This window comes from Aquarana catesbeiana, linkage group LG04 (assembly GCF_042186555.1).
Source record: "Aquarana catesbeiana isolate 2022-GZ linkage group LG04, ASM4218655v1, whole genome shotgun sequence".
Lineage (NCBI taxonomy): Eukaryota > Metazoa > Chordata > Amphibia > Anura > Ranidae > Aquarana > Aquarana catesbeiana.
Window position 1 is genome coordinate 140,983,590 of NC_133327.1, and position 144,179 is coordinate 141,127,768.

Sequence of the window (144,179 nt, forward strand, 5' to 3'; positions counted from 1 at the left end):
AAGCCAGCCTCCAGAGTCATTTACTTTAGATTCTGGAAGGCATATGTTTTCTGGTATGGATCCAGGGGTTGGCACCCCAGGAAGTATGTCACAGGTAGGATTCTTGAATTCCTGCATATGAGATTAGAAGTGAACCTGGCCCTGATTACTATCAAGGTTAGTTAGTGTTAGCCTCCTTTAGGTCTAGGGTACCCCCTTAACCCCCCCCTAATAAAGTTTTAACCCCTTGATCACCCCCTGTCACCAGTGTCACTAAGCGATCATTTTTCTGATCGCTGTTTTAGTGTCACTGGTGACGCTAGTTAGGGAGGTAAATATATAGTTTCGCCGTCAGTGTTTTATAGCGTCAGGGACCCCCATATACTACCTAATAAAGGTTTTAACCCCTTGATTGCCCCCTAGTTAACCCTTTCACCAGTGATCACCGTATAACTGTTACGGTTGATGCTGGTTAGTTTTTATTTTTTATAGTGTCAGGGCACCCGCCGTTTATTACCGAATAAAGGTTTAGCCCCCTGATCGCCCGGTGGTGATATGCGTCGCCCCAGGCAGCGTCAGGTTAGCGCCAGTACCGCTAACACCCACGCACGCAGCATACGCTTCCCTTAGTGATATAGTATCTGAACGGATCAATACTATACTAGCGTCCCCAGCAGTTTAGGGTTCCCAAAAACGCAGTGTTAGCAGGATCAGCCCAGATACCTGCTAGCACCTGCGTTTTGCCCCTCCACCCGGCCCAGCTCACCCAAGTGCAGTATCGATTGATCACTGTCACTTACAAAACACTAAACGCATAACTGCAGAGTCAGGCCTGATCACTGCGATCGCTAACAGTTTTTTTGGTAGCATTTTGGTGAACTGGCAAGCACCAGCCCCAAGCAGTGTCAGGTTAGCACCAGTACTGCTAACACCCACGCACGCACCGTACACCTCCCTTAGAGGTATAATTTCTGAACGGATCAATATCTGATCCGATCAGATCTATACTAGGGTTCCCAAAAACGCAGTGTTAGCGGGATCAGCCCAGATACCTGCTAGCACCTGCGTTTTGCCCCTCCGCCCGGCCCAGCCCACCCAAGTGCAGTATCGATCGATCACTGTCACTTACAAAACACTAAACACATAACTGCAGCGTTCGCAGAGTCAGGCCTGATCCCTGCGATCGCTAACAGTTTGTTTGGTAGCGTTTTGGTGAACTGGCAAGCACCAGCGGCCTAGTACACCCCGGTCGTAGTCAAACCAGCACTGCAGTAACACTTGGTGACGTGGCGAGTCCTATAAGTGCAGTTCAAGCTGGTGAGGTGGCAAGCACGAGTAGTGTCCCGCTGCCACCAAGAAGAAGACAAACAGGCCCGTCGTGCCCATAGTGCCCTTCCTGCTGCATTCGCCAATCCTAATTGGGAACCCACCACTTCTGCAGCACCCGTACTTCCCCCATTCACATCCCCAACCAAATGCAGTCGGCTGCATGAGAGGCATTTTTATGTCCTCCCGAGTACCCCTACCCAATGAACCCCCCCCAAAAAAGATGTCGTGTCTGCAGCAAGTGCAGATATAGGCGTGACACCCGCTATTATTGTCCCTCCTGTCCTGACAATCCTGGTCTTTGCATTGGTGAATGTTTTGTACGCTACCATTCACTAGTTGAGTATTAGCATAGGGTACAGCATTGCACAGACTAGGCACACTTTCACAGGGTCTCCCAAGATGCCATCGCATTTTGAGAGACCCAAACCTGGAACCCGTTACAGTTATAAAAAAAAGTGTAAAAAAAAAAAAAAAACACAAAAAAATATATAAAATAAAAAAAAAATAGTTGTTTTATTGTTCTCTCTCTCTCTATTCTCTCTCTGTTGTTCTGCTCTTTTTTACTGTATTCTATTCTGCAGTGTTTTATTGTTATTATGTTTTATCATGTTTGCTTTTCAGGTATGCAATTTTTTATACTTTACCATTGTGTTTTATTGTTAACCATTTTTTTGTCTTCAGGTACGCCATTCACGATTTTGAGTGGTTATACCAGAATGATGCCTGCAGGTTTAGGTATCATCTTGGCATCATTCTTTTCAGCCAGCGGTCGGCTTTCATGTAAAAGCAATCCTAGTGGCTAATTAGCCTCTAGACTGCTTTTACAAGCAGTGGGAGGGAATGACCCCCCCCCCCACCGTGTTCCGTGTTTTTCTCTGGCTCTCCTGTCTCAACAGGGAACCTGAGAATGCAGCCGGTGATTCAGCCAGCTGACCATAGAGCTGATCAGAGACCAGAGTGGCTCCAAACATCTCTATGGCCTAAGAAACCGGAGGGCTACGAGCATTTCATGGCTTAGATTTCGCCGGATATAAACAGCGCCATTGGGAAATTGGGAAAGCATTTTATCACACCGATCTTGGTGTGGTCAGATGCTTTGAGGGCAGAGGAGAGATCTAGGGTCTAATGGACCCCAATTTTTTCAAAAAAGAGTACCTGTCACTACCTATTGCTATCATAGGGGATATTTACATTCCCTGAGATAACAATAAAAATAATAAAAAAAAAAATGAAAGGAACAGTTTTAAAATAAGATAAAAACGCAAAAAAATAATAAAGAAAAAGAAAAAAAAAAAGCACCCCTGTCCCCCCCTGCTCTCGCACTAAAGCGAACGCAAGCATCGGTCTGGCGTAAAATGTAAACAGCAATTGCACCATGCATGTGAGGGTATCACTGCTAAGGTCAGATCGAGGGCAGTAATTTTAGCAGTAGACCTCCTCTGTAAATCTAAAGTGGTAACCTGTAAAGGCTTTTAAACATGTATCTATTTTGTTGCCACTGCATGTTTGTGCGCAATTTTAAAGCATGTCATGTTTGGTATCCATGTACTCGGCCTAAGATCATCTTTTTTATTTCATCAAACATTTGGGCAATATAGTGTGTTGTAGTGCATTAAAATTTAAAAAAGTGTGTATTTTCCCCAAAAAATGCGTTTGAAAAATCGCTGCGCAAATACTGTGTGAAAAAAAAAAATGAAACGCCCACCATTTTAATCTGTAGGGCATTTGCTTTAAAAAAATATATAATGTTTGGGGGTTCAAAGTAATTTTCTTGCAAAAAAAAAATAATTTTTTCATGTAAACAAAAAGTGTCAGAAAGGGCTTTGTCTTCAAGTGGTTAGAAGAGTGAGTGATGTGTGACATAAGCTTCTAAATGTTGTGCATAAAATGCCAGGACAGTTCAAAACCCCCCAAATGACCCTATTTTGGAAAGTAGACACCCTAAGCTATTTGCTGAGAGGCATGTCGAGTCCATGGAATATTTTATATTGTGACACAAGTTGCGGGAAAAGGACAATTTTTTTTTTTTTGCACAAAGTTGTCACTAAATGATATATTGCTCAAACATGCCATGGGAATATGTGAAATTACACCCCAAAATACATTCTGTTGCTTCTCCTGAGTATGGGGATACCACATGTGTGAGACTTTTTGGGAGCCTAGCCGCGTACGGGACCCCGAAAACCAAGCACCGCCTTCAGGCTTTCTAAGGGCGTAAATTTTTGATTTCACTCTTCACTGCCTATCACAGTTTCGGATGCCATGGAATACCCAGGTGGCACAAACCCCCCCAAATGACCCTATTTTGGAAAGTAGACACCCCAAGCTCTTTCCTGAGAGGTATAGTGAGTATTTTGCAGACCTCACTTTTTGTCACAAAGCTTTAAAAATTGAAAAAAGAAAAAAAAATGTTTTTTTCTTGTCTTTCTTCATTTTCAAAAACAAATGAGAGCTGCCACCTGGGCATTCCATGGCCTCCGAAACTGTGATAGGTAGTGAGGAGTGAAATCAAAAATTTACACCCTTAGAAATCCTGAAGGCAGTGATTGGTTTTCGGGGCCCCGTACGCGGCTAGGCTCCCAAAAAGTCTCACACGTGGTATCCCCGTACTCAGGAGAAGCAGCTGAATGCATTTTGGGGTGCAATTCCACATCTGCCCATGGCCTGTGTGAGCAATATATCATTTAGTGACAACTTTTTGTAATTTTTTTTTTTTGTCATTATTCAATCACTAAACAAAAAAAAATTAATATTCAATGGGCTCAACATGCGTCTCAGCAATTTCCTTGGGGTGTCTACTTTCCAAAATGGGGTCATTTGGGGGGGGGGTTTGTACTGCCCTGCCATTTTAGCACCTCAAGAAATGACAGGCAGTCATAAACTAAAAGCTGTGTAAATTCCGGAAAATGTACCCTAGTTTGTAGACGTTATAACTTTTGCGCAAATTGAGTTTATTGGATTTTTTTTTATAACAAAAAGTAGAAAATATCATTTTTTTTCAACATTTTCGGTCTTTTTCGGTCCGTTTACAGCGCAAAAAATAAAAACCGCAGAAGTGATCAAATACCATCAAAAGAAAGCTCTATTTGTGGGAAGAAAAGGACACACATTTCGTTTGGGTACAGCATTGCATGACCGCGCAATTAGCAGTTAAAGCGACGCAGTGCCGAATTGTAAAAAGTGCTCTGGTCAGGAAGGGGGTAAATCCTTCCGGGGCTGAAGTGGTTAAAGAAAAATAGTCTTTTTGGTTGCCGTATCTTCTGCCAGAAGAATATCGGAATTGGCGGTTTTGTATTGTAAAGAGCCATATTTTTAATCATGCATAAGGATAATATGGTATTGCGGCCTCATCCTAAATTTCTACCGAAAGTGATGACAGGTTCTCATTTGAACCAGGATATTATTCTGCCTTTTTTCCCCAGAGTCTCGATCTACGGAAAAGTAGGCACTACATTCCCTTGATGTAGTTAGAGCGGTTAAGGTCTATTTTTAGTAAACTGCTCAGATTCGCAAAACAGATATTTTGTTTGTATTGCCAGAAGGTCCTAAAAGAGGACAAGCAGCATCGAAGTCTACTATTTCCAAATGGATTAGTCAAGTGATTGTTCAAACTTATGGTCTAGGGAAGAAAGTTCCTCCTTCTCATGGTAAAACGCATTCCACCAGGGCTATTAGTGCCTCATGGGCGGTGCGTCACCAGGCCTTTATGGCTCAGATCTGCAAGGCCGCAAATTGGTCTTCAGTCCATACGTTTACTGGATTCTATCAAATCAATGTTAAAGGTCATGAGGATATTGCCTTTGGGCGTAGTTTACTGCAGGCTGCAGTATAAATCCTCTGGCCTCTTTAATGCCCTACCTTTTATTGTTGTGTCTCCCTCCCTTCAGTTGCCATTGCTATGGGACATCCCACATAGTGATTACTATGGCTCTGTGTCCCCTGATGTATGAAAAGAAAACAGGATTTTTAAAACAGCTTACCTGTAAAATCCTTTTCTTTGAAGTACATAAGGGGACACAGAGGTCCCTCCCTTCTTGGTATACACATGTATTGCTTGGCTACAAAACGGAATACTCGCAGTAGTGGGAGGGGTTATATAGGGGATTGCACTTCTTAATTTAGGGCGTGCCAGTGTCCATCACCTAAAGGTGGCCTATAACCACATAGTGATTACTATGGCTCTGTGTCCCCTGATGTACTTCAAAGAAAAGGATTTTTACAGGTAAGCTGTTTTAAAAATCCATTTTTTTTTCATTTGAGCCTGTAAAGCACTGCAATTGCAGCCAGTGGATCATGGGTGCAATGCTCTAGCTTCTGCAGACTACTCCTCCAGCCCCTCAGTACAGACCTTTTAACTAAAGAGCTGAAGGAAGTATCAATGGACTATTTCTGCTCCATTGAGAACTATGCTGTGGTGGCAGATGGGACTTTTTATTTTCCATCCACAACTTCCTGTAATGCCGCATACACACGACCGGACTTTACGGCATACTTCGTCCAGCGAACCGGAGTCCGTCGGACAATTCGATCGTGTGTGGGCTCCAGCTGACTTTTTTTCCCCACAAGTTTGACGGACCTAGAAATGAAACAAGTTTCAAATCTTTTTGACGGACTCGAGTCCGGTCGAAAAGTCCGCTCGTCTGTATGCTAGTCCGATGGACAAAAACCGACGCTAGGGCAGCTATTGGCTACTGGCTATGAATTTCCTTGTTTTAGTCCGGTTGTACGTACGTTGTGCTATAGAGGTCCAAAGGAGTGGAACCCCTATTATAGGGACCCAGTCTTTGAAGGTTTACCAACGCCACCCACCGTGATGGGTGAAGTTTTGATCTGCTATTACAGCAGTATCCTGCAGCGAGGATAAGGTAAGGGAAGAAGCCTAGGAACTGTAAAAATTCCACCTATGCCTTTTTCTTCCTTATATATAAAACTTTGTATGCCTTAAAAATGTCTGCACTAGAGGGAGTAAATTACACTTACCTTGTACGATGCTTTTTCAGCAGCTATGTGTCTGGCTATAGCAGCATGTTTGGTCCCAGCAGCCAGAGTGGGGTTCTTCGTTGAAAAAATGGCGTTCCTCTTCTGAGGGATCTAAGGGGGGTACAGCAGTAGTTTCTAAGCACATATTTTATGTATATAGACGGCTCCTACTAACATTATCTAGGAGCCAAACAACAATGCTGACAAAAACTCCCCCTCCCCTCCTGGAGAGGTGCGGTGGCGGCTTCCACAGTTTTATAATATATCAGGCTTGCCCTTGTTGAACACTATCATGCAGGTTTATTGCCAAATGAAGATTGACCGCAGCCTGGTATTACAGGCAGCACGTTCTGGCAGCTTCAGATGGCATTGCATTGCATGGCATTGCGGCGGTGCCGCCTTCACTTCGTGTCTCCATTTGCAGACCTGAATGCCGTCCGCGCGCGCGGACTAGCGTTATTTTGAACAAGGAGGGGGGCGCGGGTATTGCAGAGGGGCCTGGTCTCAGAGATAGGCGGCACCATGTACGGGATGTAACGTCCACGTGGAGCACACAGCGCATACACTAAGGGCGGAAGACACTGAGGACGCCTAATCATGTTCTCACCTGAGGCTTAAAACACAGACACTCTCAGTTCATTTATGCTGAAGAGAGGAAGCCTGACACACTAAGGGACACAAGAGCGTTGGGCATGTAAGGGGTGTAAGCAGGCATTTCCAGTACAGGAAATATTATTATTATTATTATACAGGATTTATATAGCGCCAACAGTTTACGTAGCGCTTTACAACTTGAGGGTAGACAGTACAAATACAATACACTTTGATACAGTAGGAATCAGAGGGCCCTGCTCCTTAGAGCTTACAATCTAAGAGATACAATTGTTACTCGGCATTAAAGGCTGATCTTTATGGTGACATTGTTTTTGCTAAAACTATTGTTCAGCAAATACTATATTTTTTCTTAAAGTGCCTCTGCTTTTGTGCTTAGAACTATGACGTCCAGAGCTACCACAAAGGTATCAAATATTCCACCCCCAGGCGCTGGGAACTCCAGTCGTGTCTCCATACTGTTATCCTCTCCGGAGATACCAGACATGGCAAGCCAGGGCGAGTCATTGGAAGCAATTGGTGGTGCTACTGCTTCTCACACTTCAGCCCCTGTATACGTGACTGAAGATGCATTTTCCTCTGCCCTGCAGGGCTTAGAAGGAAGATTAGTGGTTTTAATTGCATCCTCTATCCAAGTGGATAGGAAGCGTGCTAGATCCCCCTCCCCCACTTCAGACCCTTTACCAAGGGAACAATGGGGACAGGATGAGGTATTACCCTCAGGAAAAACAAGCCCATTATTCCTCTGCGGAGGAAACAACAGTTAATGATTCAGCTTCACAATCTGAGGTACAAATCCTTACAGAAATGGGTCGCTCCGCTTTCCTGCTACCCCTAACAGAGTTAGCTGAAAGTCTGATTTCTTCCTTGGGTTCTTTAAAACCTTTACAGCCTTTGCATGTGTTTCTTGTCCATGCATTACTAGAAAAGCTTTATTATGCTGAATGGGATCACCCGGATAAGCATTTTCTCCCTCCAAAGAGATTCTCAGTTCTCTATCCCATGGAGGAAAAATTCACTAAAAAATGGAAGGTTCCAGCAGTTGACCCTGCGATTTCCAGTGTGAATAAAAGTTTAGCTTGTCCAGTAGACAATGCACACATGTTTAAACATCCAACAGATAAAAAGCTGGAATTCCTGTTAAAATCCTCTTTTGCCTTTGCAGGGACCGTTAGCCTACAGTCGCAGCAATAGGCATCTGTCAGTCCTTAAAGGACCAATTCACAGAGGCTCTTAAAGAGCTCCCTGCACAACAGGCCCGTGAGTTGGCCGAACTACCAAAAGCATTATGTTTTGCCATAGACGCTATGAAGGATTCTTTTCACCAGGCGTCCCGCCTTGCCCTTGTGCTAGTACACAGGCGTAGGACCCTTTGGTTAAAAAATTGGTCAGCCAAAGAACCTTGCAAGAAGCTTCTGACTAGTTTCCCCTTTCATGGGGTGAGATTATTTGGCGATAATTTGGATAAATACATCCAAACGATTTCTAGTGGAAAGAGTACTCTTTTGCCAGTCAAAAGAAAGTATAAACATCCTTCATTTAAACTGACTTCTTCTCCTGTGCCAGGGGTATTCGCTTCTAGGCAGTGGCGATAGCCTCCACTGTCAGACTCTAGAGGAAAACCTCAGGGTCAGACCCAGGCTCAAAAGAAGACCTGGGGCCGGACAGCTGCAAAGCAGAATACTAAAGCATCATCATGAAGTGGCGTCCCCCCTCACCAGAGTGGGGGGAAGACCTCTGCATTACTCAGAAGTCTGGCAAAAAGAAATTCAGGACAGATGGGTTCTCTCCACAGTGTCTCTAGGATACAAACTAGAATTTCTGGAGTTTCCACTGTCTTGTTTTCTGAGGTCAAACGTTCCCAAGGATCCAGCAAAAAGGCAATCCCTGTTTCAAGCATTAGACCGATTATTGGCTCAGGGGGTGTTCATACAGATCCCCACAGAAGAGCAAGGTTTGGGGTTTTATTCAAACCTGTTTACGGTACCAAAAACCAAATGTGGATGTCAGACCCATTCTAGATCTAAGGAATCTAAATTGGTTCCTGAAAATCTGCTCTCTTCACCCCGACAATTTTCGGGCTATTTGCCAAAGATGGGGGACTCCGGACGTAGATCTTCTAGCGTCCAGGTTCAACATGAAGTTAGTCAACTTTGTGTCCAGGACAAGGGATCCACTCGCATGCGGAACAGATGCGTTGGTGACCCCATGGAATTAGTTCTCACTGATCTATGCATTCCACCCTATTCAGTTGCTGCCTCGACTTCTTTGCAGGGGCAAGCTGGAATGAAAGCTGGTAATTCTGGTAGCACCAGCATGGCCCAGAAGGTCATGGTATGCAGAAATCGTAAAGATGGCAGTGGAGGATCCATGGTCCCTTCCACTAAGACCAGACGTGCTCTTACAGGGGCCAATATACCATCCTACTTTACGAACGCTAAATTTAAGGGCCTGGCTATTGAAACCCACATTCTGAAGAAACGTGGGCTTTCCGGGTCAGTTATCTCTACTTTGATTAATGCAAGGAAGCCAGCGTCCAGAGATATACATTATAGAGCCTGGAAGGCTTACGTTTCCTGGTGTGAATCCAAGGGTTGGCACCCTCGGAGATATATTATAGGCAGAATTCTTGCCTTTCTACAATTAGGCGTAGAGATGAAATTGGCCTTAAATACTATTAAGGGCCAAGTCTCAGCCTTATCAATCTTATTTCAAAGACCGCTTGCTACGCATTCTTTAGTCTGGGATTTCATGCAAGTGGTGATGTGAATTAATTCGCCAGTTAAATCACCTTTGAGCCCTTGGGACTTGAATTTAGTTTTGTCAGTGTTACAAAAACAGCCATTTGAACCGATACAGCAATTTTCCCTTAGTCCTTCTGACAAGGAAGCTGGTGTCCTTGGTTGCTATATCCTCAGCGAGGAAGGTTTCGGAATTGGCTGCTCTTTCTTGTAAAGAGCCATATTTGATTATTCATGAGGACAGGGTGGTGTTACACCCTTGTCCAGATTTTTTACCAAAAGTGGTCTCAGGTTTTCACCTGAACCAAGATATTGTCCTGCCATCGTTTTTTCCAAAACCATGTTCCAGGGAAGAAAAGTCACTACATTGTCTTGATGTGGTGAGAGCAGTGAAAATCTATTTAAAGACAACTGCTCACATTCGTAAGACTGATGTCTTATTTATTCTGCCAGAGGGTCCTAAGAAAGGACAGGCAGCGTCGAAATCCACTGTCGCTAAGTGAATTCGACAAGTGATAATTCAAACTTATGATATAAGGGGTAAGATTCCCCCTTTTCAAGTTAAGGCGCACTCTACCAGGGCGGTTAGTGCTTCTTGGGCATTGCGTCACCAGGCCTCCATGGCTTAGATCTGCAAGGCCGCAACTTGGTCTTCAATACATACATTCACAAAATTTTATCAGGTGGATGTAAGGAGGTATGAGGATATCGCCTTCGGGCGCAGTGTGCTGCAGGCAGCAGTATAAGTCCACAGGTCTGGGGGTGCCCTATGGGTTGTCTCTCCCTCCCCTCAAATAGCATTGCTATGGGACGTCCCATTAAGCTATCACTTAGGCTCTGTGTCCCATGATGTACGATAAAGAAAATAGGATTTTTATAACAGCTTATCTGTAAAATCCTTTTCTTGGAGTACATCATGGGACACAGAGGTCCCTCCCCTCTTTTATGGGTTTTAAGTATATTGCTTTGTTACAAAAACAGCTCCTGAACTCCGTTACTCCTGAAAAGAGGAGGGGGTTATATAGGGGAGTCAACTTCCTGTATTGGGTATACCAGTGTCAACACCTGAAGGTGGCACATAACCCATTAAGTTATTACTTAGGCTCTGTGTCTCATGATGTACTCCAAGAAAAGTATTTTACAGGTAAGCTGTTATAAAAATCCTATTATTTTTTACTTTTTGCTATAACAAATATCCACCAAAAATATCTAAAAAAAATTATTTTTCCTCAGTTTAGGCCGATATGTATTCTTCTAAATATTTTTGGTAAAAAAAAATCGCAATAAGCGTATATTGATTGGTTTGCGCAAAAGTTATAGCGTCTACAAAATAGGGGATAGTTTATGGCATTTTTATTATTCATTTTTTTTATTAGTAATGGCAGGGATCTGCGATTTTTATCATGATTGCGACATTGTGGCTGACACATTGGACACTTCTGGCAGGGAAGGGGTTAAACACTAGGGGGCGATGAAGGGATTAAGTGTGTCCTAGGCAGTGATTCTAACTGTGGGGGGATGGGCTTCCACTCACATGAAATCGATCACTGCTCCTGATGACAGGGAGCAGTGATCTCTGTCATGACACAAGACAGAAAGGGGAAATGCCTTGCTTACATAGGCACTTCCCTGTTCTGCGGCTCCATGAAACGATCGCCGGGAGACTGGCGGACATGGAGTCCGCAGGCACGGTCACGCTGTGCGCGGCAGGTGGGCGTGCACCCGCTAGCCCCGCCAATTAAAGGGGACGTACAGGTACGCCCGTTTGCCCACCGCTGTCATTGTGCCGACGTATATCGGCGTGTAGCATTCGGCAAGTGGTTAATGTGTTAAATTTTTGTATAATTAAATGAGATTGACTGAAGTAAATCTATTACTGGCAGTGCTGATCAGTGTATTCTGATGGCGGAGAAGTCTCGCTGCTGTTGCAATACAAAGACTCAGGGGAGAATTCCCCCATTCACATTGAATCGCATCATTTTTTTCCCCATTCAACTCGCTGGTTGAATGAAAAAATACAAATCACCTGGCTTGTTTAGGCTAGCAGATTTAGATAGACCTGACAAACAAATAAAAACTGAATTCCAGCTAACACTTTTTAATCTGTTACAGCAACAGTTTTTTTCCTTTTGGTTTATAAGTATTATGTAAAGGGTTTACAAAAATGAACAAAAGCTGATCATTATAAGCACCCCCTGCCAGTGTTAAAAGGTTTGTCCCAACTCTCCAACTGCCACTTTTGATGGACAGTTTGGTCCGTTAACCACTTGCCTACCAGGCACTTTTATCCCCTTCCTGCCCAGGCTAATGTTCAGCTTTCAGCGCTGTCACAATTTGAATGACAATTGCGCGGTCATGCAACACTGTACCAGTATGACATTTTTATCAATTTTTTCACACAAATAGAGCTTTCTTTTGGTGGTATTTAATCACCACTGGGTTTTTTATTTTTTGCTAAATAAATAAAAAGGACTGGAAATTCTGAATAAAAATAAATACATTTTCATCGTTTGCAAACAGTTCATTTTTCTCCTTCACTGATGGGAAGGCACTCATAGGCAGCTCTGATAGGTGACACCGATTGGCATCATTGGTGGGACTGCAATGATAATCAGTGCAGATGTCCATAGAACATTAGCTGGTTATTGGCTTTCTTCTCTAAGCGTGAAGAGAAAAAAAGCTGATAACTGGCTTGTGTTTACATTCTGTGATTAGCTGTCATTGGCTGACAGCTGATCATGTGGGAAAGGGCCGCTGTAAATGTACCTTGTACCTTGATCTGTGATCAGCTGAGTCCGAAGGACAGGGTGATGACAGAGCGTGTTACAAGGGGCGTGCAGGCGGCGCAATCAAGGGAGGATGTCCATGTACGCCCTCCCGTCAAAGGAAGCCTGTGCTGTAGCCATCTTTCAGCTATAGCGCGGGCAGTGGTTAAAGTGGTTGTAAACTGTAATGGAAATTTGTATGTTCTGTAAATAATTGTATTCTATTTTGTATGTATTGCACACTGCCCTCACTGTGCACTCGGCACTAATAATGTTTTCAGTACATGTTTACATTCTTTCGAGTCCTGATTAGAATTAGCCTGCCTATGTAACGCCCCTTTTTACCATAAACGTACAATTGTAATATTAATGTGATACCTACGTAATCATGTGCATAAAAACCTTCAATTGCGTCATAATAAAGCAGAACAGTTATTTGGAAAGATGCTGAGCGTATCTTTTGTGTCTGTTCCCTACTGCAGTAGTTATTAATTTGGAACCACTAATCAATATGAGGATAGGAGTTGCCTATCATCAATTTAACCAAGTCAGCATGGCGAGCTTTGCCTTAGGAGGGGATTCCAGGTGACCCTGAATATCCGAAACGAGGAGCTTGAGACGATCCGGGAAGTTCTGATAATCAGCCGGCTGAGGTAAGCCTTTTGCTTACATTTGAGTTATCAGAGTTCCTTAATCGGTAAGGCATTTTCGGGACAAAGGGTACCTATTTTACTCCCCTTAATCGAACTGTATTGATTGGTGGTTATATGTTATGTTGTCCCTGTCTATTGTCCATCAGAATGTTATAGATAAGAAAGGGAAGAATAGTGCTGTTCACAGGTATATGTAGTAAATCTGCTAGATAAAGTAGTTTAGAGGCAAAAGGGTATAGGCACACGTAGAGAAGAGAGAAGACTGGCCAGTCATTATGGGCATTGAATTAAGTAAGGGAATGAAGGGTAAGAGACCCTCAAAAATGCCCAGCGCAAGAGGAGCGCTATATATGAACCAAAGGTGCGGTTCCGCCTATACTGAGTCCCTAGATTAATGGTTAGAGTGGACAGGGATCCACAATTGGTAACTGGGTTACCAAAGGCCACAGGGACTAAGAATCATGCAGAGTAAACAGCTACAGAAACAGCTATCTATGTGAGCAAGATGGATCAAGGGTGACAATAACACTAGACAGAAAGGGACATTTTCATGTTAAGTTGTGGGATGAATTTGGGGTCAGGCACTACAACTATTAGAGTCAGAAACAGAGAAATGAGAGTTAAAACAGAATACTTTATATGTTGTCAGAGAGAGAAGATGGGATGAGCACTCTGGCTGCCCGTCTGATCATAGAAGCTAGATATAAAAGATATCTGAACAAAATAAGGAAAGCAGAATTTAGGCAGGAAAATATTAATGAGAGTTAAAAGAAAGTGAGAGAATGATATGCATGTGTTGTGTACAAATGGGAGAAAGTAAACGATTTTAGAGAGATATTGGTGTATGTGTGTGCGAATGCTGGGACCTTTAGTTCTATCCCTTGTGTGTGTCATGTACGCAGATGTGACCCCCTCCTTTGTGCTCTCATGAAAGAATGTCCCTGAGAGGTCAGTGATAAGCTGGAAGGACACCATGACAATTCCAGTTTTTTAGACAAAACATGTGCCGGGTTAACGAATCTAATGGTAAACAATGTGATCACAATTATTTTGAATCTGTTTTCCAAACATGGTAAAATTAAGGTTACATTTAACCGTGTATTACACAAATTGAATATCCTTTGATAGTGGAAACACTGCATTTAAAAAAGGGAAATTAAGTAAAATTAAGTACTAATGAGTATTAATTTCTAATATGAGTTTAAAAATTTTATTAACAATATAGATATATTGAAACTGGTTTAGACAACCTTTGGTTGGAAATGAAATTCAGGTTAATGGGGAAATTTGTATTGAATGAGATTAGTTTAGATTAAGATAACAATTTTGTAATTTTACATTTATACAATAAGCCCTTATTGAGAGAAAAAAAGATTAAGATGAGGTTGTTATTTGGAATACAGCTGCCATAATATTTAACAAAGCCAAGATGGATGGGATACAAAAGAAGTTCTACAAAAATGAAATTTTAAGGTTTTTGATGATAACTTGATGTGCGGTCCATGATGTAAGAGTAATAATAAATAAAATTTAAATATAACAGACCCATCACATCAAGTCCACACACCCTGTTAGGATAGATGCCACCTGCAGCCAGTTGTTTTATAGTTTTTGATGCTTTCTGGTCCATCATACAGATTATTGATCCTTTTGTCTTATTTATTTTTATTTTTGAAATCCAAAGCAGAATGTGTGGATTGTGAAATGATGTGCCCCTTTTCCTTGTAAGTGCCGTGGTATAAGCAGAAGAATATTTTGGATTTATGGGCATCTCTGCATGACGGCAGAGTATTGTTATCATTTATTATAATATTGCCAGGAAAAAGTTGTCTTTTGAAACATGAAACTGGAGTTCTTACACAAACAGCGTGATAGAAAACAAGCCATTGTAATATATTTATGCAAGCTGGACCCAGTAATGAAGGGTTCATCCCGATATATCAGAGCTGTAGCTTTTATGCAAAGGTGCTATTAGACAAAGTTAGATATTTGTTTTGGTCAATGGTCCGACATTCTGCGCAGCAAATATACAGATAACTAAATGTTTGTCTAATGAAAGGTTTAAAATATGAGTTTATTTATGTACAAATCTAACAATGAAAAATGCGAACATTTGAATCCAGCCACCTTATTGCCTCTATTGGAGGAGGCTGGAGACAAAGGAAGACACGTGCGTTAAATTGATGACGTAGGAATCAGCTGCTGTGAGCCCAGTGCAGGACACACTCCCTGAAGACCCAGATATTACATTTTTTGTAGATTTGAGTATGCAGTTTATCACCCAGAAGGATACTCTGTATTCAAAGTCATTGGATCCTTTTTCCCCAGCTCAAGAAGCAGAGCTCCATGTTTTAGCAAAGCCTGTGAGCTATAAAAAGAGTGTATATATATATATAGATAGTCGAGATATAGAGAGCTTTTGGTTCCATTTAAAGGGCCAGAAGTTTGTTTTTACTTCGGCAGGTAAACCAACCAAGCATGCCAAGTTAATTTGATCGGCTGTTTTCAGCCTTCCAGGTTCTTGCTGAGGTAGCCATATTAACTTTCACACATGGAAGCAGACCAGGTGACTAAGGATGCTGCATTTACAGCCCCGAACACTTTATGGGTCTGTGCAACTCACAGATTCCACCCTAGTTCTGGCCCAGTATAGCTGGGATTAATAATTCAACTTTAAGGACCCCAGAACGAGAAGAACAAGTGGTCCACAGGGGGCAACTTCTTATGAAACAGGACTTTGGAAAAGGTGATCATTTATGTCTGCCAGCCACTCTTTTCCCTCCAGCTTGACACATGGACCGTGTCATCAGTCACAAGCAGTTATGGCTGCCACTTCTTGTTTTACCTGTTACCAAAGGTGTTACCAAAAGCTGAACATCCCTTCCAGAGATTACAAAAAGATATATCCAGATGCCCAAGTTAGGATCTTACAAGTATGCATTTTGTCTGTATGGACATGTTTTTTGGATGTCCAGTGGCAAATGCTACTGCAAAGGCCACAGTAAAAAGTGTTATCAGAAGTAGTTTGTAAGTACAGAGTGCCAGAAAGTACAGAGAGTAACAGAGGAAATAATTTTTTATAGGAGAGTCCTTAATAGAAGTTTTGAGGTTTTATTTTTACACCCCTTACTGTCTACAATGTAGCGGACAAAGTAGAGTAAGAAACTAGAAAACTTTTGCCTGAATGTTTTCTTATATTTTATCAAGCCCCTAAGGGGGATGTTGGACTCTCTCCCTATGGGATTTTATTTGGGAGTGTGTTACTCACTTGCTTATATTTTGTCTCAGCAGCTGAAGTCCTCCATTCGGATCTCACAGAGAATGTTGCTGATCTTTTAAGGTTTTTTGACAAACTCATTTATGTGTTTTCTCCCCAATTCCAGATCCTAAAAGTTTGGAAGGATCTAAAACTAAAGCCAGGTGACTTGTGGATTGTTAAGAGACATTTATATATAAGGAAAAGTTTGGAGACTCAATACAGCATCTATTTCATGTACAGTTTTTGCAAAACTTGAAGAAAAAGTCACCTGGATCCACACCAGACACTGCAAAAATGACTAAATTAAAGAATTCTCTGTGTTTGATTTGTTTCCCTCTTGTGATCACAGTCTAGGGTACTTTTTGATTAAATTACTTTAATTGTAAGGGATATATATATTTGAAAAGTAGTTTAGCCATGTTGAAGTCATATTTTGTCTTTTGTACGTTTTCCATTTTATGTAGAATTGTCTGTGTTCACATATGCTGATAAGTCAGCATGCTCACAATTAAAGCGGGGGTCCACCTATCTATCGTTTTTTTTTTTTTTGAGTTCATTCACAAACTTTTCTTCTCAGCATTACATACTCACATATTGTGTGTAATATGTCCGCCTGTGTCAGATTTCGTCGGAAAGAATAACTTATATTATTCACTGCAGGCGGTTTCCATCTTCATTGTGGGCATTTGAAGCCCACAAGCATTTATTTCCTGGATGTGGTGAATGCTGTGCTCCCAGCATTCACCGCTCGTTCCCGCACATGCTCAGTGGCATCCTGGGAAGCCTGAGACTAGCTCCCAGGAGTCTGGAAGAGGCTAGAAACACACCTACTCCCACGGGAGGAGAACCAGGAAGTGCAAAGAAGAATAGAAAAATAAAAGGTAATTACGGCGATTTAAATTTTTTTAAACGGCATGTCAGCATCTAGGCAAGGAAGAGAATACATACAGATATTGTTCAAAATTTGGGTGGAACCCCGCTTTAAGCTAGAAGGCCATTCTGGCCACAGGAGTGTACAGCCAGTACTCTGTAAATATGTCTTATCAATCATTTGTTTTTCACAATGAAAAGTCATTTTGTAATGAAAAAGTTGCTCAGCTATTATTTTCTCCACAATGGAGTTTTTTTGCCTCTTTGGCCAGGACTACCTCCACCTAAGCGTGTGGAGGTTAAAGGTGATAGCAGGTATGGTTAGTGATCAAAATATTGATCAAAAGAGGGGAGACTGTAATGGAAATTTGTATGTTCTGTAAATAATTGTATTCTATTTTGTATGTATTGCACATTGCCCTCACTGTGCACTCGGCACTAATAATGTTTTCAGTACATGTTTACATTCTTTTGAGTCCTGATTAGAATTAGCCTGCCTATGTAACGCCCCCTTGTTACCATAAACGTACAATTGTAATATTAATGTGATACCTACGTAATCATGTGCATAAAAACCTTCAATTGCGTCATAATAAAGCAGAACAGTTATTTGGAAAGATGCTGAGCGTATCTTTTGTGTCTGTTCCCTACTGCAGTAGTTATTAATTTGGAACCACTAATCAATATGAGGATAGGAGTTGCCTATCATCAATTTAACCAAGTCATAAACCCACTTAAAAAAAAAAAAAAAAGAAACTAACACCTGTAAGACAAAGGCATAATGAGCTAGTGTGCATAGCATACTAGCTCTTTATGTAATACTCACCTGAGATCGAAGCCCCCGCTGCGTTGCCCTGTACACAGCACCGGCCGGCGACATTTCTCCCCAGAGTTGCTTCCGAGTATCGCGGCTCCGGCGCTGTGATTGGCCGGAGCCGCGATGACGTCACTCCCGCATGCGCGCAGGATCCAACGGTAACGACACAGTCTAACTGAAGCAATGGCACGTACGTGCCATTGCTTCAGTTTGCTTCAGTGCGCATGTGCCGATGACGTTGGGTAGCTACAGGTAAGCCTTATTATAGGCTTACCTGTAGCAAAAAGTGGTCTGTAAGGGTTTACAACCACTTTAAAGTAAGTGGAAACAGACTTACTGGGCAAATCGCCAGCTGAAAATAAAGGAAAATTCTTAAAAAAAACAAAACTAATACAACCATGACATCTAAGAACTGGTAAGCTGGAATATATTACATTTTTTGCTTTTGGGTATAGATATTCTTTAATTATTCAGATTTTGGTGAGGTGGTAAAACAAGGGGCACAATCTTGCTTAGGAAATCACCTACATTGGATAGCTTTTCTCCATAGCACGCTCCAGATGACCATTCTGTGAGTTGCATCACATTCACCTCTCTCATTTCCGAGCACCTGCTTTTATCCCATTTCCTTGATCTCATCATGGTTGGCCCCTACATTACACCACATACCAGCCTGATGATTTTTTCCTTTATTTCTTACATTTGGTCACTTTTCCCTGACATATTTTATTGCACACCTTTTTATTCACGTCTTTCATTCCACTTGGCCATTGGCTCTTTTTATCTTCAATACTTTATTATCACTGTACACTCATTGATATATGCAGTTCATTCAAATTTAGAAAAATCAAGTCCACACCCACTATTACTTGGATAATCTTTCCTTTGGGGATTATACGTGTATTCCCAGCTTCCCTATGGACTTCTGTCACCACAGCTCCCAGGACAGACTTTATACGCAGCCTTTGTTTTTCCAGTTTTCTATGTTCCATATACAGCTGATATGTGAGTAGTACTCCTAGGGATGGGTAACTTTGTTACCCCTACCTATACTTCCTTTTTAATGGTTGGGTACATCATTAGACTACATTGATACATTTATGTTTTTTCTGTAGATTAAAGATGCATCCGCCTCTGAAGAAGTGGAGCGAATCCATAGAAACGCATCAGTCTCTTTTAGAGATGCAATATCTTTTTCAAGATGGTTTTATATGCCCTCCCATTTTTTCATCCAGCTTATATTCCAGTATTCAACTTTCCAAGTATTGTTATAAAATGGAGGATGATCTCTTACATTTACAATGCAATATGCCATGCTGTTATTCATACTGTATGTCATTTTGGTTTGCAACATGTTATCTTTATGTTCGCCAATTCATGTATGTATTTATTGCAATACATTATGTTATGCATTGTTTTAAGAGAATAAACACAACATTTTTAACAAATGACCTATTTGCCAGTCATGCTCTAAATGTCTCATTTAAAGTCCCAACCCTCTTTTTTTTTTTTTTTTTCTTTATATACATTTGATAGCTAATGTCTCTTGTTATAAGTAACAGTCTGGATATTTATTAGATAATGAGAGACAATCCCCCCCACCCACCTGCTTTCCTCTTGTATAGGTCCCAAAAAGGACCTAAAATGTAAATCAGGGGTGCCCAAACAGTGGCCCGTGGAGCCCTCTGATGTGGCCCAGGACCTCCTGTTCTGGAATGGCAGGTTGGCAAGCACAGATCAGGATTGCCATCCTAGAACATCAGTGTTGTGAATGAAGCCAGGGCTAGAGGAAGCAAGTGGCATAGAAGCAGAGCCGCATAAGCTGATGCTTCCTGTATAGCGCCGGCTCCTGGTACGGATGGCAATACCTGAATGGAAGACTGTTATTAAAGGTAAGTTTATTACTAAAATCACAGTGTATATGTGGGCATATCTGTTCTTCAGGGGTTTCGGGCTGCTTTCAAACTGATCCGCAGGTGCAGCGCAGTGCACCTGCAGGGTTACCTGCACTGAGCCATAGACTTCTGTTATTTCCTGCGGGTTTGGTGCACTTTTAGAAAGAAGTCTTTGGCAAAGTGCAGCCAACCCGCAGGAAAGCCACAGATGCATTGCGCTGCACAAGCCTTAGGCCCCTTTCACACAATCTGTCTGACCCAATCGGACCCTCCATTCACCTCTATGGAGCGGCAGATGTAAGCAAACTTGTGTCAGTTTACACCTGCCTACCTCCAATCTGATCCACTAAAAAACCCCATAAGGGGATGCGTCCCCTTCCGTCATATCAGATGGCCCATAGAGTAGAGTGGGCTCTGTCCGTGTCTGCTCAGCATATGCAGAGTGGACACGGACCTGTCATCCACTCGCTCCACTCATTGTGGCCTGTGACTGGTTACCAAGTCGCTTAAGTGGCCCTCGCTCTTCAAAAGGTTGGGCACCCCTGATGTACATGGTCAGCTATCACTTATACCAAGTACAGATTTGTTTAATGCATAGTAGTGCCTACAGTGAGTGTACTTTACTGTTCCTCTGTCAGTGAAAGTCTATTAGTTTGCGCAATCTAACGCAGTGGTTCTCAAATCCTGTCCTCAGGACCCACTAACAGGCCAGGTTTTATGTAATACCTTGGGGAGATGCAGACTAGAATACTGCAATCACTGAGCAGCAAATGCTATCACCTGTGATGTATTTCAGTTATCTTGTAAATCTGGTCTGTTAGTGGGTTCTGAGGACAAGAATTGAGAACCACTGATCTAGTGGAAAATAGTGATTTCCAAGTGCCTTTTCCTGTAATTTATATTCGCTCAGAAATTTTTTCAGTTGGCACTGTCTTGACATAAAGACTCCACAAGATATACAGTGGTACCTTGGATTACAAGCATAATTTGTTCCAGAAGAATGCTTGTAATCCAAAGCACTCGTATATCAAAGCGAGTTTCACCATAGGAAATAATGGAAACTCAGATAATCTGTTCCAGTGGCACTGCTAGTGTATGCAGTACCGCATGTAACCAGAGGTAGGGGGCGCTGGAAATACTCGGAGCCGATCAAATGCACTGGAAGAGGCTCGGAAACACTCAGGAACGGAGTGTCTCCGAGTGTCATCGACGCCCCCGCACCTCTGGCCAATCGCTGTACTGCACACCCCAGAGGCTTGAATCCTGCTTGTTTTGCAAGGCAACGCTCGCAAACCGAGTCAGGATTTTTTTGAAATAGCGAGTGTTTCCGAGCGGCTCCGAGTGTCACCGGGGCCCCCGCACCTCTGGCCAATCGCGGTACTGCACACCCCAGAGGCTTGAATCCTGCTCATTTTGCGAGACAACGCTCGCAAACCGAGTCAGGATTTAAAAAAGATAATAGGTCGTATTGCAAAACGCTTGTAAACCACGTTACTCGCAATCCAAGGTATTACTGTAAAAGTAATATTTAAAATAAATGTACTCCTAAAGAGCACCCTGTTATTTATTTTCCCTTTAGAAGCAAGTATACAACAATGGCAGTTTCTGGGTTGTTAGTACCTTTTAGTTCTGCAAGCATATATTTTGTCTACTCCTGGTACACTAGTGAGAAATGATGAATTAATAATATTTCATATAAACATATTTTATTCAATTGCAAAAAATATATCACAGATGTATCCACTGTTTACAAAGTGAAAATGATGGCAGTGCTTTAGTTCTTCTTTTTGAAAACCTGGTGGCAAACTTGATCTTCACATGTTAATTCCTGAAATAACAGAAAAGCAAGGTATTAGGTTTGCGTGGGCCCTTCCTAATGATGGTGCTGCACGCTGCATCTAAGCAGCCTGTCCTATAGGATTTAGTGATTTGCTCTTTTTAAGAGTAGCATCAGGTTTGCTAAAGATTGAAGTAGAAACTGACCTCAAAAAGTGAAAATTTGTTATGTTATAGGGAACATCTAGAAATTGTAATTGTGTCTAAATGGATCGAAATTCGGCCACTTCAGCGGGGACCAACCAAGTTTCGATCCATGTAAGGGCCCTCGACTTGGGTACAACCAGCCTGTTAGATTTTTTTCACATGCGATTACTGCCAGAGGCTATAGCTGCTAGCAGTAGTTATTGTGTTCTGCCAGCTGGGATGACTCCCCGCACCCCACCCCGCCGGCAGAACACAATAGTGCTACAGGAGGCATTTCTACATGAACACTGAATGTGTTGCTGGGGGAATCAAGCAATTTTCTTTCTTTTCACCTGTGGCGGAAGGAAAGAAAATCAAATCATCTATGGGCTGCCTTATACCTACAGTCCCATAGCAGTATGTCTGCAGTGTGAGATCTAATGAACGGCTCCCTCCAAATAGTAGTTTTCGGCCTGGTTCACACCTATGCAGTTTACTTTTGATCTGTTTCTGCAGTGCTTTTTGCACACATTTTCTGATGTTTTGCGTTTTGTTTTTTGTTTTTTGCCCATCTTGTTATTGGACAGATTTATAAATGCAAAATGCATCAAAAACACACTACATGCTTTACTGCAGCATCTCTACTGAAGTCTTTCGAACCAAAAACGCACATATTTGATTTTAAAAAAGTCCCTGACCCTTTCCAAAAACGTAGAAGCTGAAAAAAAAACATAGATGTGAACGTGTCCCATAGGAAACCATATTAAATGGACTGCAGTGCGTTTCTGCAAAAAGCACAAAAAAACCCCAAAAAACGCATAGGTGTGAACCAGGCCTAGCAGATTTGACATCTATGGACTAATAATCTGCAATATATTACATTTTTGTTTTTGGTTTTAGATACTCTTTAATGTAAGCCAAAGAACAACTACAAAATGTTATTTAACACAGGAAGTGGAGTGGCTATGGCTTCTTTCCAGTATTTATTGATATGTCCCCACTGGTGTGGTTTAGGCCTCTTGCACACTGCCGCTTAAAAAGCTCAGTACAGCTTTTTTTTTTTTTTTTTTTTACTGAGCTAAAATACAGTCCATTAACCACTTAAGAACAGAGCCTCGTTTTGAGATTTGGTGTTTACAGTTTTTTTTTGCTAGAAAATTAGTTTGAACCCCCAAACATTATATATATTTTTTTCTAACACCCTAGAGAATAAAATGGCGGTTGTTGCAATACTTTCTGTCACACTGTATTCGTGCAGCGGTCTTTTTGGAAAAAAGAAATCTTAATAATGGAATATCTGTCTCTATAGGAAATTTTTTCCTCAATTCCTCTTCCAGTGACAAGTGTAGCTTTTGGGATATCTCCATCGCATTTTGGCAACGTTCACAAGAGAGGGAGTACACAAGAATCGATAAAAAAACCTGAGCGGGGCACCATCATTTCCCCATTCTATCCCAAACTAGAAAAAAAGTTTTTTAAGTTTTACTTCAAATGATGAATAATAGCAATATTTCCCAAGTCATCCACCAGGACAGTCACATGAGGGTCCACCTCCTGCAGGAAACACAAGCACATACAAGTTTAAAAAGGCCTCCCCTAGGCTGGCCCATCAGTTCTCGCGTTTCCTGCCTCCTGCAAACACCGGCACTGGAGGGGGACCTACAATCCCCAGTTTGTTGTTTTTCTTAGACAGCAATTTTTTTGTTTGGGGCAGGCGTCCCTGGACATCCCCTTAACTCCTCCTGTGAGCAAGCTGACGAGGCAGTCAGTCACAGGTATACACTGGGAGGGAAGGGGAGACTCGAGGAGTACAGGTATTTTTTTCTTCAAACTCCTACCGAGATGAACCTCCCTGGTGGGCCCCTGCACCGGAGGTAGATGGACAAGAGGGGGGCTCTATTATTTTCCCACTCCATCCTGGCTTTGGGATAAACTCAGGAGGGTGGAAGAGCCAGGGTGAGGAAAAAAAAACACTCATGTGACAGCGACATGGAGGTCCTGTAGTCAGAAGCACAATCTGCCACCTTCTCCAGCCTCCAGGCAGGCTCGTATTGGGGGACACACCAGGCACTTGTCCTTTCTTCTCCCCTGCAGCATGCCAAACATCCACTCTGCTTCCAGCATGTACCCGGCCATCATGGCCGACAGGCGGTGGTGACATCATCAAGATTGCAACGCCACAGGAAGTAGGCATCTTGGTAGGCACAATGAAGCCGCAAGTAATGGCAGGCTGCGCTGGAAGTTATGAGAGCAAGATGGCACCGCCACAGGAAGTGGTAGAGCGGCTATCTTGGAAGAGGGATGCGACCAGGAGCATCAATGGGCGCATCCGGAGCGTCAGGAACCTCTGACATCACTACTTATGTGCCCATTTGTGACAATGGCGGCGACCAGCGGGAGTTCACAGGCATGCTCCTTCCCTTCCAGGTGGTCTAATGGCGGAGGTCAGATCATTGGCCCCTACCGGAGGCTATGGAGCAGGGTCCCAGGTCTCAAACGGTAAGATGGAGGAGACACATGGGTCTTTCCCGGGGAGGAGAGGGTTGGAATGGTACCCTTGTTTAGACATACTCACGGTATGTTTCTGGAGAAGGGGGGGGGGGGGCTCACAGAGAGTAGCAGTGACAGCCCCTGAGTGACTCTCTCTCTTTTCTCCTCTCTGGTTTTTCTTCTCCCTATCCCTCCTCTTCCGCTGTTGTCTCCCTGCAGCCTAAAGCCCAGGAACCAACAGACAGGAACAGACAAAGCTAAAAAGAAAAAGTACTGCCAGACGTGCGGTGTAAAAATGCCATCCGACAGCGATAAGTTGCTCTGTCATAGATGCATTAAAAAAATCGTGAATGAAGAAACGAAAACCCCTAGTGAAGAATTTTCTTGATTTTAAGAAAGAAATGACATCCACACTCTAATCTCTTCAAACAGCCATAGACGAGATGAAAGGGAATGAGCGACCATCCACCTCATCTCAAGGCCCCAAAATCTAGCAACAGAAAGGAAAATTGAAGAAAGCTGTCCCCCAACCTCAGCTGAGTTCCTCGGACTTGGAGGAAGAAGGGGAACTCCTATACCAGGGTAGCTCCGACTCGGATAAGGAAGGGGGCACAACAGATTCTCAGAAATATTCCAAACATCTGTTCCCAGTTGAGGAAACAGATGAGCTTTTAAAGGCAATCTACATAACTGAGGAGATTCAGGAAACCCAGCCGACGGACTCAGTCCGGGACAGGCTGTAGAGAGGACTTCAAGAAACAAAAAGGAGATTTTTTTTCTGATTCACAAGTCTATTAAAGATATCATAGCTAAAGAGTGGAAAAGCCCAGAAAATAAGTTATTTTTTCCTAAAGCACTAAAAAGGAGATTTCCATTCGATGAACAGCAAAGCGTCCTTACAAAATGCCCAAAATTAGATGCATCCCTGGCTAAGGTATCAAAAAAGTCAGATCTCTCATTTGAGGATATGGGTCATTTAAGAGACCCAATGGACAAAAAGATGGAGGTCTCTCTAAGGAGAGCTTATGAAGCAGGGACAGCAGGACTTCAGCCCAACATAGCCAGCACTTGCATGGCCAGAAACATGGGTTTTTGGCGGGAACAACTTAGGGATCACCTGGAAAAGATCCCAGGGATAGAGGAAGCACTGGATTCCCTTCTATTCATAGAAAAAGAGGCAGCATATATAGCCGACGCCTCGGTGGAAGCGATGAGAATCTCCACGCACACCACAGGCCTGGTTAATGACCAGAAGGGCCTTCTGGCTCAAAACCTGGGAGGAAGACTATGCTTCCAAAAACAAGTTATTCAACATTCATTTTGACGGCAACCTACTATTTGGTCCAGAACTGGAGAAAGTCTTGGAGAGGTCAGCAGACAAAACCAAAGGATTCCCTTTTAAAAAAAAAACAAGACAAAAGGAGAAAACTTTTTTTGTCACAACAGGAGAGAAATACAGACGAAGAATGAGAAACCACAGACCCAATGTGGATGGGTCTTCAACAAAAATAAAGCGAAAACCAACGTATAATTTCCAAGCTCCGTGTCTACCAGCAAATCTCAATGATGCCAGCAGCACCGTGGGAGCGAGATTACTACACTTTCTCCCGCAATGGCAAGAGTTCTGCTCAAATCATTTCATCCTTCAAATAATAGCACAAGGATACAAAATAGAATTTATGTGAAGACCTCTATCCGAATTCCGAGCCACAACGGTTCCATTTCCATCACAACAAAACTCAGCCATGAAGGAAGCAATCATGAATATTCTAAAAGAAAAAGTCATCCTCATGGTGAAATATCTACTCCCACAAGCAGCTTTCTTAGCAACACTCAAAGGACGCGTATCTTCACGTACCAATCCATCCCAACCACCAGAAGTTCCTGAGGTTTGTTATCCAGGAGGGGAAGAAAATTCAACATTTTCAATACCAGGCCCTCCTGTTCGGCATCTCATTGGCTCCGAGGATATTCACAAAGATTATGTCAGAGGTAATGCAAGAACTCAGACTGAGGGCGGTCCAGATAGTGCCATATCTGGAAGACTTCCTGATATATTTTCAGACTCAGGAAGCAGTCGTCACAGGCCTGCAAACGACCAAGCTCTTCCTCACCCATGTGGGATGAAAAATAAACTTAGAAAAATCTAACAGAATACCATCCCAAAAAATTACATTCCTGGGCTACATAATAGACAAATAGACAGGAAGGTATAGACAATAAATCCTGCCAGAAGACAAAATAGCCAAAATAGTCAACATGACACAACAGATAAGAACTTCAGGATAAGGAACAAGAAGAGACATAATGTCCCTTTTGGGGCTTATGTCTGCCTCAATCCCAGTAGTACACTGGGGACAACTTCACATGGGAGCCCTACAGTACCACCTTTTAAACAATTGGAATAGGAAAGTCGATTCACTGGAAGAAGTGACCCACATTCCCAAAGAGATCCGGAGATCATTAACCTGGTGACAGAGGGACTCTTTTGAGGAGAGCAGACTATGGCTGGCGACGCCTCAAATTTGGATTACAACAGACCCAAGCGCATCTGGTTTGGGAGCTCATATAGGACAACAGGTCAGTATATATATATATATATATATGACAACCGGCAGGGGGGTACCAGGTCAGGGCCCTTCATAAGAACGGCACATCAACTTCTCTCATGGGTGGAAGTCCATTTGCTATCCTTGATGGCGGTGCACATAAAAGGGACGAACAACACCCTAGCGGATCTTCTGAACAAAACTCAGCTGGACCCAGCAGAGTGGGGACTGAACCAAGAGATCCTTTCAGAGCTCTCGGGAAAATGGGGCCCGCCAGAGGTCGACCTCTTTGCCACATTGGAAAACAAGAAAGTGAAAAACTTTTTTTCCCTTCCCTACAGTACAACTCCTCCCCATAGAAATCAGGAAGATTTGGATGGAGAGTGTAAGAGTAATTCTAATAGCACCCTTTTGGCTGAAGCGATCATGGTTTACAACCCCAAAGAAGATGGCAGAGGAAGATCCCTGGGATCTGCCAAACAGAGACAACCTTCTGCTGCAGTCAGGTACATATCACCCGCAACTTGAAAATGTTAAATTGGTAGCTTGGATTGTGAATGGCGCATTCTATTGAAAAAAAGGTCTTTCTGCTAAGGTAGTGGAAACACTTCTACAAAGCAGAAAACCAGTAACAAAGAAAAATTTACAGGAAGGTGTGGAGAAAGTACACATCAAATATGGTACCCAAAAGCAGAGAATTACAGAATGTGGGCACTGTGCTGGATTGTCTGTTGGAAGGAGCAGAAATGGTTTAGGGTAAACAAGGGTTAAGCGGTAAGCACACTTAAAGTGCACACAGTGACATTGTCAGTTTTTCTGGATATACCACTGGGTGAGAACCCCTAGTTAAACAGTTCTGCAAGGTCATCTGTAGTAACCGTCCCAGCGAAGGTATTAAGATAGCCCCTTGGGACCTTTCCTTGGTGCTCAGAGCACTAACCCAAGAGCCATTTGAGCCACTCTCGGACATTTTGTTGACATTCCTGACATTGAAAGTGGTTTTCTTAGTGGCAATCACTTAAGCTAGGTGCACAAGTGAACTACAGGCCCTTTCTATCAGGGAACCTTTCTTCACAATCTTTCCAGATAAACTGGTCCTCAAGACAGACCCACTGTTCCTCCCCAAAGTCATATTACCTTTGTTCTGTCAAAATCCCTCCAACAAGGGAGAGGAAGCATTTTCAACTTTTTTTTTTTTTTTTCAACCACTACGACATTCAGAAAAGCGCTAAATCTATTCATTTCATTCGGAGGCGTCCACAAAGGAAAACCAGCATCCAAAAACTCCATAAGTAGATGGATCAGGTGGGCAATCAAAGAAGCTTATGCTTCCCAAAACCAAAGGGATCCGCCAAACCTAAAAGTGCACTCCACGTGCTCAGTGGCCACGTCCTGGGCAGAAAGAGCTGGGGCCTCCATCAAGCAAATCTGCCGAGCAGCCATCTGGCCTAGTGACTCAACCTTTGTGAAGCACTACAGGATCGATTCTGTCTCCGCCAAAGATCTGACCTTCTGCCGAAAGGTCCTGCAAGCGGTAGTCCCACCCTAGGTATGAATCTTTGGGGTCTAATGTGACCATCCTGGAGGATGACTTGGGAAAAGTAGCATTATTACCTAATCCTTTTCCAGGAATCCCCCAGGATGGTGAATCCACACCCTAATGAAAGATATTAATTTGCATATATCAAGAATGTGGGTATTTGTCAGCAAGGCAATCTTTGAATAACTGATTGGCCAGCCTAGGGGAGGCCTTTTTAAACTTGTATGTGCTTGAGTTTCCTGCAGGAGGTGCAGCTTATTTCTCATGTGACAGTCCTGGAGGATTTTTGGAAATGGAGTTATCAGGAAATAACTCTAGCTTTTTGGCTCCTGCTGAAGCGTTTATGCTCAGTGCCGTAGCCTGGAGTTCTGTAAAGCTGCATCATCAACAAAGACCACATCTCCTCACCAGGTAGAGTTTGTCGCCCTCAATCCAGTGCTTCCAGCCACGATTATTTTTTTCGCCTTTTTGAACACAGACAAGCTTGTCCCCGTCCCAGGATACTAAGGTCTGTGGAGTAGATAAAACAAGCCTTGTCAACAATAGATCAAGTTCTATTAGAGCCAAAAATCATAATTGTAGAAGCTTGTACCTTCACCGTCCTGCTGTCCAAGCCCTTAGTTTGTTCTTCGAATTCCACTCCAACTGTGAAGTCAAGAAAATAGTTCCGAAATGTGCTGAGTGTCTTTGTTTTAAATTCGTTTCCATTCTGGATTAACTCTTTGGTTTGGCTCAAGTGAGCAGCAATTTTGCGAGTAGCAAAATCAATGTCTATAGGAAACAAACAAAAAAAACAGGTCAGACCTGGAAACCAATAGCATGCAATATTTTTTGTATAGACTTTCCATCACTGATTTGCCTTGAAGCAGACACACATCTTAGGTCAGACATACACACCCTGGTATATGCAGGGCTGGGACAAGGGGTGGGTAGGGGGGTGGCTGCCCTAGGCACAGTGGAGATTTGGGGGATTTTGCTAGAAGGGGTGATGGGGGGGGGGGGGGAATTTGTGCTAGTAGGGATGATTGGGGGATTTGTGTTAGGAGGAGAAATTTGGGGGAGGGGGGATATTAGTGCTAAGAGAGGAGATTTGGAGGGGATTTGTGCTGGAAGAGGGGAATTTGGAGGAGAGGTGGGGGGAGATTTATGCTCAGAGGGAAAATTTGAGGGGTAGAGGATTTGTGCTAGGAGGGGGGATTTGGCAAGGGAGAGGATTTGTACTGGTAGAGGAACTTTTTTGTTTGGGGAGAATCTTGGCTTGCAATGGGAATTTATGCTTAGGGGTAAGTGTGAAGATTAGTGTTCAATTTTTTTTTTTTTGAGGGAGGGGATTTTTACTGACACTTAAAGTATAAATAAAGACATAACTTTTTTTTTTAGGTGAAAGAAATTGAATACCTCTATAAGTGGGATTTTTCAGACAATAGACACATTTTTGAAAAAAATATATATAATTTTATTGTATAAATAGAAAATTCCCATGAAATTCTCAAAACATGTTATATACAGATATTTCAAAACATTGTATATTGAAGAAGGAGATACGGTGATACTTTAATTAAGGATGAAAGACTCCAGATTTAGTAAATGCCCCCATTGAACTTATGTTTACATGGATGCTGGATGCAAAGGCACATTGAGTGCTTTCAACATTCTACTGGTGTGAAGGCCTTCCATTAGTAGGTAATAGCAGTGAGCAGGCCTGCTCTCTGACAGGGACTGGATGATACAGGCGTTGGTTAATGTAAACTTGTCATGCAAACAGAAAATGCTAGCTGCCAGGCTCTTTAATGACCTGGTGGCTTCAAAACTTTCTGGGTCCCTGATCTGAAATAACCATGCAGATAAGAAACATGTAATAAATGTCAGAAGTGAACAGCCTATACTTCTTTAGTAAATTAACCATGTAATCTCATCCTGATTCATCATCTGATTGTACCCTAGAACAGCCCTCAAAATTTCCACTCGCCTGCTCGCACTTGGTGAGTGGAAATTAGTACTGATATGCTACACTAATGGCCAATGATACACTGCACTGATGGGCAATCGTATGCTGCACTGATGAGCAATGATACACTGCACTGATGGGCACTGATATGCTGTACTGATGGGCACTGATACGCTGTACTGATGGGCACTGATGGGCACTGATACGCTGCACTGATGGGCACTGATACGCTGCACTGATATGCTGCACTGATGGGCAATGATACGCTGCACTGATGGGCAATGATACGCTGCACTGATGGGCAATGATATGCTGCACTGATGGGCAGTGATATGCTGCAATGATGGTCAATGATACGATGCACTGGTGGGCACTGATACACTGAACCGATGGGCAATGATTTGCTGCACAGATGGGCACTGATACGATGCACTGGTGGGCACTGATACGCTGAACTGATGGGTAATTATATGCTGTACTGATGGGCAATGATACGCTGCACTGATGAGCAGTAATACGCTGCACTGATGGGCACTGATACGCTGCACTGATGGGCAATGATACGCTGCACTTATGGGCCATGTTACGCTGCACTTATGGGCAATGGTATGCTACACTGATGAGCAATGTTGGGCACTGATAGGCTAAACTGATGGCCACTGATATGCTGCACCGATGGGCAATGATAGGCTGCACTGATGGCCACTTATATGCTGCACTGATGGGACTGCACTCTTGGGGCTGTACTTATGGGGCTGCACTGATGGGCACTGATGAGGCTGCACTGATGGGCACTGATGAGGCTACACTGATGGGCACTGATATGCTGCACTGATAGGCACTGATATGCTGTACTGATGGGCAATGATAGGCTGCACTGATGGCCACTGATATGCTGCATTGATGGGCACTGATACGCTGCACTGATGGGCACTGATACGCTGCACTGATGGGCAATGGTATGCTGCACTGATGGGCAATGATACGCTGCACTGATGGGCAATGATACGCTGCACAGATGGGCAATGATACGCTGCACTGATGGGCAATGATATGCTGCACTGATGGTCAATGATACGATGCACTGGTGGGCACTGATACACTGAACCGATGGGCAATGATTTGCTGCACAGATGGGCACTGATATGATGCACTGGTGGGCACTGATACGCTGAACTGATGGGTAATTATATGCTGTACTGATGGGCAAAGATACGCTGCACTGATGAACAATAATACGCTGCACTGATGGGCACTGATACGCTGCACTGATGGGCAATGATACGCTGCACTTATGGTCCATGATACGCTGCACTTATGGGCAATGGTATGCTACACTGATGAGCAATGTTGGGCACTGATATGCTAAACTGATGGCCACTGATATGCTGCACCGATGGGCAATAATAGGCTGCACTGATGGCCACTGATATGCTGCACTGATGGGCACTGATGAGGCTGCACTGATGGGCACTGATGAGGCTGCACTGATGGGCACTGATATGCTGTACTGATAGGCACTGATATGCTGTACTGATGGGCAATGATAGGCTGCACTGATGGCCACTGATATGCTGCACTGCTGGGACTGCACTTATGGGGCTGCACTTATGAGGCTCCACTTATGGGGCGGCACTGATGAGGCTACACTGATGGGACTGTACTGATGGGCACTGATGAGGCTGCACTGATGGGCACTGACATGCTTTATGTTAATATTGTTAAAGTTGTTGTTAATTCTGCATAAAAAATTTAACAGTGTAATTTCATGAGATAATTTACAGGAGCGGGGAAGGGTAGAGGTTGGGTGGGGCAACTGGTGTGGAGTAAAACTTAAGGCCTGGCTAGTGGCTCAGGACATGAAATTTTGAGCCCTGCTCTAGAAGATGTTACACATCTGTACAATTCATATGCATACTGCACAATCTGATGGTAATATGTGGGACCATCTAAATCATGACAGTATTTTATTGCACCATGTCCATATACTTCCACACTGCAGTAAACATTTACAGTTATGAACACACAGTGGTTAGCACTTCTTCCTAGCACCACTAGGGCCGACTCGTTGGTTTGAAACCCAACCACAGCACTCTCTGCATGGTGTTTGCATGTTTTCCCTGTACCTGTGTGGGTTTCCTCCCACACTCCATAGACATGCTGGTAGGTTAATTGGCCCTAGTATTAATGTGAGTTGGGGACCCTAGATTGTAAGCTCCTTGATGGCAGGGACGAATGGGAATGTATGATACATATGTAAAACACTGTGTAAATTGATGGTGCTATAAAAAAAAATAAACATAGTTCCACTCTTTCTCTATTGTTCTCAGATATGGAGTTGTTCTTTCTTTTCTCAGTTCTGCTGATATTCCAGCAGAGGGCAGAGTGGAATCATAAATGCTTCCAGTGTTGCTGTAAGGGTGATTTCATTTATTATAAGAAATAGGTTGTAGGGAGGAATTATGCTCACAGTCATTGCTAAGCCTCTGAAACGCTAGTTTCCTATCTGCAATGCCGATCCAATGGCTTCAATACTTTTAAAGGCACTTACCTGACCTGCATATAATGATTTCACTGACTTCCTTTGCCGCATTCATGTTTCAGATGGCTGGCCATACACACAGGCCAATAAAAAAAAAAATCTATACACCTTGGATGGACAAGTCTCCCAGCTCAGCTGTTCTATTTATTCTGACAGCCATTGCTAGCAGTTGTCAGAATAGCCAAACAGCGGCTGCATCTGATTGGATGTAGCCGCTGTTCAGGCATACATTTTCCACTCAGCTCCATCACTTTTTCAATTGAAGCATGTCCAGTGGGAAGGGCAGGGTTGCCAACCGTCCATAAATTTAGACAGTTTGTAAAAAAAAAAAAAAAAAGCACTTTTCTCCTGTCTGTAAATGTCTGAAGAGGAGAAAAAAACCTGTAGAGAAAAAAGCAGAGAGGGAGCCAAAAGCCGGAGCCTGCTTTCAGTGCTTTGCATGGTGTCTGCTACAGGACAGAGGTCAGTGTTTGTCACTCTGTAGGGGAGGGGGGGGGGGGCAGAGGCGGCTCTAGGCTTTGTGAGGCCTTAGGCAAAACTTACACATGAGGCCCCACGGACTAGGACGCTCCGTGATGAGGCCGCTATTCCTCAGGCTGCGGGCAGTATCTGATTTGTCCATCAGCTCCTAAGCCACACAGTCCCAGTGGGGGTAGGCGGAGCCACCGGCGTCAACTTCAGTGATTGAGAACAGGCAAATTAGGCGACCGCGAGGCCCCTGTGAGTGCGAGGCCTTAGGCGACTGCCTAATTTGCCTAATTAGAGAGCCGCCTCTGGGGGGGGGTTACTGATGTAAGGGAAATAGAGTACACTAGAGTAAGAGGGGAGTCTGATGTAAGGGGTGCTCTGGGAACCCTGATTTAAAGCGGAGTTCCACCTGCAAAAAAATAAAAGTCAGCAGCTACAAATAGTGCAGCTGCTGACTTTTAAAATAAGGACACTTACCTGTTCAGGGCACCAGCGATGTCCTCACTGGAAGCCGATCTGTCCCTTGGCTCTGGGTGGAGGTGCCAGCATCTTCAGTAAGGGAATCGGAAAGTGAATCCTTGCGGCTTCACAGCCTGTTTCCTACTGCGTATGCACGAGTCGCGCTGCACGTTCTGAGTGGTCCCTGCTGTCTTCTGGGACCTGTGTGTCTCCCAGAAGACAGCGAGGGGAAGGAGGGCGGAGGAGGGGCAGATTCTGTGCCGCTCTTTCGCCGGAAGTGGGAGCAAATACCTGTATTAGACAGGTATCTGCTCCCCACTCCCCTCTGAAAGGTGCCAAATGTGACACCGGAGGGGGGGAGGAACCAGATCAGCAGAAGTTTCATTTCTGGGTGGAACTCCGCTTTAAGGGGGAATGCTGGGACTTATGTAGGTGGGGGCTCTGTTGTCCAGAGACCCCTTTTACATCAGAGTTCCTCTTTACACCAAAGTCCACAGAATTCCCCCTTACATCAGAGTCCTCCCTTAATCAGGGTTCGAAGAGCACCCCTTACATCAGAGTTCCCTCTTACATTAGAGTCCACAGAGATCCCCCTTTAATTGTAAGGGGAAACTCTGTGGACTCAGATGTAAGGGGGGACTATTAGCCATTAATCTCCTCTTCATAGAATTTATTGAGAGTAGTAGAATAATTGCTCAAGAATAGCTCATTTAGGAGAGATTCTTGGGAATTTTTTACCATCTAAAGTGGAATTCCTGTCTAACACTAACACTGTTTAAACATGTTCCCTACATCTCCCGATAGCTATGCTGCCAAACCTGTGTTAAACAGATTTGTAAGTTTGCCTAATTTTAGTCCGCTCTGGACCAGTCACTGCAGCTCTGGCTCCCATGTGTTAGCGAGCTGCGGCTCCAGAGAGAGAGAACGCCAACAACGGCTAGGACATGAGAACTTATGAGTGACATCACGGCTCCCAGAATTCCCAGCCATTGTCGAGCGATCCCTCCTCTCTCCTGTAGTCACTGCTCATTGACACAGGGGATCATGTGACCGGACCAGAGTGGACTAAAATCGGTAAGTATACACATCTTTTTTGCACAGGTTAGGCAGCATCAGGAGAGGGATAGGGAACATTTTAATACTTTGTGTTAGGCTAGAATTCTACTTTAGGTATACCCTACCTATAGGGTTCATTTCATGAGACTGACCAATCACCCATCGAACTGCAGCAGAACACAAAAATTGGTTTTGCACTAGGGAGATTAAAAATCCCCCACATAGCCTTCTTTAACAGAAGTCAATGCAAGTTGTGATGAAGTCGCACCAAAAGTACTGCAGGAACCTTTTTTTAAGTCGAAGCGACTTGAGTCGCACTGATTAGAACGGTTCCATTGCCGTTAATGGTGCATGACTTGTCATGCAACTTTGAACTCTCAAGTCGCATGACAAGTCGCGGCAGTGTGAACCAGGGCTTAGGGCCCTGTGTGTTCAGGGACAAAGATCTAGTATGTAGGTCTTCAGCTTTCTGGACTAAATCTTCTGCACTATGGACCTGTACCCCTGAATGCACAGGGCCTGCACCTATCCCTCCCAAGCGCACTAAATCTAAAGTGTAGATGCTGTTTTTTTTTTCATTACAGGCTTCATTCACACTGGCGCTCCCGTGTTTAGCTTTTCTAAATGCAAAAGTTATTTGAGATGTAAACAATGTTTAGGTTCCATGCACACTAGCATTTTTTTAAGCTCCTAAAAGCAGTTAAATAGTGTTATTCTATGTGTCCATGAACACTACTTTAGGCTATTAGCATTGTTGAGCTTCAGCATCTAGGAGCAGAATTTTTTTTTTTTTTTACGTTTTTGGGAGCGTTTTCCTGGCAGAAAAAAGCTAAACGCTACTAACAGCTTTTATTGAGCAGTTGTTTTATTTTCTTCATGTACTGTAAAAATGCTAATAAAACGCTAAGACTCCTAAAAGCTACTAAAACGTTACTAGAAGTAGGCACAAAAATGCTATTATCAGTGTTTTTCATCCAGATCTTTTTTTCTAACATTTTTTGAGCTTATAAAAAAACACTAGTGTGCATGCAGCCTTAAAGCGAAGTTCCACTCTAAAGTGGAACTTTCACTTATCCGTCTCCCCCCCCCCTCCGGGGCCACATTTGACACCTTTCAGGGGGGAGAGGGGAATGGATTACTGTTTTCGACAGGTACCGTTCCCAACATCCTGGAGACCCGGTCTCTCAGAAGTTCTGTCCCCTCCTCCTTTCTCCGCCGCCGGACCAATTAGATAGTGCAGCGTGCTTCGCGCATGCGCAGTAGGGAACCGGCTGTGAAGCCGAAAGGCTTTACTGCCGGGTTCCCTTACCAGGAATTGTGGGGGCAGCGCCCAACAGTCGATCCGTAGATCGGCTGAGGTGCCGACATCGCGGGCTCCCTGGACAGGTAAGTGTCCATATATTAAAAGTCAGCAGCTGCAGTATTTGTAGCTGCTGACTTAAAATTTTTCGTGGACCTCCTCTTTAACTACTTACCGACTACCGAACGCCGATATACGTCCTCACTTTGAGGACGGATATCATTGATATGGCAGCAGCTATCTGCCATAACCCCGGTATCCCCGTGTTTGGCCGGCTACAAGATAAAAGTGGTCTCTGCAGCAGATTCCCTGCAAGATCACTTTTAACGGCGGCGGGAGAGGGCCCCCCCGGTGCCCTCTACCGCTTACCGTAGCCGTCGGCAGCGGCGGAGGCGATCCGGTTCTTCTCAGGGCTGTGCATGGAGACGAGTGAGGGGAAGATGGCCCCCACCTGTCTCCATGACATTGCAAGCGACATCAAAACATTACTTCCGCCCATAGCTCTTAAAGGGCCATTTTTTTTAAATCTTTTTTTTAAATGACAATTTTATTTTTTTTTTTTTTACATTTAAGTCTAAATATGAGATCTGAGGTCTTTTTGACCCCAGATCTCATATTTAAGAGGTCCTGTCATGCTTTTTTTTTTTTCTAGTATATAGGGATGTTTACATTCCTTGTAATAGGAATAAAAGTGACAAAAATAGTTTTTTAAAAAAAAAAAAAACTGTGTAAAAATAAAAAATAAAATGAATAAGAAAAAAATACTAATTTTTTTAACGGACCCCGTCCCCACAAGCTCACGTTTATATGAAAACGGTGTTCAAACCACACATGTGAGGTATCGCTGCGATCGGTAGAGCGAGAGCAATCATTCTAATGCTAGACCTCCTCTGTAACGCAAAACCTGCAACCTGTAGAATTTTTAAACATCACCTATGGAGATTTTTAAGGGTAAAAGTTTGTTGCCATTCCACGAGCGGGCGCAATTTTGAAGCGTGACATGTTGGGTATCAATTTACTCGGCGTAACATCATCTTTCATAGTATAAAAAAAAAAAAACTGGGCAAACTTTACTGTTGTCTTATTTTTTAATTCAAAAAAGTGTATTTTTTCCAAAAAAAGTGCGCTTTTAAGACCGCTGCGCAAATACGGTGTGACAGAAAGTATTGCAACGACCGCCATTTTATTCTCTAGGGTGTTAGAAGAAAAAATTTATAATGTTTGGGGGTTCTAAGTAATTTTCTAGTTAAAAAAAAATGTTTTTAACTTGTAAACAACACATCTAAAAAAGAGGCTCGGTCCTTAAAGGGGTTGTAAAGTTGTTTTTTTTTTTTTTTTAAAATAACAAACATGTTATACTTACCTTCACTGTGCAGCTCGTTCTGCACAGAGTGGCCCCGAACCTGGTCTTCTGGGGTCCCTCGGCGGCTGTTTCAGCTCCTCCCCGCAAGCATTTACCACCTTCATGCGAGCTCCCTCGCACGGTGGTGAGTGCTTGCGGGCGCGCTCCCGTGATACAGCCGGCGGCTATAGCCGCTCGCTGTATCACTCGGCCCCGCCCCCCGGCGCGCCGCATCATCGGATGTGATTGACAGCAGCGCGAGCCAATGGCTGCGCTGCTTTCAATCCATCCACTGCAGCCAATCAGCGACCAGGCTGAGCTGCAATGAAGCTGACGAGGACGAGGAGCGAAGATTCGAGGCGTCAGGTAAGTAAAACGGGGGGGCTGGGGGCGGCGGTACTGTCAAAAGTTTTTTCACCTTAATGCATAGAATGCATTAAGGTGAAAAAATTTTTACCTTTACAACCCCTTTAAGTGGTTAAGCTTCCTAGATCACATTTTCCTGTATTTAGAAGTTCCTGCCTTAGGCTCCATTCACACTAGCGCGTTTTTTGATGCATTTTGCATTTTGCAGAAATGCATGGGAATTTTTTAACATGGGTTCCTATGGAACATGTTCACATCAATGCTTTTTTGTATCTCTGCGTTTTTGGAAAGGGTCGGGGACTTTTTTTCATGCAAAAAGCAGCGTTTTGCATGTAATGGATTTCAATGGACAAGCATCAAAAACGCAAGTGCACCGTTTTTGCAGCGTTTTTGGTGCGTTTTTGCCGTTTTTTTTTTTTTTTGTAATTTTTTTTTAACCACTTACCGACCAGCCACTGTATATATACGTCATTACTTTAAAGATGAATATCTCGGTAACGGCAGCAGCTGCTGCCACAACCGAGGTATCCATCTTTAGGGCCCGCGGTTCTGTACAAGATAATGGTGGTCTCTGCGGCGGGTTTGCCGCGAAATCACCGTTATCGGTGGCGGGAGAGGTGCCACCCCCCCTTCCGCTGCTCTCCCGCGCCCTCCGCCGCTTACCGGAGCCGTCGGTAGCGGCGGAGGCGATCGGGTCCTTTCCCTTCCTCAGTATGGAGACGAGTGAGGCTAAGATGGCGCCCACCCGTCTCCATACCATAGGATGGCCGGAGCGATGTCATTACGTCAGCTCCGCCCACTTCTCTTAAAGGCACATTTTTTTTGTGTCATTTTTTTTAAACAACTTTTTTTTTTTTTTTGCATTAAAGTCTAAATATGAGATCTGAGGACTTTTTTACCCCAGATCTCATATTTAAGAGAACCTGTCATGCTTTTTTCTATTACAAGGGATGTTTACATTCCTTGTAATAGGAATAAAAGTGATCCAATTTTTTTTTTTTTTTTTAAACAGTGAAAAAATAAATAAAGTAAAATAAATAATAATAATAATAAAAAAAAATTTTTTTAAAGCACCCTGTCCCGACGAGCTTGTGCACAGAAGCGAACGCATACGTGAGTAGCGCCCGCATATGAAAACGGTGGTCAAACCACACATGTGAGGTGTCGTCGCGACCGGTAGAGCGAGAGCAATAATTCTAGCCCTAGACCTCCTCTGTAACGCAAAACATGCAACCTGTACAATTTTTTTAAACGTCGCCTATGGAGATTTTTAAGGGTAAAATTTTGACGCCATTCCACGAGCGGGCGCAAATTTGAAGCGTGACATGTTGGGTATCAATTTGCTTGGCGTAACATTATATTTCACAATATAAAAAAAAATTAGGCTAACTTTACTGTTGTCATATTTTTTATTAAAAAAAGTGAATTTTTTCCAAAAAAAGTGTGCTTATAAGACCGCTGCGCAAATACGGTGCAAAAAAAAGTATTGCAATGACCGCCATTTTATTCTCTAGGGTGTTAGAAAAAAAACAATATATAATGTTTGGGGGGTTCTAAGTAATTTTCTAGCAAAAAAAACTGTTTTAAACATGTAAACACCTAAAATCCAAAACGAGGCTCGTCTTTAAGTGGTTAAGACTGTAAAAAAAAATGAAAAAAAAAAAAAAAAAAAAAACGCAAAACGCAAATCGCGGCAAAAACGCCGCAAAAACGCTACAAAAACGCTGCTCAAAAACGTGCCAAGCATGAAAAAAAACCTCCAAAAACGCTCAAAAGCAACATGCATAGGTGTGAATCGAGCCTTAAGCAGGTTTATCTGCGTTTAGTCACTTTTACCTTCGTTTAGACTAGTGTCCAATTGGATCCTGAACTCACAGAATTTGATTTTCTATAAATGCAGCTAAACTGACTGCACCTAAATGCAGGTAAGCACACAGTGTGAATGGCACCATTGTAAAATTATTAGGCACATTTATATGTGATTAGAAATGTCCTCTAAAGGCAATCAAATGCAGGATTGACAATACCAGTGTGCATAAAAACATAACAGTAAAATAAACAATATGACCCTCTAAACAAAAAGGACCATTCCTGTCCAAGAACCAATGGGGCCGATTCCTAAAGAAAAAGAAAAAAATTCAGCTATTGACCATAACAATAACAACCACAGCACTATGTGATCGTCTAACACAGCCTTAGAGAATGCTATCTCTTTCCTTAATTGGCTTCACATAGATCAATGACCGATGCTTCAAGCTAGAAATACCTAATGCCTTCATATATCCATCAAAGTTGTCATTCTTCTCCATGACCCAGGTTCCATTGTAGTCTGCAGGCATGGTGATGGGTACCAGAGGTGGGATGGTGGAAAGGAGCAATGTGGACAAGACAGAGGCTGCAAAAAAAATCTTGTCTTGCTGCAGTTTATATACTGATTGCTGGGATCCCGATAAAAGGGTTTCAAAGTCACAGATTAGCCGACAAGGACTTTATCTCCAGTAATAGGTCCATAGGGCAAGTGTAGAAATTATCTTTGAACTTAAGAAATGGACAGACACAGCAATGTATTAACCTCTTCAGAGTCACCCTGTGTTTTCCGACACCTCTACTTCAAGCCAAGGCTGCCTTTGGATATGAAAAGTGTATATCTTGATTGCAGGCCCATTGCTGAAATCACAAGGATCCTTCCTATTACTGTCACTAATATAACAGCAATTGCTACTAGTGTTGTGTTCAAGGTCCTCTCAGAGTGAGCAGCATGCAGCTTACCAATCAGATTTGGTGGCTGCATTAGTTTTCTTTATTTTTAGGCTTTTTTCCCCTGTTTTGACCCGATCCTGCCAGTAATACACCTCTTGTATTAGGGTGTCTACACTCTGGATGAATGAGCAATAGAGACACCTTTAGAGAGCAGAAATGTCATTCTGGGGATAGGGTAGTGTTAGATGTACTAGTAGATTCAGATACACTAGCAAATTTAACCGCTTCAGCCTCGGAAGGTTTTACCCCCTTCCTGACCAGAGCACGTTTTGCGATTCGGCACTGCTTCGCTTTAACTGACAATTGCGCGGTCGTGCGACAATGCACCCAAACAAAATTGACGTCCTTTTTTTCTCACAAATAGAGCTTTCTTTTGGTGGTATTTGATTGCCTCTGCGGTTTTTATTTTTTGTGCTATAAACAAAAAAAGAGCAACAATTTTGAAAAAAACCCAATATTTTTTACTTTTTGCTATAATAAATATCCCCCAAAAATATCTAAAAAAACATTTTTTTTCTCAGTTTAGGCCGATATGTATTCTTCTACATATGTTTGGTAAAAAACATCACAATAAGCGTATATTGATTGGTTTGCGCAAAAGTTATAGTGTCTACAAAATAGGGGATAGATTTATGGCATTTTTATAATTATTATTTTTTTTTACTAGTGATAGCGGTGATCTGTGATTTTTATCATGACTGCGACATTATGGCGGACACGTCAGACAATTCTGACACATTTTTGGGACCATTGCCATTTATACAGCGATCAGTGCTATAAAAATGCATTGATTACTGTAAAAATGTCACTGACAGGGAAGGAGTTAACACTAGGGGGCAGTCAAGGGTTAATTGTGTTCCCTAGTGTGTGTTCTAACTGAAGGGGGATGGGGACTGTGCAGGGGAGATGACAGATCGCTGTTCATACTCTGCTTGAACAGACGATCTGTCTCTTCTCCCCTCAGAGAACCGGAAACTGAGCCCCGAGCGATCGCGGGAGCCCGGCAGTGATCGCGACGGCCGGGCACTCGCATCGGCTCTGTGGGCGAGCAGGGGGTGCGCGCGCCCCTAGTGGCCAAAAAAGGAAGCGACGTAACATAATGGCGATTCGCGCAACCGAGCCATGTTGCCGCAGTAGAACAAGCGGTTAAACCAAACTTAAGCTCACACTTTTTAAACAGCTACAGAAACAGTTTTTTTCCTTTTGAGATAAAGGTCTTACATAAATAAATAAATACTTGGCTCTTGTAAGCACCCATGTAAGTGGTAAATAGTGTTTCCCAATCTTCTAATTGCCACATCTGCAGCTTGTTCTGTTGAAAAACAACAGACTTACTGGCTAGATCATTAGGTGAAAATAAAGGAAAGTCTAAAAAAAATAAAGCAGTCATCTAATATAAGAACTGATAAGCTGCAATCTAATAAATGTTTGGTTTTGGGTTTAGTACTGCTTTATACCTTCAGCATGATTCCCATTCCACTGTAGATGGTTCCAATAAGTTTTTGCCCATAAACCAGGTCTCCTATGGCAATGGGGTTAATAGGCAACCAGTCAGCAAACAAGAAATGTTATAGATGAAACACAGCAATATTTTTCATGCAGCTTGTCAGCATGCTGTTAACACAGGAATAGTGAAACAACCATTCTCATTATACAACGATGTAAAGTTTTGCCACTAGGTAGACTAGTAGTGTTGTTTAATGCTTGCATAATGTATGTTCTTTTTAGTGGAACTAAATGGTTATGATGTTTTTTTCCTGTTTTTGCTTTCCAAAAAAAACAAAAACAAGAAGGGGCCAGCCATTGTTCACTGCTAAGTCATATCTACAGCAGCTTTCCCTTAGGTTATGGACCCAGCTATAGCCAAAATACTAAACACTACTGCAGATACAGATACAGCTTAGAGCAGGGGTTCCCAACCTTTTGAACGAGGGCCACTTAAGCGACAATTTTCTAAGAGTTTGCGGGCCACAATGAGTGGAGCGGGCGGATGACAGGTCTGTGTCCACACTGTATGTGCAGAGCGGACATGGACACAGCCGCTCTACTCTATGGGCCCTCCGATCCAATCCTTCCAGACAGAAGGGGACAGATCCCCTTATGTTGTTTTAAGCAGATCATATTGGCGGTAAACATGTTTAAAAGGACACAGGTCCACCATGAAGGTGAATGGAGGATCTGATTGGGTCCACATGAAAAACAGACAGGCGGACCTGATGGGATCTATCACGTGAAAGGTGCCTAAGTCTGCTATCACACTGATGCGCTGCGTTTTTTTCCTGCACCGCTGGAAAAAAGTGCAAAAAAAGTGCACCAAACCCGCAGGTAGAGACAGAACTTTATGGCTCAGTGCAGGTAACTCGCACATGCGCTGCTCTGCACCAGTGGATCAATTTGAAAGCAGCCCAGAGTAACCAGTGCAGAACTAGAACAGATATGCCCATTGCTATGTGATTATAATAAAAAAAAACTGAACTTCAAACAAAACCCTTATCTTCAGGAATCACCCTGCAGGTATCGCCGGCAATTGCTGTCACAGGCGGAGTGCATTTGGTATCACTGTGCCTGTGAAAGGAGCCGACACTATACAGGAAGCATCGGATCTGCTCTCTACTGGAGCCGCACACTTCCTCTACCACCAGCTCCATTCTCAAGAGAGAATCTCTGCTATAGAATGGCTGGTAGGCAGGCCAAGATCATGGGTTCCCGATGATGAGTCGGGAACCCGTGATCTTGGCTTGCCTACCAGCCATTATATAGCAGGAGGTTGTGGGTCACTTCAGAGGGGTCTGCAGGCCACATGAGTTACATCAAAACAGTCAACGAAAAAGAAAAAGGTCATAAAGCATACAGTATATGATGGCTAATAAACTCACCTACAGATGAGTGGACAGGGAAGACTAAAAAGCCTATAGTCTAAGGCCCCTTTCACACGGCAAGCCTTCTCGGATCCGCCTGTCCGTTTTTCAGGCGGATCTGAGCAGGCCATTCATTGACTCCTACGGGGAGACGGATGTCAGCATGTGCATTCGCCATCCGTCTTGGCGGATCGGATGACATCTGATGGAAACGGACATGCTTTCCGTTTTCGTCTGATCTCTCTATAGGAATCAGCGGTGCTCTGACAGGCCCCTCCCCGCTCAGTGAGCAGAGACGGACCCGTCATCCGCCAGCTCAACGGAGATCAACGGAGAGATCTCCTGCTGAGCTGGTGGATTCTGCTGAAACAGATCCACCTTGTGTGAATGAGGCCTTAGTCCACTGTTTGATGGAAAAGTTAGGACTGCAGAGGTCCCTCACATGAGAGAGACTTCTGAGTAGGAATGAAATTCCGAAACCTTTGCATTGCTGTCCTGCCTTGAAGCTCATAGTCTTACTTACCACTTGAACCTCAGATGTCAGAGAGTCATCTCTAACTTTCAGTGTCAGGCCAGCATAGCTTAGAGAGAGGGGGACCCAGAAAGCTAGAGCAGCCTTTTTCAACCAGGGTGCCCAGGCATCCTGGGGTGCCTTGAGGTTTAGTCAGGGGTGTTTTGGCTAAATGCCTAAAAATTGCCCAAAAATTGCACACAAGCGAGTGGGTGGATCAAGCCCGCCTTTTAATTACACAAAGCCACAGGTTTAATTGTGCACCGTTACAAACTTCTTCAACCTTCTAGCCGCCAGCATCCTAATAACCAATGATGTCAATTGATAAGGTGGATGCCGGGCGCCTCCACCGCATCCTTGTTTGCCCCTCTCTTGCTCCTCTTCATCAGCACTGGGGTCACATTAGCTGAGTGAGGGAGAGGAACTGGGAGAAGAGAAACAATGGATACTAGTCAGTATGAGTGTGCAAAGGTGTGTTTGCTTTGGAAGAATACATTACCTCTAATGTTGGGTATCCTAGATGTCCTAGAATGTCCTACATTTTTAATGGGGGTGCCTCGAGATTGTGCATAATTTTAAAGGGTGCCTTAACTGAAAAAAGGTAGAGAAACACTGAGCTAGAGAGACAAGCAATAAGGTCAGAGACTGTGTTTTGAGAGGACAGTTGCAGGTTTCTAGTGCTCCCTTCACCCATTCTTCCATTCTCTTCATGCACATGTGCAATAAAACCTTCAAAACCCAAAGCAAAGTGACAGGCACCCATTATTCTAACTAACCTTCACCCTGAGAAGAATGTATATGGGCCATTTATCACCAAGTAAGTTGGTCTGGAACATTTGTATTGTAACAGTTGGGCAGATACAGAGTCTAAAATGTGTCCGTGTGCTTTGCAATAGCTCTACACTCAGGCCCCAGAGAGAAATTAGTGTTTTGTAGCTTGAATCTTCAAAACTCTCAACATCCAAAATCTCATGGTCCCCAGTTGTGCCTGTTTATACCTGAGCGCAGCGTCGCTTGAAGCTTGCAGCTCGAAAAACGGCATAAGCTTCTTTTGAGCAACAAGCTTCAAGCATTTTGCCTCAGTAGACTTTAATGGGAGCATCTGAAAACATGCCAACATGCACGAAACCATACATATTGCACATTTTTTTCCTCTAGTAACTAGCTTTCCATTGGCTAAGGATACTTTTTTTTTCTAATATGCTCAAGCTTCAGACGTCTGCAAAAACACCCCTACAAACGCAAAAAAAAAAAAAAGCCTGTAAATCAACCATAGACACTGAGCTCAAGTGGGAATGCAGCCTTACATTGCTGAAATGACTGAAGGTAACCATTTCATAATCTTTAATATATTTACCTTCTTTGATCATTGAAGCTACTTGATAATATTTTATTGGACTTGAACAAAAAACTTCAAACCCTATCAGCATGAGTTGAGTCTTTAGATAGTCGATATAAAATGGAAGCTTATCTAATCTTTTAACTTTGCACTTTGCAGCAAAGCACATCCAATAACCTCAGCCATTGTTGCCACACACAGGAACTTGTTAAAAGGGATTGTTGGCATAAAAATCTTCTTGCTGACACCTATTTAACATTATTGTATTGTTCAAATATGAACCATTAAGCTGAAAATATTTTTGGTTCTTTTGAAATGTGTTTACCACTAAGACTACTTTCACACTGACGGCGCCCACCGTTAGAGCTAAAGCGCCGCTTATTTTAGCGGCGCTATTTCGGCTGCTAACGGGGCGGTTTTTATCCTAAAAAAAGGATTAAAAACTCCCTTTTCTGTGACGCTTTAAAAACGCTTTAAGGCTACTTTCACACTCACAGGGCCAGCCATTAACGTGAAAAAGGCTGCTCGTTTTAGTGTCGCTTTTCCACCTCTAGCTCCCGTATTGCAGTGCTTTCAAATCGCTTTTAAGGCGTTTTGGAAGCACTGCCCATTCATTGCAATGGGCAGGGCGTTTTAGGAGCACTAAATACAGCGCTCCCAACTTGCCCCAAAGAGGCTGCTTGCAGGACTTTTCGTAACGTCCCGCAAATGCACCACCCCAGTGTGAATAGTCACATTGCAATGAATGGGGGGCGGTTTTCAGGTGCTTAGCAAAGGCTATTTCTAGTGCTAAAGCGCCTGAAAACCACCCCAGGGTGAAAGGGGTCTAAGGCATCAAAACTTTCATGCTCACTTGTGTTTTCCTCGATCAGAATTGATTGTTGGCCTCATTGACTTAATACAACACCTGACTATATGGGAGCAGTTCTCAGTCTGGGCTGGCAATGTGGCATTTTCTAGAAAAATTGGCATGCCCATGTACTGTATTTGTAGGCAGGTGGAGTGGCCATTTGGTTTCAGCCAGTTCTATATTAATAGCAGAACAAAACATCTTTTTTTTTTTACTGGACTATAAATATTGGCCACATACACATATCCAGGATAGTGTTCACTCTACTAGAGCAATTGCTTGGTCCTCAACAGAAATTAAATAGCATGGCTTTCAAAGTTAACCCCATTCAATCCCGGTGACCTTTTAATTAGAGCTTTATAATGGGGGCAGGACGGACTTCCTGATCATGTGATCACTGTGATTGGCTGCCAGTGTTCACATGACCAGGAGTCCATCCCGACAGCTTCCAATCATAACCAGAGACTAAGAGTGGCCAGTAACAGCTCAGTCACTGTACTGGGAGCATGCTCTCAGCACAAAAATTTTGATATGCGGTGTAAGGCATTAAAGCCCACCCTCCTTGCCGCCTTGCCACAGCACATGAACGATTGGACAAGGTTAGGTCGTAACATCACTCTCTCAACCTCGTCGGATAAGTGAATGCTTTGCATTTATTGACAAAATGCAAAGCATTCTATAAATGGCACTTGTCCCGAGCGGGCAGCCTCCTGTGTTCACATTGCAGCAGGCCAGCCGCTCAGCATGGGACCCAGAAGCAAGTGGAGATCACTGGAGTAGTATTTTCTACTACAGTGATTTCTGGCTTTATAATGATCCCACAGGTATGGTATATGCATAGTTACAATGATCAAAGCCCAAATGTAAACATTTCTATACCTGGAATTCTTTAAGTGCAAGTTTTTGTGCCCAGAGTTTAGCTTTAATGCTACCTGTGTTTCCACTGGAGTCATTTCCCCATGGCCACTCTGTCTGACATGTTAGACCAGGCAATAAAAGGAAATATACCCAATGGGGATGCAGACTGCAATAAATACCTAAAAGAAGTTTTAACCATTTTTTCATTCTATCTAAAAATGCTGGAGTTAGGATTTATTAATCATATGTCGCATTCACCTGGATTCATACGAGTTGAGAAGAGTTCTGAAGCAGCCATGACCCCTGGCGAAACTGATCAGGCTTCTTTTCTGCTACCTACACCCACAGCTCACGGCTTCACCCAGCAAGGATGACCTCATGCATACTTGATAAGTATTGTTTGCCTTGTTAAGGACTTATCCATATGAGTGTTTGTTCACAAAGAAAGAGCTTGATATTTTGATGCAATCTGCAATCTATCTGTCATATTGGATAAGCATTGAGGACACCATTCACATCTTTTTAATTTTGTATATGTGATACCATACATGTGAATGTGCTACATTGATGGAACTGATTAAGGACAGGTATGATCTCTATATTATGGAGAGTATGACCCAACTCTATCTTTGAGCTTGTTGAGCGGATACACCTGCAAGGGAGAGAGAGCATGCTGTGTGAGAGACATCTTTCCATTCATACACACTAACCTCCTTTGGATCAGGAATACCACATATGCGTGATTGGGACTTTGCACTACATATACCTGTGTGAGGGAGGCAACGTGAAACAGATTAATATGGGGTTATTCCCCACACCTATAAGTTGGATACCCCAACTTGCCTTTTCTTGGCCACAATTGATGGGACCACCAGCCTTTATCACCAAGCTAAGCCTCTAAGCACAATATACTGTATATGGAGAAAACCCTATATGCAGTCCTTTAGGCTACCTTGCGGATGTTCCAATACATTTAATCCAAGGGGAAGTAGCACATGTGATAGAGATCATACATACATAATTGAAGTGAATTTAGGACAAGTCCTTTCTCAGAGAGGCAGCACAGAAACCTAAGGTAACCCTGGCGGAGCTGCAGAGTTCCACAGCAGAGACTGGAGTATCTGTACATAGGACGACAATAAGCCTTACGCTCCATAGAGTTGGGCTTTATGGCAGAGTGGCCAGAAGAAGGCCATTTCTTTCAGCCAAAAACAAAATGGCACGTTTTAAGTTTGCGAAAAGGCATGTAGGAAACTCCCAAAATGTATTGAGGAAGGTGCTCTGGTCTGATGAAACTAAAGTTGAACTTCTTGGCCATCAAAGAAAACGCTATGTCTGCTGCAAACCCAACACATCACATCACCCAAAGAACCACCAGTGAAACTTGGTGGTGGCAACATCATGCTGTGGGGATGTTTTTCAGGAATCGGGACTGGGAAACTGGTCAGAGTTGAGGGAAAGAGGGATGGTGCTAAATACAGGGATATTCTTGAGCAAAACCTGTAGCACTCTGTATGTGATTTGAGGCTAGGATGGACGTTCACCTTCCAGCAGGACAATGACCCCAAACACACTGCTAAAGCAATACTTGAGTAGTTTAAGGGGAAACATGTAAATGTGTTGGAATGGCCTAGTCAAAGCCCAGACCTCAATCCAATAGAAAATCTGTGGTCAGACTTAAAGATTGCTGTTCACAAGCGCAAACCATCCATCTTAAAGGAGCCGGAGCAGTTTTGCAAGGAGGAATGGGCAAAAATTCCAGTGGTAAGATGTGGCAAGCTCATAGAGACTTATCCAAAGCGACTTGGAGCTGTGATAGCTGCAAAAAGTGGCTCTACAAAGTATTGACTTTAGGGGGGTGAATAGCTATGCACATTGACTTTTTCTGTTATTTTGTCCTATTTGTTGTTTGCTTCTAGTGGTGCAACGGATCGTAACCGATCCGTGATCCGAACGGGTCAACTTGTTTGGATCGGCACACCACGCGATCCGCGGAGCACTCCGCTGCCTCGGCCATAGGAAAGGCCACAGCTTCGGCCTAGCTCCGGAGCGGCAGCCATCCTGGTACACCCGTAGGCGGCCGCTGTCTCGTCAGGAAGTGATGTTTTGTCGCCGCCATCTTGCTACACCCCACACTCCTGCGCAGTAATGATAGAGTGAGAAGGGGGCAAGCGGACATCTTGTTACACCCACCAGAGTTTTAGATTTCACAATTATTTTCAACACAAAACGGAGCTTATATGCTTAAATACAGTATTTGTAAATCTGACGGACTGCTTAGATGTTAAATTTTAAAAGCAACAGCAAACCTGCTGACCTTACATGGTTGCTAATGTGACAGAACACCTCTGATTTTCACATTTAACATTTAGTTAAATGTGAAAATCAGAGGTGTTCTGTCACCAACCACGTAAGGTTAGCAGGTTTGCTGCTGCTTTTAAAATTTAACATCTAAACAGTCCGTCGGATTTACAAATACTGTATTTAAGCATATAAGCTCCGTTTTGTGTTGAAAATAACTGTGAAATCTAAAACTCTGGTGGGTGTAATAAGATTTGTCTTGTCTTTTTTTTTTTATTGCTGATCCGAAAAATGATCCGATCCGTGACTCTGATCCGAGGAACGGTCCGATCCGTGAGTTTTTTGATCCGTTGCACCCCTATTTGCTTCCCAATTAAAAAAAAAAAACAAAAACATCTTCAAAGCTGTGGGCATGTTCTGTATATTAAATGATGCAAATCCTCAAACAATCCATTGTAATTCCAGGTTGTGAGGCAACAAAACCCGAAAAATGCCAAGGGGGTGAATACTTTTGCAAGGCACTGTATATAGAGTGGTGCAGTAAAGAAGAAGAGCATGAAAAACTGAGTGCCACTCTTTGGAAGTACAGTGCATTGAAAAAGTATTCATACCCCTTGACATTTTCCACATTTTGTCATGTTACAACCAAAAACGTACCGTATATACTCGAGTATAAGCCGAGTTTTTCAGAACATTTTTTATGCTGAACCCACCCCCCCCCCGGCTTATACTTGAGTGAGGGTCCCACTTAAGAAAAAAAAGTCCTGAAAATGAAGCCAAAAAAGGGGGCGGGCCATCCCCCTGGTGCCGCACATGTATCAACCCAGCGCGCACCTGTCAGTTTCCCCTCTCTCCTGCTCTTCTCACAAGTGTCATTTACAGCTTCCCCAGTGCCTGGTAGCGTGATCTCATGCTGTGTGTCAGAGATCTGAATCGTCGTGCAGCCACCATAACGATGTCCCGCCTCCTAGACCGCCTCTTGTGATAGACGGCACACTGATCCAATGCTAGGAATCATTGTGCTCTGTGTCATAGGAAGCGGGACATCATTACAGTGGCTGCACGGCGATTCAGATCCAGCTCTGACACACAGCGTGACATCACATTACCAGGCATTGGCAGGCTGTACCTCAAGGGCACTGGTAGGCTGTACCTGATGGGCACTGGTAGGCTGTACATAATGGGCATTGGTAGGCTGTACATAATGGGCATTGGTAGACTGTACATGATGGGCACTGGCAGGCTGCATGTCATGGGCACTGATAGGCTGTACATGATGGGCACTGGCAGGCTGCATTTCATGGGCACTGGTAGCATTTCCCACCCTAGGCTTATATTCGAGTCAATAAGTTTTCCCAGTTTTTTTTTGTAAAATTAGGTGCCTCGGCTTATATTCGGGACGGCCTATACTCGAGTATATACGGTAAGTGTATTTTATTGGGATATTATGTGATAAAACAACACAAAGTGGCACATAATTGTGAAGTGGAAGGTAAATGATAAATGGTTTTCAACATATTTTACAAATAAATATCTGCAAAGTGTGGCGTGCATTTGTATTCAGCCCCCCTGAGTCAATACTTTGTAGAACCACCTTTCCCTGCAATTACAGCTGCAAATCTTTTTGGGTATGTCTCTACCAGCTTTGTATATCTAGAGCAAGAAATGTTTGCTCATTCTTCTTTGCAAAAGAGCTCCAGCTCTGTCAGAGTGGATGGAGAGAGTCTGAGCAGCAATTTTCAAGTCTTGCCACAGATTCTCAATTGCATTTAGGTCTGGACTTTGACTGGGCCATTTTAACACATGAATATGCTTTGATGTAAACCATTCCATTGTAGCTCTGGCTGTATGTTTAGGGTCATTGTCCTGCTTGAAGGTGAACCTCCTCCCCAGTCTCAAGTCTTTTGCAGACTAACAGGTTTTCTTCTAAGATTGCCCTGTATTTGTCTTCATCCATCTTCCCATCAACTCTGACCAGATTCCCTGTTGAAGAAAAGCATCCCCGCAACATGATGCTTCCACCACCATGTTTCACGGTGGGGATGGTGTGTTCAGTATGATGTGCAGTGTTAGTTTTCTGCCACACATAGTGTTTTGCTTTTAGGCCAAAAAGTTCAATTTTGGTCTCATCTGACCAGAGCACCTTCTTCTACATTCTTTTCCATAAAGGCCAGATTTGTGGAGTGCACGACTAATAGTTGTGCTGTGGACAGATCCTGCCACCTGAGCTGTGGATCTCTGCAACTCCTCCAGAGTTACTATGGGCCTCTTGCCTGCCTCTCTGGTTAATGCTCCCTTGCCCAGCCTGTCAGTTTAGGTGGACGGCCATGTCTTGGTAGGTTTGCAATTGTGCCATACTCTTGATGGATGGATTGAGCAGTGCTCCATTAGATGTTCAAAGTTTGGGATAGTTTTTTATGACCTAACCTTGCTTTAAACTTCTCCACAACTTTATCCCTGACCTATCTGGTGTATTCTTTCCTTGACCTTCAAGGTGCAGTTTGTTCACTAAGGTTCTCTAACAAACCTGAGGGCTTCACGGAACATCTGTATTTATACTGAGATTAAATTACACGCAGGTGGACTCTATTTACTAATTAAGTGACTCCTGAAGGCAATTGGTTCCACTAGATTTTAGTTAGGGGTATCAGAGTAAATGGAGCTGAATACAAATGCACACCACACTTTTCAGATATTTGTAAAAAATGTTGAAAACCATTGATCATTTTCCTCCCACTTCACAATTCTGTGCCACTTTGTGTTGGTCTTTCACATAAAATCCCATGAAAATGCCTTTACGTTTTTGGTTGTAACATGACAAAATATGGAAAATTTCAAGGGCTATGAATATTTTTTCAAGGCACTGTATATATTTTATAGCAAATATTGTATGATGAACATCAAAGTGTACAGGAGAAGCGCAGTATTGCATAGATGTCATACAGCACAGTGTAAACAGTGGAGTGGTGTGCAATATAGAACATGCAACATTGTGTTCAGGGTAGCAGTGTGGAGTGTATGTCATATAGCTCAGTGTACAGAGTAGAGCAGTGTGGTGTGTACACTGTACAGCATGGTGTGCAGAGTACAGAGGTGTGGGTAGCCAAGTACTAATTAACAACTTATTAACCACTATATTAAACGGAGATAATAACTTTTTGGCATGAAGGCCCTTAACTATTTAATCATAGAAATGCTTATAGTGTGGACAACATTCTTCATAGAATCAACAGCAAGCAGGACAAGCACCAGAGTTAGGTTAGTGTTTTTAATAAAGTACCATTATAAAACAAAATCACACAAATGGCACCCTACTATAATAATACAATAATAATCAAATGCATCGTCTTGACTGAGGAGAGGTTAATCTATGTCATTCTGGGATGGAGGTCGTTCTTTTTCACAGTCACAGTCGGCGTCACTGGGGAATCTTCTTAAAAACCTGTTTGCAGGCTACACCTCCAGCCCGCATTTCCTTTGGAAAGAAGGTAGAAAGGTAGGTCAGAAGTGCACTCAGTCACCAAATAATCAAAAATCAGTTACATTATTTTGTGCTAAACCATTGGCAGTATTTTCTATAATATATCCTTTTATCAGACATGTAACTTTGAAGCTTGGGCTGCACAGGAGTGACTCATCCTACTGTATCTACAGCTGAATACACAATCAAAAGTTTCAAACTGTTTCTACTAGAATCCATGCGGTTTTGTTAGAGAATTCAAAAGGAAAAGGAAAATGAAAAAGATCTCTTGGAATAGAAGTGGCATGTACAGCCCAAGGAGGGGTGTAAAGAATGGAGCCTTTGTGCTGAAAGAAAGCTGGCGGAACATTGCCACAGCCAATCAAAAGCTTTCATCAGAAGGGTTTAGCCCCACTATGGGGAGAGAGAACACGTTGTCAGTACGCAGCAGATCAATATGAATGAGCTAAAGAAAAATCATCATTGTATTTAACCATCCGCATTGGGATGTGTGCAGACTTTATTTTCTATCTACTTACTAATTTATTTGGTCAGAAGCCATACACCTTTGCTTCAGTAAGGTGAAATCTGACTGGTTGCTACAGGTTTCTTGTATTATTAAATAAAGCAGGAAGGTTATAAAGTGGCAACTTTACATGTTGCAGAGTGGCTGCGGCCAACTTTGCAAATCGTTTTCTATGATGTTTATGGAGCATTCATAAAACGTGCCCGCATATACAGTACAAGGGCTCTTCAAAAAGTTACCACACTTTTTTATATTTAATAGAGTTTAAAAAAAGCGCAGAAACTTTTTGAAGAATCCTCATATAGTATAGGTGCAACGAGATAGGCAAGTGATTCTGCCTGCCATTATCTTCCTGAAATATCATTTTTGGTGGACTCTTGGCAGAAGCAACAAAGTGATGAGCCCATCTCTGTCACTCTGCTTTTTACTCCCATCAGCATGCTTCTTGTCAACACATGAATGGATTGGCTCCTTGTTCTGCTTCTTCCTCTCACACTCCAGCTCTGCTGTACAGGAACTGCAAGAGACTGATACTGGGTTACATTCAGGTTCCTACACCACTTGCATCTAAAATGTCAATTCAATGATGACTTATTAAAGAGCTGTATTAATCTTTGTCTTTTATATTAGCCTAGAGTTCAACCCCAAAGTGGAGTTCCACCCAAAAGTGGAAACTCCGCTTATCTGCCTCCTCCGATGCCACATTTGGCACCTTTTGGGGGGGCGGGAACCTGTTTTTTGAAGACCACTCGGAAGTTCGGCCCCTCCTCCCTGCCCTGCCGCCCATTCAGAAAGTGCAGCGCACTTCGTGCATGCGCATTAGGGAACCCGGCTGTGAAGCCTAAAGGCTACACTGCTGGTTTCCCTTACCACGAATGGTAGCGGGAGCACTCGAGAGCCGATGGAAACATTGGCTGGGGTGCCAAAATCGCTGGATTCCAGGGCAGATAAGTGTTCGAATATTAAAAGTCAGCAGCTACAGTATGTGTAGATGCTGACTTTTAATTTTTTTGCTGGGGGGGGGGGGGGGGGTGACAACTTCGCTTTAAGTTAGATTTTTTTATGTTGTTTGTTTTGTGGCTCATTTATTGCTTTGTTATACATCAGTGTTTTAGTAAGAGTCATTTCACATGGCTGTTCCAATCAGATCCACCTGTCAGTTTTTGAGGCAGATCTGAATGGAGGCTCAATGTTGGGGTGGCCATACTTTATAGAATTTCCTCGTACAATTTTCTTTAGATTTACCAAAACCATATAATATGAGGTCAAACCTAAACACTTTCAATTTGTATGCAATCAGGCAGACCCTTCCACTACATGGTTGAAGGTAAATCTAAAGGAAATTGAGTAAGAAAATTGCATAATGTAGTTTACAAGGACTGAATGTCATCACTTTGCTAAAGACCTTGGATCTATATATGCAATGGACTCATACTGCAATGTTTTCAAAAGGTAACTTCTAATAGATGCTTTTTCACATGTGAACTGTAAGATACTGATAAGCAAATGTCTAATAGTCACGCGCTCCATTGTATATACGATACTTGATCACTGAAATCTCTTTCTGTTTTTCTTCCACATGCAAGTGGACTTTTCCTGTGGTTTCTGCGCTGTTTAAGTTGTGCCTCGGCTGTACCGACTAAACTGCAGAGCTGAGTTTGGCATGCACCCAGAGCCTGTGCATCCAATTCCATGAACCCTTTCCTGCCAACTAGAGATGGGCTTGGCCGTGTTCAGAATCCCACCAGGAAGCGGGCACTGCACACGGCTAATCGCAGGCAGTGAGACGTTTCCTGATCTGTACAGCTGCAGATCGGGAAATGTCTCATTGCCTGTGATTAGTGCAGTGTCAGCTTCCTGGCGAGATCAGGCAGGTGGGTTTCTGAACACGCCCGAGTCCATTCCTACTGCCTACCTGTCAAACTCGGCTGTGCGGTGGAATCTGTACAATGGATGCATATCAATTCACTTAAATAGGCTGTGTGCACAAAGCTCAGAACTAGTACAATAAGGTAAACAAATGATTCTTTATGTTGTACGAGGGGTCTACTCCCGAGTTAACTTGCCTTTATTCTTAGGAGAAAAAAAAAACACAACACAGAAGGAGCAAGGGACTAGAGCTGGCCACAGATGGTTTGAAATTGGATCAGTTCAGCAGGGACCACCGTACAAATTTAATTCCATCTATGGCCGTTCCTGCTGAATGGTACTGTTGGTAATTTTTTCTTGATCAGTGTATTCTGACAGCAGAGGAGTCCCCGCTGTCAGAGCACAGTAGCACAGCAGTGAGGATTCCTCTATCTACCTCACTTATGCAGATGATGAATCAAACCTTTATTTTTACATCAGCAGCCGGCTGATGGGAAAAAAAAGAATAATAATCTATGGGATTCTAACATAAGGGATAGAGGATTTAGGATATAAAAATAAACCAAAAGCATGTGTGATTAATTACTGTAATAATAGGATTTTTATAACAGCTTACCTGTAAAATCCTTTTCTTTTGAAATACATCACGGGACACAGAGCCATAGTAATTACTATGTGGGTTATAGTCCACCTTCAGGTGCTGAACACTGGCACACCCTAAACAGGAAGTTGCCTCCCTATATAACCCCTTCCATACCGGGAGCATCTAAGTTTTGTAGCAAAGCAATAAACGTGTATACTAGAAAGAGGGGCGGGACCTCTGTGTCCCGTGATGTACTTCAAAAGAAAAGGATTTTACAGGTAAGCTGTTATAAAAATCCTATTTTCTTTAATCATACATCACGGGACACAGAGCTATAGGAATTACTATGTGGGATGTCCCAGAGCAATGCCAACTGAGGGCGGGGGACACAACAGAAGTAGGGCACCATGAGTTCAGAGGATTTATACTGTTGCCTGCAGTACACTGCGCCCCAAAGGCGACAGCCTCATGTCTTTTTACATTCACCTGATAGAATCTGGTAAATGTATGGATTGAAGACCAAGTTGCGGCCTTGCAGATTTGAGCCATGGAAGCTTGGTGATGCGCTGCCCACGAAGCACTGACAACCCTAGAGGAGTGCGTTTTGATTTGAGAGGGTAGAAACTACCTCTTTAAACCATAAGCTAGAACGATTACTTGTCGAATCAATTTAGAATAGTAGATTTCCATGCTGCCTGTCCTCTTTTAGGACCTTCAGGCAATACGAACAAAAAATCAGTTTCATGAATCTGAGCAGTTGTCTTTAAGTAGACTGCTCTCACCATATCAAGAGAATGTAGTGATTTTTCTTCCATAGAACAGGGTTCTGGAAAAAATGAAGAATGAACAATATTCTGGTTTAGATAAAAACCTGATACTACCTTCGGTAAAAAGTTAGGATGAGGACGCCATACTACCTTATCCCTGTGAACAATAATAACATGGTTCTTTACAAGAAAAAGCAGCCAATTCTGATACCCTTCTTGCAGCAGATATGGTTACCAGAAAAAATAGTTTCCTTGTCAAAAAAGGACCAAGGGAATATGTTGTATCGGTCCAAAAAAAGGCTGTTTTGTAATGCCGCCAAAAACTAAATTCAAGTCCCAAGGGTTCAAGGGTGACCTAACCGGGGATTAAGCCGTGTTACCCCCTGAATAAAGTTACAAACAAAAGAAAGCGAAGCAAGTGGTCATTGAAATAATACCATTAAGGCCGAGACCTGTCCTTAGAAAGCACTCAAGGCCAGCTTTATTTCTCACCCCAACTGCAGAAAGTCAAGGATTCTACCTTTGACCTATTTCCTGGGGTGCAACCCCTGGTTTCACACCAGGAGACATATGCTTCCCAGACTCCATAATTATGGAGGCCGGCTCCCTTGCATTAACCAAGATAGAAACCACTGAACCTGACAGCCCACGTTTCTTCAGAGTGTGGGTCTCAATAGCCAAACCGTTAAATTTAGCATTTGTAAAGTAGGATGGAATACCGGACCTTGCAAAAGAAGGTCTGGCCATGACGGTAGGGTCCATGGGTCCTCTACTGTCATCTTTACGATCCCTGCATACCAAGATTTCTTGGGCCCCGCTGGAGGCCGCAAGAATTACTGACTTCTCTTCCTGCTTGATCCTGCAAAGAAGTCGTGGACGCAGGCAGAAAAGAAGGGAATGCATAATTCAGTGAAAACCGATTCCACAGGAATAGCAAGGCATCCGTTCCGCATGCTAGCGGATCCTTTGTTTTTGACACAAAGTTATCGATTTCTTTGTTGAACCTGGACGTAAACAGATCTATGTCTGGGATCCCCCATCTTTGACATATTGACAGGAAGATATCGGGGTGAAGGAACCATTTTCCCGGGAACAACTGCTGGCGACTCAAGTAGTCAGCCTGACAATTTTCTGTTCTTAGAATGAAGACCGCCAATAGGCAAAGTACATTATTTTCTGCCCAAGATAAGATATGATTCAACTTTCTCTGGGCCGCACAACTTCTTGTGACCCCTTGGTGATTAATATAGGCCATTGCTGTGGCATAGTCAGATTGAATCCTGGCAGGACAATACCGTAAACTGAACGTTCATGCCCTCAGAACCAAGTACTCTGCCTGAATTTCTAGAATGATAATGGGCAAGGTCATTTCTGATCTGGGCCACTTCCATAGTAACTGAAGGAAGGATTTTCCCCTTTGCAGATTTTTGGATATTAACCTTAAACTGAGGCTCCGGCGTACCCAGCCTACAGTACCTGGTATTTCCAAGTGGTCCATCCGGGTGCTAACCAGGCCCGACCCTGCTTAGCCTCCAAGATCAGACGAGATCGGGCACTTTCAGGGTGATGTGGCCGTAGGCTTTGGAGTCAGACACATTGGGAATCTAGAGCTTGAACCCTTTGTTCCAAGCCAATAGGATAATGTTTTGCAGCAGTCTCGAATGAAACTGAGTATAAGGAACGGCCTCGAATGAAGCCACCATCTTTCCCAACAACCTCATGCAAAGTTGAATAGAAGAATTCATCTTGCTTCGACCACCTAAATCAGTTCATTTATGGCGCTGATCTTTGCCTGGGGCAAGAATACCCTTTTCTGGGTGTACCTATGATCAGACACAAGTATCTTAGCCCTTTTCATGGTTTTAAAGAAGATTTCTCCTAGGCTGAGAAACCGACCTAGATATTCTAGGTAGTTGAATGTGGTGACCATACTTTAGTCTAAGCGGGCTACTGACTGGACTATCAAGAACAGATCGTCCAGGTAAACCATAATCGTTATACCTTGGGCCTCTAATCTGGCTAGAAGAGGGGCCAGAACCTTTGTAAACACTCAAGGTAGCTAGACCGGAATACAGAGCTACACACTGAAAATGAAGATTTTCCACCTTGAAAAGTAGATATTACTAGTGAGCAAGGAAATAGGCATATGGAGGTATGCATCTTTGACGTCGATTGACGCCAGAAGTTCTCCTCCTTGTAGGATGGAGATAACTGATTGGATTGACTCCATGCGAAAAAAGAGTGGTTATTTTCAGGAATTGAATTTAGATTTTTGAGACAAAGCATGTCCATTTGGATTTAACCAAACCCCAACCTCTGCTCTTACATGGGGGCCACCATGATCATTTTTTGCCAAAAGATGGTCCAATGCTTGAGAGAAAGACTTCTTTTTCTCTGGATCCTTAGGAACATTTGATCTGAGAAAAGGAGGAGACGGGAACTCTTGGAACTCCAGTTTGTACCTTGGAGCTATTGAGACTCTTGACACTCTTCCTGCCAGATTCTTGAGAACTGCAGAAGAATTCCCCCTACTGAGCGAGCAGGAGCGCCTCCTCATAAGGAGGCTTCAGTATCTTGTAGGTTTCCGCCCCCAAGACCGCTTTTGTCCCTGGGGTCAACCCTGAGGATTACATTTTGAACCTGACGGCAGAAGCCGTCGTGACTGCTCGGAGGCTGATGCCCATGGCACAGAAAAAGGAGCTTAAAAAACAAAAATACATTTACTCCTTTTCTTAAATGGCAAAAGGGGTACTTTTTCCACTAGAATTTTTTATGGATGTATTATCCAAAACATCCCCAAATAGCTATTTTACCACAAAAGGAAGACTAGCCAGGAGCTTCTGCATGGTGCTTAGCGAAGGGCGCAAGGCCTGAAGGATAGAATCTTTCAAAGCAACTATTGCAAACATAAAGCTGCCAGATCCTGGGCCTGCTGAGCAGGATAACCTTGAACACCTGTTTAAACTGGTCTCTCAACTATTAAGCAATTACTGTCAGCGCAGGTTGAGACACTCAATCTGCCAGAGAAAAAAGGTTTTTTTTTTTTAATAGGAATTCCAACTTTTTATCCGTCGGATCCCTACGCATTTGAGCATTGTCTGCCGAACAAATCAAACTCTTATTCACAGAGGATATAACAGCGTTAATTGCTGGTATACCCTTCTTAGTGAATTTCCTCCACCAAAGGATAAAGTGTGAAAACTTTTTAGGAGGGAAAATAATGCTTATCTGGGTGATCCTCTCAGATACAAAAAAGCTTTTCCAACAATGAATGGACAGGAAAAGGCATGCACAGCTTGAGGAGGCTTTAGCGAATCCAAACACTCAGTTAAGGGCACATCAATGTGGAGCGGACCATTCAGCAAGAAATTGCACCATCAATCTTCAGATTGAAATAGCTGATTCTCCCCCATTTGACACCTCAAAAGAGGAGTCATCAGCCTCACCACGTTCCCCTGAGGGAATTCGTCTTCTCCCGCCCCTAGTTTCTCAGTTTGAGGGTCCTGGGCGATGGAAGAGACCTGTCGCATTTTGACCCATACTGGGATGTGATTAAAGTCGCTAAACTTTTTTTTTTTTTTAAAAACCTATTATGGCTGAGGAAAAAAGATCTTTTAGAAAATAAACAGGGGCTGCAGTATTGAAAACAGTTGCAAACATTTCATGGCTCCGATGCTCACTCTGACCAGCCACCCTCTCTCAGGGGAGGATGCCATTTGTAGAAATGAGTAGGCTTTCCAGAGCTTGAGGGAGACCCTTTTAGCTCTTTTTTGGGGGTGTTTCTCCCCTTCTTACCTTAGCCTGATACACAAAGCAGAGGTACTACCAGAAGAAATCGCATCCACTGCTTGAGCAATAGTCCAGCCACTGCCGCTGCTATTAATGCTCAGCCTGATGCAAATAGTAAATGTATCAAATAGGAAATGCCTGTGTCACCAAAACCTCTTTCATGCTCCTTTTTGCTCTTATGTCTCTCTGACAATTTTGCACCCAGCACAAATGGAGTTTTTTTTTTTTTTTTAAACACACTCCTGCATTGGAGGATGCCAACACCACGCTACGCCCCACCCCCACCTCACATCGCGCCCCCCTCCTTTCAAAAAAGTTTTCCCACGCAAGCACGGGCCTACGATCCAACGGGATCGGCTTGTGAGGGATGGCTTGCAGGAGACCCGGAAGCCGCCGCTGAGTATGGGCGGTGAAAGAAAACTGCATTGCTGATTGTTTTCAGTTCTCCCTTATACTCAGCCTCATGAAGAGGGGAAGAGTTCAGCCCAGGTGGGGGTGTCTGGAGGAAGCAAAACCCCCCAAACTTACCGGAGGTCTGCCTGCTAGCCGGAGGAAAAAAGTCTGCTGTTTCTGTGACACAGCGTGATCTCTGAGCAAAGCATGAGAAGGTACATGCTCCATTCAGCGTCCAGTGGTGACACCTAGGCATGACAACATTTACTTTAAAGGAGAATATTAAAAAATTCCTTAGAAAACTCCACTTACCTTTCCCGCCTCAGGATTTTCTGTGGTAAAACCAACAGACCCAATCTTCACCCTTCACGGTGGGTTCCGTTAACAAACCTTCAGGAACCAGGGACCCTCGGGGAACCCACAATCCTGCACCTGTAATAGCACCCCGCCAGTAAAACTTTATGATTTTAATACCAAAAATACCGGATCCCGGGGTCCAGCTCTCTAAAAAGAGAAGCGCTTACAAGAAAAACCTTGTTTCTTCGGATACGAGGCCCAGGCACCATTCAGTTTGGCCTAAAAGACACTTTGAATGGATCCAGCTGCATAGCTAGCCCCAGCAAGGATTGCTGCAGTGGAGCTCAGCACAGCACATCTTCACTCGTGACCAACACCTTAGACACTGGCGAAAAAACTGAGATGCTCCCGGTATGGGAGGGGTTATATAAGGAGGCAGCTTCCTGTTTAGGGTGTGCCAGTGTTCAGCACTTGAAGGTGGACTATAACCCACATAGTAATTACTATGGCTCTGTGTCCCGTGATGTACGATTAAAGAATAGGTTAATAAAATCCAAAAGGGAGAAGTGCGCATGCGCGAGAGCTCCGACATGGCCGCCTGAGCCAAGAGCTCCGCTCCACCCCGGACCGTCGAGCCGCACACTAGCCGCCTCAGCCCACTAACGGGCGACACAGCACCCTCCCCAAGTTGGGGAACAGCCGGGGATCTAAGGGAGATGTCAGGGCCCCAGGCAAGACGAGATCTTGGCCCCCAATTTGCCTCGGCGGGCGCGGACGGGAGTCCCAAGATGGCCGCCAGCACGGACGGACCGCTGCATCAGGGAGGCATCCACTCCAGGACACCAGAGTGCAGGCCAGTATTAACTCCTCCGACCCTGACTTACGCACAAGCAGCACAGGGACCCTCTCAAACTCCACATGTACCTCCACATGACCACACAAAGCCCCTGGCCTCAGCAAAGTCCCCCTCAGAGACGCTGTCCCTCTCTCAACAAGAGATATTCTCACAGGCCCTCCCTGCACAGGCCCAAATACCTGCTCCAGCTATGCAGCAAACTGGTTTCTCAGTATCCGACCTCACAGCAATACAGGAAGCCATGTTTGTAAAATTCTCATCCCTTTTGGAGAAAGGACTGGCTAACACAGCTAATCAGATCACCAATACTATTAAAGCGGACCTGTCCAACTTAGGCGCCAGAATTGAAGCCATTGAGGACAAAGTGGAATCCACAACCGCTAGAACCAACCAAAACACTGCTCACCTCAGGACCATTCAAGATCAATTAGAAGTTGCCCTCTCCAGGATCGACGAACTCGAGAACCGGTCTAGGAGGTACAACTTTCGGATAAGAGGCCTTCCGGAAACCTTTTCGGACATACCCTCCACGGTCCAGGACATTATCACAGCCCTTATTCCCAACATACCCCCTCAACGTCTTGAACTTGACAGGGCTCACAGGTCTCTCGGACCCCCCAGACAAGATGGCTCCCCAAGGGACATTATCGTCAAGCCGCACTTTTATGCGGTTAAGGAAGAGGTCATGCGTCAATCCCGTCAAAAGCCTATGCTGCAGCACCAGGGTCACCAGATCCAAATTTTCGCTGACCTCGCCCCTACAACCATTCAAAGACGCAGGACACTAAAACCCCTTCTCACGGTCCTCTCTCAACGGGACATCAAATACCGTTGGACCTTCCCCTTCGCTGTTAAGTTTTCCATTCAGGGCAAAACCCATTCATTCGCTAGCCTACAGGAAGGGGAGAGGCTTTTACTAGGCCTCAGGCTGATATCCCATGAAGCTCCAATGGACTTTACGTCTGCTTCCTCAGGATCCACTAAACGGCCACCTCCAGGCAGCCCGGTATCCCCACTCTGGTTGAAGGGCCCCTCCAAGAAGAGCAAGGAGGGGAAACCACCCTAAGACTGACTTATCCACCTCATCTCTTCCCTCCAGTCTCTGCAGAGACATTTTCGGGACTGTTCTTCCTCCAAGATGATGGAGCAGGAGCTCCAATACCTTCCCACGTCTTACGGACATGGAACCCCCCACTTCTTCACTTTCTTAGAGTCTCACTGTGATACTCACCGTTTTCTACATCTATCGACTTTTCCTGATACAGAAGACCTGCACCATTCACTCACCTCCTTTTTCCCAACACGCCGACTGCAACAACCAGCTAAATTGACTGACAATCGCCCCAGAAGAAGAGGACCTCTACAGGAAACTTAATTCTACAAGAAAACCAAGATACCTCTCTCATAAAGGGCAGATTACAGGACTAGAATTGGGGTATTGGTTTTGCTAGGCCAAATCTTAGTTCAGATAGAAACCTCGGTTTCCTGTATTTCCCATAGCCCTTCCCCTATTGCAGGTGTAGGTCAGATTGACTAGGTAGTTGAAGCCTCTCTCGTTTTCAGGGGACCCCCAGGCTTTTCCCCTCACATAGGCAGTTGGGGGGGGGTACCCTGGGGATGAGAAGTGAGCGAGATTCTCAGGTTCTTGTTTAATCGTTCCTGCCTGGGTAGATTATTGTCACAGGCATAGAGACCCCTGATAGTAGGGCTGTTATTGCAGTTATTCTATTAACAACTGTTGTGTGTTTATTTTATAGTTCATTTTTGACACTCCAAGGGTCCGGGGTGGACCACTTGTGCCTCTACCCGATTCCAGAGAACCGTTGGTGTCCTCTGGTGTCGATACTTCTGACGCCCAACAGGGCAGTCGGAATTAGTTCATTGGGGTTATAGCGGACTCTGATCCGCATAAACCCAAGGGTATTTTTATGGTACCCATGTCTTTGTTTTTGTCTTTAGTGTTTAGTAAGTATCTAATCTCTTTCTTCCTCATCTCACCCCTTTTCTCTCTCCTAGCCAGCCCAGGGGGGGTACCCCTCCAAGTCCCAGAGTTGTTCCTAGGACGGCTCAACACAACCAGGCCTACATTCAATGTCAGAAGACTCCCAAGGGTAAGTGACCGCGTGATTACCAGCTTCTATTCCCTCTGCTCCTATGGCTGACCTGACCGTGAAGGATATTGACCTCAAGATCGGTTCACATAATGTCCAGGGCCTAAACTCTCCAAGGAAAAGGAGATTGGCCTTGGATCATTATAAATCACTGAGGTTTGATGTGATGCTCCTGCAGGAGACACATTTCCAGACCCGGTACACCCCCAAGTTCCTACACGCACACTTTCCGACATTTTACCTAGAGAACGCCACCAATAAGACGAAAGGGGTAGCTATTCTTTTCTCTAAAAACTGCAAATTCTCATTCCTCTCTGACTTTAGGGACCCAGAGGGCAGATTCGTTTTGGTGAAGGGTACCCTGGAAGGCGTTTTATATTCTTTTGTCTCATACTATGCCCCAAATAAGGGCCAAGCGGCGTTTTTCCAGGACCTCTTCTCAACCTTGAACCCGCTTCTGGAAGGCAAAGTAATTTTGGGAGGGGACTCAAATGTTGCATTTGATCAGGGTCTGGACAAAACCAAGCCCCTTAAAGACCAACTCACACGCCCCACAAAACTTAGCACGAGAATCGCCAAAATGGTCCACTCGCAGGGTCTAGTAGATGTTTGGAGGGAATTGAACCCCAACAAAAGGGACTTTACACACTTTTCCGCTCCCCACCAATCGTACGCTAGGATTGACCACATCCTCACCCAGACGGCTCTTATTCCTCTGTCAACCAAGGCAGCAATTCTGGACACAGCATGGTCTGATCATTCCCTGGTTGCCCTCACCCTACGAAATGTCCTGTCTGGGCGAGGAGGTTTCTACTGGCGACTAAACGAATCCCTGTTAGCCGACCCTAGCCTGGTACAGGAAATTGCTAAATCTATTAAAGAATATTTCCACTTAAATGACGTGGAGAATATCGCCCCCGAAACCCTGTGGGCAGCCCACAAGGCAACCATTCGAGGAGTCATAATTAAACTAGCGTCCAAATTTAAGAAGGAACGATTGAATGACATTCAGAAGCTTGAAAAGTCCTTCCTCCAACTAAAAGCAGAACATAAAAAGCACCCATCCAGGACCCTTTTGGGTAAACTTGATGCCACCAGACTTGAGCTGAATCTCGCCTTAACAGCTAAAGCAGAGAAGACTCTTAGATGGTGTGGAGCCAAATTTTATTGCCACAGGGATAGATTCGGCTCAATGCTAGCTTCTAAACTTTCACCTAAATTTCGCTCTAGTTCCTTCCCCAAATTGAGGATAGCAGGTCAACCCCCAACAGCAAATCCAAAAAGTATCATGTCTGCTTTCCACGATTTTTATTCTTCACTCTACAGCCCCCCCCAATCAGAGAAAGGCTCCCTAGTAAATGACTTCCTATCGCATCTACAACTTCCATCACTGTCCAGGGACTGTAGAGACTTAATGGACGCCCCCATCATGGAAGATGAAATCAGGGAAGTAATAAAAGGCCTTAAATCCGGATCAGCCCCAGGGCCAGACGGCCTCTCGGTCCCTTACTATAAGGAATTTAGCGCTATCCTAGCCCCGTATCTAGCAAAGTTTTTTAATTCTAAAAAGGCAGGATCCCCCCTGGAATCTCAACTAAACACAGCTTTCATTTCAGTGATCCCCAAACCCAACAAAAACCATGAGGAAGTTGAGAACTACAGACCCATTTCTTTAATTAACAATGACCTCAAAATTCTCACTAAAATTCTTGCAAATCGCCTCTCCTCTTTTATCAATCTCTATGTACACAAGGACCAGGTCGGTTTTATACCCGGTAGGCAAGGACCCGACCAAATTAGGAGAGCTATAGATATAGTATCCATCCTACAATCTAACTGGGAAGGGGGACCGAAACAGAAAGGTATGATCCTCTCGCTGGATCTCCACAAAGCCTTCGACTCGATCGAATGGCCTTATCTCTTCTCCATACTAGAAAAATGGGGCTTTGGACCCAACTTTTTAGGGACACTGAAATCATTATATTCCTCTCCCAAAGCGGTGATACGCTTACAAGGCCAATACTCTAAAACCCTGACCATTGCAAGAGGAACTAGGCAGGGATGCCCACTATCCCCCCTAATTTTTGCTATTGCGATCGAAACGTTAGCAATAGCAATAAGAGCAGATCCCAACATCCAAGGAGTTGCCTGCGGTGACCAGGTCCACAAATGTGGGTTGTTTGCGGACGACATGCTCCTTTTTCTCACATCCCCAACCACCTCCCTTCCAAACCTTTGCAGGCTCCTGAAAGAGTTTTCAAGGGTTTCTGGGCTTAAGGTCAATTATGCCAAATCTTCAGCCCTGAATATCTCCCTTGACCCAACTTTAGTGGCATCCCTGCAGAGTTCCTTTGATTTCAAATGGAGTGACTCTTATATTGATTACTTAGGGATAAGGCTCACAGCGAAAACTCCTTTATGCATCCAACTTCCCTCACACTTACCGCAAACTAGAGACAGACTTATCCAAATGGGCCAGGGGGGGGTTATCTTGGTTAGGGAGGATTCATGCTGTCAAGATGAACTTGCTCCCCAGAATTCTCTACCTATTTAGAGCCATTCCAATTAACATCAATAGGGAACACTTGAAATCATTCCAACGGAAAATAGTAAAATTCATTTGGGGGGGAAAGGGTACAGACTACAACAGAGCACATTATACTTAAATAGAACGCAAGGGGGATTGGGCCTTCCGCATCTATTGTGGTACTTCCAATCGGCCAGATTAGCTCAGATTTCGACGGTATACGCGAAGGCGGAGAGACCGGACTGGATACTGATTGAGAGACAGGCAGTCCCCTCTTTTACTATCGATTTTCTTTTGTGGGTTCCCCCTAAGAAACGTCCCCCCATACTATCCCCAATCCTCTCGCAATCCTTTCAGTTATGGGATTCTCTAAGAAACCTTCCAAACATAACATCCTGCAAACAACCACTGGCTCATATCTTCAATAACCCTGACTTTCCCCCAGGAACCGACATTAAAGCATTCCGTTGGTGGCTGAACAAGGGGATGTACCGGATTGGACACTACTTCACATCAATGGGGCCTATAACCAGAGCCTTCTGTGTGAGTCAGTTGGAGATGCCTGACTCTGAGAACTTTCGCTTTCAGCAGATCAGACACTTCCTCACACATAGAGGTAAAGATAATCCATCAAACCACTCATTCACCCCTTACAAAGTATGGTGCGGTCGGTCTACGGAGCAGAGGGGTGGAATCTCCATCATTTACCAGTCACTCTCTAATCAAACAGCCAAGACGCCATACATGGTAGCTTGGGAGTCTGACTTAGCCCTGGAGTGGGACCTGGAGAAGTGGAGGATCACTTATAATAGGGCGTACAAGAGCATCCTGAACATCTCACTGGTGGAATCCAGCGTAAAGGTCATCACAAGATGGTACCTTCCACCGGAGAGACTGGCCAGAATGTTCCCCTCCACGGACTCCAGGTGCTTTAGGGGCTGTCTTCTTAGGGGCTCATTGGCCCATATCTTTTGGGAATGTCCACGGGTGAGGCCTTTCTGGCATAGGATTTTCCATATGATTAAAAAAGTCACCGGAGTACAGGTCCCAAGAACCCCCGCCATAGCGCTCTTAAACGACCATTTACCCAAAACTCCAAAATTGTCCCGTAGATTGATTCACTTCATTTTGCTGGGGGCTAAGTTATCTATAGCCAAGGCATGGAAACAACCCAAGGTGTCCTTCAAAGCGGCTTCCCGTAAAATTTCATGGATCATGGCCCAAGAGAAGGTGGCCAGTACCCTGAATAATACCACAGAGAAATTTGAAGCTATCTGGGAACCATGGGCTAATTTCTTGGGCATCTCCTTGATCCCAGGGGTTATACCCTGAAGCATCAAGCAGTATCTGGATTTGGGGGGTCCCCTCCCGGGGTTTGGCTTCTGTCTACCTTCTCCTCTCTCTCTATCACCCCAATCTCACCTCTCTCTCTTCTCTTTATCTCCTTTCTCTTGTTTCTTAGCAGGTTGATCTATCAAGTTGATACTTTCCAGCCTTAATTCAGACCATTGCAGAGACCTCAGGGAGCCCAGCTCCCAAGGACAGCATAGATAGTAGGTCATTACTCCCTGTCTTGATGCCCAGAGACATTTAGCAATAACTAAGGGGGTGTCAGGGGCAAGTGGGAGTATTCCGCTCAGGCACAGTGTGTTCCCAGTTGGGGTGCAGACGGTCTCTCCTACTTCCACCTCACCAAACTAATCCTTGTCTCTGGGTCTTTGGATCCATGCGAACTAACTTTGTCATTTGTAGGTTTTCATGCAAGGCCGCAACTCTTTTTTTTAGTTGTATCTACTATCATAAGGTATACATGTAGCCCCTAAGGGGTTTCATTTTTTCTCCTATGTACGCCTGCATTTAATGCTAAGGTTTTGTATATTTGTTATTGATCTCACGAAAACTCAATAAAATATTTTGAAATAAAAATCCAAAAGGGAAAGGTTTCATACCAAGTGTAATTCGTCTCCTTCCACCCACTGTGTCCATCCTCGGCCTTCCTTCTCTCCTTTCTGTACACACACCAGCTTGTCGCCCTCCCAGTTGACTGAGGTCTATAGAGATATGTGAATTTTGAAACATTGAGTCACGTATTTATACAAATTGCAAGCAATACAGTGCATATAAATCCACAATCTTAACATTTGTTAAAGGTTATTTAATCAATCTGCTCACAGTGATTCTTCTTAAACTGTAATGCATGATCTCATTGGGAGGTGGCCCACAAACATTAAGAACACACGTGCAGCGCATCCCATCAATTAGTACAGTTCTATGGGGGGTGTCACATGCTAGCCACACACACTTGCCTCTGTGCCATCTTTTTGTAAGACAAATCTTTGAAAACCTGCCCATCAACTCTTCTGCCATAGAATAGTTCCAGTATGTAAACATTAAGGGACATTTAGCAATACATTTGCATTGACTGAGTCTGTAAAGTAGAATTCAAGGATAAAGCAAAACTAATCCTAAAATTGCTTCCCCCCCTGTCCTAACACCCATGCTAATTAACCTGTGAAAAAAAAATAATAAAAAAAAAGGAGTTATATCCTTGCCTATTTTCAGCCCACTCTCGTAATCCTCTGTGTCAGCCAGTGCCAGCTGCAGGGGAAAGGAGAGAGAGAGCACTCTGACAATGGCTGACAATTTCTGGCAGCGGTGACATCACCCATAGGGTTCTTATGGCCCATCTGTTGTCAGTATAAAGTGAGTGTACCATGTCCTCTAAATGAATGCAACCCTCCAGGGCTGATGTGTGTTCCAGCACCTTTTGCAGATCATATTAGTAACAATAAGTCTTCACTAACCCCTGCACTTGGCCTGTTAAGCTGGCCATAGATGGTTTGAATTAGAACCATGTATGGGAATGCTGAATGTACCCAAGTTGATCGATCGATGGTTGCACCATGCTAAAAAAGTTTAGAAAGTAGGATTCCAGAATACAGCTTTTGGATTTTGAGTTGGGCTGTATGTGTTCACTGGCATTTATTGTTGCTTTTGCCATGCATGACTTTATTATTCTATATTATTCTATACAAGACAATGGGAACTATTCTCAAAGGCAAGCCATTATTTCCTAAAGCATGATACATTAAACTTTTTTTCTGAGTCCACAGCTGGCCATACACTACTTTTAAAGGTTGTTCAAAAGTTTCTCAAATTTTTGTTTGAATTTTGGGACAAATGTAATTTCCCAAAACGAAAACCACATTCATAGTTATGCCGCGTACACACGAGCGGACTTTACGGCAGACTTGGTCTGGCGTACTGGATTTCGTCGGACAATTCGATCGTGTGTGGGCTCCAGCGGACTTTGTTTTCTCAAAAGTTGGACGGACTTAGATTTGAAGCATGTTTTAAAGCAATCCGTCGAAATCGAGTCCGGTCGAAAAATCCGCTCGTCTGTATGCTAGTTCGACGGACAAAAAGCCACGCTAGGGCAGCCATTGGCTACTGGCTATGAACTTCTTTGTTTTAGTCCGGTCGTACGTCATCATGTACAAATTCGATGGACTTTGGTGGATTGTGTGTAGGCAAGTCCGTTCATTCAGAAAGTCCGTCGTAAAGTCAGTCGAAAAGTCAGCGTGGCAAAGTCTGCCGTAAAGTCCACTCGTGTGTACGCGGCATTAGAAATTTGTTTGGAAAAAAAAAAATTTCCTTCTGGCACCTTTTGAATGTTCTCATCGTGCAGTGGTAAATGAATCTCAATTGTATCCTACTATTGATTTAAAAATCAAATGAAAGGTCCTAAAACTAGGTTTTCCAACAAAATTTGTCTAGTGCATGGCCAGCTTTACAATCATACATCAACCATAACCCTTGTTCTAAGCAAATACCTCATAATCTAGCCACACCGCCTCCTGAGCATGTTGTGCCTGAGAAAATGTAAATCAGGAAAAAAAGAAGTTGCTCCTTCTTTGTATAGGCTTGTAAGGTGGGGTCCTTCAATCGTAGAAGGACCCTTGGAGAATACCTTTATTTAAATTTTCAGCCCGGTGGGCATTAACCCCAATCCTCTCCAGAGGTTCTAGTTGGTGAAAATACTACAATATAGCTTTTGTGATAATAAATTAATGATTTCCTTTTTCCACTCCTCAATTACTGTATTTTTTGCTCCATTAGACGCACCTGACCATAAGACAAACCTAGGTTTTAGAGGAGGAAAACAAGTAAAATAATAGTATGAACCAAATGGTGTACTAAAATATTAAATATTATACCCCCATAGGGACGCCACTGACACCCCCCATGTTTTGGCACCCGGGGCGGACCGCCTCCCCCCTCCCCGCCTTGGTATGCCCCTGCCAGGATGCGCCTCACATCCTGTCCTCTCTCCTCCATAGAGAAGCCGGGCGCTGGTATTCTGACACGGCAGCAATGATGGGGGGGGAGCGGTGCCTGGTCAGTATTCGCTCCATAAGGCGCAGGGACATTTTCTCCCATTTTTTGGGGGCAAAAAAGTGCGTCTTATGGTGCGAAAAATACAGTACTCTTGTTGGAACATATTCCCCAGTGAGGGGTATTACTTCTAGTTATTTCACCTTTCCAACTATCACTTCTCAGACTGCCTCTGCAGAAATACATCTCCCCATCACCCGGCAATCTGTCTCCTTTCACTAGACCAGGGGTCTCCAAACTTTCTAAAGAAAATCCTTCAGACTTTAACTCCCTCCTAGATTGTAAGCTCTAACGAGCAGGGCTCGCTGTTCCCTCCCTGTATCAAATTGTATTGTAATTGTGCTGTCTGCCCTAATGTTGTAAAGCGCTGCGTAAACTGTCAGCGCTATATAAACCTTGTATAATAATAATTAATACTTCAAGACTGCAATACGTATATATACAAGTTGCGGCTTTGAAGTGGTTTACCGGGGTTATGGCTAAAGATATCAGCCATAACCCCGGTATTTTTTTTAAAGCTGGCGGGTGGCTTTCTCATGAAAGCGCTCAGAGTGGCTCATGAGCCGCTGGAGCGCTTTTAGATGTCCCCTCCTGCTGCTCGCCGGAGTTTTTTGGGCTTACTATTTCCACCGTCTTGCCTGAGAAACATTCCGACGGTGCGGCTGGCTGGTCCAGAGGCGATCAAAGAGTAGATCATCTTTGATCACCTCTATGGCCTTGGAGGAATGGACCGACATCATGACGTCACTTTCGGTCCAGGGTGGAAACATTTTTTTTGATCTTTTGCTTTTAAAAAAGGTAAAGGAGAGATTTTTTTTTTTTACCCCAGATCTCTCCATAAAGAGAACCTGTCATACTTAATTCTATTACAAGGGATGTTTACATTCCTTGTAATGGGAATAACAATGATTAAAAAAAATAAAAATATGGAGATTTTTAGGTACTGTAGTTTGGCGCCATTCCACGAGCGTGCGTAATTTTAAAGCGTGACACGTTAGGTATCTATTTACTCAGTGTAACCTCATCTTTCACATTTGACAAAAAAATTGGGGTATACAGTATATTGTGTTTTGTTTTTTTCTAATTCATTAAAGGGTATTTTTTCCCAAAAAAACTGCGCTAGCAAAACCGCTGCGCAAATACCGTGTGACATAAAAAATTGCAACAATCACCATTTTATTCCCTAGGGTCTCTAATAAAAAAATGTATCATGTTTAGGGAGTTACAAGTAATTGTCTAGCAAAAAATACTGATTAAACTTATAAACAAAAAGTGCCAGGAGTGGGAGGAATAGTGCCCCATTATTTGTTGTCAGTGAGCAGATTAGGTTCTTATCATTGGTGTCAGTGGGTAGAATAGTCTCCTATCGTTGGTGTCAGCGGGAGGAATGGTGCTCCATTGTTAATGTCAATGGGAGGAATAGTGCCCCAAGGGCCAGAAAAAGGGCTGCACCTGCCCAGATAGCAAGAATAACTTGCCACAAATTTTTAGGCAGTGTTGAATTGTAAATCTGTTAACTTGCTGCACATTTTCCCTGGCATGTTGTACATTTGCAGGAAACTTGAAGCACAATTTCTAGTTTACACTGTTCCAATTTGTAGCAAAATTGCATGGAAAGTCTCTAGCAAGGGCAAAGTTGCAGTGGTGAGTCTACAGCAAGAGCTCTGCAAGTCTACAGCATGAAAATTCAGCCACAGTGACCCCTGTGGTGGGATGACTATTGCACAACATAACTGAACCAAAACTTGCAGCAGCCTTGCAGAATGTTTGCAAAGAAAGTTGATCTGGAGTCATGCAATGCGGAATTGCTGCAATTGTGCAACAAACTTGTGAAGCCTGGCAAGTCTAGCAATAGCTTAGCAAGTCATTTTCAAATTTGCAGCACAATTGCTTGCTATCTGGCCGCAGTTTGGAGATCAATTCAATAGACTGGAAGAGATTTTCTCAAGTCACAGCACGGAACCTGTTGGAAGAAGATGGGGCAAATTGCTGCAAACACCCTTTACAGCCTGTGTTGCTCACAATGCAGCAGGTGGGTCAATACCAAACAGTTTACAGGGTGTCATGAATGAGCTTATGTATCACTTAATGCTGGTCTTCAATATTTCTGCAACTAACTTCTGTATTTGCTGCATATTTTAATTAAAGACCTTGCACAACTTGATTTAAATTATCTCAGTTTTGTAATCAACTGTGCCCTTTCCCCTCTGTGTACGTGGAGAGACCTTTGGAACTTGCTCGGTAAAAAAGTGTGCAGAAAATGAAAGCCATATTTGTAGAATATATTTAGACCTTCAGGTAATGATCTTACTCTCACAGTGGTTCTGAAAGAAGTTTCTAGAACTACATTTGGGGTTTTGACTTTATAGGCATTTCCAGGTAGAGAATGACTTTTCAAAAAAAGATAAATCAGGGAAAACTTTAAGCATTTCACATGAGTAAGTCATAAGGAAACATGAAAAGGGGGGTTTTCAAACTCCACTGCATGGACGGCTTACAGCCCCAGTGTATGCCAAGAGTTCTCAAATGAACACACCTGTGAAAGCTTGGACGCTGCATTCACTGCTCTTTTATACCTCTGCCACAGTGATTTTTTTTCCCTGTTTGCTATTTCATGGTTTGTTTATGCCTCTCCTATTCTGTTACATATCATTTCAACAGTCCATTTTAAGATGCATTATCTCTTTAGCCTATTCACACCATCATGTCCCACAGGCTGAATAAAATAAATCTATGGGCATATGGCGAGGTTAACCCTCCTGCACCCTCCCTTGCATTTATTTTGTTATATTTTACCCAATGGGAACTCCTCTTGACATTTTTCAAGTGCTGCTTCTTCCCCTACCAATAATTGTGCAGCATGCAACCTTATGCCTATCAGCATCACAAACATTGACAGATTTGTAAGATTACTGGTTATGCACCAAATATTATCAAATGTATGTATGTAGAGTATGTATGTGAGGAAATGTATATAGTCATTAATGGTAATTGGAGTCATTATTAGCTGGCTGTCAGGTCACCTGGGACCAGGTGACAGATGCACTCTGTAGGAGTCGGAAGTGCACCGCTAAGGTAGTGGACCCCAGGACTGACTGCTGCGGATTGAACCCTGGAAGGTTCAGGAAGCAGGTCTACAGGATAACTAACATGGATCCCAGTGGGAGCTAGAGCATAGATTCCCCAGGGCGCGGAGTCTAAGAGCCAGTGGGTGTTCACCAGAGCCTCTATTGGTGAGGATGGACTGCGCTGCAGTCTGGCTCCAGGTCGCGGCCCCCAGGGTCTCACAGCTCACGCTCACCGTAGACTACAGGAGAAGAGGAAGGAGGCAGCAGGCTGGAACGACAGGGAAGTAAGGGGTAAGCCAAAGGTCAGGGCGACTAGCAGACAAGGATAAACATAACATGCCAAAGGTCAGGGTAACAAGCAGACAGGGAGAGTCGAGAACAGGCCAAAGTCGGTACCAGGAATCAGACGTAGGAAACACAGCAAGTACACACGGAGGCTAACACACAATAGTTGATCAGCACTGCTGGCTTGCAGTGCACAGGTTAATATAGGGTTCCCTGATAGGGCCTGGGGTGGGGCCATGCTTAGAGGAGAGGTTATAAAAGCAGTCAGGTGAGAGGCAGCTGGTCTTTAGAGATGAACACATGGAGACAGGTAAGCTGACAGAGAAAACTCTATTGCATAACCATGACACTGTCCCTGTACTGTACTCAGAGTCTTGGATTAATTAACATATGAAAACACCTTTTTTTATTCAAAGAACTGTCCTCTCCTTCCTACGCCGACTAGCCTGTGCTAAAAGAAAAAATGTGTATACCTTTTTTTCAGCCTGCTCCGGTCAATTGATTTGATTCCCCTGTGACTATCGGCAGTGGCTGCAGGGGAGAGGAAAGAGAGCCGATAATGGCTGGGAAATGGCAGCTCATTTGGCTGTATTTCACCCGTGGATCACAGGAGTGCAGTTCATTCCGCACTCCTGTGACCCGTTTTCAGCCGACAGAGGGCTGATGACTACTGTCAGCTGACATCACAGAGCTGGTCCAGGCTGAGAAAAGATCGAGACCATATGGTTGGGATCCATCCAGATGCCTGGATTGGCACCTGACTCAGCCTCTGAGAGCCTGAGCCAGCCTCTCCCACCCTCTCCACAGCCCAGTGCTCCAGTGAGCTTACAGGGAGCATAGCAGAGAGCCTCTTTGCTCAGGGAACACTGAGAACTGAGCGATCAGTGGTCTTTGATCTCTCAGTTCTCAGTCTTAGAGAATCAAAAAAAACAACAACAAAAAAAACACCACAAAGTTCTCTTATAAAGCTGAACTCCAGGCAAAGCCTTTGGCTTATCTGAAATCCATTCTCTATTCCTTCACAGTGCCTCCTAACAGTCATGTCATTAATATTGTTAATATTCTGCCCCTTGCCATGACATTGTTTTCTATGTGCCTTCCATTGAGCCAGCATTTATCTGTATAGATCAAAGCAACTTAATATTGATATGTGGATGATCCCTTCCTCTTGTGCTGACAACCACTAAGAATCTATTGAACTGATATTTATTAAAAAAATGTGGGCGTATAATTATCAAATAGTTTTTTTTTTTAACATCCATTTCTCCTGTTATCTATGGATTGCCTTTTCAGTCTTCTGTAAAGATAACCCACGTGTATTGCTTCTTGGCCTTTTGGCTAAGATCAAGTGTAAAGATAACCTACATGTTTACCCTCACTGACCCTAACATTCACGTCTGTTGCTGTACTCTGGGAACAGAGTCTCTGTGAATCAGAACAGAACGTAAAAAATATTACTTTTGTGACATCCATGTCCATTCAGTTTTATTTGCTGCAATTAAATACCAGAGATTTCCAGTCAGACTTCTGTTCCTTTACATCTGATTACCTCATATCTGTTATGTTTAGATCTGAAACAACGGAAAAGGACCCAGACCTTTTTCACTTTTTTTTCAGACCTTGATAGACTCTGAGGTAATCAGATGTAAATAGATATGATTGCATTTATATCCAGTTGCTCATAGACTGACATGGGGCTTACAATGAAGTCTGCCTGAGAAACTGACAGTTGGACCTGCTCAGACTGTCCCTGTGAAAGGGGGCCTAAGGAAGCCTGCATTTAAAGCAGTAACAACCACAAAATCAAACATTTATTATATTGCAGCTTAGCAATCCTTAGATGTGATGGCTGTATTATGTTTCTTTTTTAGGCTTTATTTCTTCTATTTTCATCTGGCGATCCAGACGGTAAGTGTTGTTTTCAACAGAAAAGCTCTCTTGCAGTTAGAGATGAAACAAATTAACACTGATGGGGCACTTAAAATGATCAGCTTTTATTTATGTAAAACCTTTATCCCAAAAAGAAAAAAATATTTGCTCTAGCTGAATATAAATTGTTAGCTACAGTTCAGATTCATTTTGTTACTGTATTTAAATCTGCTAGTAGATCTAACACTCCCCTCCCACCAGACCGACAATGTTGCTGTCCAAATCTGCACCCTGTGCTCCTTCATTCAAAACGGTGTCCATATAATACAGGAGGTGTGTTAGTGGCCAGCTCACAAGGGAACACAGAAGGAAAAAAGAAACCCAATGCAGCCACCACATCTAATGATTGGTAAGCTGCAATATATACAATTTTTAATTTGGGGTTTTAATACCATTTTAAGAGCCCTTTCACACTGAGCCGCGCCGGGCGTTAGCGGTGAAGCGCCACTAGTTTTAATGGTGCTTCACTGTTGTTTTAGCGGCACTATTTGGCCCCTAGTGGGGCGCTTTTAACCCCCGCTAGTGGCCAAGGAAAGGGTTTATAGCGCCCAAAAAGCGCCGCTGCCAAAGCGTTTTGCAGGCGATTTGGCAGCGGTGCCCATTCATTTCAAAGGGCAGGGGCGGTGGAGGAGCAATGTATACACCGCTCCTCCATCGCTCCAAAGATGCTGCTTGCAGGATTTTTTCTAATGTCCTGCAAGTGCACCGGCCCAATGTGAAAGCACTCAGGCTCTCACACTGGGGCTGCAGGGGAGGCATTTTTCAGGCGTTTTACAGGCACTATTTTTAGCCCAAAAGCACCTGAAAAACGCCCCAGTGTGAAAGGGGACTAACATGAACACGTAGACCTGACAACAATCCCAGCTGTGCCCATCATTTTTAACTCAGGGTTGTGGCTCTTTATAAACCACCAACCCACTGGCCCCAATTCTTAAAAAACAGACTTCCTGGTTTGCATCGATTCTCTTCTCCAGCCTTTGCACAATCATCTCTGATGACGTAAAGCAATTTCACTAAAACGTATTATTATACAGGATTTATATTGCAAAAAAAAAGGTGCAGCGCTCGAAAATAATGTCCTTAAAATATAAAAATTCCTCAATGGAATCAATATGAACCACACACCATGGGGTAAAACTCTTGATCGTGTAGAGAGGGAAGAAAGCCACCACCGACACCCAAACACACTGCCTCTTACCCTCCTCTGTAGATCCTTATTACAGGAGTCAGATGAACCTTGGATTATATAATGTGCCTTGACATCCACACTCAACGATCAATACACCAAGGGGATTAAGCAGGGATGATAAAATCTCCACAATCCATCCTCTAAGCCAGTGGTTCTCAACTCCTGTCCTCAGGGCCCACTAACAGGCCAGGTTTGCAAGATAACTAAAATACATCACAGGTGATATAATTTGCTGCTCAGTGATTGCAGTATTCTAGTCTGCATCTCCCCAAGGTAATACTTACAATCTGGCCTGTTAGTGGGTCCTGAGGACAGGAGTTGAGGACCACTGCTCTAAGCTCATAACATCAACTCCTCACATATGGGTGATCCATAGGATGCAAAGGAATAATATTTTGATTTTGGGAGGCTTTGCCTCTATTGGCATTAGTGTATTGAATACATTTTGTAATTTTAATAGAACCAACTTGATTTAGATTTTCTGTTGCAGAAGTAGCCATCTTTTGAATCCTGGTAGGAATACTTGGGTTTCTTTTTTCTATATATGCAAAGGAATAATACCTCATGGTGCAGTAAACTTTAAATGCATGATTGCTGTTAAAACACATTTGTTTGCTAGGTATTATCCACAGCATAAACCGCCAACAAGATGGCCGCCCTGTCCCAACATGCACTTGCTCCACGTCTGGTCACAAGCTCCTCCCTAAGCATTTCGTCAAAGATTGACTTTGTCAGGGGCGTGGCCAGACGAACAAAGGAGTGCATTATATAGACAGGACAATAAACTGACGGTGAAAGTATATTATGTTTCAACTAACAGGAAGTTGCCTCAATGAACAGATATGGCTCCAAACCGGCCGGAAGTAATTAGTGGTGCATTCCAACCATCAGAAAGTTAATATGGTAAACACAACCAAACATACACATCCTTGGCCGGATTTATATAGCATCAACAGTTTGCGCAGCGCTTTACAACGTTAGGGCAGACAGTGCAATTACAATACAATTCAATACAGGAGGCTTTAGAGGGCCCTGCTCGTTACAGCTTACAATTTAAAAGATGAACTTCATTCCCTCCCCACTTTTTTTTTTTTTTTAACCATTCTTACCTGCTGTGCTAGACTGTCCTCAATTCACATACCTACCTCCCTAGGGAAGGCAACTTTGTGCTGCTACAATCTGCTGATCTACTGCCACAGCCCTGGTCCTGCACCACCATCTTGGTCCTCAGTTATTGGGAGCTGGCTGCCTCTGCATTGTGCTCCAGGTTCACCTACTGGCTGCTGTGGGCCCCTGCACTTGCAGCCTCCTAGGGTATTTGATGTAGTATTCCAGCATGCTGCAAGAGCAGGGGTAATTCATTGTTGCCTAGTTGTGGGGGGAGAAATTTGGCCAAGGTAAATCATTTAACCAAAAAGGAAAAAAAATGCGTCTTAGTTTTACGGGGGGATGGGGGAAGTTCGGAAAGTGAAGTTGCTTTGGACAGTGAAGATCTGCTTTAAAGCAGTTGTAAACCGCTGCATTTATTTTTTATTTACCTGCAAGGCAAAGGCATAATGTGTTAGTATGCATTACATACTAGCACATTATGCGAAACTTACCTGAAAACAAAGCCTTCCGGCGATGGGATCGCTGGAGACAGCTTCTATCTTCACCCGTCTTGCTTCCGGGTTTGTGGACTGGCCGGAGCTGCGATGACGTCACTCCCACTCCCCGCGCGGGAGCCGCCGGTCAGGGCACAGGGCTCTGAAGGAATGGCACGGGTGGCCGTTCCTTCAGGGCGCATGCGCCATTGATGTCACTGGCTGCATGTACAGTAAGTATCCCCTAAACGATGCATGTTTAGGAGATATTTACACTACCTATAGGTAAGCTTTATTATAGGCTTACCTATAGGTAAAATTTAAAGATGGAAGTTTACTTCCTCTTTAAGTAGCCTAGCTTTTGCTGCAAAACTCAACTAATAGGTTCAGTCACCTGTAGTAGCTCCTCTCTGCCACTAGATATCGCTAATCTTTGTACTAACATCTCTAGTCCAGCAGTATATTTTTTGGTAAACTTTTCACTTACAGCAAACAAATTCAATCTGTGTTGCTAGACACAGCTTGATCTTGTGTTTATAAGCTACACTTACAGTTATTGTTGAACCATACACATTTTTACATTTCTGCTTAATCAAACATCTACCCACAAATCAGTTTACTATATTAATGATCTCTGCAAAAATAAACGACTGCCTCTTTGCACTGTGCGGCTTCCCTTGTGCCCCCCCTTTCAAACTTATCTTCCTCTGCTTCCCAGAACCGTAACATGTATCATCTGCTCTGAATAAGGTTTCTTCCACCAAATTACACACTACTAATCCCCAGCCTTGGCACAAGTCACAACAGATCCCTACATGAAGCCACATGTGTAGCTTAACACAAGCAGAGAAAACTCGGTCTGAACAGAAATTTCCTTGAATAAACCAAAATTCCATCATTTTAAAGCTCAACTAAAAGGCAGATATAAAAAAAAAAAAAAAAACAACATGAACAAACCATTAAAGATAAAATAAATGAAGTAATAGCAATTTTCACTTCCAATACAGAACTCTCTCCCACAGTACTTTTTTTTGCTACTAGATGTCCTCAGTCTTTTGGCCAGCAACAATCAACTCACTTCCTCTGAGCCCGATTAGTCCTGGACCTGCCCCAGGCAGTGATGAGCTCATCTCTGTCACTCTGCTCTCTTTTTCTCATCAATGTGATTCTTGACAACACATGAACTGTTCAGCTCCTTGTATTGCTTCTTCCTCTCACATGTCAGCCCTGCTGTACAGGTATGCAAGCGCAGTGGCAGCCCGTGCATTGCGGGTGCACAGGTGCTGCCCCCCATCCCTGCTGCCACCCCCCTATTCATGCGCCTGGCCCCTTTCAGGCGCATAAATTCATATGGCAGGGGTGGGGTGGTTTTTTTTAAGCACCTAATTAGAGCCTGAGGCTCTAATAGGCTTCAAAATAGGGTGGGCTCAGGGCGCAGAGGGTGCAGTCAGGAGGCAGGTCATCATACCTGTTTTTTGATTGTCCAAAGCGCTAGGCGATCCTATTGGATTTAAGAAAAGGAGACGCACTGGACTCAAGGAAGGACCCCCCCCACGCTGCTGCTGCTCCGGAGGAGACACAGTCAGGAGGACTCAGAGGACACCACAGCCTGGTGGTAAGTGCCGGACCTCCCGGGGGGGGGAGGGGTGCTGTCAGTGCCGCGAGCCACACGTGCGTGGCAGGGGGTGCTGTCAGTGTCCATCTGTGAGGCTAAACTGTATTCCCTGATCTGTAATGCTATATACCCTGACCTGTGATGCTATATACCCTGATCTGTGATGCTATATACCCTGATCTGTAATGCTATATACCCTGATCTGTGAGGTTGAGCTGTATACCCTGATCTGTAATGCTATATACCCTGATCTGTGAGGCTGAGCTATATACTCTGTCCTGTGATGCTGAGCTGTATACTCCTGACACTGGGTGGAAGCAAGTGGAATACAGGGGACGGAGTGGGTGGATTCTATAAGGGGTTGGGCATATGAGAAGTGGGAGAGGTCAAAAAGGAAGGGGGGGTCTGGCACTCCCCATCCTAAAACTTCAGCCGCCACTGTGCAAGTGACTGATACTACATGAAATTCAGGTGCTTATATTGCTTTAAATGCAGATTTAGATACATAGGATTTTTCCCCTAGATTTTAGTTGGTAGAAAAAGTGAAACATCAGAAAAAGAAATTGCTTTTCCTGTATTTTCCCAACACAACTTTAATCCAATATAAATTAACCCAAAAATATAATTGTCAAAGTCTGCTGATTAAAATGATATCACATAAGTGGGACCTTCAAGTAGTGCAGCAAAACAGAAATGTTCAAATTAAAATACAGTATTTGCATTTTACTACCCCTTCGACAGGACATTGCAGGGCACGCAAAGATAAAACCTGGTTTGCATACATTGTTAGTATGACAAAAAGATAAGATCAGGTCAGGCTGGCGAAGACACAAATTAGCATGATGGCAACATTTTCATAGTTTTGTATTATACATAAAAGAAACTTTGTGTTCACATAAGTGAGCAATCAATGCTCATGCAGCAAACACAAATGTCATCTATATCTTCCAACAACAATTGTTGTTATTGCCTGGGGCCTAAAGCGATTCTAAACTTTTTTTTCTTTTTTAAATAAAAAACATGGTATATTCACCTGCTATGTGCAATGTTTTTTCATAGAGCAGCTTTGTTCCTCCTATTCTGGGGTACCCTGTTGGCACTCCTGGCTCCACTACTTTGGCGAGTGCCCCCGTAAGAAGCCGCTGAGTCCATAGAGCAGCGTTTCTCAACTCCAGTCCTCAAGGCGCACCAACAGGTCATGTTTTCAGGATTTTCCTCAGATGAAACGTCTGTGGTAATTACTAAGGCAGTGAAGCTGATAAAATCACCTGTGCAAAATAAGGTAATGGAAAGCCTGAAAACATGACCTGTTGGGGCACCTTGAGGACTGGAGTTGAGAAACACTACCATAGACACAGAGACAAGGGCTTGGGCACACATCACGCTCCCTCATTATCGTCTGCTTCTAGAAGAATGGCAAGGATGTGGAATTCCCTTTCACAGGTGGTGGTCTCAGCGGGGAGCATCGATAGTTTAAAAAAACTATTAGATAAGCACCTGAAAAACCGCAACATACAGGGATATACAATATAATACTGACATATAATCACACACATAGGTTGGACTTGATGGACTTTTTTGTCTTTTTTCAACCTCACCTACTATGTAACTATGCAAGTTCCAGGTGTGGAAGTACTTTTTGAGGGTGAGACACCAGAATTTACTCAAGGACTATGACTGCTCTTATAGGGTCATAGATGTACTTGCTCACTATTTATGAGCCTGCTAATCTTAAAAAAGACCCTTATAGGGCGTACACACGGTCGGACTTTGTTCGGACATTCCGACAACAAAATCCATGGATTTTTTCCGACGGATGTTGGCTCAAACTTGTCTTGCATACACACGGTCACACAAAGTTGTCGGAAAATCCGATCGTTCTGAACGCGGTGACGTAAAACACGTACGTCGGGACTATAAACGGGGCAGTGGCCAATAGCTTTCATCTCTTTATTTATTCTGAGCATGCGTGGCACTTTGTCCGTCGGATTTCTGTACACACGATCGGAATTTCCGACAAAGGATTTTGTTGTCGGAAAATTTTATCTCCTGCTCTCCAACTTTGTGTGTCGGAAAATCTGATGGAAAATGTCCGATGGAGCCCACACACGGTCGGAATTTCCGACAACACGCTCCGATCGGACATTTTCCATCGGATAATCCGACCGTGTGTACGGGGCATAAGACTGGAGCCTGAGTTTGTCGGTATGCTAATAAGACTGGAAACAGGATGGTCAGCCTCTGGACAGGTAATTGGGACCCAATATATTTCCAGCGGCCCCTTCAAGGGTTAGCACTACATTTGTATTAATAAATGCTATATTTTTTTAACGTTCTGGAGGGCTGTAATTTATTGTCTCATGTAACAAAGTACACTAGTTGAAAATGTTGTTGTGGATACAGCACGAGGGACAGAACTTACCTCTAATGAAGTGTGTTCCATGTTCTGCTGGTATCTGCTTACTATAGAAATCCTCCCTCCAATGTTGTCAGATACCCCCTGCAGACACAGCTAGCAACTGTCCCTGATTTGGAGGGATGTTCCTTCTAACACCAAATCCCTCGTGCAGCCTCACTTGTCCCTCTTTTTGGCCCGATAAGTACATCTCTATAGAAAATGTACTATTTTACTACCAAAAGTGTTTTATTGCACTAAACTTTTTATCCAGCTTACATATTACTGCATTTGTAATTTTGAGAAGCCAATATAAAAAGGAAAAAAATTGTATGAAAAAAGCACTTGTGTGGTTAAGCCAATCATCTTCTGCATATAATCATCGTGGCCTGTGTTACTGGGGGCATGGCAAGGACACATCCTTTGCTTACATACTGTGTGCTAGAAGGTGTCCCTCATCATCATTTCAGAAAGTTGGGAGGTTTGTTACAAGAGTGATATTCCAGGAATGAAGACCTAAGTTTAGTCCAAAAAAAAAAAAAAAAAAATATATATATATATATATATATATATATATATATATATATATATATATATATATATATATATATATCAGCACAAGGAATATTACTTACATTCAATGTAATTTCTCCTATGTGCTAAAGGCTCCTGCTTTTCTTGAAATCATCCATCCTCCGATTCCCCAACCCCCACCCCTGCCACCATAATCTTCCAGTGTGGCAGAGGTTAATAGAGACAACCTCTTGACTAATCCAAAGTGTCGACTATGTCCACCCTTTTACCACCCACCAGTTTCATTCATAGAAGCCATACTACAACTTCTAAGAATGAGACATGACCTATCAATGGAGGAAGTAGACCTTTCATTCATCCACCTGTCTTCCATTCATAAGTTGTTCTTAATTCATAGAAGCTTTAGTATAGCTTCTATGAATGGAGGAGGTGGATATTGAAAGGGTGGGCATAGTGATTGCATACAACAGGCCCCTCAGCTCTATTAACCCCTGCTGCACCAGAGTATTATGGCTGCGGGGGGGGGGGGGGGGGGGGGGGGGTGTGTATCGGAGGTTGGATGATTTCAACTAAAGCAGGAGCCATCAGCACAAAGGACAAATCAAATTGATTGTAGATAATTTTCCTTGTGCTGATTTTTTTTTTTTTAATTTTGACTAAACTTTGAATGGCTTTAAGATCAGTGGCTTCAAATCATCGGTGTTATTAGTCCTCCCCTTCTATCTTTCTCGCCCATTCATAGAATATGTAAAATTGTTTCCTAGAATGCAAAGAGTTCTTTGAAAGGAGGATAGGTAAATGGATGACAGGATTGGCTTCCTTCAATCACAGAGCACTTTGCATTCTGTGAAAGAATACTACAAGTTCTGTGAATCAATGAAAGAGGAGGACAGAAAGGATACAGTGTAGAGGCTTCATAATCATAGCCACTGATCTTAACCCTCTCAGCATCAGAAGATCACCATTGTGGGGGGTATCCAGCATCAGTGGAGGGAAGATCTACACAGTAAGCTGAGGCCAGCAGGACAAGGAACGCACTTCTTCAGAGGTAAGTTATGTCCCTGGTGCAACCTTTTTAACTAAGTTTCAACTTTAATTCCAGTGCCCAATTAGCATGAACATTTGTACACCATGCACTGCAACGCCCTGAAAAATGGATCCATTCACAGCACTTTGGTTTACAATGCCTACTGGTTAGCCGCTGTCCCTCATCACCACTGCAATCTGCAAACCCCAGCACTCACCTCCCTGCACATCATTCTCCTACTGCTGCCTCTTAAGTGCATTGTCCCCACCACCACCACATCTGGCTCAACACTCCTCCAGACCTTCAAAGCTTCTTTGTCAGGACCCTGTTTTTTAAGGGTCCATTCACACCAGATGAGCTGCTGCTATATGATTTGGAGCAATACTGACGGGTACATTGCTTTGATATGTGCTGATTTGCAGCAGAAAAAAGTAGAGTAAGCCCTACTGTACCACAACGCATGGTAATGCATATCAGTGCAATAAAACACACCTCAACGCACAGGAAAACCAGCAGACCAGCACAAGTTTGGATTCTTTGATGTGCTGTAGACCCTTTGTAGACCCCTTTGTAGACCCTTTGTACATTCTAGGAAGTGAGGAGAAAAGTGCATGTTAAAACGCAGTGAGGCATACCAATGCCTTAGTGCAAGTGTAATTGCCTGTTCTGAACAGACACTTTGTGGTGTGAATGGATCCTTATAGCCCCTCCACACTGATCCTTCACTTACCTGCTGACCAATCTCTCTTTTGCCCCACCACTATCAATCACTTATCACCCCCATACAGCCCTCAGATCACAATGGCTGGCACCTGGGACTTCAAAATTAAGGACAGAAGTCTTTTTTTTGGTACACTGTTTGAAAAGATATCTTGAACTTTTTGTTATTATGCTGTAAGCTGACAAATGGTTCAAAGCAAAAAAATGGTATTTTGATTATTTACATAACAATTTTTGATTACATTGTTTAACTTTTTAACAGCTGCAACATTTACTGTAATTTTGAATGTAGAGATATCACTGGAAAACATATTCCCAAGGAAGAGTTAATGAAAGGAAAGTCAATGCTCATAGAGATATGGCTGGTCTAGGTTTCTTGCAAGAGAATGTAATTTGTTTTTAAAGTTTTTTTTTTTTAAGTAAATGTACATCTGAAAATGTTTATATTGTTTAAAACAGAGGAGTGCCACCCAGTGGTCAGCAGCCTGTTTCTTTCTTTCTTTTTTTAAGCATCAAGGCAAAATGTTACAGAAAATAACATTTAAAAAAAACAAAAACATATTTAGTACATTTCTGGAATACATGCACAGCTCTTTTAAACATGCTGCAAATACAGAAAAAACACTGTTGATATGACAGAAATATAGTGTGCTCCTACCTTCCTCTTTGGCATGACAACACAGTGTACGTTTGGCTCTACATTCCAAAGCATGTGTTGTCATGGCTAGCTTTATACAAGTACATAGGAGTGAGTGGAGGGAGACACTCAGCTGTCAAGCCCCATTTACATCTCTGCGTAGCGGGAACTCACATTCCTGCAAGCGTTTTTTTCTTTTTTGGGGGGGGGGGGGGGCATTTTTGCTTGTCATGCATAGGGCTGCCCATTCACTTGAATGGGCAGCCCTTTGTGCAACAACCCCTCCAAAGAAGCTCCAAACCTTTTTTTTAGAGCGGAGTGTGCCACGTTTTTTACCATGCTCTTTGGTGTGTTTGCAGTGTGTTTCTGAAACACAAGGCAAAATGTACATTTTCTGTGTCGTTTGCCATGCATTTGGAAGCACACAGATGGGAATGGAGCTACATTGTTCTTGTGTAACTCTGAGGTGTGCCGTTAACAATTAATGGCACTGAAAGCGCAACTAGTTAGGTGAATAAAAGGTAGCCATAAACTATACAGTCTGATTATACAATCTCTGTACAATCCCCTTTAGATTTACCAAAATGATATAATAGGAGGACACACCATCTATCCAACCACTCTGTACCCAATCAGGCAGGCCCTTGCACTACATAGTTGATGGTAGATCTAAAGGAGATTGTACAGTGTATGGCGATCTTTACTGAACCCAGGACATACTTCTCCTGTTTTCAATATTACAGCACTATCCACATAGGCTGTTATCTGATCGCTCAGCTCCTGCACACTCTGTCAACTGTCTATGGCTGTGAGAAAGGTATTCTCTGACTGCATTGGAAAAACATGTACCTGAGGAGGTGGGTGGTAGTGATCTGCTGGAAGGGGAAGGGCAGATGCAGAGTCTGTCCTAATGAGATCAGCTGGTAAACTACTTTAAACTGTCACATTCCAAGGTCTGTCCAGGAAGTAATGGAGAAATAATGGAGTTTTTGTTTTACAGCCAGCTGGACATGGAGGTAAAGGGGTGTGTAAGATAAAAGAGAAAGCTTTTTTATTTCTGCAAAAGAAGTACAATAATGGTATATCGATACATAGGGGATCTGAAGTTTAGGAAACATTTTTTTTTCTGAAAACCTATCAATCTATGGGTCATTGCATGTTTGTTGCCTCAAGAGAAGTATGTTTATTCTGTTCGGCAAGAATTACACACCTACTAGTGGGCATGAGCTCAGGTTAACCACTTCAGCCCCAGAAGGTTTTACCCCCTAATTACCAGGCCATTTTTTGTCACACGGCACAGCATTACTTTGACAATTACACGGTCGTGCAACGCTGTACCCAAACAAAATTGATGTCCTTTTTTTCCCCACAAATAGAGCTTTCTTTTGGTGGCACTTGATCACCTCTGTGGTTTTTATTTTTTGTGCTTTAAACAAAAAAAAGACCAACAATTTTGAAACAAAAACTAATATTTTTTACTTTCTGCTATTAAACACATCCAATAAAAATATGTAAAAAAATCAATTCAAGCCAATATGTATTCTGCTACATATTTTTGGTAAAAAAAAATCCCACTTAGTGCAAAAGTTATCGCATCTACAAACTATGGGATATTTTTATGGCATTTATTTTTACTAGCAATGGCGGTGATCAGAGATTTTTAGCAGGACCGCAACAATGTGGTGGACATAAATGACACTAAGTGACACCAATGCAGTGTTCAGTGCTAAAAAAAATGCACTGTCACTGTATAAATGACACTGGCCGGGCAGGGGTTAACGTCAGGGGTGATCAAAGGGTTACGTGTGCTCCTAGGGAGTGCTTTCTAACTGTGTGGGGGGGTGGACTGACTGGAGGAAGAGAGACATATGTGTTGCTGATTATCAGGAACACAAGATCTTTCTCCCTCTGTGACAGAACAGTGGTCTGCCTTGCTTACATAAGCAGATCGCCGTTCTGCCTCTCCTACGAACGATCATGGATAGCTGGCAGCCATCGCGGCCGCTGGACCTGCCAATTGGCGCGCGCGCCCTAGACCCAGGAAGAGGAAACAAAGTACAGGCAAGTTGTCTCGCGCAGCCAGGCCGTCCTGACGCAGTATATGTATGGTGGGCGGTCCAAGATCGGTTAAAGAGGAGTTCCCCAATGAGTTCCACAAACTCAGTATGTCCTCTATGTTAGACAAAGAGCAAACAAACTGCACATAGATCAGCCAAACCTTCAGCTGTTTGTTTACAAACAGTCTGCCATATAGCAGTGGTAACACTACCACTACCTAATAACCATATTTGGTCAGTGATGTCCCCTAGGATCCCTAGCAAGATTTACACTTCAGCAGCCCTGGAGATCTGTAATTTCCAAAAGCAGCAGCATTGTCATCAGCAGGTCATCGTGAAGGCGGGTCACCATTGTGATTAACCTCTTTTCGCCGATGTAACACATATACGTGACCCCACTGCACTGGGCTTTTTTCCGTGTGGTCGCATATATGCGTATCTACCTTTGTGCCCAGGCCCCTACTAACAAGCGGGACCTGGAATGCCCGATTCCAGGTCACCTGATCACTGTGGTAGCCTATGATTGGCTACCACAGTTATCACTCGCTGTGAAGCCTGCCCCTATGTTTCTCCTTCTGTGAATGGAGAGGAAAGATTGTATCTTTCTTTGCGGAGAGGAAAAAAACAAAAAAACAGCATGTGTAAAAATAAATTAATAAATTAAAAAATGTATAAAAAAAACCTATATCAAGGTTTTATCTAGGTTAGTGCCAGGGTTAATGTTTGGGTCAAGTAAGGGTCAAAAGGTCAAGGTAATTATATTTTGGGCAGTTTTTTTTTCCATTTTTTTTTTAGTTAACATTAGTGTGAGTGTGTTTTAGGTAGGACAAAAAAAAAAAGCAAAAAAAAAAAAAGCAAAAATGTACACTCTTGCTTCTGGGCTTTACTACGGGTACAAACAACAAAAACCATACACATATGTGGTATCACAGTGATCGTCAGGAGCAGGAGAATTTATTTTGGGTTCTTTGGTGGTAGGGTATGGTAGTAACAAGGAATATACTGCTCAATTTAAAAAAATGATTTTTTTTTTTTTTTATTATTTTGGGCCAGTTTTCCTTTGATAATAAAAAATCAGGAGATATCCAGAACCATTTACCACCAATTTGTCGTAAATAAAAAACAAGATATAGTCCACCTGGATGCACAAAGTAGTTTGATGATATGTACGGTTTTACTAACATATGTCAAAGTTGCAAAATTGTGCTTAGGCATTAAGATTTGTTTTACCCTTAAGCGTGAAGGGGTTAACATGGATATACATGGCTGGTTGACGCGATTGTCTTCGAATTTACATTATGGGATTTTTTTTTTTTTTTAAAGGACTTTTCATGGCATCTTTTTTTATTTGGGAGGCCACCCTTATGCAAGGCACCTTGCCCCACGATGGGAACAAGGGCCTCATTCCCACATCCTGTTTAAAGAGCTGTAGGGGTCTACAGAGGTGAACTTATTGGAATATGTAAGTCCACGTTAGAAAAAGGGGGCTCACAGATAGCCACCCCCCACTTGAATCAGCGATATAGGTCCATATCAACCATGATGAACGGTGGTAACAATGTTGACCTGTACCAGAATGACCAATGGCCATGTCTGACAATCTTCACCTGCTGCTATTCCTACCACAAGCGAGAGATCCCCACCAGATCTTGTAAACAGGCTACTAGTGATTCTGGGTGATGTCACTAACCAAACATGGTTATGACCCTCTCTGGTCAATCATGTTACCCAGGACCCCTGCTGGCTTGTTTACAAACAGAAGTGGGCATGGGATCTATCATTTGGAGATGTCACTGCTATCACCTAATGTCACTTTTAAAGAAGTAAATCCTACTGCATCCGCAATTTCCCACAGGTTTATGACATCCCCAAAGCATGTTATTTAAAGGATATGTGTATTTTCAGTGTTGAGTTTCAAGCTGCAATAAAAGACCCTCTCCCTGCTTTTTTTTTCAATTTTTGCTTTGGTACATGTCTCTCATGGAAGTGCCCAGCTACCCATGCCCTTTTTTGGCAAAAGCATACAAATTGGCCTTAAAAAAGGCAAGAAAAAAAAAACAAGATTCAGCTCTCGTAGACTTCAGTGTGGTTTGGCATTATATTCAGGTTTATTATACATTGTGCTGGGTTCACAATAGGCTAGTCCTCTTCATCATTTTACTGTAAGTGCAGGGTGATCGAACTGGCAAAAAAACATCCATGTGCATCCAGCTTAAATCTTGTTAAGTCTTGTTTCTGTCTACTGCTCCTGCTTGGCATGACCTTACTGTGCAACAAAACTGATAAATCTTCCAAGTATGCATTTTTAAGAGATTCATGGAATGTGAGACGCTACCCAAGGAGCAGTGGGCTGATGTACTAGTGCCCTTTTTAAAAAAATTAAGCCCCCCAAAATGCTTACTTTGACTTGCAACTTCGGGAAGGTGTATCTTAAACTCAGAGCAGAAATCCTAACCAGTGTGGTGGCCTTTATCAAACTTCACTCAGACAGAATGGGAGTACATTGTATACAAGGCGAAACTCAAAGTCACCCTAGTGTTGTGCGCTCTGAAGACACCTAATGGAACTGTAATGCCCCGTACACACGGTCGGATTTTCCGACGGAAAATGTGTGATAGGACCTCGTTGTCGGAAATTCCGACCGTGTGTAGGCTCCATCACACATTTTCCATCGGATTTTCCGACCCACAAAGTTTGAGAGCAGGATATAAAATTTTCCGACAACAAAATCCATTGTCGGAATTTCCGATCGTGTGTACACAAATCCGACGCACAAAGTGCCACGCATGCTCAGAATAAATAAAGAGATGAAAGCTATTGGCTACTGCCCCGTTTATAGTCCAGACGTACGTGTTTTACGTCACCGCGTTCAGAATGATCGGATTTTCCGACAACTTTGTGTGACCGTGTGTATGCAAGACAAGTTTGAGCCAACATCCGTCGGAAAAAATCCATTGATTTTGTTGTCGGAATGTCCGATCAATGTCCGACCGTGTGTACGGGGCATTAGGCTCCATTCACATCTGGCCGTTCTGAATTGCTGGCAGAATCGCCACGATTCTGCCCGCAAATCAGAATCATGGCACAACGCGCAACACATTTGCAATGCCATTATTTCTCAATATCACCCCAATCGTGGGACCTTTGTCACCCAAAAGAGGTGTGTCAAGCTTGTAGCATCATACTGAAAAAGACTCGAGGCTGTAATTGGTGCCAAAAGTGCAAAGCATTGAGCAAAGGCTGTGAATACTTATATACATGGGATTGTTTTGTTTTTTATTTTTAATAAATTTGAAAATATTTCAAACAAACTTATTTCACGTTGTCATTATGAGGTAATGTTTCTAGAATTTTCAGGAAAATAATGAATTTAATCCATTTTGGAATAAGGCTGTAAAAATGTGGACAAAATGTGGAAATAGTGAAGCGATGTGAATACTTTCCGGATACACTGTATGTTCTTGTTTTTGACCGTATTTATCAGATGCTCAGTAGTGATCAAAAAAGAAAAAAAAAAAAAAAAAGAGGGGACACGTTTTAAAATTGCTCTGGGGCTGCTGTCACTTACTCTTTTCCTACTCAGTGTATGAGTCCTCATTACATAGTAGGGGGATAAAGTATTTTACGCAAACAATGAATAGGAAGATTCAAGCAATGCTGTGCAAAAAGGAGGTTGCCATAATGAAAGCTATGCTATGCCAACTAGTGATGGTTAACTTAACAGAAATAAGGGAATCAAGTCTAGCTGCATATAATAAAGTCTGTCTATTATCAGTGTCGGAACTAAGTCATCCAGCACCTATGGTAAAGATGCAAAACTGTGCCCCCCCCCCCCGGTTCTGGGAATGGGATCGCCTATGTGTGAGCAAAGGGGATCCTATTCCCAGCAGCCACCTGCTTGTTTCGGTATCACTGCACAGCCCCATATCTGCCAATCAGGTTTCACGTGGACCCAGAAGTACACAGTGATGCTGTAGAACCTTTATGCTTTATGTTCTCTGCTTCTGCTGGTCCCCTTACACTGATTATGAATAGCGCTGGAGCAGCAATAGCCCAAATAAAATAAAAAAAGGCAGAGCATGCATGCCAGTAGTAGAGTATGTAGCAGCACAAATTAGGGTGAATGGGTTGTTTGTGTCAAATCACCTAGCTATAAATTAAAGTGTAACTAAAAAGGCAATTTTTTTTTTTTCATTTTGGATATAGTAAAGGAGGGTTATACCCTCTGTCTTTTTTTTGTGTCCAATTGGGTAGATTTCCCTTCACTTCCTGTGCCATAGTAGAAACAGGAAGTGAGTGGAAATCCCTCCAAAGTGAGGAAATCCCAGGGTGTCATCAGGGTCACCTGAACTACTGTCCCCATTGGAAGATTTTCCCTCTATTAGTGTTCTGTTATCAACCAAAAATGTGGAATTTTCTTTTACTTTTGGAGAGGACAGTAAACAGGACAAATAGAGAGGGTGAATCTCTCTAATGGGAACACAGACAGCAATAAAACTGAAAGGTGTTCTAATCCCTCTCCACTCTATCCAAAACTAATAATAATAATAATAATAATATTGCTTTTAGTTACACTGTAACAAGTATTTAGTAGCCAATATGTTAGAAAAAAATGGGTGGAAATTTCATTTTGCAATTTTAACACTTGGTGCATGCTTGTGTTGATGTCTCTAAATATCAAAATTTGCTATTTGGCCTTTTTTTTTTTTGTTTAAAATAACTTAAATACAATGTCAAAAAATATACAAAAATATTGTTACAGACAAAAGTCACTTTAGGTGTGCTGCAGAAGACTGTCAGAGACTGGGGACATGTTACATGAGACTGCTAGAGACTTCTGTCATCATAGATTCTTTACGTATGAATTCTCCAATATCTGTGCTTTCTGTAAACCCCTTAAAAATGACTAAAAATAATACCTGCACTTAGTTTAACCACACCAAAAGGCTGCTGCACCAAAAAAATGCCGGACCAAATATAAAAAAATGTAAATGTACAAAAAAAGGAGCACATGCCCTTTTAAATGCTAAATGATACAAATAAATATCCAAATGCAGAGAAATAGAGAAATCACAGTTTGTGTATGAGCGCAGTAGCATTGGAAGTACAATGCTAGAGATATACTATCTGGCTTCTATGAAAGTGTAAAATACAACAATATGTAAAGTGACATACACCTCCGGACACTTAACTTTACTGCTATTGCAGATTAAATGAAAAAAAAAGGAAGTGGATTGTGTGGGTTCTGATTTAAATGTTGTAATGCGCTACGCAAACTGTTGGCGCTATATAAATCCTGTATAATAATAATAATAATAATAATAATATAGAGGATATCAAACAGTTCCTCCTGTGGCATATAACCCTTATGCTTTGTGCCTCTGCTCCCCCCTGAACATTAAACAATGGGGTTACGAGGACAACATGATTTCTATGTGAAGGGATAACATGAACGAAGGTGAATAAACTAAAGAGCAAACAAGTGCCTACACTGGTCATCGGGTGGCACTTAGCTGATTTCATCCAGATGTTCATGTATATGCAAGTATAATTCAAAGCTGTGTACTCTCATCTGAAATGACCATTAGGCCTTCAACTAGCACATAAATCATATCACTATGTTCTGGAAGAACATATAAGCCCTCTCCAGATCATGACCCTGAATGATTTTCCTCTCAAAGTAAATTAGCTTAGCTTTAAAAATCTAAAATGTTTCCATTATACAAGAACATCTATATATAAACATAGTAAGGAAATATGGGATTGGATGGGGAATTTAGAACACAAAACATTACATGCAAGTAATCTTCCTCCAAAAGAAGCAAAGCCTACCATGAAATGCAGTGCTAGTCAACTTATGTGATATAGTTGAACTCAAGTGTGGCCCCTGACATCAAAGTGCCACATTTAATATTCAATGCATGTAAACACATTCTAGTGTTTAGAATCTCCTGAGAGCAGCTTGAATATAGGATTGAGAGCTATATTGCTCTTAAATCAACAGATTCCTGCCGCTGGGATGCGCTGCATGGCAAAACGCCCATGTAAATGGTGCCTACATCAGTAAAGGTTCCATGCACACTGGACTTAAAAAAACTTTTATTCTACAGGCGTTTGACGTTTTTTTCTCCTGCCTCTAGAAGCACTTCTATTGTGTTCTATGTGTCTTTGCACATTATGACTACTACAGGCGTTTTCTGTCAGGGACGTTCAGAGGCAGGGAAAAAAAACCTTCTCTATCGCGTTTTCTGGGGGAATTTAGGAGCTGTAAAAATGTCAGTCTCTCCTAAACTCCTCTTATCTCTTCTGAACGTCAAGTTTCAATGTTTTTTTAGTAAAAAAAAAGGAGTGTTGTACATCATTTCCTGGCTTTTGCAGAGGGGCGTGTAGTGCAAAAAACGCCTATAAACTAAATGCTCTTAAACTCTCATAGACTCGCCTAAACTTTGTACAATATGCTTTCAATTTGTGTCTTTTATGCCACGTTTTTAAGCTAAAAACGTTGAAGTTTTTTCTGCTCCTGGTGTGCATGGAGCCTAAGAAGTAGTTCCCCGAATGTTATTCATTTCCTCAGTGACAAAAGGAAATGTCAGAATTATCAAAACTTCTTCAAAAACAAGAGTCATTTCATGTAACTGAATGAACCTTTACCTTGGAAGCAGTTTGTACAGCAAGATTAGCATTCAGATTACACTTTCATGTACAACAACTGTCCAGGAAAACTCTTGACAGTATGTAGGATGAGGAAACAAGGGCTCTACTGAAAGAGTGCTGAATACATAACATCTCCTCCCAGCAGAGGTAGTAGAGACCAACACACCAAGAGAATACAGAACTAATCTTCTCACTAAGGAACTCTTTGTTTAAAGAAATGGGATAATCTGGCCCTAATTTTTACCATGCATTTGCGATAATCTACTCCAGACAAATCCTCTTCAAACTCCTTTCCCACATCAAACTCCATGATGTAGTTCCTAAAAGTGGTCAATGTCTTAATCTCCATGTGCTCCCCATTCTGAATGATTTCTTTGTCCGGCTTCAATAGAGTGGCGATCTTCCTCAGAGCAACATTGACGTCTGTGTAGGGAGGAGAGAAGAAGAATTTTATTGTCTGTCAAGGGAAACCCTCATACCTGAGCTGCCTCTAATCAGTAGTGGCCTGGCTCCTCAATTAAGGGCCTTTATCCTGCTTAGAGGACAAAAGCCATATGTGTGTATACATTCAGGATCAACATTCCAATGGAATCACTGCATTTTATACAATGTGTGGGGACTTAGGGGTGAAAAGAAAGAGGCTTTGGCGCAGCAAGCTTTATAGAATTATACAGATTTCACTTAATATGTATTATGTCACTGATATATAATTGGGAGGTTAAAATAAAGCGAACATTCAAACTCACACCAATCATTATGGCACACATTGCCAAATCACTTCAATGCTTTAGAAGAAAATACTACTTTCTTTAATAAAAAATGAATGCATGGAATGCAAGCACTGTCTGTTAGTACTTTGAACCAAAGGATGAACATGATATATAGTTATTTGCATACAAACTTACAAACTTGAACAAAAAAAATCATAAAATACATACAATACACACACACATACATTATATATATATATATATATATATACATACATATATATACACACATTTTTTTAATGGTCTGCATAGCAGTGCATCCTTCTACATACTTGTGCTAAAAATATTCCCTCTCTCCAATGTCAGAAAGCCCTTTTATCAAGTCACCGTGGTGGGTGGCATCTTGCCGTACTGGGGTTTTGGGTCAATTTCCAAAATTGTTTCCCCTGTAATAAAATTAGGGCCAAGGAAGTCAGGCTGAGTTAGGTTTGCATGTTCACAGTGCTATGAAGAACAATACTCATCTGAAAAATTCAACCAACATCTACTGTTTAAATTTACAAGTTATGCGCTGCGCTTGGGTGACCCCAAAAACAAAATTAATAATAACCAACTTTGTGCTTACTAGTGCGATAATATTAAATACAAATAATATGAATGTAGAATAAATAAACAAGGTGTGAAAAAAACAAGTGCTTGTTACACCATAAATTAGTGCTTATTAGTGCTTTTTACACCATACATAGTGTCTTAATCAACATAAAAAGTGTGCTTAGTGCTCAATACACAGTAACCTACTTTTCTTAAATGAGAAAAAAAAAAAAAAAAAAAAAGTTCTCTATGGCACTCTCAATAGTGTGTGCAAATAATGTCCAGCAGTGATAATAAAACAATGCGTGCAGGTGGTGTTCAGCTGTGACAACAATCCAACATCATGCCGAAGATATCCTGAGTGCTGCAAAACATGCTCCTGTGCTCCTTCGTGACCCCCTTAAGCTAATGTGCTCACCTCAGAGCGTGTGACTCAGCTTCTACCCTGAGTCCAAAATTGCTTTGGAGCCACCCCTGGGCTCAGTCTCAGTGTCTGCTCCACTCCTCCAGCTGGAAACAATGTGGCTCCATACATAGAATGAAAAGGAAACTATATAGTGTAATATAGTCAAAATGCTTTTATTAAAAGAAAACGCTCCCCACACCGGGGTACTCACATGGCACTGGTGCGTCAGTGCACCATACTATAACGGCTTTCTATGCAAAATCAGTGGAAGTTTGGTGCGGTATGCTGTGCTGAGACAGCGCTGGTGTAAAGTCTGTGTCAGTCTCTCCGTCCTGGCCCCTCCCCAGGGGGGTTTGGTGCGGTATGCTGTGCTGAGACAGCGCTGGTGTAAAGTCTGTGTCAGTCTCTCCGTCCTGGCCCCTCCCCAGGGGGGTTTGGTGCGGTATGCTGTGCTGAGACAGCGCTGGTGTAAAGTCTGTGTCAGTCTCTCCGTCCTGGCCCCTCCCCAGGGGGGTTTGGTGCGGTATGCTGTGCTGAGACAGCGCTGGTGTAAAGTCTGTGTCAGTCTCTCCGTCCTGGCCCCTCCCCAGGGGGGTTTGGTGCGGTATGCTGTGCTGAGACAGCGCTGGTGTAAAGTCTGTGTCAGTCTCTCCGTCCTGGCCCCTCCCCAGGGGGGTTTGGTGCGGTATGCTGTGCTGAGACAGCGCTGGTGTAAAGTCTGTGTCAGTCTCTCCGTCCTGGCCCCTCCCCAGGGGGGTTTGGTGCGGTATGCTGTGCTGAGACAGCGCTGGTGTAAAGTCTGTGTCAGTCTCTCCGTCCTGGCCCCTCCCCAGGGGGGTTTGGTGCGGTATGCTGTGCTGAGACAGCGCTGGTGTAAAGTCTGTGTCAGTCTCTCCGTCCTGGCCCCTCCCCAGGGGGGTTTGGTGCGGTATGCTGTGCTGAGACAGCGCTGGTGTAAAGTCTGTGTCAGTCTCTCCGTCCTGGCCAGCCAGGACGGAGAGACTGACACAGACTTTACACCAGCGCTGTCTCAGCACAGCATACCGCACCAAACCCCCCTGGGGAGGGGCCAGGACGGAGAGACTGACACAGACTTTACACCAGCGCTGTCTCAGCACAGCATACCGCACCAAACCCCCCTGGGGAGGGGCCAGGACGGAGAGACTGACACAGACTTTACACCAGCGCTGTCTCAGCACAGCATACCGCACCAAACCCCCCTGGGGAGGGGCCAGGACGGAGAGACTGACACAGACTTTACACCAGCGCTGTCTCAGCACAGCATACCGCACCAAACCCCCCTGGGGAGGGGCCAGGACGGAGAGACTGACACAGACTTTACACCAGCGCTGTCTCAGCACAGCATACCGCACCAAACTTCCACTGATTTTGCATAGAAAGCCGTTATAGTATGGTGCACTGACGCACCAGTGCCATGTGAGTACCCCGGTGTGGGGAGCATTTTCTTTTAATAAAAGCATTTTGACTATATTACACTATATAGTTTCCTTTTCATTCTATGTATGGAGCCACATTGTTTCCAGCTGGAGGAGTGGAGCAGACACTGAGACTGAGCCCAGGGGTGGCTCCAAAGCAATTTTGGAGTCAGGGTAGAAGCTGAGTCACACGCTCTGAGGTGAGCACATTAGCTTAAGGGGGTCACGAAGGAGCACAGGAGCATGTTTTGCAGCACTCAGGATATCTTCGGCATGATGTTGGATTGTTGTCACAGTTGAACACCACCTGCACGCATTGTTTTATTATCACTGCTGGACATTATTTGCACACACTATTGAGAGTTCCATAGAGAACTTTTTTTTTTTTTCATTTAAGAAAAGTAGGTTACTGTGTATTGAGCACTAAGCACACTTTTTATGTTGATTAAGACACTATGTATGGTGTAAAAAGCACTAATAAGCACTAATTTATGGTGTAACAAGCACTTGTTTTTTCACACCTTGTTTATTTATTCTACATTCATATTATTTGTATTTAATATTATCGCACTAGTAAGCACAAAGTTGGTTATTATTAATTTTGTTTTTGGGGTCACCCAAGCGCAGCGCATAACTTGTAAATTTATCCTATGCACGTTATATGAAGCGTGATTAGCGCATGCAGCTGGAGGTAGCACAAGCAAGGCATAAGATCATTGTGGCTCACAGAATTTTTCCAATTTGATCTACTGTTTGTGGCTAACCTCAGGTAAGCCAGAATCTCCTGCTGTTATGGTTAAGGATATCTAGTATTTTAGGCTGGTTTCGTGAAGACTTAACCAATATTCTTTGAGTATTCAGTGAGCATTAATAATGCCCTATTCTAGTTACCAAATGACCAATGACTTTCTGTAGACAGTCCTTGAGAATTTATATCAGCACAAGTAATCATTTAGTATAAAGAATTACTGTCAAGTAGGAAAAAAATAGCTGCTGTGCCAACTATTGAAAAAGATCAACAAATAACTTTAAAATAATACAAATCAATACCGATTGTCCTTGATCTTGAAAACTGGATTTAGCTCATGAAAGCATCCCTGTCAAGTGATGGAAACTCCCTGCGTCTATACACAGTTATACTTGCCTCTCCAGCGGCCCATATGTCTTACCTCCCCTTCCACTCCAGCCTCTGTCAGATTGATCAGCACTTGACATTTCTGGGAGTGTCGAATGGCTGTGTGCCTCACCCAATGTCATGGTTTCATCCTGTGACCTCTACATCAGTACAGAACTCAGTAGGGGACACAGGCATCCAACACTCTGGAAGTGGAAGTGTCAAATGCCGAACATACTCAGAGAGGCAAGTATAAAGGCTCTTACACTGCAAGAGCATTAGTCTTTATTTTTTTTTTATCACCTGACAGGGTGGCTTCTCCCCTTTGATAATAGCACCATTACTATATTGTAAATGTATATACTCGAGTATAAGTCGATCCGAGTATAAGTCGAGGCCCCTAATTTACCACAAAAAACTGGGAAAACTTATTGACCCGAGTATAAGACGAGGGTGAGAAATGCAGAGGGTCAACAATGCACATCTGCAGCTGCATGCCTCCCTGTGTCCTGTGCAGCCTACCTGTATCCTGTGCATGTGTCCTATGTCCTGTACATGTGCATGTGTCCTGTACATGTGTATGTGTCCCTGTGTCCTGTACATGTGTATGTGTCCTGTACGTGTGTCCTGTAGATGTGTGTCCTGTACATGTGTCCTGTGTCCTGTACATGTCCTGTGTGCATGTGCAGCCTACCTGTGTCCTGTGCAGCCTCCCTGTGGCGATCTCCATCCTCAGACGGCGGCCGGCATGTGATGATACTGTTTGGCGGCCATTCCACTGTTCAAAAGTCACGCCTCCTCCTCGTCTGTGATAGGCAGTCAGCGGTCAGCCTATCACGGACATTCTCTCATTCTCATACCACGGACCAGGATGAGAGAATGTCCGTGATAGGCTGTACACTGACAGCTGTTTAGCCTATCACAGACGAGCAGGAGGCGCGGCTTTTGAAAGCTGGAATAGCCTCCGAACAGTATCATCACACGCCGGCCGCCGTCTGCCTGCATGACACGCTGATCATGCAGACAGACGGCAGTGACTTGAGTATAAGTTGAAGGGGGCACTTTCAGCCCAAAAAAAAGGGCTGAAAAATTCGACTTATACTCGAGTATATACAGTAAACACATTTAAAAATAACTGCTTGCCACCACCTTGACTGTGTGGCGCTGCGCTAATGCACCAGTCTTCCTCCTCCTCCTCATATCCTGGGCCTCCATATTCATCATCATCTGTGGGCAGATCTTCCTTGTTCTGTGCCAGCCTACCAATGAAGTTAGTCCTAATCCTGTGCATGCATGGTACGAGGTCTGATCTAAGATGGCATGTTATGGAACAAGGTCTGAAAGACTTAATTAACGGAATATATATATATATAAATATATTAATTATATTATATACACACCGTTGCTATATATACACATGCATGTGCATGACATGGTTTGACAGGCTTTGTGGGGAATCCCCCCTAGTGTCACTGAAGGTTATGTCAGCTGCATGAATAATAGAGGTCTGGTGATCCAATCTAAGTAGGTTGGACCCAGTTCACTAGTTAGGAGAAGGCTTTTCCTTCAGCTTGAAATAACAAACATCTGGATCCAGTCTATGGTTATCTGACACATGCATACTTGTCTGTGCCTAATTTTTTCATCCTTCAGTGATACCCAGCTGTATACTTGAGGTTGAACAGCCATTGCATTATCTAGTTATTTCTACTAAAGCAGATTGCACCTTGTTCAAGCGACAGAAGTTACACACTGATAAAGATGATCTTGTGCACACAGCTAGGGATGTTCATAGGCAGGGATTTTCCACAGCTTTTACCCAGTGGGACTCCAGCCATTACCCCTTAGAGGGGGGGGGGTCAGGACTTAGGAAAGGGGTGGGATTACAGGGCTAGTAGTTGGGTAATTGGAGGAGAGCGGGGTGCGTGTGGGTTCTGGGGGGACAAAGAAGGGGAGGGAGGTGACCTTGGAGATATTATCACCGGCATGTTTTATGTATGAGTATAGGTTTCATTTTTAATAAAAGGTATGCAGTAGCCTAGGTATTAGCGTTATCCTTTGTGGTGTTTTTTTGTTTTGTTATGGAACAATAACAAAGTTGCATCAGATCTTGTACACGGCATGCGCTGCACAAGATCTGGCTAATGTGCCTTGCATAGAATGGAATGACTTGTTGCTAATAGCAAGCTGCCCCAGATCATGTATGAAGCATGTGCCAGATCTCATATGGAACACGCACAAGAACAGGTGAGATTTCCCTAGATGGCACTGGTGATGTAGCCTACCCAGGGTGTACTTGTGAGGCTAGGGCTACATCACCTCTGCCTCAGGGAAATCGGGAAGTTGAAAAATAAATGTACGTTTACCAAGAATTGTTTGCTTTTACAAGTGACTTTTATGACATTAATGGATGGGCATGCAGTGCTGCATGCACCATGATATCTTCTGTTTGGCGGTAAATATCCGCTTTCAGGGTCCCCTTATTGAGGAAAATGTGTTTTGTAATTGCAGAGCTCTCCTTGAGAAACACTAGTTGTCTGGCTGTGATAGTGGCTTCTGTATTTTTTGTCCTGACTTTTCTTGCTTGTTCTGGTCAGAAAAGTACTGAAGCCATAGACAGCCAGGTAACTAGTATTCTAATGCCCCGTACACACGGTCGGATTTTCCGATGGAAAATGTGTGATAGGACCTTGTTGTCGGAAATTCCGACCGTGTGTAGGCTCCATCACACATTTTCCATCGGATTTTCCGACACACAAAGTTTGAGAGCTTGCTATAAAATTTTCTGACAACAAAATCCGTTGTCGGAATTTCTGATGGTGTGTACACAAATCCGAAGCACAAAGTGCCACGCATGCTCAGAATAAATAAAGAGATGAAAGCTATTGGCTACTGCCCCGTTTATAGTCCCGACGTACGTGTTTTACGTCACCGCGTTCAGAATGATCGGATTTTCCAACAACTTTGTGTGACCGTGTGTATGCAAGACAAGTTTAAGCCAACATCCGTCGGAAAAAATCCTAGGATTTTGTTGTCAGAATGTACGATCAATGTCCGACTGTGTGTACGGGGCATTAGAAGGAAGAAGGTCTGCAATGACAACAGCCTTTTTATTCTTTTATTAGGACATCATGTATGAATGCTGGATGAGAGAAGCGTTCCTGCATGTACAATAAGTGTGTAAATAATGAAGTAGCTACTATTTTGATGGCAAGATGTGCTCCAACTAGATCTGTGGCGAGTTCCCTGGAGAGACATGAAACCATGGCTCATACAATGTGAAAAAAGAAAAAAAACTTCACTGACACTGAGCAGACAGGATTCAACTTTAACATGTTCAGAATACAGTGCAAAACAGATGAACTGATAGCATAATATATCCACTACTCCATGTCCATCCATGTGTGGGGGAGGTTAACCTTCCGCTGCAAAATAACCTCAGTTATCTTGGGGCAACGGAAACATTTTTTGAATTTCCAATGTGCACATTGAAAACATGCTTACATTTTAAAATCAGTCCAAACAACAAACATCCCCCTTCCCAAGGACTTGCTAAACTGTTTTTAAAGACATAAAAATCTGTGCCCATGGCAAACAAATTCTTTTGTTATTTTTTCCAAAAATGTAACCTGACCACACCTCCAAACTTGTCTTACTTTTAAAAAACATTATCTTTTCTCAATATTTCTTTATAAATCACCCCCAAGTTCTAAGTGTTTTTTTATCCTCAATCTGAATTGTGTTTTATCAGATCTCAGGTTCCTTTTCCTAAATTGTTCATGCTGTTTTTTTTTTTATCTTAAATATTTTATTAGAAAAAAAATCCAAGGGAAAAAAATGGTGGTGTTCGATCACTTTTTAATCTAATTTGACTGGAAATGATGAACAGACTACAATCTTAAGAGGCAAATCACATGTTTGGTGGGGGCGTGTCCAAGATGGCGAGGTGAGCGGACGCTTGGGCTTCTTTAATCCATCCGGATCCAAACGGCGACTTATCCTCCAAATAGCTCCAGCAGCACCTGGATGAGGCGCAGATCCTCAGGAGTGAAAGCAGGCAAGGGAAAAAGGCTCAGTTTCCCATCAATAGTGGAGGAGCCGCCATCCCTCCCCCCTGCCCCCATGGAAACCTGCGCCATACGAGGCTCACACAAGGCCTCCCAAACAGCTCCAATGGAGGCGCCTCACTCCCGACTCCGTGGCTGGCGGAGGTAATGGCGACCATAGCCACATGCCAGTTCACGCTGATGGCCAAAATTGAAGCTGTCCAGATGGATGTCGGCCTGCTGAGGCATGATATGGACAAGCTGCAGTCCAGAGTGGTGGAAACGAAGCAATGTGTCAGCACTGCGGAGGACGAGATACTCGAACATTCCACGGCCCTCCGCACTCTCCAGACCAAAGGTAAGGCCCTGGAATACAGAGCGGAGGATGCTGAAAAGAGGAGCAGGAGGAACAACCTCTGCATCGTGGGTTTGGCCGAGGGTGCAGAGGGAAATCATCTGACCACCTTCGTGGAAGATATGCTACGCTCCCTCCTCCCTGAAGCGCCATTTTCTCCACACTATGCGGTTGAGAGGGCACACGGCGTCCCACCTAAACCGGGACCCCCGGGAAACCCGCCGAGGACCTTTTATACTCCGGTACTGATCTTCCGAGATAGGGACGAAATACTATGCGCGTCCCGGGCCCTGGGGGATCTCCAGTATCAAAACTGCAAACTTCTGATATTCCCCGACTATTGTGTGGAGACGCAGAAGCTCCAGAAATTATTTGACCAGGTAAAGGCTGCACTGCGGACCTGCAATATACGATACATTGTGTTGTTTCCAGTGCGCCTGAGAGTCCAGGATGGGGAATCAACTCGATTTTTCAACACGCCTCGAGAAGCTTCTATATGGTTGTAATCCCTGCCACATCCCCGCTGATGTAGGGTACCGTGAGTTATAATTGCCTAAGTTTTATGCCACTCTGATGACCTCCACTTGAAACGTCCAGCCCAGGGACATTGATCTCCTTCTTCCATAGAGCCATGTGGCCCAGATGCATGCCATTGCCAACCTCGGCGGAGCATATACCCCCCATACTTACCATGGGCCCCAGTGTATGGCCCCTTGAACCCTGGACCACACTCCCTCTCACTGAGATGGTGCCCTTTCCTCCTGACTGTTCAGAGAGAACCGAGGAGATTACAGAGGCAAGAAGACCTGGGGTGGGTTGCCAGAGAGGCATTGTTGCACCTGTTGTGCTACGTTACAGTTATTACAGCAACACAAGAATGTACCTGACATTGTCAGGAGAACTGAACGGTGACTTCCTCATAATTACTTAATAATGATGCGGAGTCATCCACCATGCAGTTCTACAAGCCGTGGATCATGCAAGTGCAACACTTCTTTTTTTTTTTTTCCTGGATTGAACTGGCTTTCCCACCGGCTCACTTTCTTTGCCAGCAGAAGCCACAGAGCAGTGAACCCATATACTCGTTTGAACCCCCCAGAAACTCTCCGAAGCAGACGAGCTAGCCGCTTGCATAGGCCCTCCACTTGGCGGCTGGCATGCAGACATGGGTTATGGGTTGAAGACCCTCCTCAGTTTTAGGGGGATGGGTGGGGGGGGGTTGTGACCCTATACGGGCTGATCTGTTCCTATGTTTTATGGAATGTTTTTAGTTTTGTTAAGTTTCATTTGAATGTTAAGATGATTGATGTTTTAGCATTGCACTACTTTCATGTATACATGGTCTGGAGGCTTGATCCAGAGGCCATATTGTGTTATGATCCTATCCCACATATTGGTCCTCCTATGTCGACCCTTAACATTTTATCATGGAACACTAGGGGGATGAATTCACCTACCAAGCGATCCCTGGTGTTCCAATTTATTAAAACCTATAATCCGCACATATGCGTGCTCCAGGAAACACACCTGTTCGGCAGTAGAATTCTCACCCTCAAAAAACCCTGGGTGGGATACCACTACCACTCCACTCCCTCTAGCTTTGCCAGGGGGGTTAGTATCCTGGTACTTAAGACACTCCCATTCAGGCTCCTGGATCTGACCCTGGACCCGGATGGCAGATATGTTGTAATCAATGCCAGGATCCACTCGTTAACTTAGACTATTGTGGGTCTATATCTGCCACCACCAGCCTCCTTACTTCTGTTGAACCAGATCACAAGTAAAATAGCTGAGTTTGCTTCAGATAACACTGATATTTTAGAAGACTTTAACCTAATCCCTGACTCGGGCATGGACAGGATGACACCGGGGACTCAATCCTGTTCAGAACTCCTGGGCTGGACGGGCACATATGGGCTGACTGACATTTGAAGGTGGAGACCCCCTCTGACGCGGGCTTTCACATATTACTTGGCATCACACAGGACTTACTCCCGTATGAACCTGGTCTTTGCAGGATCCCCTGTCCTGCCGAGAGTCACGGACATTAAAATTCTTCCTAGGGGGATTTCGGACCACGCACCGCTGCTTCTGAATCTGGACCTCCGACGGATAAGCTATGGAGACTATCCAGGTTCTGTATCTCAGACACAGCGGTGGACGCCCAATTTAGGACGGAGATGGCTGGCTACTGGGCAGTCAACCCTGGTTCGGCCAATGCCACGATTGTGTGGGATGCTTTTAAAGGCCAACACTAGGGGTCACTACCAGGTAGGGCTGCAACTAAAGATTATTTTCATAATCGATTAGTTGGCCGATTATTGTTTTGATTAATCGGATAAAATCCTAAAAATAAATTTTTCAGTTTATTTAAAATAATAATGACAAAATGGAGTGTTGCACTCAAACTGCATCACAACATAACTATTAAAAGTAAATTCCTCATTAATTACTGACAATGCAGTGAGGGGGCTGGCCCTGAAAGGGAGAGAGGACCGTACTGGAGTGTGGGAGAGGGGACTGTACTGGAGGGTGGGAGAGGGGACAGTACTGGAGGGTGGGGCAGAGTTAGTTAGTTTGGAGACCAAGCGTTAGAGAGAGTAGGTTGGGAGGGAGTTTGGAAGAGAGGCATGAGGGAGAGGAACCGGACCAGAGGGGGTTGCTATAGAAAGGGAGTTTGGTTGGACAAAGAGCCAGACCCAAAAGGGGGGGAGTGGGCTGGGGTAAGGGAGCGGACCAAAGCGGGTTAGAGGAACCGGACCGGAGTGTGGGAGGGAGAGGTGGCGGCTCCGGACCAGAGTGTGGGTGGGAGAGGTCTGTGTATTCCTCAAACTGACACCAATGATGGGGCACTATTCCCTCCCCCCAGGAACATTAATTCTGGGGCACTATTTGCCCCTCCCCAGGAACACCAATGATGGGGCACTATTCCCCCCCCAGGAACACCAATGGTGGGGCACTATCCCCCCCAGGAACACCAATGGTGGGGCACTATTCCCCCCCCCAGGAACACCAATGGTGGGGCACTATTCCCCCCCAGGAACACCAATGGTGGGGCACTATTTCCCCTCCAGGAACACCAATGATGGGGCACTATTCCCCCCCCAGGAACACCAGTGATGGGGCACTATTCCCCCCCAGGAACACCAATGATGGTGCACTATCCCCCCTATCCCACCCCCCAGGAACAGCAATGATGGGGCACTATTCCCCCCAGGAACAGTAATGATGGGGCACTATTTCCCCCCCCAGGAACAGCATTCATGGGGCACTATACCCCCCCCCACAGGAACACCAGTGATGGGGCACTTGTCATCCCATAACTACCAAGATGAATGGTTTGCCTAGTTCACTATATTTTAAAAGCAAGCTGCTACCTTATCGCAGCTCGGCGCTCACGTGACCGGCTGCTTCTCTCCTCTCTCTCTTCTCCCTCGAGGCAGCAAAGCGAGCGGGGCTGAGAATACTGCGCTGACTTCAGCAGAGAGGAGATGAGGAGAAAGGCGGACGTGCCTGGTCACATGAGCGCCGCTATGAGAGGTATACAGCGGCGCCGGCTTTTTACACAGGGGATTGTAACACTCGGACGGAGGCGGGACTGAAAGGCAGGGAAGATGCTGTGCCGTTAGCAGACCAACTAATCGATAATGAAAATCGCTGACAAAGATTTTCATTATCGATTTTATCGATTAATCGTTTCAGCCCTCTTGCCAGGATCCGCAGGGAACATAGGGCAGATTTGACAAAGGCAAAACGAAGGAGGTGGCTAGTGAAGAGGCACTTTATGTTAGATCCCGGGACCCCCGCCACTGCGCCTAGTTGCAACTCCTGACCAAAGAGGTCCTCCGTCTTCGCACTTCTCTTACCCAGAAGAGATTACTCAATCCCAGAGGATCTTTGAGCAGGGAGAGAGATCAGGCAGACTGCTGGCAAGGCTCTCCAGAGAGCAAACAGGGGGTATTATTGTACCACACATTTTAGGCCCCACAGGAGATCTTATTTACTCCCCGGACGGGATTAACAGATGCTTTGTGGAATTCTACCAATCCCTGTATAGCACTAGGGCAGACTATTGAGAGGAAGACCTGACAGCCTACCTAGAGGAAATTGATATACCATTTCTCACACCCACTTACCGCAACAACCTCGATGCTCCCATCACGGTGACCGAAATCCTAAAGGTACTTAAGACCATGAAGTCGTTAAAACGCCGGGACCAGATGGCATTCCCGTAGAGTTTTGCAAGCAATACACTGAAGAGCTCGCTACTAGATTACACACCGTGTTTGCTAAGTCAGCATTGTTGGCGGAACTCCCCGACACAATGAGGGAGGCAGTCATAGTGGTGATCCCCCAAGCCAGGGAAGGACCCATCCTTATGCTCCTCATATCCCTATATCCCTGTTGAATGTACATGCCAATTTATTGGTAAAATATTGGCCATCAGGCTCAACACAGTAATAACCGCACTGATACACCCAGACCAGGCAGGCTTTTTGCCAGGTAGGAGCACGGACATTAACATCAGACGGCTCCTAACGCACATTGATAGGGCCTGCACGGGATCAGCAGGAGTGGAAGGCTTTCAACTCTGTCGAGTGGGGCTACCTATGGAAGGTTCTATCTAGTTTCGGTTTCAACATGGGATTCCTGAAATGGCAACGGATGCTATACACCAGCCCAAGAAAGAATCCGCACTAACGGCTGCCTCTCGGAGGCATTCGAGCTGGGCCGGGGGGAAGCGACAGGGGTGCCCCCTTTCCCCGGCACTGTTTGCCCTCGTGCTAGAACCTCTGGCTATACGGCTCAGAGCGGAGGGGAAAGTTCGAGGGCTAAAGATAGGCCTGATCAAGGAAAAATTGTCACTATACGCGGATGATGCCCTCCTATATCTGGCAGACGGCTTGTCCTCCCTACAAACTGTGTTGTCCCTGTTCAACCAATTTGGCCACTACTCTGGCATCCGCATAAATTGGGACAAATCGGTTCTGTTCCCGTTACACCCCACAGTTCCTCGAATAGCTTCACATACGCCGCTTAAATGGGTAGAGGAATTCATTTACCTAGGCATTAAAATCAATAGTAAAACGGAAGACTATGAGGAAAACAATATACACCCTCTCATGGCACAACTGGCGGTGAAATGCGTGGCATGGTGTTCACTCCCCCTTACACCCGTAGGCAGGGTCAACCTGCTGAAAATGATCTACCTACCAAAGTACCTATATTTCTTTAGGAATACCCCGTCACACATAGCCAAATCTTTTTTTATGAAACTGGAGGGACTGCTGATCTCCTTTGTGTGGGCTGGGAGACCTCCCAGAGTCGCGAAGCAGGTATTGTATCTCCCTATGTCGGGGGGAGGCTTGGCGCTCCAGAACTTCCAAATGTACTACTGGGCAGCCGTCCTTATCACAGTACGATGGTGGTTCTCACAGCCCAAACAAAACCCATCTACCACACTTGAGGCAGCTTTTCTGGGCTCCTACGCAGCCCTGAGCAACCTGGTATTTAGAGGCCTGAAGGCCAGTCGCCTTATGATATCCCTCATGCGGACCATGATGAAGGTCTGGCAGGAAGCCAGAATGGTTTATAGGCAGGCTACCCATGTCTCCCCCACACATGCCCTTGTGGGGAAATTCTATGCTACCACATTTAAATAGTATTCCAATTAGTATTCCCTCTCTCTGGGCCAAAAAAGGGATCACCACTATGAAGCACATAGTACTTGACGACAAACTCATGCCCTTTCAGGAACTTAGAAGACTACTCAATACCAGCCACATTTAAGTTCAGATACTGGCAGCTGAGACACACCTTCGGAGCCCTATTTATGGTACCTTTGACCCTAGAGTCAGACTCTATTGAGCGCCTCCTGAATTCCAGTGTAATGGGGAAGCCTCTCTCCTCCCTGTATTTATATCTAACCGTAGCATACGGTGTGAAACTACATCCTAGGACAAATGGAGGGCTGACATTCCTTCCCTGGGTGAGGAAGAATGGGAGGAGTGTCTCTCCATATATATTCACACTATGACTGCAGCTAAAGATAGATTCGCACAACTTAATTTCTTACATAGAGCCTATTACACCCCACAGAAGCTAGCTCGCATTTACCCTCAACGAGATCCAAGCTGTCAAAGGTGCAAAACAGAGGTGGGAGCATTCTGGCACATGGTCTGGTCCTGTCCCAAACTTCAACCCTATTGGACGGCTGTCGCCTCCACTCTAATGCCTCGTACACACGATCGCATATTCCAACAACAAAATCCATTGGTTTTTTTCCGACAGATGTTGGCTCAAACTTGTCTTGCATACACACGGTCACACAAGGTTGTTTGGAAATTCCGAACGTCAAGAACGCGGTGACGTACGACGAGCCGAGAAAAATGAAGTTCAATAGCCAGTGCGGCTCTTCTGCTTGATTCCAAGCATGCGTGGCACTCTGTGCGTCGGAATTGTGTACACACGATCGGAATTTATGCAAACGGATTGTTGTTGGAAAATTTGAGAACCAGATCTCAAATTTTGTGCGATGGAGATTCTGATGGAAACTGTCCTATGGAGCCTACACACAGTCGGTATTTCCGACAAAAGGCTCCCATCGAACTTTTTCCGGCGGAAAATCCGATTGTGTGTACGAGGCATTAGTGACATCAGTGGAGCAAGAGTGCAGGTAGATTCGCAGGTGCTACTATTAAGCCATATGGAAAGCATAGAAGGGGACAAATACTGCAAACTATGGCTGACTTTCTCACTGTACTATGCCAGACGAGAGATACTGCTGAAATGGAAGTCAGAGGAACCCCCTACTCACACTTCTTGGCAAAGCACAGTGAACTCGGTGCTGCCCCTGTATAGGCTCACATATGAAAGCAGACCATGCCCGGGGAAGTTTGATAAAGTGTGGTCCACGTGGATTGATGCTTGTGGTTAATATTTGACCTTCCTCCCCCCCATGAATAGTGTTAATTAGAGTATCCTTTGGTGTCCGTCCCCCCTGGTACCCTTCCCCCCCCATCTTCATGCTGCCCGTTTTTGTTCCTCGAATGTTATGTTTGGAGGTATATGAGACCTGCAATGATAATGGTTGGAAACACTTACCAAAGACAGAGAGGGGATTGACACACCTGTGATTGATACTGTTTGCTGGGAGGTGACTCCCTGTAGGGAAAAGTGATCTACTGATGTTTATACCTGTATATAAGGATGAGCTCCAGCGTGTTCGCACACTCCACGTGCCGAGCCCGCCAGGAAGTCGGCAATGCGCTGCGCTAATCACAAGCAGTGAGACATTTCCCGATCTCTGCAGCCGCACATCGGGAAATGACTCACTGCTTGTGATTAGTGCTGTGCAGTGCCGAGTTCCTGGCGGGCTCTACACGCAGTGGTGTATTTAGGTTTTGTGCTGCCCTAGGCCTGACTAAACGCATGCACCCCCCTAATTTAAATACGACCCACCCCATCCTGCCGAGGCCACACCCCTTCCTGTTTAAGACCCACCCTATCATCTGTAAACAACACCCCTTCCTCTTTAGGCTCATTTGGCACCTTTCAGGGGGGAACGGGTACCTGTTTCTGACAGGTACCCTTCCCCACTTCTTGGAGACTGCTCTGTCCCCTCTGAAGTTTGCCCCCCCCTCCTCCTTCCTCCACTGGGCCATTCAGAAAGTGCAACGTACTTCGCACATGTGCAGTAGGGAACCGGTCGGTTTCCCTTACCATGAATGATAGTGGCAAAACCCGAGAGCCAATCTGAAAATCGGCTGAGGTGTCGACATCGCTGGATCCCTGGACAGGTAAGTGTCCTAATATTAAAAGTCAGCAGCTACAGTATTTTTAGCTGCTGAGTTTTAATGCTATCACGGGAGGGGGGGGTCTCACTGTGCCCATCAAACGCAGCCACTGTGCCCTCAAACGCAGCCACTGTGCCCTCAAATGCAGCCACTGTGCCCATCAATTGCAGCCACTGTGCCCCATCAAACGCAGCCACTGTGCCCCATCAAACGCAGCCACTGTGCCACATCAAACGCAGCCACTGTGCCATCAAACGTAGCCACTGTGCTATCAAAAGCAGCCACTGTGCCCATCAATTGCAGCCACTGTGCCCGTCAATTGCAGCCACTGTGCCCGTCAATTGCAGCCACTGTGCCCATCAAACGCAGCCACTGTGCCCCATCAAACGCAGCCACTGTGCCTATCAAACGCAGCCACTGTGCCATCAAACGTAGCCATTGTGCCATCAAATGTAGCCACTGTGCCCTCAAACGCAGCCACTGTGCCCATCAAACGCAGCCACTGTGCCCATCAAACGCAGCCACCGCGCCATCAAATGCAGCCACTGTGCCATCAAACGTAGCCATTGTGCCATCAAACGTAGCCACTGTGCCCTCAAACGCAGCCACTGTGCCCATCAAACGCAGCCACTGTGCCCATCAAACGCAGCCACTGTGCCCATCAAATGCAGCCACCGCGCCATCAAATGCAGCCACTGTGCCATCAAACGCAGCCACTGTGCCCATCAAACGCAGCCACTGTGCCCATCAAATGCAGCCACCACGCCATCAAATGCAGCCACTGTGCCATCAAACGCAGCCACTGTGCCCATCAAATGCAGCCACCGCGCCATCAAATGCAGCCACTGTGCCATCAAATGTAGCCATTGTGCCCTCAAACGCAGCCATTGTGCCATCAAACGCAGCCACTGTGCCATCAAATTCTGCCAGTGCCCATCAAATGCTGCCACTGTGCCCATAACACTGATATACTTTATTAAATCATTGTACCTGCTGTCCTGGGGGTTTCCCTCGTGCTCCTCTCTCTCCTGACGTCACAGCCCCAGGGCCGAGTATTAGATTCACTGCAGCAAAGCAGTGCAGGGGAGGGTAGGCGGAGCTTAAGGCTCCACCTGTCACCTGTTGGTTATGGGGGCGCGAGTGACACACGCCGCCCCCCCGCATGAGACAAAGCCCCCCCACCCGTCTTGCTGATTCCTGGCTCCCGCTGCCGCCTCCCGCACACATGCAGCCCACGGTGGCCGGCTTTCTGTAGCGGCGCCGTGGTGTATGGGCGTGCTTGTCAGAGTAGGGGGGCGTGAGATACACACCTCCACCCTCTGACAAGCACGCCCATACACAGTGGCGCCGCTACAGAAAGCCGGCCACCGTGGGCTGCATGTGTGCAGAAGGCGGCAGCGGGAGCCGGGAATCAGCAAGACGGGTGGGGGGGCTTTGTCTCATGCGGGGGGGCGTCCCTTTTTGCCACCCCCCGCAAAGTGCCGCCCTAGGCCTAGGCCTTGTCGGCCTAGGCCAAAACACAGCCCTCTCTACACGTGCAGCTTGCGAACACGTCGGAGCTCATCCTTACCTGTATACTATTGTAACACTGCAAACTGATTGCTCTGTAATGCTGAATTGTCCAATAAAATCTACTGTTAAAAAAAATCACGTTTGGTGATAAATGAACCATGCAGCAGTGCCACTGAAACTAAAATCTTGTAAATGTACCTCAATGCACATGCACTGTTGTGTGGGGCATACAAAAAAAAAAGTTCCTTCCCAATTTTCTGTGTGTTTTATTGCATTTACAGCCCTTTGAAAATGAATGTGTATTATAATGCCCCACACCTTCTTTTTCAATTTAACCATCCAAAAAGGTTCAAAAAGAACTCCAAATGGTCATATTTTGTTTAGAATTAAATGACATCTTGATTTATCGATACTAATTTCATTTGAACATGTTTCAGCTCCCTCTTGGTATTCATACTGGACAGTAGAGCTGCACGATTCTGGCCAAAATGAGAATCACGTTTTTTTTGCTTAGAATAAAAAGATCACGATTCTCGCGCCATAAAATCTTTCACATTATACAAAAAAAATGGGTTAACTTTACTGGTTAGTTTTTTTGTTTTTTTTTAATTCATTAAAATAATTTTTTCCAAAAAAATTGCATTTGAAAGACCGCTGCGCAAATACAGTGTGACATAAAATATTGCAACAACCACCATTTTATTCTCAGGGGTGTCTACTAAAAATATATATATAATGTTTGGGGATTCTAAGTAATTTTCTAGCAAGAAAAAATAATTTTAACTTGAAACCAACAAATGTCAGAAAAAGGTTTAGTGTTTAAGTGGTTAAACTTTTTTCACTTGGGCCCCTTTCAAACTGGGCTGTCCATTTTCCCTCCTCCGCTTGCTCAGCGGAGATCGCTCCATTGATCCCCGCTGAGCCAGCGGATGACAAGTCTGTCTCTGTACTCTGTGCAGGGATGGACCTGTCAGAGAGTCCGCTCTCCCCTATGGGGGGGATCGGATAATTACGGACCGTCTGTCCGTTTTCATCCGATCCTCAGACGGATGGAAAAATAAGGTTTTCCTCCGTCACACTTTTTCGGATCGGAGCGGGTCGGACGTCAGCGGACATGTCACCGCTGACATCCGTCGCTCCATAGAGGTCTATGGAGCGCTCGTTCAGGTCCGCCTAAAAAACTGACAGGCGGACCTCAACGGTCCGCCCGTGTGAAAGGGCCCTTACACACAAAGTCTATTCCATTGACAAATTGTTACAATGTTTATACTTAAGTTCAACTGATAAAGAATGTTTTGATTCGTGGTAGACTGCCCGTTTTTTTCCTTTATTCTTTAGATGGTTGTGGCTTCAGAAGAGCAGAGAGAATTCTTTGCACAGAAAGAATCGTGAAACACTTTAGTCAAGAATGCGATAACGATTCTTGACGATTAATCGTGCAGCTCTACTGGACAGAAGGACTGCAACTAACGATTATTTTCATAATCGATTAGTTGGGCGATTATTGTTTCGATTAATCGGTTAATAACCTTAAAAAAATTTTTAAAAATGTTGTTAATATGTGAAGTTTAAAAAAAAGACAATTTATTCTTAAATATCTCTATGCAGTGGTAAATATAAATAACCAACCATATTGTTAGGGAGCAAAATCTCGAATCCACTCTGAGAATAACATACTGTATATATTAGAGGTTGAAGCTATTAAATATCAGACTCAGAGATCAAATTTTTTTTATTTAAAGAAAAAAAAAGTTAAGATTGTTTTGCAGATTTTCAAACAGAACTGTAATATATTATATGCTGGCCATACAAAAACAAACAATGTCTTCCTTCAAAAAAAAAAAAAAAATGTAATTTTAAGAACGTTCGTTAGATTTTCTAATCATTAGTGGGGTAAAATCGACGTTTGTTTTTAACCACAGTGATGGGAAAATTTAGAAATAATAGAAAACTTCTTGATCAAAGGAATTTTCAGATCTTGTATGTAGTTTTCGTTCAGAAATTACATTCATTTTAAAACAGAATGTTAAAAGCAAGTCAAATTTTCGAACAACATTCTTTCATTCAGCGAATGTACAAAGATTTTTCGTATGAATATTCTTGTGACCACATGATTCTTACCTACATCCGGATCTCTGGTTGCCCCTCACGCCAGGTGGAACGCACGCTGTTTTTCAATGTGGTGCGACGGGTCGGTGATCCCAATCTTACCCTGACAAGCGAGCAGCCCCAGTGCCGGGTAGCCACCTACAAATGTAAGCAGCCATTTGGCGTTTTTAATGTCTCCTTAGCCTTTTATTAAACGATTTTACACTATGGAGACTTTGTTTGTTTCACATATATCCCATGTTTGAATGATTGGGACCGGAGGGGTTCTTAGCCTAATCAACAACCAGCTGTCCAGCCATCCATGTGAGCAGGCACAATCCTGCAAAAGCGCTAGTGACTCTCTTTTTGGTTAAAGGGGTCATTGGTATCTGGTAAGCAGATATCTATTTCTACAAGGTGGATTTTCCTCTTCTTCTTTGGTGAAGGAACTTTTTATCTATTGACAGGAAGCAACTGGCTCACTTTGGAAGACACCATTATAATTTATAATTGTATTCACTGCATATGGAGATAGTATATCACTGTCACTGAAACTATCACTGTTGGTTTTGTGTTATTATATATGGTTCAAACTCACCAATTGCCATTCATTGCTTATTCATATTTACCTCTTTTGTAATGAGGTTCACACTAAACACATGTAACTACATCAAGCATTTTTTCAATAAAAAAAAAAAAAGTTTGCATCTATGATCTTTTTCAGCATGTGATTTTACAGCTATATCATTTTTTTTTTTTTTTTTACTGCATACAAATGTTTATGGGCCTGGGTCATAGATTTTGGGTTGGTACGAACAAAGACAACTCTACTGTGCATGCATGCCACACACCAATGCAGATCACAAGTTTCATAAACCTGTCTGTGTTATATTGATCGCTTAAAATATGTGGCGTTCTGGAATACTGAGACTGTCACTACTCTCGGGGCATAAAGAAACATTATACTGATATATTGAATGGAGAGTACAAGAGGTTGTGAAGCAGTGATGTCATTACACAGCTGCTAAGTGCCTTTGTTTGATAGACCCCTTTGATGCAATATTCCTCCAAATTTCCCAGGGTCACACATTTATTGGACAGCATGCCAGTATTATCTTTTAACAGCCTGGAATTTAACAAATTAGGACCATTTGAACTCTGAAGAAATAAAATATTGTAAAAGTGGCATCTAACAGACACAAAAAATATAAGGGTGGGTATTGTTCATTAGGAGAAAATTGGCACATCTCCAGCGGCATGAAAGGCATGCTTGGATTGTCCTGTAAAGTAAGGGACAGTTTATTACCATGCAAATATTATTAAAGTTCTCCATCTTTTCCCCAGAAACCCCCCATACATCACTACACTTTGTAGGCGACAATGAGAGTTAAGTTCGGAAAAATGTCATAGACAGGAATGGGTTGGATTGCCCTATTAAGGGATGTTGAATGAAGAGAAGGACATCCAGTCCGATTACACTTTTTCAAATAATTAGATTCCATTCTTGTAGGGCAAACATATCACATATTTTCATCTATGGGTTATTTTAGTCATATCTACAGGTGCTCATAGATATTAAGCACGCATTTATAATATGGTATCCAACAGACTTTCTTGTATGGTAGACTCATCACCTAATTACATTTATGATTAGATTTTAGTTTATGTCCAGGTGCCCCTAGACCAGTGTTTCTCAAACTTTTTTCAGTCAAGGCACCCTTTATAATTATGGACAATCTCGAGGCACCCTCCAAAACTATGAACAGTTTTGAGGCGACCCATTTTAAAATGTAAAAACTATTCTGATAGTTTTACATAACGCAGCAACATCAATACACGTAGGACACCCAACGTTAAAGGTGATCTACTCTCCAAAGCAAATACACTTTTGCAAACTGGTACTGACTAGTATTTCAATGTTTCTCTTGTTCCTCAGGTTTTTCTCTATCACTTAGCTAATGAGACTCCAAAGCTGATGGAGAGAGGCAAGGGAGGGTTAAACAAGGATGATATGCAGGCAAGTGGCTTTGTATACAATGTTGGGCCAATTTTTAGGCATTTTGCCAAGGCACCCCTGAAGAAACCTCAAGGCACCCTGGTTGAAAAAACTGCCATAGACAACCAATGGCAATCAATCATGCATGTACAACTTGACTGTTGACAAATCTTTGCATTAATACACACACTCAGATTACTAAAAGTGCAATGTTCTGCCAATGGAAGAAAAGGGGGGCAGCATAAGCCCAAAAATAGCTTATCCTAGAGAAAACAATAGCAATCTGCCAGGGTAATCCATTGGTTCTTCCAGCAATGGCTTTTGCCCATAAATAAACATTCTGAGATTTGACCACAACCAAGTGGATTGGGTGGCATATCTGCAGGAGCCTAAATGTACCCATAAAATGCCTGCCCTTACCTGTAATCCCAGCATGTTCATTGGACAGTGTGGGACAGGAAAATTACAACAAAAGCTTTAGTGTACACAATGTTTCGCCTTTGTCCATTGCACAAAAGACTGATGAGCTATATTTTAATAACAGAAGAAAACAGGTTTATAAATACTGATTCTGTTCTAGCCAATGCACACATAGGTATGTATAACCAATGCATGCCCAAGACACACATGTAAGCATGTACAATGCAAGTATGCATACCTATAAAAACCCATAAGAAATAAATGTATATTTATGATCGTTAGATGCTTAGCTTGTATTCTCATATGCAGCAGCTGTGCCCATCTTTATAAATTCTACAATAAAAATACCTCCTAGCTTTGCTGACAATGGAGGCTGATACAGCTGTTGATTTTTCTGCGGTAAAGGCAGGCCAAAAAAAAAAAGGCACACGAAGTGCTGCCAAAACCTGTATGATTATCCTGCAAGAGTGAGGCAGCAAATGAAACTGGTGGGAGGAATAGAAGTTCCAGTTTTTGATTAAGAAAAGAAAACTCAGACTGTGCATATTCTGTACATTAAATATAAGAATATTTAATAGTCTATATTGTGAAACGCTGTGTGCCGATCCACAGAAAGTCTAGCAAAAACCCCAAAAGTGCATTCCAGGAAGTGGAAAATCTGCCAACACACCTGACGTCAATCCAGACTTACCCAGTGCCTTCAGATATCCCTCAAAATTCTCATTGCTCATCATTTTCCAGTACCCATTGAAGTCAGTTGGCATTATTGCAGGCTTGGCAACCACAAGTGAACTCCTTGTTGCTGAGGCTGGTGAAGTAGAGTGTGCTTTGGCTGTGACTGAGAGCTGTGCTATGCAAGGTCTTTACCCAGACCCTGCTGTTAAAGAGAGCCCCTCCTAATTCTATCACAATGCAAAAAGTTACCTCCCTCCCACTGGCCATCTCTGACTATGCACAGCAGTCTGTTCTTTGCTCACATTGTTACATTCAAGCTGGCATGTCAAATAAAACAGGGCCAAAACCAATATCTCAATTCAAGGTTACTACTGTTAACGGGCAAACTGAAAAAATGCGCGACTTTAGAGATCATTATCTCATAAAAAATTATATATAGCCACTTCAGCTCCAGGTCTTTTCTGGCACTTTTCGTTTACATGTAACAATCAGTATTTTTTGCTAGAAAATTACTCTTAGAACCCCCAAACATTATATTTATTTTAAAACAGAGCCCCTACAGAATAAATTGGTGGGTTTTTTGCTCATTTTTTTTATGTCACACGATATGGTTTTTCAAACACAATTTTTTGGGAAACGATACACTTTAAAATGTTTATGGAAAAATACATAACCCAATTTTTAAATAAAATATAAAATATGATGTCACACTGAGTAAATAGATACCAAACATGTGACGCTTTAAAATTGTGCACGCCCTTGCAACAGCGACAAACGACATCAATTTTATTATCCATAGGCGATGCTTTAAAAGCCTTTACAGGTTGCCCCTTTAGATTTACGGGGGAGCTCTGGTGCTAGAATTACTGCCCATGGTCTGATGTTTGCAGTAATACCTCTCATGTGTAGGACGATCGCTGTTTGTGTGCGTGCAAGAACAACACGCATGTTCACCTTTGCGCGCAAGCACAGGGGACTGGGGCACTTTATTATTATTATTTTTTTAATGTTTAATGTAACTGACAAAGCTTACCTGAACCCCAAAAATGTAATCTAATGCATTGCAGCTTACCAGTCCTTCAATGTGGTGGCTGTATTAGTTTATTCAAGCCCCCCCCCCCTTTACTTTCACCTGGTGATCCTGACAATAACACTATAATAATAAACATGTATCTCCACTTCATCTTTTGAACAGGCACAACTGTTGTGCAGGCTGTATTTGTCTGCTCTTGCCCATTTCCATTTTATGGTAGATTGGTGGGATTTGTGGTTTCCATAAGAAAGATAACATAGCTAGTGCTTTAATTTCAGCTCACAGGATGTGACAATGACATGGCATTTTCTGTACTTGATGAAAATGTTTTTAGCCTAAAAACTACTGCAACCACCACATCTAAAGACTGGTAAATTGTATTATATTATTTTTGTTTGGATAGGCTTTAGAACACACTTATCCAATCATGGCACAAATCAAGATTTGGAGATTTATTATCATTTATTTTCTGTACTGGTGACAATGCAGTTACTGGGAGAGAAAGTGAAATTTCATGAACTGGGATATTTTTAATGTGCACCTTTCTCTGTAGCTCAATTGAGAAGACTTTCCATCACAATTTTACTTAACACAGCCTCAGACAGCTAGAAAAACAACAGAAGCTCCAATCCTTCACAACGCTATGCAAAAACTAAAAAGAAGATTGTGGATTCAGGTACACTTGAATATATCTGACCCCATCCTACACTCTCTAACCCACATCTTCAATCTCTCCCTCACCTCTGGCATCTTCCCCGATGCTCTAAAACATGCACTGGTCACCCCCATAATCAAAAAGCCGTCCTTGGACCCTACCAATCTTAACAACCTACGCCCAATCTCCTTGCTCCCCTTTTCCTCTAAACTCCTTGAACGCCTGGTTTACAACCAACTGAGTGACCACCTCATTAAAAACAACCTTCTTGATCCCCTTCAATCTGGATTTCGCCCTCAACACTCCACAGAAACTGCTCTTTTAAAACTCACAAATGACCTACTAACTGCAAAAACCAATGGACACTATTCTGTACTCCTACTTCTGGATCTTTCAGCTGCCTTTGACACGGTTGACCACCCCCTCTTCCTCAAAAAACTTTACTCCCTCGGTCTCCGTGACTGTGCTCTTCAGTGGCTCTCATCCTACCTATCCCAACGCACCTTCAGTGTCACTTACAATTCTACTTCCTCCACTCCTCTTCCCTTCTCTGTCGGGGTCCCCCAAGGTTTTGTTCTTGGATCTCTTTTATTTTCAATCTACACCTCTTCCCTGGGTCAGCTGATAGCTTCTCACGGCTTTCAATATCATTTCTATGCTGATGACACACAAATCTATCTCTCCACCCCTCAACTTACTCCATCAGTCTCCTCACGCATCACTAACTTACTAACCGACATATCTGTATGGATGTCACACCACTTCCTCAAACTCAACTTGTCCAAAACCGAGCTTATAATATTTCCTCCCCCACGTTCCTCTTCCCCCGACTTCTCTGTCAAGAGCAATGGCAAAACCATCCACCCGTCCCCACATGTCAGGGTACTAGGTGTTATCCTGGATTCTGAACTCTCCTTTCAGCCCCACATCCAATCACTTTCCAAAGCTTGCCGCCTCAACCTCCGCAACATCTCTAAACTACGTCCCTTTCTAACCAATGAAACCACAAAGCTCCTGATTCACTCCCTGGTTATCTCTCGCCTTGACTACTGCAACTCACTCCTCATTGGCTTACCTTTAAACAGACTATCCCCCCTTCAGTCCATCATGAATGCTGCTGCCAGACTCATCCACCTTACAAACCGCTCAGTGTCTGCTACCCCTCTCTGCCAATCCCTCCATTGGCTACCACTCGCCCAACAAATTAAATTCAAAATACTAACAATAAGTTACAAAGCCATCCACAACTCTGCCCCCAGCTACATCACTAACCTAGTCTCAAAATACCAACCTAATCGCCATCTCCGTTCCTCCCAAGACCTCCTGCTCTCTAGCTCCCTCATCACCTCCTCCCATATCCGCCTCCAGGACTTCTCCCGAGCCTCGCCCATCCTCTGGAATTCCCTACCCCAATCTGTCAGACTGTCTCCAACTTTATCCACTTTTAGGCGATCCCTGAAAACTTTCCTCTTCAGAGAAGCCTATCCTGCCTCCATCTAACACCTGCACTATTTTCTCCATTAGCTCATCCCCCACAGCTATTACCCTTTTGTATCACTTGACCCTCCCTCCTAGATTGTAAGCTCTAACGAGCAGGGCCCTTTGATTCCTCCTGTATTGAATTGTATTGTACTTGTACTGTCTGCCCTAATGTTGTAAAGCGCTGCGTAAACTGTCGGCGCTATATAAATCCTGTATAATAATAATAATAATAATATTTTATATATATATATATATATATATATATATATATATATATATATATATATATATATATATATATATATATATGTAGCACTTACCCCCTAAGGAGCTGCTGGTAATTAATCAGGCCTGTACTCTGCTCTACCACCCCCAATGAATTTGCTCAACCCACTTGACACAGCTGTGTAACAGTGTTGGTGTAAAGCCCAATAACAAGGAAATAACCCAACAATAATCATATACATATATTATACCTCTCCCGTTACCTGGGTGTCTGTTGCTCCACCTGCTATGAGAATAAAACAAAGTCTCACACCAGTTATATTTTAACCAGAATGTAAATTTACTGAAGGCTGGTCTAAGACAGTAATTACAGCAACAATTTTTGTGCACAGATTTGAACAATGATAGACTACTAGGTGTATGTAAATGATTGTCACTCAAAGATTACTTAAACGATACAGGCAGGCGCGTCTCCAAGTGGGACTGATGCTCAGTGTGGTAAGACCTTGAATAAGGCCTTTTATTTCCCTACCCAACATGCATTTCTTTCACTTGGCCTTTTGGGTAGGTAAGTGAGGCACTGTGGTTAAGTGAGTCTTTCTATATAAACTTTAAGTCACTTCCTGCATACACAGATGTGTAAACAAACAAAGTTCTGTTTCACAGAGATGCTATGTCCACTAGAGGGAGCCAAACACTAATCTAATAGCATTACATTATTGCATAGCATTAGATAGCAAAAATCCCAGCGCTACATACTCCCCATGCTGTGAATCTTTGGTCCCCAAAGATAGTTAAAATCTTCGCTCTGTTACACATTTTTGCCTCTAGGCGATGACATAATACTGACAGAGGAGCCTCCCACCAGTTATCATGTGATGGGAGACTGTTCTGTACACTCACAGCTGACACCGTGGTGTCCTGTACAGATGTGTCAAGGGGTGAGATGGGGTTGTACATCTCTGAATCAACATTAGAGGGACCAGGCATTTTAGAATTTCTCTTTGCCGTAAAACGAGTTCCTTCAGAACATTTACCCAGCACATCATAAGTTAGTCTTTTTGGTGGGTGAACCTCTTTTGACTCTATGTCTTTTGGGTGTAGGTACCATCTTTGCATAGGTACTGTCTTCCCCTAATTCAGCCTCTGGTATTTCAACATCTTGTACTTCAGCTTCACTGAAAGGCAGACAGTCCTCACAATGTTCATTTTGTGGTACAAATTCCGGGGCCTGAGGCCTAAGAACTCCACGGGTCTTCTCCTTTGTGCGGAGAGAACAGTTGGCATCAGCTTCCGGCATATTAGACGACCACAACCAGCCTATCTCCATCTCCTCTTCACTGTCTCCATGTGTAGCAAGAGGTTCAGACTGAGACCTGGTTACTGGTCGAGATCCTGGATCAGCGGTAGATGTGGATGTTAGTTCCTGGTGCGGAGTTATTCGGATTGCTTCTAAAAGGGGCAAGAGGTGGTTTCGATGCCAAGTCTTTAGTGGCCCAGTACTGCCTTCCGGCCTGATCTGATACACCGGCAGTCCTGGGAGTCGCTTGCATACAACATATGGTTGCGACTTCCATCGATCTGCCAGCTTGTACTTCCCAGGTACTCCCAAATTTCTCAGCAAAACTCGGTCTCCCGGTTGTAGATCCTGTATCCGCACTTTCAGATCAAAATTCCTCTTATTCCTTTGGCCTCAGGCATCGGATGTGGCTTGAGCCTTATCATAGGCGGTTTTCAAGTTTTTTCACAATCTGTCCACATACCCTCGTTGTGAAACCACTGAAGTATTATCCAGAGAGGTGCCAAAAGCTAAATCCACGGTAGTCGGGCATCTCGTCCAAACATCAGACGCTAGGGAGAGTACCCTGTGGCATCACTTACGGTACTATTATAAGCATGTACCATGGCTGCTATGTACTTGCTCCACTGTGGTTTCTGTTCAGAGGCCAGAGTTCCCAACATGTTCAAGAGCGTCCTATTAAACATCTCCAGTTGTGGAGTTCCCTGAAGATGATAGGGGGTTGTTCTGGATTCCTGAATATCTAACAAATCCAATAGTCTTTTGATAAGGCTACTCTCGAAATCCCTTCACTGATCCGAGTGGATTCTCTGGGGTAAGCCATAATATATGAAGAATTTTTCTACCAGGGTCTTCTCCACTATAGATGCCTGTTGGTCTCTGGTAGGGAATGCCTGAACATAACGGGTGAAGTGATCCGTCACCACTAGAATGTTTCCCTGTCCACTCAGATCAGACTCCAAACATAGGAAATCAATGCACACCAGGTCCATTGGCCCTTGACTCTCCAGATGGCCCATTGGGGCAGCTCGTTGCGGAAAGGTCTTCCTCTGGATACACCTGAGACAGGAATGACAATAACTTCTGTCCTCATGTAAGGCCAATAGAACCTGTTCCTCACCAACTGAAAAGTCCTTTCTGACCCTAGATGGCCATGGTGGTCATATAAAGCAATCAACACTTTTTCTCTATGTTCTCCGGTAGAAGTAACTGCCACTTTTCTTCGGGATCCTCAGAGGGGCCCCTTCGGTAGACCACCCCTTGTCGCAGCTGCAACCGATCTCATTGCAACAGGCGAGCTTCCTTCAGAATGTTAGTGAGCAGTAAATCTGAACGTTGACACTCCAAGGCTTTTAGTGCCAAACTGCAGAGGGGATTTTCTTGCTGGTCCCTACGAAGGTCCTTTTTTGAAAGTTTTGGCAAACTTTCATCTCCGACTTGAGTGACGTCACAATAGCATTTGGGCACCCCCACAGCTGACACTCCAACTTCCTCAGCTCTGGCTCCACCCTTTGCTTGTTGTTCCGCCCCTTCACAAAGGACCCTTACTCCTTTAGGGGTAAGCTGGGTCCATTCTTCTAAGGGGTCTTGAGGGCAGTGGGTCTTCTTGACAGTGCATCTCGGTTCCCAACCCCTGGTCTGTATCTCAGGCTGAAAGTAAATCCCGAGAGGGCTGCCAATCATCTATGACCTGTGACGTCCAACTTTGCTATAGTGAGTAGGTAAGTGAGAGGGTTATTATCCGTCTTGATCACAAATTCTGCACCATATAGATAGTCCCTCAGTTTATCCCCCACAGCCCACTTCAAGGCCAGGAATTTAAGCTTGTGGGTAGGGTAATTCCTCTCAGCAGGAGCCAGACTCCGGCTCACATAAATGATAGGCCTTAAGTAACCGTCATGCTTCTGGTAAAGTCCATCTCGACTGGCACCTACGTGCAGTTCGTAGGATTTCGCAGGGTCTGCATAAGCCAAGACCGGGGCAGTGGTAAGACTCCACTTCAGCTGTCTGAAGGCCTCTTCACATTGAGAGGTCCACTGGTCTTTGATGGACTCTTTTTTCTTCCTGGGTCCTTCTACTGGTCTTCCAGACTTGTCTGAGTCTAAACCAGCATCTTCTTGGTTCTTCAACAGCTCAGTGAGTGGGTGGGCTATCTTGGCAAACCCATTCTACGAACCTCCGGTAGTATGAACAGAAACCCAGAAACAACCTAAGTTCAGTTACGTTCGTAGGCCTGTGCCAAGAGGTGACAGCTTCTAGCTTCTGAGGATCTGTGGCCACTCCTTCGGCAGACACGATGTGGCCCGGTAATTTACTGAAGGTTGATAGAATTGGCACTTTTCCATGGAGATCTTCAAGCCTTCATCATGGAGGCTCTTCAGGACTTTCTCCAGGCGCTCTTTATGCTCTTCCAACGTCTTGCCAAACACAATGATATCATCTAGGTATACCAACACTTCAAATCAGGTTCATGTCACCCACAGTCTTCTCCATTAATCTCTGAAAAATGGCTGGGGCTCCAGACAGATATTGTGGCATGCGGTTAAACTCAAAGAATCCCACGGGGGTAATGAAGGCGGTCTTCTCCCTATCTTCAGGGTGCATGGGGATTTGATAATATATTCAAATCCAGCACGCTGAATCACTTCACCCCCGACAGGTTCTGTAAGGCATCTTCTATTCTAGGTGTGGTGTACTGGTCGGGAATGGTCCTCTGGTTGAGTGTCCTGTAGTCAATACATAACCTCAACAACCCATTCTTTTTCCTCACCACCACTATAGGGGAAGCATATGGACTCTGAGACTCGCGGACATCCCTCTTCTCTTCAGCTCGGCCAGCTGTTCTCTCAGGTCTTCCAAGTCTCCTAAAGGGATCCGTCTGACTCTTTCTCTGAAAGGCTTGTCTTCCTCTAACCGGATCTTGTGTTTTGCACTTTTTGCAAAATGTAGTTCGCCATCTTAGTAGCTGAGTCTTGGCCCTTTCCATCCAGGCAGGTGTGAGAGGAGTGTTCTTCGGCTAGAACTCTTCCACTGTGATCTCATCTTTCTCTCCCCCCCGCTAAGTCACACAGTGGGACTGGAGTGGCAGGGTTTACTTGTCCCAGCAACATCCTAGCGGGCATCTTCATCGGGGAGGCTGTTTTGTTACAAACACTGACTGAGACCTTCCCGTGACTTCTCTGTAATGCCCTGGTCGAGATCACTTCTGGGGTTATCTCCAAACCTCTGTCTTCCTTCTGACTGTCCGCTTCAAGGACAATGAAAGGGCTTGGCTGTTTCCAATTCAGCTTGACAGACGCTCTCAAACGGACAACCTCACTGGGCTGTAATGTCTTCTCGTTCCGGTCCAACCGCCAGATTTTTCCCACTCCTTCTGCTGGGGCCTTTTCTTCCTGCACCAAGCGCTGATAGACTGATCGCAGGACCGGGTGCACACTATGCTTTGAAGTGTTCTGACCTCGAATGAGAGGTACTAGCAGCCTCCTCACCAGATCAGTATTAGTCCCTATGATGAGGGAACTTCTTCCAGCCCCTGGAGGACGAGGACAGGCCACTGCCAGGGTATCAAAGGTCTCTGCCTCTCCTGAAACTGAGGGGTCAAAGGCCAGCTTGATTGGTAGGTAGCCGTCATAGGGGAAGTTCTGGGTCCCTAGGCCCCAGATCTCCAATTCTTCTAACTTCTGTAGCGGCAAGTGTTTGAGGTGCTTATCATAGAAATCCCTGTAGAGGAGAGTCACTTGAGCTCCAGTATCCAAAAGAGCCTTGGTATAGATCTCCTCTATCTGGATGGGGACAACTGGGGAAGGTCCCACTAGCTTGGAAGGGAACTTATGAGACGATGCAGGTTTGGCCTGTTCTGTGAGTCGTATCTTGGCTCTTCTCTTGCGAATATTCTGATCTGGCTTTTGTTTCTGTTTGGCTTTGGGGGTCCAGTGTGCACTAATTTCCTGATGCCGGGTAGTCTGAATTAAAGGGAGCGAGGCACTGAGTCTCTCGGAGGCAACAACTGAGGCCTTGCATGAGTGTTTGAAATCTTGCTGCAGTTTCTTGGTATCGTTGGGATCTTTGGAGCTTGCTGATGTAATAGGGCACCCGGTTGACTCCTTCACCGGGGCCCTCTGAAGTTTCCCGCCGGCTTTTGGTGCAGTGTCCCTGGCTTTGGACTTGGGCACACTCGTCGATAATGTCCAACTCCTCTGCAGTTAAAACAGGTTTCCTGGTTTTCTGCAACTGTAGAGCTTAACAACTTCTTGGGTATTGGAACTCTCTCTTCGGGTGGAATAGTGGGCCTGGCGGTCAACAGAGCCATCATCTCTATTAGTTGTGCCACTTGGGTTTTGAGAAGCTCAATCTGAGGGTCGCCATCAGCTACACTAGCCATCCTGACTTCAACTACAGATCTTGTCTTCTGGCTTTTCTTCTTTTTGCTCTCAAGTATGGCCTCCTCTTCCCTTACAATTCAGATTAGGTCTGGATATTTCAGGATGCCACCATCTTGCCGAGTTCTCAATAGGAGAGTCATAGGGTCCAAAGCCTGAGCACCCCTTAGGACTTGCTTAGCCCAGACTTCATCCACCTTCCGAGGGTCTAAACCCTTTTTCAGCAAGATCTGGTATCTATAATAATAATATATAATCTTGTCCAAACGCCTCATGTACTCTGATAGCTTCTCTCCCTCATCTCTGTAAGTGTGCTCCAATTGATAAATCAGATCTGTAACTTTCTCTGTTCGCCCAAACACATCTTGCAGATTATCCAAGTAGTCCTGAGCCATACAGTTTCGCTTTGCTGAGCTTCAAATTTCGGATTGCTTCTGAGGCAGGCCCTTTTAAGCTCTCTGCGATCCGCTGTTTCTTGTGCGTCTCAGGGATGTCCCATTCATCCAAGGCTTGTGTGGTCTGCTCCAGCCATTCTTCAAAGTTGTCTTCCTCTGGAGCTCTGTGCCGTCTTCCAGAGAAGGCGCTGAGTTTCTGATACCCAGTTCCAGGGTATGTTAGGTTGCCCTTCTGATATTTGGACACAAAGTTCCCTAGGGCTGTAAAGAACTCTGGTTCACCTGGAGAAGGAACTTTTGCTTTGGCTGAATTCACCTGTGTGGAGCTGGTAAGGCTTTCACCTGGTCCCTCTGGGTGTGTCAAGTAAAACTTGGTCTTGTCAGCTAGTTTCACACTTGAGCCTTTGAAGTTTTCAGGGACCCCCTTTCTCCATTCCAACAGTGCATAAGTGCGAGAGGCCCCATGATCTGGTCTGACGGCAACCACCCATGCCTTTCTATCTGGGGACAGTGCCTTCACAACTTGGCTGATTTGTTCTTCCTCCCAAACATCTCCCCAGAGCTCAATCGCCACGCTCGCTTCTGAGTGGGTGCCTTCTGCTTTGCACCACTGCGTCACCATGAGGGGGTCCATACTGGTGCCTGGAGGGTGGGCTTGATTGCAGAGTGACAGTTAAGATCCCAGACGAGCCCCCACGTGTAGCACTTACCCCCTAAGGAGCTGCTGGTAATTGATCGGGCCTGTACTCTGCTCTTCCACCCCCAATGAATTTGCTCAACCCACTTGACACAGCTGTGTAACAGTGTTGATATAAAGCCCAATAACAAGGATATAACCCAAAAATAACCATATAAATATGTTGTACCTCTCCCGTTACCTGGGTGTCTGTTGCTCTACCTGCTATGGGAATAAAACAAAGTCTCACACCAGTTATATTTTAACCAGACTGTAAATTTACTGAAGGCTGGTCTAAGACAGTAATTACAACAATTTTGTGCACAGATTTGAACAATGATAGACTAGGTGTATGTAAATGATTGTCACTCAAAGATTACTTAAACGATACAGGCGGGCGCGTCTCCAAGTGGGACTGATGCTCAGTGTGGTAAGACCTTGACACTGGGCACTTTTCCCACGTCCAGTACGACCGCGCAGTCACACTAAACCCGCAGCACGCTATGCAGTGTTAGTAAACAATACAACACGGTATAATTGCTCAAGAGCTCCCCCTTTGGTGTAATGCAGTCCTTTGCATGTATCGGAAACACAAGGCCTTACAGTTAATGGCATAGTCTCTTGTCTTCTTTCGTCAGCTAGCTATTATACTGCAGTATTTGTATTCCAGTGAGTTAGCAGATGACAAAGTAATATAACGTGATAGATAACGGTGAACTTCAATTATGAGACACACTCTAACTTCCTTCTGTGAGAATGCAACTGGACCGTCAGTCACTGTCTAGTGGAGTACAGGCTTTGAGGCCTGGTTCCGTGGAACTGCAGGTCTCAGCAACACTGAAGTAATCTACACCGTGTGGTTAAATGTTATATAAATCTTGGGCAACAGCCCTCTCACCACACCAGGCCTGGACAGGTAGATTACTCCACTCCTGTGATCTCAGTCCCGCTTCCAGCCAGCACTGTCATGCTGTGCTGCTCCGCCAGGTGACAAGAAAACCTCGGTTGGTTCCGTCAGGTGTTCACGATCCTCCGATCACGCTGTTTGTCCAGCACACTGTGGTTTGGATCTCTCCGGTGGCTTCAGCTCCGTTCCGCGCCAAGCATGCCGCGCTCCTCTGGACACACCCCCACAGGTCCCTGCAGGCAGGAAGAAGAAAAAAGCATGGCCGCGCTGGGCCTTTTATTTCCTTACCCAGCATGCATTTCTTTCACTTGGCCTTTTGGGTAGGTAAGTGAGGCAGTGTGGGTAAGTGAGTCTTTCCATATAAACTGTAAATCACTTTCTGCATACACAGATGCAAAACAAAGTTCTTTATCACAGAGATGCTATGGCCACTAGAGGGAGCCAAACACTAATCTAATAGCATTACATTATTGCATAGCATTAGATAGCAAAAATCCCAGCGCTACATACACATGTGTGTATATATATATATATATATATATATATATATATATATATATATATACATACATACATACATATACATACATACACACACACACACACACACACACAGTCAGGTCCATAAATATTGGGACATCGACACAATTCTAATCTTTTTGGGTCTATACACCACCACAATGGATTTGAAATGAAACAAACAAGATGTGCTTTTACTGCAGACTTTCATCTTTAATTTGAGGGTATTTACATCCAAATCAGGTAACGGTATAGGAATTGCAACAGTTTGTATATGTGCCTCCCACTTTTTAAGGGACCAAAAGTAATGGGACAGATTAACAATCATCCATCAAACTTTCACTTTTTAAAAATTGATCATTTGCAGTTAATTACAGCCTGAAGTCTGGAACGCATAGACATCACCAGACGCTGGGTTTCATCCCTGGTGAGGCTCTGCCAGGCCTCTACTGCAACTGTCTTCAGTTCCTGCTTGTTCTTGGGGCATTTTCCCTTCAGTTTTGTCTTCAGCAAGTGAAATGCATGCTCAATCGGATTCATGTCAGGTGATTGACTTGGCCATTGCATAACATTCCACTTCTTTCCCTTAAAAAACTCTTTGTTGCTTTCGCAGTATGCTTCGGGTCATTGTCCCTCTGCACTGTGAAGCGCTGTCCAATGAGTTCTGAAGCATTTTGCTGAATATGAGCAGCTAATATTGCCTGAAACACTTCAGAATTCATCTTGCTGCTTTTGTCAGCAGTCACATCATCAATAAATACAAGAGACAGGGGCGTGGTCTGCCAGCGCCGGTGATGGCTGCCTAGACCGAACCGAGAGCTCGTCAACCAGGGAAGAGGAACGGAGATCCACAGGCCCACTCTCAAGGACAATTCACAGCCAACCTGCCTCCTGAACATCCGGATGCTGCACTCAGCCATGTCCGGCAAGAGAATGACTGAATACCAGCCACAGAAGATGACGGCCTTCCTCACAAAGCTCCCTCCTAAGGTCAGTCAGAGCCAAAATGGCGCCGGCGCGGCTGCGACTGACCCACGAGAGGCTTACGCGGATCTCCCTGATGGAATACAGGGAGACTGAGAACCCCACACCCCAGTCCCCTAACCATGGACAGGGAGACAACCCCATCACAGGCAGCCCGGCAAAAGCCCGAATGGGGATGGATCCGCCGCCGCTGCTAGCACAAATTGAGGCCCAGGCTTTTCACCACTTCCAAGCCAACCAGGCCTTACTAACGTCCATGGCCTTCCTTCAGGCGACCGGTACTCGACACCACTCTAAAGGACATGCTGCTTTTGCTCCAGTCCTCACTAATAAATGATGTATCCTCACTATTCACTAAGTTATCCACAGAAATGCATGCAATGGATAACAGAGTATCCCACTTAGAAAACAGTATGGAGGAATGCACCACTACTGTTAATGGCATAATTGATGCACATGAGGAAATGAAAGAAGAGCAATTCTGGGTAAGGGCTTAATTGGCAGATTTAGAAGATAGATCCAGGAGAAACAATATAAAGCTCAGAGGAGTTCCAGAATCTATCCTGCCAGCAGACCCCTCTAACTATGCCAAAGAGCTCATGCACGCGATCCTCCCAGACGCTTCGCCCAGGGATCTAATAGTCGATCGTATCCACAGAATTGCTAAACCCTCTCACCTAGCAGCCTCTGTCCCTAGAGATGTACTAATGAGGGTGCACTTCTTCCACATAAAAGGAAAACTACTTACGGCGGCCAGGACCAGCTCACCGCTCCCTGGACCATATGAAAGTGTACTACTATTCCTGGATCTTTCCAAATACACATTACAATTGAGAAGACAACTCAACCCGATCACTAAAGGCCTTCATAACCACAAGATTCAATTCAAATGGCATTACCTGGCAACACTGCTTATAACGTGAAATGGCACCTCACACATGGTCAAAAGCCTAAACAAAGGCATGCAACTGCTTCACACTTTATTCTTGATCCCCCAAGGGAACCTAACCCGATGTTGAAACAACATGGCCTGCATGCCCCACGCTGCACACATGGAAAAAGGGACGCCTGATCCGACATGCAACCATACATCCTATTGGGCCTACACATCCACGAAACGGATCCTCTTCCTGGCTAATAGCCTTCAGTTCTCATTCAACTAGTTGATAATTGACAGTTGTTACCCCCCAGAGTGGAGTAGGCGATTCTCAATCTTCACTTCTCCACACATTGTTCTACCAGGTGGCAACCCCACCCTAATCAATATTCTACAAGTTCCAATTTTTCCTTTTCTTGCTTATTTTTCTCATTGTCCAGTTTTTTGTTTTGTTTTTTTTCTTGGTTATCATTGCTGTATTGCAACCACTGCTCTGAACTTCTAGTGAATCCTCAAACGTGCAACATGACCATCGGAGACTACAACCTACGACAAACACCAGCATCTTAGTCCTTGGATGCTGCCATTGACATCCAACTGTGAGTGTTTTTTTATTGTGCTTAGCCGACACACCCCGCACCAACAGTCATGCCAATCACAGTATTATCCCTCGATGCAAATGGGCTTAATCACCCGGCAAAAAGACACTCCCTTTGGAAAACAGCCCTAGACTTAAAATGCGACATCCTGTGCATGCAAGAGATGCATTTTTTATCTACCGCTGTACCCCTTTATCCTCACAAGCAATTTCCCCATGTCTACTCAGCCCCTTTCTCTGCAAAAAAGAGAGGAGTTTTAATAGCAGTGAAAGACTCAGTCTCCTTCCACATGAAGCAAATTGTATTAGATCCTGAAGGTCAATTTATTATTCTTGTATGTTCCATCAACAAAACCGACTACACAATAGTTAATTTATACACCCCAAACGCCAAACAAATGCGATTTCTCAGAAAGATAATGCGAACTGTTCAAACCCTTAAACAAGGTCACTTTATCGTCTGTGAGGACTTCAACCTTGTACCAGAGGTACACCTAGACTCCACCACAGCAACAAAGCGCAGGGAATCCCCCCTGAAAAGATTTATCGCCACCCATGAACTATATGATACATGGCGCTGTCACAATGGCAAAGAGAGAGACTACACATACTTTTCTCCTATGCATAAGACCTATTCACGGATAGATCTCTTCCTCACAGATAAATGGTTACTCCAGAAAATAAGCGCATCTACAATCCACACCACGACTTGGTCGGACTATGCCCCTATCACAATCTCTATATCTGACACGTCAAATAAAAAAAAACACCTTTCTCTGGAGAGCAAATAACTATATTTTACAACATCCTTCATACTCTCCAGAGATAACTGAACATTTAACTGAATATTTCTGTAGCAGGCACCTACTTTTAGGTAGATGACCCTTTTTGCTAGCTTTCTATGTCAGGTAAATTTAGACAGGCTTGTGCTATTACAGCAGGCCGGTTGTTGTCAATTTCCATTTGAGTGGTAGGTAGTTTATGTGATAGTCTTGACCAATCATTGATTTGCTTGGTTATGCCCGGGACTCTCATATAAAAGTGGGGTCACGTGGTGTCCGAGAGAGTTTGTGTCCAGTCCTGCTCTGAAGAGGGAGAGAGCCAGTCTGGTTCCCGGAGGGGGAGGTGGAGGGCTTCCCCTCTGGGGAGCCAACTGAGCTTCACCTTTGCGAGAAGGGTGAAGAATCGATCCTCATGGAGGAACTGACGACATCTTACAGCATGTAGTCACTGATGTTGTTGGCCGCCCCTGCGGGGAGGGGAGCAGGCCACAAAGGAAAAGAGGAACTAAGAATCATTGGAAGGAAACTGGGTGATCGATCGCTTAAGAGCGACACACGGGCTATTGATCAAGTGAGTGAAAAGCCCAAGGGAGGGGTACTGTCCAGAGGCTGAGGGATGTTGGTACGCAAGTCAGCAAGACAGGTGGTTGTGGCCTGTGACTTTGGGTTCAGCATTGCCCCGGATTCCAATCAGTCAAGCGGGAGAGGTAATTCAGAGTGACTCTTTATCATTTACTCTCTATCAAAAATCTACTTCCATCTTCCCTGATAAAGTAATCATCCAGTTTTGAATCACTATCACCCTCAATGCTATGAGTCTTTGCAAGTGAAGCAAAGGAAAAGATCAGAAATCAACCAAAGATCATCTCAAAGAAAGTCCTTCTCCCATCCCAGTTTATGTTGATGAATAAAGCATTAAGAAAAAGCATTAAGGACTGTGACTTTTAAATCTATGGGCTGCGAGGGTTGAGTGGTAAACGTGAATTACGGATATAACAAATATTCAGCGGCTCCTTTGGGGGTACGTGCTACATGTGGGGGAGTCGTCCGGGATATCTGTTTCACGTTTGCCGCTAACTATCTCCCATAGCAATGAAAACCTGCATTTTTGTGACTGTTGTCAAGATAGCCTGCAGTACAACAGTACCTACCATCGGGGGTCGCTGGGGAGGACTTTGAAAATGTACAGCTACAGTTCCTCGCGCGCTGAACCAACAAGTGGGGGGTGGAGCCACACCCCAGAGGAAAAGTTTCTTGATGTTCAGCGTGCCACGCGCCAGAGTGAGACAGGCGGAGGAAGATGGCGGAAGGTGTTGGGAGTACACTTGCCATGCAGCGGCTATCTGATTTGCAGGACTGGGTTTTGATTGACACCGGTGTTCGGTTGGAGCTAACCGGAGGACTGGCGTTGGGAGTGATTGACAGAGTAGAGAGGCTCTGTATGCTGTGTCCTGGATGTCGGAGGCCTACAGTTGGAGTCACCGCCTGGGCTCAGTGCGGACATTGCGGTATCCAGTTAACACGATTGGGACCTGTTCAAGGTCAAATAGAGGTCAAATACTGTGCTGCTAATGTTGCAACGGGACTTTGTCTGCCGCAAGAAAGGAGACCCGTCGAAGCGTCTTATGGAGAAACGCCGCGTTGGACGGAGCTACGGGACCTGACGTCACCACACACCAGCTGGGTAAGCCTTGCAGCAGCCAAGCTGTCCGTTTTGCAATTTTCTGCTCCCATCTTGATGTCAGTCATCCATGAGTTTTAATAAAGAACTTTTATGTACTTCACTATGGAAGTTTTTTCTATCCTCCTTTCAACTTGGTAACGAGTGATCACACAGAAGCAAAGTTTGAGATACGATACTCCAGTGTCAGTGTTCGTGAGGAAAGTGGGGCGGATTCCTAACCGCAGATGCAATCAGCTGTTTGAGCCCCGACATCAGCAAAACCCTGGAGACACCTGACAATACACAGTAACATCGGTTGAGGTGAGAACATCCCTGTGCTCAGTAACAAGCTTAGGCGGATCTGAAGCCGGCAAGCAGCCATTCCTGCCTGAAATTTGGCACCTGTAAGGCTCCAAAGACCCCCCGTAATAGGGGTCCAACTTTTCTGGTAAGCGGCCCCCCCTTATGTTACTGATTTGCCAGCTTATATCACCTTGTCAGCAAGTTCAGCCACTGAGCCCGGGTTCACACCTATGCGAATTAGATGCGGCTTACACCGCATCTAATTCGCAGGACATTTTAAAATACATTCATATGAATGCATCTGGTTCACATATGTGCGTTGCATTCGCACTGCGCATTGCACAAAAAACGTGTGCGTTTTTTGGGCATTGCGGTGCGAACTACAAGCCTATTATCTCCTATGGGAACGCATCTGATTCGCAGATGCATTGCGTTCTGAACAAGGATTTTCTCTTTCTCCTCACTACACCTCCCCCTCTCCCCCCCCCTCCCTCCCCCTCTCCCTGCTCTCTAATCCTGAGCAAAAACGCAATGAATCCGTTGAACACAGTGAAACCTGAGCTTCAATTCACACCGCACAAGTGTGAAACCAGGCTGAAAGGATTAGCTATCCGACTAACACAAAGAAGGACTTTTATTTATTATTTATCAGTATATATTTTTTTTAGTTCATTTTTGATACATAATTTTTGATACATATTTGTGTTTGATACACCATTTAACAAATTGCTATTTATTTATTTTTTTATTTCTTTTGGGAATTCACTTATGTAATATGTATTTATTTTCTGTCACTTTAGTAATGTTTTAAAAAGGTTTGAGTTGAAGACTCACATTAATCATCAAGACACCAGTAGAGCACCCAGGACCGGATTTCCCACAAGGCCACCGAGGCCAGGCCTCGGGGCGGCAGTGGTACAGGGGCGGCGCCGCCCCCCACACTAACATCAGCATGCAGTGCACCCGGGCGCCAGAGAGGTGGGGGCGCTGAAGCGCTAGAGTGCTCCTCTCCCTCCTCCTCCTCTCTGTGTCCAGACTGAGGCGGCTCCCTCCGCAGGTCACCGCCGCCACCGCTGTGTTTTTCGCTGCTCAAGCCCATCCCCCCTCCCTCCTCCTGTCAGAGAAGGAGAGCAGCCGCCGAAGATCGGAGCGGCTGGTCTCTGTGCGGCGGGGGGGGGCGTGTTCTCCTCTGTCTCTCACTCCCGCCCAAGCCTGTGCCTGTCTCCATCTGTTCTGTTGTACACACTTGGAGGGGAGGTTGTCCTGGGGGGTCTGTACTAATGGAGGGGGGGGGTTGTCCTGGGATGTCTGTACTAGTGAAGGGGGGGTTTGTCCTGGGGGGTTGTACTAATGGAGGGGGGTTGTCCTGGGATGTCTGTACTAGTGAAGGGGGGGTTTGTCCTGGGATGTCTGTACTAGTGAAGGGGGGGTTTGTACTAATGGAGGGGGGTTGTCCTGGGGGGTTTGTACTAATGGAGGGGGGTTGTCCTGGGGGTTTGTACTAATGGAGGGGGGGTTGTCCTGGGATGTCTGTACTAGTGAAGGGGGGGTTGTCCTTGGGGGTTTGTACTAATGGAGGGGGGTTGTCCTGGGGGGGTTGTACTAATGGAGGGGGGTTGTCCTGGGGGGTTTGTACTAATGGAGGGGGGGTTGTCCTGGGGGGTTTGTACTAATGGAGGGGGGGTGTCCTGGGGGGTTTGTACTTATGAAGGGGGGGGTTTGTCCTGGGGGGGTCTGTACTAATGAAAGGAGGGGCGGTTTGTCCTTGGGGGGTCTGTGCTAATGGAGGGGGTGGGGGTTGACCTGGGGGGGTTTGTACTAATAGAGAGGGGGTTTTCCTGGGGGGGTTTGTACTATTGGAGGGGGGTTTGTCCTGGGGGGTCTGTACTAATGAAGGGAGGGGTGGTTTGTCCTGGGGGGTCTGTACTAATGAAGGGAGGGGTGGTTTGTCCTGGGAGGGTTTGTACTAATGGAGGGGGATAGACCTGGGGGGGTTTGTACTAATAGAGGGGCGTTTGTCCTGGGGGGGTTTGTACTAATGAAGGGAGGTGGGTTTGTCCTGGGGGGATCTGTACTAATGAAGGGAGGTGGGTTTGTCCTGGGGGGGTCTGTACTAATGAAGGGAGGTGGGTTTGTCCTGGGGGGGTCTGTACTAAGGGAGGGGGGTGGGTTTGTCCTGGGGGGGGTCTGTACTAAGGGAGGGGGGTTTGTCCTGGGGGGGTCTGTACTAATGAAGGGAGGGGGGTTTGTCCTGGGGGGGGTCTGTACTAATGGTGGGGGGTTTGTCCTGGGGGGAGGGTCTGTACTAATGGAAGGGGGTGGTTTGTCCTGGGGGGGTCTACACCCAGGAAAGTACACCCAGGGCTCCAGAGGGAGAGGGCAGTGCTGAGGGAACACCATGAGAGAGAGAACCCCGCTGCCCTGCACCACCAGAGGGAAAGCCACACAGCCTGGCGCCATCCCTGGCGGAGAAAGGACTGGAGTAATTGCAGGAATACAGATCTGGGTGCTACCCAACGGAGTCGCCACGGGCAATTCAGAGTGAGCCGACTCCTGATCAGGGGAAGCATTGCTGTATCGCTGGGTCAGGTGAGAGGGCCGATCGGCCATTATCTACTAATGTCCATAGGAACTGCAGTCTCTGACCATCTCCTGTATCATGTCTGCCATCTCTGACCATCTCCTTTACTATGATTGCAGTCTCTGACCATCTCTTGTATCATGTCAGCAGTCTTTGACCGTATTATGTCTGGGGGCTCTTTCTGGTGGTGTGTGTGGGTGTGTGTGTGTGGGGGGGGGGGGCGGCATTGAAGGGCCCGGCCTTGGGGCGGCAAAGGGAGTAAATCCGGGCCTGAGCGCACCTGAATTTATTTATTATATATGGCACAGAACTAGATATTCAAGTTCTTTTTTTGGGTTGCAGCACTTTATGTCTATAATTGTTTGTTCACAGTCATTGATTTTATTATCAATATAGGGGAAGGGAGATAGCGCAGATTGTGCTGGGTTTAGGATTTTGTAAAGATTTGCCTAGACTCTCTAGATTCCAGAGAGAGGTTCAGCGAAAGGTAGCTCAAGAATGGGGCTTTGAATACCCCTATGTCCCAGAACAAATTATGGACATTGTGGAGAGTTCCCGGGAGACATGGGAGGATGAACTTGTGTGGGACTATCTTCATGTTCCCAAGCCAAGAGGACACCTGACAGTGAGGTTTGGGTCCGGTTCAAGGATATTCATCGGGAGTGGAAGCTTGGAAGAGCGATTCACAAAGACAGAGTATTAGTGGTAAAGGCTGGACAAAATACCCGCAGTTACTCTATCTCGGTAAGAGGAGCAGGAGATAGTCGAAGGAGGTTGCCTGACCCGAGATATTATTTGTGAGCAGGATTGCCGTCCACTCTGCACTGTACATTCCCTATTTAACATTACCACATTCTGCACTATGTAAGTCATCTCAGACTGTATTAAACCACACCCCTTTAAGCCAACGCCCAATATTTTATGCAAATTGTAGCACCCTCTAGTGGTGTAGGTGCTACAGTGAGAGTTGTTTGTGTAGGTAAATTTTAGGCCGGCCTTGCTGGCAGCCAGGCCTGTGTTTTTGCTTGATTTGGACTGGGAGTGGCTCAGGGTAGAAGCTGGGTGACTCACAGGCAGCATCACCAAGACCTCCTTCTTCTTTCCAGAGCTCTCTAGAAGGTTCTGGAAAGAGAGGAAGAGAGGGGAGGTGGAGCTGCCTGGGGTATTCTGAGGAGCCCTGATCAATCCCCAACTTGGAATTGGCAGGGGGCAGGCCTCCTCAAATACCCAGGGTCAGCCCTGTTTGGGAGAAGTTGTCAGGTGGAAGAGTTGGAGATGGAGTACTAAGGCTGCTGGGGCCTTGAAGGGAGCTCCCCAGTCAGGGGGGGTGACCTTGGGCCTGGGCTCGGGTGTGGATAGGGCTCTCCAAGAAAACGTGGAGGTTTCCTGGACAGGAGGCACAGGAGGAGCAAGAGAGGACAGAGGGAGAGAGTACTGCCGGGTAAGTCTCCAGGGAGATGAACAATCGGTTGCAGCCAAGAGGGCTGGTGAGTGGCATGCACAGCGGGGAGGACTGGAGAGGAACACCTGAAAGCACTGGCACTGCAGTCGGAGATGGGTGCAGAACCAGAGGAGAGGACTGTGGTGTCGTGGGCAGTGGAGTTGGGCAGCTGCAGCCAGGAGGGCCGGGAGGGCCTGAAGAGGGTTGACTGGGATCAGTAGCCGCATGTGGGACAGCTAGTACGAGAACTTACTCTTTTCTTTTTGCTACACCATAGGGGCCTGCGGTGCCTGCCTATAAAGGGCATTTGCTTTAGGCCTGGCTGGGCCTAAAGTGTTAGCTAGTCTGGAGAACAAAAGAGAGGAAGCGATGTGCAGGAGGATAAATGGAGTGATGTATATACAGGATGTATACAGAGTCCCAAGTTCCAATGTTTGATCACCTGGGCATCTCATGAGTCCCCATCCCTATCCAAGTTTAACCGCTAAGCCACCGCCCACCGTCATATGACGGCTGGACGAGGCTTCTGTTGTTCTGGGAGGACGTCATATGACGTCCTCGCCCTCCCGAGCCACTAGGAGGCGCGCGCGCGCCGCTGCGTCACTCGGGACCCGGTGCGCGTGCCCGGCGGCCGCGATGTCCGCCGGGCACCCGCGATTGCCGGGTAACAGAGCAGGAGCGTGGATCTGTGCATGTAAACACAGATCCACGTCCTGTCAGAGAGGAGAGGAGACCGATGGCGTGTCCCTTGTACATAGGGACAGCGATCGGTCACCTCCCCCAGTCAGTCCCCTCCCCCCACAGTTAGAATCACCTCCTTAGGTCATACATTAACCCCTCAAGCGCCCCCTAGTGTTAACCCCTTCCCTGCCAGTCACATTTACACAGTAATCAATGCAATTTTATAGCATTGATCGCTGTATAAATGTGAATGGTCCCAAAAATGTGTCAAAAGTGTCCGATGTGTCCGCCGCAATATCGTAGTCACAATAAAAATTGCAGATCGCCGCCATTACTAGTAAAAAATAAATAAATAATAAAAATGCTATAAATCTATCCGCAATTTTTTTTTACCAAAAATATGTAGAAGAATACGTATCGGCCTAATCTGAGGAAAAAATTTGTTAAAAAAAAAAAAAAAAATTGGATATTTATTATAGCAAAAAGTAAAAAATATTGTGTTTTTTCAAAATTGTCGCTCTTCTTTTGTTTATAGCGCAATAAATAAAAACCGCAGAGGTGATCAAATACCACCAAAAGAAAGCTCTATTTGTGGGGAAAAAAATGATAAAAATTTAATTAAGGTGCAGTGTAACATGACCGCGCAATTGTCATTCAAAGTGCGACAGGGCTGAAAACTGAAAAATGGCTTGGGCAGGAAGGGGGTGTAAGTGCCCTGTATTGAGGTGGTTAATATTCCCTCAATAAAACAAACAAAAACAAAATGCAAGGACTGCTTTATTGTCTCTGAGGAATGAAAAAACGTGTGCCTGGCTGGGCAGGGTAACAGACGGACCAATATACTCAGCAGCCTCTATGGGGGTACCACTACACAATTTAAGCCACACCCACATTTCGCAGTGGCTGTGTCATGTCCGCACACTCTTTGACCAACTCCTGTATCATGTTCGCACGCTCTCTGACTAACTCCTCTATCATGTCCGCACGCTCTCTGACCAACTCCTGTATCGTGTACACACACTCTCCGACCAACTCCTGTATCATGTCCGCACGCTCTCTGACCAACTCCTGTTTCATGTAAGCACACTCTCTGACCAACTCCTGTATCATGTAAGCACACTCTCTGATCAACTCCTGTATCATGTCCACACACTCTCTGATCAACTCCTTTATCATGTAAGCAGAGTCTATGATCAACTTCTGTATCATGTGGATGGATGGATATGGGATATGACAGGATGGATGGATGGATATGACAGGATGGAGATATTTGGGTCATATTTAGACAGCTATGATTTGGGCAAAAGGTGGGGATGGGAAGAGACATTGTGGTGCAGGCTGGGGAGGAGGAATTTAATGATGTTTGTACAAGAAAATATAGACTTGGCATGAGCAGTCAGGTGACATGGGTAAGGACTTGGTGGGAGCAGTCAGGTGACCCGTGTAGGGACTTGGTGGGAGCAGTCAGATGACTCATGTAGGGACTTGGTGGGAGCAGTCAGGTGATACTGTTAGGGACTTGGTGGGAGCAGTTAAGTGACACTGTTAGGGACTTGATTGGAGCAGTCATGTGACTCGTGAAGGGACTTGGTGGGAGCAGTCAGGTGACACTGTTAAGGACTTGGTGGGAGCAGTCAGGTGATACGAGTAGGGACTTGGTGGGAGCAGTTAAGTGACACTGTTAGGGACTTGGTGGGAGCAGTCAGGTGACTTGTGTTGGGACTTGGTGGGAGCAGTCAGGTGACTCGTAAAGGGACTTGATTGGAGCAGTCATGTGACTTGTGAAGGGACTTGGTGGGAGCAGTCAGGTGACACTGTTAGGGACTTGGTGGGAGCAGTCAGGTGATACGAGTAGGGACTTGGTGGGAGCAGTCAGGTGACACTGCTAGGGACTTGGCGGGAGCAGTCAGGTGACACTGTTAGGGACTGGGTGGGAGCAGTCAGGTGACACAGTTAGGGACTTGGTGGGAGCAGTCAGGTGACACTGTTAGGGACTTGGTGGGAGCAGTCAGGTGACTCGTGTAGGGACATGGTGGGAGCAGTCAGATGACACTTTTAGGGACTTGGTGGGAGCAGTCAGGTGACACTGTTAAGGACTTGGTGGGAGCAGTCAGGTGACATTGTTAGCGACTTGGTGGGAGCAGTTAGGTGACACTGTTAGGGACTTGGTGGGAGCAGCCAGGTGACTTGTGTTGGGACTTGGTGGGAGCAGTCAGGAGACTCGTAAAGGGACTTGATGGGAGCAGTCATGTGACCCGTGAAGGGACTTGGTGGGAGCAGTCAGGTGACACTGTTAGGGACTTGGTGGGAGCAGTCAGGTGATACGAGTAGGACTTTAATGATGTTTGTACAAGAAAATATAGACTTGGCGTGAGCAGTCAGGTGACACGGGTAAGGACTTGGTGGGAGCAGTCAGGTGACCCGTGTAGGGACTTGGTGGGAGCAGTCAGATGACTCATGTAGGGACTTGGTGGGAGCAGTCAGGTGACTCATGTAAGGACTTGGTTGGAGCAGTCACGTGATTCGTGTAGGGACTTGGTGGGAGCAGTCAGGTGATACGAATAGGGACTTGGTGGGAGTAGTCAGGTGACACTGTTAGGGACTTGGGTGGGAGCAGTCAGGTGACACTGTTAGGGACTTGGTGGGAGCAGTCAAGTAACACTGTAGGGACTTGGTGGGAGCAGTCAGGTGACTCGTGTAAGGACATGGTGGGAGCAGTTAGATGACACTGTTAGGGACTTGGTGGGAGCAGTCAGGTGACACTGTTAAGGACTTGGTGGGAGCAGTCAGGTGATACTGTTAGGGACTTGGTGGGAGCAGTTAAGTGACACTGTTAGGGACTTGGTGGGAGCAGTCAGGTGACTTGTGTTGGGACTTGGTGGGAGCAGTCAGGTGACTCGTAAAAGGACTTGATTGGAGCAGTCATGTGACTCGTGAAGGGACTTGGTGGGAGCAGTCAGGTGACACTGTTAGGGACTTGGTGGGAGCAGTCAGGTGACACTGTTAGGGACTTGGCGGGAGCAGTCAGGTGACACCGTTAGGGACTGGGTGGGAGCAGTCAGGTGACACTGTAGGGACTTGGTGGGAGCAGTCTGGTGACTTGTGTAGGGACATGGTGGGAGCAGTCAGGTGACACTGTTAGGGACTTGGTGGGAGCAGTCAGGTGACACTGTTAGCGACTTGGTGGTAGCAGTTAGGTGACACTGTTAGGGACTTGGTGGGAGCAGTCAGGTGACTTGTGTTGGGATTTGGTGGGAGTAGTCAGGTGACTCGTAAAGGGACTTGATGGGAGCAGTCATGTGACTCGTGAAGGGATTTGGTGGGAGCAGTCAGGTGACACTGTTAGGGACTTGGTGGGAGCAGTCAGGTGACTTGTGTTGGGATTTGGTGGGAGTAGTCAGGTGACTCGTAAAGGGACTTGATGGGAGCAGTCACGTGACTCGTGAAGGGATTTGGTGGAAGCAGTCAGGTGACACTGTTAGGGACTTGGTGGGAGCAGTCAGGTGATACGAGTAGGGACTTGGTGGGAGCAGTCAGGAGACACTGTTAGGGACTTGGTGGGAGCAGTTAGGTGACACTGTTAGGGACTTGGTGGGAGCAGTCAGGTGACTTGTGTTGAGACTTGGTGGGAGCAGTCAGGTGACTCATAAAGGGACTTAATGGTAGCAGTCATGTGACTTGTGAAGGGACTTGGTGGGAGCAGTCAGGTGACACTGTTAGGGACTTAGTGGGTCAGTCAGGTGACTTGTGTAGGGACTTGGTGGGAGCAGTCAGGTGACTCATGTAAGGACTTGGTGGGAGCAGTCAGGTGACTTGTGTAGGGACTTGGTGGGAGCAGTCGGGTGACATGGGTAGGGACTGGGTGGGAGCAGTCAGGGACAGATGTAAAAACTTGGTGGGAGCAGTCGGGTGACATGGGTAGGGACTTGGTGGGAGCAGTCAGGTGACACTGGTAGGCTGTAAGCTTTGAGCCTATTCAGCCTTACTGGGTGTAATCTATGAAAAGTGAGACATCCACCCCTCCCCCACATAACACATCCTTGTGATCAAAATGAATGCTGCAACTGTGATCAGGTGACCTCAGACACACACACTGCACCATAACAATAATCCAATCACTGGAGCTACTCCTCTGCCCATCTCTGAGTAGATACAGCTCCCCTAAATCAAATAATTTGTCTGTGTGTCTTCTGCTGCCCATCCTGTGAGTTCACTGCATTATACATACATTTTCTCCTCTCACACTGATCTGTGGATCACACCCCATCATGAGAAACATCCAGTCAAAACTCAGAAAAGGCACCGCATGACTTCAGCATGCCCAATCATGCTGAGGTGTGGAGCAGCCAATCCTGGGAGAGCTGGAGAAGAAAGGAGGGGGATATAAAGTACACAGAATGCCTCTCTCAGGGTCTTGCATGAGATAAGGAAATCATCTGTCTGTCACAGCAAGGGGGAAGAACTGACTCCTATTTCTCCATGTGTCAGTTTTTATTTACTGAAAAGAGATGAGGATTGCTCAGAGTTGGATTAACCCTTCATGGCAAGACTGGGCACAGATTAAATTAAATCCTATACTCTGCAAGGTACAAATTTTAATTAATTTTTTTTTTAGGGGTTTACATCCACTTTAATCTCAGTGTATCATCTGAGGCAGTTCACTTCACTGGGTATATGTGAGGGTTTACATCCACTTTAAGTGGGCTTGAGTTGAAAAATATTTTTTATAAACATACATGAATTCAAAATAAGCATATCCATGTTCATGGTTCTATCAAAAGAAAAAGTATATATTAGGGTTGTCCCGATACCAATACTAGTATCGGTATCGGCACCGATACCGAGCATTTGCCCAAGTACTTGTACTCGGGCAAATGCTCCCGATGCT

The 144,179-nt window shown here is 44.4% G+C and overlaps 2 protein-coding genes and 1 pseudogene across 2 annotated transcripts; all 3 read right to left on the reverse strand.

Annotated features, from left to right (window-relative positions):
• Positions 1-21,586: 21,586 nt before the first annotated feature.
• RBP2 (retinol binding protein 2) lies at positions 21,587-40,346 on the reverse strand. Its single transcript, XM_073629065.1, has 4 exons — positions 40,189-40,346; positions 29,034-29,212; positions 28,850-28,951; positions 21,587-21,728 (listed from the first exon to the last, which is right to left on the reverse strand). The coding sequence occupies exons 1-4, from the start codon at positions 40,259-40,261 to the stop codon at positions 21,675-21,677; spliced, it is 408 nt and encodes a 135-aa protein (XP_073485166.1). The 5' UTR covers positions 40,262-40,346; the 3' UTR covers positions 21,587-21,674.
• A 12,307-nt stretch (positions 40,347-52,653) lies between these two features.
• Positions 52,654-118,060, reverse strand: LOC141139551 (retinol-binding protein 1-like). Its single transcript, XM_073625806.1, has 4 exons — positions 117,827-118,060; positions 94,910-95,088; positions 68,527-68,628; positions 52,654-52,874 (listed from the first exon to the last, which is right to left on the reverse strand). Exons 1-4 carry the CDS (start codon positions 117,897-117,899, stop codon positions 52,818-52,820), a joined length of 411 nt encoding a protein of 136 aa, XP_073481907.1. The 5' UTR covers positions 117,900-118,060; the 3' UTR covers positions 52,654-52,817.
• On the reverse strand, positions 58,069-58,184 carry LOC141141701 (5S ribosomal RNA; annotated as a pseudogene).
• Positions 118,061-144,179: the final 26,119 nt, after the last annotated feature.

Coding starts and splice junctions, on each gene's coding strand:
- RBP2 (XM_073629065.1), bottom strand. CDS start 40,261: ATGCCTGCAGACTACAATGGAACCTGGGTCATGGAGAAGAATGACAAC. Junction 28,952..29,033: donor TGGACAGCAGGACGGTGAAG/GTACAAGCTTCT, acceptor TCTACTCCACAG/ACCTTAGTATCCTGGGACGG. Junction 21,729..28,849: donor AGGGCGACAAACTCTACCTG/GTGAGGAGATGT, acceptor CTGTTATTTCAG/GAATTAACATGTGAAGATCA.
- LOC141139551 (XM_073625806.1), bottom strand. CDS start 117,899: ATGCCAACTGACTTCAATGGGTACTGGAAAATGATGAGCAATGAGAAT. Junction 68,629..94,909: donor TAGATTATCGCAAATGCATG/GTAAAAATTAGG, acceptor ATATCTCTATAG/ACCTCAGTCAACTGGGAGGG. Junction 52,875..68,526: donor AAGGAGACGAATTACACTTG/GTATGAAACCTT, acceptor TTCTTTCCAAAG/GAAATGCGGGCTGGAGGTGT.